Source organism: Patiria miniata, unplaced genomic scaffold, assembly GCF_015706575.1.
Source record: "Patiria miniata isolate m_02_andy unplaced genomic scaffold, ASM1570657v1 HiC_scaffold_2, whole genome shotgun sequence".
Lineage (NCBI taxonomy): Eukaryota > Metazoa > Echinodermata > Asteroidea > Valvatida > Asterinidae > Patiria > Patiria miniata.
Window position 1 is genome coordinate 14,240,226 of NW_024037058.1, and position 109,709 is coordinate 14,349,934.

At 40.5% G+C, this 109,709-nt stretch overlaps 2 protein-coding genes and 1 long non-coding RNA gene across 9 annotated transcripts in view; 2 read left to right on the forward strand and 1 right to left on the reverse strand.

Annotated features, from left to right (window-relative positions):
* The first annotated feature begins 7,462 nt into the window (after positions 1-7,462).
* Positions 7,463-11,980, forward strand: LOC119726609. Its single transcript, XR_005270842.1, has 3 exons — positions 7,463-8,843; positions 9,328-9,416; positions 9,923-11,980. It is a non-coding gene; the product is annotated as an uncharacterized LOC119726609 (long non-coding RNA).
* Positions 11,981-20,994: 9,014 nt separating this feature from the next.
* Positions 20,995-84,242, forward strand: LOC119726610 (calcium-dependent secretion activator 1-like). Of its 7 annotated transcripts, none has more exons than XM_038198354.1 (26): positions 20,995-21,139; positions 23,732-24,625; positions 40,858-40,938; positions 41,714-41,868; positions 43,755-43,848; positions 44,589-44,710; positions 45,596-45,707; positions 49,628-49,764; positions 51,882-51,948; positions 54,756-54,864; positions 56,105-56,308; positions 57,248-57,384; positions 58,834-59,021; positions 59,833-59,934; positions 60,229-60,292; positions 61,366-61,489; positions 64,061-64,170; positions 67,765-67,788; positions 72,353-72,509; positions 73,786-73,927; positions 74,382-74,537; positions 75,187-75,337; positions 76,434-76,592; positions 77,435-77,542; positions 78,294-78,398; positions 79,919-84,242. In XM_038198354.1, exons 2-26 carry the CDS (start codon positions 23,825-23,827, stop codon positions 80,093-80,095), a joined length of 3,786 nt encoding a protein of 1,261 aa, XP_038054282.1. In that variant the 5' UTR covers positions 20,995-21,139; positions 23,732-23,824; the 3' UTR covers positions 80,096-84,242. The 7 variants fall into 7 exon arrangements, 3 of the variants coding, with proteins under 3 accessions (XP_038054282.1, XP_038054281.1, XP_038054283.1); XR_005270844.1 differs by lacking the exon at positions 20,995-21,139 and having other exon boundaries at positions 23,250-24,625; positions 79,919-83,060; positions 83,115-84,242; XR_005270846.1 differs by lacking the exon at positions 20,995-21,139 and having other exon boundaries at positions 23,250-24,625; positions 79,919-83,042; positions 83,115-84,242.
* Positions 84,243-92,001: 7,759 nt separating this feature from the next.
* LOC119726611 overlaps positions 92,002-109,709 on the reverse strand; it is an 18,097-nt gene continuing 389 nt past the window's right edge. Inside the window, exons 2-14 of the mRNA XM_038198356.1 lie at positions 107,800-107,984; positions 106,121-106,231; positions 105,525-105,644; positions 104,401-104,633; positions 102,649-102,844; positions 101,083-101,226; positions 100,064-100,264; positions 99,007-99,126; positions 98,130-98,246; positions 96,903-97,019; positions 96,201-96,314; positions 95,463-95,642; positions 92,002-92,925 (exon numbers count right to left, since the gene is read on the reverse strand). Coding sequence (XP_038054284.1) covers positions 92,438-92,925; positions 95,463-95,642; positions 96,201-96,314; positions 96,903-97,019; positions 98,130-98,246; positions 99,007-99,126; positions 100,064-100,264; positions 101,083-101,226; positions 102,649-102,844; positions 104,401-104,633; positions 105,525-105,644; positions 106,121-106,231; positions 107,800-107,863 — 2,205 coding nt within the window. The 5' untranslated portion in view covers positions 107,864-107,984 and the 3' untranslated portion in view covers positions 92,002-92,437. The remainder of the gene's footprint in view (positions 92,926-95,462; positions 95,643-96,200; positions 96,315-96,902; positions 97,020-98,129; positions 98,247-99,006; positions 99,127-100,063; positions 100,265-101,082; positions 101,227-102,648; positions 102,845-104,400; positions 104,634-105,524; positions 105,645-106,120; positions 106,232-107,799; positions 107,985-109,709) is intronic.

Genomic DNA, 109,709 nt, shown 5'->3' on the forward strand with positions numbered 1-109,709 from the left:
GCTGCCCCAATTTAATCATAAACTTTCTATAAGGCAAATGGCAGTGGCGGGTCTGCTGCCCCTATTTAATCATAAACTTTCTATCAGGCAAATGGCAGTGGCGGGTCTGCTGCCCCAATTTAATCATAAACGTTCTATGAGGCAAATGGCAGTGGCGGGTCTGCTGCCCCAATTTAAATACACATTTCTATGAGGCAAATGGCAGTGGCGGGTCTGCTGCCCCAATTTAATCATAAACTTTCTATCAGACAAATGGCAGTGGCGGATCTGCTGCCCCAATTTAATCATAAACTTTCTATAAGACAAATGGCAGTGGCGGGTCTGCTGCCCCAATTTAATCATAAACTTTCTATAAGGCAAATGGCAGTGGCGGGTCTGCTGCCCCAATTTAATCATAAACTTTCTATAAGGCAAATGGCAGTGGCGGGTCTGCTGCCCCAATTTAATCATAAATTTCTATAAGACAAATGGCAGTGGCGGGTCTGCTGCCCCAATTTAATCATAAACTTTCTATCAGGCAAATGGCAGTGGCGGGTCTGCTGCCCCAATTTAATCATAAACTTTCTATAAGACAAATGGCAGTGGCGGGTCTGCTGCCCAAATTTAATCATAAACTTTCTATAAGGCAAATGGCAGTGGCGGGTCTGCTGCTCCAATTTAATTATAAACTTTCTATAAGGCAAATGGCAGTGGCGGGTCTGCTGCCCCAATTTAATCATAAATATCTATAAGACAAATGGCAGTGGCGGGTCTGCTGCCCCAATTTAATCATAAACTTTCTATCAGGCAAATGGCAGTGGCGGGTCTGCTGTCCCTATTTAATCATAAACTTTCTATAAGGCAAATGGCAGTGGCCGGTCTGCTGCCCCAATTTAATCATAAACTTTCTATCAGGCAAATGGCAGTGGCGGGTCTGCTGCCCCAATTTAATAATAAACTTTCTATAAAGCAAATGGCAGTGGCGGGTCTGCTGCCCCTATTTAATCATAAACTTTCTATCAGGCAAATGGCAGTGGCGGGTCTGCTGCCCCAATTTAATCATAAACTTTCTATAAGGCAAATGGCAGTGGCGGGTCTGCTGCCCCTATTTAATCATAAACTTTCTATCAGGCAAATGGCAGTGGCGGGTCTGCTGCCCCAATATAAATACACATTTCTATGAGGCAAATGGCAGTGGCGGGTCTGCTGCCCCAATTTATTCATAAACTTTCTATAAGGCAAATGGCAGTGGCGGGTCTGCTGCCCCAATTTAATCATAAATTTCTATAAGATAAATGGCAGTGGCGGGTCTGCTGCCCCAATTTAATCATAAACTTTCTATAAGACAAATGGCAGTGGCGGGTCTGCTGCCCCAATTTAATCATAAACTTTCTTAAGGCAAATGGCAGTGGCGGGTCTGCTGCCCCAATTTAATCATAAACTTTCTATAAGGCAAATGGCAGTGGCGGGTCTGCTGCCCCAATTTTATCATAACTTTCTATAAGACAAATGGCAGTTGCGGGTCTGCTGCCCCAATTTAATCAAACTTTCTATAAGACAAATGGCAGTGGCGGGTCTGCTGCCCCAATTTAATCATAAACTTTCTATCAGGCAAATGGCAGTGGCGGGTCTGCTGCCCCTATTTAATCATAAACTTTCTATAAGGCAAATGGCAGTGGCGGGTCTGCTGCCCCAATTTAATCATAAAATTTCTATAAGGCAAATGGCAGTGGCGGGTCTGCTGCCCCAATTTACATTCTGTAAGTCAAATGGCAGTGGCGGGTCTGCTGCCCCAATTTTAGCATAAACTTTCTACAAAACAAATGGCAGTGGCGGGTCTGCTGCCCCAATTTAATCATAAACTTTCTATAAAACAAATGGCATTGGCGGGTCTGCTGCCCCAATTTCAGCATAAACTTTCTACAAAACAAATGGCAGTGGCGTGTCTGCTGCCCAAATTTAATCATAAACTTTCTATAAGGCAAATGGCAGTGGCGGGTCTGCTGCTCCAATTTAATGATAAACTTTCTATAAGGCAAATGGCAGTGGCGGGTCTGCTGCCCCAATTTAATCATAAACTTTCTTTAATACAAATGGCAGTGGCGGGTCTGCTGCCCCAATTTAATCATAAACTTTCTATCAGACAAACAGCAGTGGCGGGTCTGCTGCCCCAATTTAATCATAAACTTTCTATCAGGCAAATGGCAGTGGCGGGTCTGCTGCCCCAATTTAATCATAAACTTCCTATAAGGCAAATGGCAGTGGCGGGTCTGCTGCCCCAATTTAATCATAAACTTTCTATAAGGCAAATGGCAGTGGCGGGTCTGCTGCCCCAATTTTATCATAACTTTCTATAAGACAAATGGCAGTGGCGGGTCTGCTGCCCCAATTTAATCATAAACTTTCTATAAGACAAATGGCAGTGGCGGGTCTGCTGCCCCAATTTAATCATAAACTTTCTATCAGACAAACAGCAGTGGCGGGTCTGCTGCCCCTATTTAATCATAAACTTTCTATAAGGCAAATGGCAGTGGCGGGTCTGCTGCCCCAGTTTAATCATAAACTTTCTATAAGGCAAATGGCAGTGGCGGGTCTGCTGCCCCAATTTAATCATAAACTTTCTATAAGGCAAATGGCAGTGGCGGGTCTGCTGCCCCAATTTTATCATAACTTTCTATAAGACAAATGGCAGTGGCGGGTCTGCTGCCCCAATTTAATCATAAACTTTCTATAAGACAAATGGCAGTGGCGGGTCTGCTGCCCCAATTTAATCATAAACTTTCTATAAGGCAAATGGCAGTGGCGGGTCTGCTGCCCCAATTTAATCATAACTTTCTATAAGGCAAATGGCAGTGGCGGATCAGCTGCCCCAATTTAATCATAAACTTTCTATAAGACAAATGGCAGTGGCGGGTCTGCTGCCCCAATTTTATCATAACTTTCGTTAAGACAAATGGCAGTGGCGGGTCTGCTGCCCCAATTTAATCATAAACTTTCTTTAAGGCAAATGGCAGTGGCGGGTCTGCTGCCCCAATTTAATCATAAACTTTCTATAAGGCAAATGTCAGTGGCGGGCCTGCTGCCCCAATTTAATTATACATTTCTATAAGGCAAATGGCAGTGGCGGGTCTGCTGCCCCAATTTAATCATAAATTTCTATAAGACAAATGGCAGTGGCGGGTCTGCTGCCCAAATTTAATCATAAACTTTCTATAAGACAAATGGCAGTGGCGGGTCTGCTGCCCCAATTTAATCATAAACTTTCTATAAGGCAAATGGCAGTGGCGGGTCTGCTGCCCCAATTTAATCATAAACTTTCTTTAAGACAAATGGCAGTGGCGGGTCTGCTGCCCCAATTTAATCATAAACTTTCTTTTAGGCAAATGGCAGTGGCGGGTCTGCTGCCCCAATTTAATCATAAACTTTCTATAAGGCAAATGTCAGTGGCGGGCCTGCTGCCCCAATTTAATTATACATTTCTATAAGGCAAATGGCAGTGGCGGGTCTGCTGCCCCAATTTAATCATAAATTTCTATAAGACAAATGGCAGTGGCGGGTCTGCTGCCCAAATTTAATCATAAACTTTCTATAAGACAAATGGCAGTGGCGGGTCTGCTGCCCCAATTTAATCATAAACTTTCTATAAGGCAAATGGCAGTGGCGGGTCTGCTGCCCCAATTTAATCATAAACTTTCTTTAAGACAAATGGCAGTGGCGGGTCTGCTGCCCCAATTTAATCATAAACTTTCTTTTAGGCAAATGGCAGTGGCGGGTCTGCTGCCCCAATTTAATCATAACTTTCTATAAGGCAAATGGCAGTGGCGGGTCTGCTGCCCCAATTTAATCATACATTTCTATAAGGCAAATGGCAGTGGCGGGTCTGCTGCCCCAATTTAATCATAAACTTTCTTTAAGACAAATGGCAGTGGCGGGTCTGCTGCCCCAATTTAATCATAAACTTTCTATAAGACAAACAGCAGTGGCGGGTCTGCTGCCCCAATTTAATCATAAACTTTCTATAAGGCAAATGGCAGTGGCGGGTCTGCTGCCCCAATTTAATCATAAACTTTCTTTAAGACAAATGGCAGTGGCGGGTCTGCTGCCCCAATTTAATCATAAACTTTCTTTTAGGCAAATGGCAGTGGCGGGTCTGCTGCCCCAATTTAATCATAAACTTTCTTTTAGGCAAATGGCAGTGGCGGGTCTGCTGCCCCAATTTAATCATAAACTTTCTATAAGACAAATGGCAGTGGCGGGTCTGCTGCACCAATTTAATCATAAACTTTCTATAAGGCAAATGGCAGTGGCGGGTCTGCTGCCCCAATTTAATCATAAATTTCTAAAAGACAATTGGCATTGGCGGGTCTGCTGCCCGAAATTAATCATAAACTTTCTATCAGGCAAATGGCAGTGGCGGGTCTGCTGCCCCAATTTACATACACATTTCTATGAGGCAAATGGCAGTGGCGGGTCTGCTGCCCCAATTTAATCTTTAACTTTCTATCAGACAAATGACAGTGGTGGATCTGCTGCCCCAATTTAATCATAAACTTTCTATAAGACAAATGGCAGTGGCGGGTCTGCTGCCCCAATTTAATCATAAACTTTCTATAAGGCAAATGGCAGTGGCGGGTCTGCTGCCCCAATTTAATCATAAACTTTCTATAAGGCAAATGGCAGTGGCGGGTCTGCTGCCCCAATTTAATCATAAATATCTATAAGACAAATGGCAGTGGCGGGTCTGCTGCCCCAATTTAATCATAAACTTTCTATCAGGCAAATGGCAGTGGCGGGTCAGCTGCCCCAATTTAATCATAAACTTTTTATAAGACTAATGGCAGTGGCGGGTCTGCTGCCCAAATTTAATCATAAACTTTCTATAAGGCAAATGGCAGTGGCGGGTCTGCTGCTCCAATTTAATTATAAACTTTCTATAAGGCAAATGGCAGTGGCGGGTCTGCTGCCCCAATTTAATCATAAATATCTATAAGACAAATGGCAGTGGCGGGTCTGCTGCCCCAATTTAATCATAAACTTTCTATAAGGCAAATGGCAGTGGCGGGTCTGCTGCCCCAATTTAATCATAACTTTCTATAAGGCAAATGGCAGTGGCGGGTCTGCTGCCCCAATTTAATCATAACTTTCTATAAGGCAAATGGCAGTGGCGGGTCTGCTGCCCCAATTTAATCATAAACTTTCTATAAGGCAAATGGCAGTGGCGGGTCTGCTGCCCCTATGTAATCATAAACTTTCTATCAGGCAAATGGCAGTGGCGGGTCTGCTGCCCCAATTTTATCGTAAACTTTCTTTAAGGCAAATGGCAGTATTGTGAATTTAACTCGAAACAGAGGGTGTCTTCCTAAATCAAATATTGACGAAAGTGTGGACATTAAAATTAACGAATTGATTCACGCTAGATCAAAATGTTACGAAATTACCAACCCTGTAATCTATGATGTAGTTGCGAGGTGAGTGATCCACAAAATCTTTTTTTGAATCGATTGACCGTGCAATCTGTGTTAAATGGACAAAATGATTTACGGCCGGTACTTTTTTAACATATTTTTACATAAATTACTCCTTTTTGGTAAGTCCGATCGGAAAAGATTGGCAAACAGGGACATAAAAATGTAATGTTTGTTGTATGTGAGCAGGCAGGATTAAATTACCTTCCGTTGCCTCTGTTCTCACAAAATAATTAACAGATATTTTCTTATGGGGACAGTACCCCATCGCGCACACAGTTTTCAACAGCTGTCAATCCTACAGAGTGAAACCTACCTTCGTTTGGATATTGTACCGTTTTGCTCCTCATCTCTCTTTTTAATGTAAAAAAACGACTTGTAAGTCCGATTAGGAAAGATCGGCATGGCAAAGAAATCATGTCATTATTGAGTTTTTTTGGACTGGCGAGTACAACTCACACTGGTGTTTGGTGTTTACTAAAGTAGCGTTCCTTTATTGTATGAAGGCGGTATATATTGGTCTGCGTTGACGTTTCAACAGTGCAAGGTTAGAAGCACTGTATGGGGACAGAGCAGATTCATTGAAATTATCAAGCTTTGGGTAAAAATCACGAGCGAGTTGAGTCACCCGACAAATTTCATAAAAATCAGAGCGACTCGATCACTCGGCAATCTCCCACAAATATCACAAAGCGGAATCGCCCCGTCAAATGACCGATTCACGTTGGAATTCTCGAAAAACTTCACGGAATGATTGATAGGATGTGTCGAATAAATTCGCGAAGGATTATTACTATCCGTTAGAATTACAAGCACGAGGAGATTCGCTACTCCTCCATATCTCCACTTGGCAATCTGGGATTCAATTCTTGCGTCAAATGGCACGAAAATTTTTACGAAATTACCAACTCCGCAATCAATGGTAAAGTTGCGAGGTGAGTGATCCACAAAATCCTTTGTTGAATCGATTGACCGTGCAATCTTTGTTAAATTGACGAAATGATTTACGGCCGGTACTTCATTTACATATTTTTAATGTTTAAATAAATTACGCCTTTTTTGGTAAGTCCGATCGGAAAAGATTGGCAAACGGGGACATAAAATGTATTGTTTTGTTGTATATGAACCGTGTCGAGGCAGGATTAAATTTGCTTTCGTTGCCTCCGTTCACAAAATAATTCACCGATATGGGGAGAAAATAATACCCTATTCGGACACCGTTTTTGAAGTCTCGTAATTGTTTCGGCATAATTTCAACAGCTGTCAATCATACCTTCGTATGGGTATTGTTCTGTTTTGCTTCTTATTCTTGTCAAATGTTACACATAAAAAACAATTTGTAAGTCCGATCAGAAAAGGTCGGCATGGCAAAGAAATCATGTCATCATTATTAATTGATATTTTGTAAGGACTTATAGTGTGTTTAGCTTACTGATGTCTTGTTGTTTACCTCTAAGCAGCGTTTCCTTGTGTTGACGTGTTTTATCTGTGAAGATTAAGAGCACGGTGCAAGGACAGAACAGATGAATTGCAAATTACATTTTTGGGGAGTAATTTAAACTAAGAGCAGTCGAGTCGACTAACAAATGCGTCAGTCAAGAAAATAACGCCAAGAAAATAAAGCCGGTTAAATCGGCCGTTTTCGACTCGGGTATAAATGTGACACAATCATGCCTTTTTTGTAAGTCCGATCTGCAAGATTGGCGGAAAACGTAAAGGTGTTGTTTTTTTTTTTCTTCTCGAAATGTAAAAACGTTTAAGTAAAAGTATTTGTTCTTGTCAAAATGTATTAAAAAGTGAGTTGTAAGTCCGATCAGGAAAGGTCGGCACGGGTAAAAAAAATCACATATATATGTAAAACTTTGTTCCTTTTGGACATGTTTCTAATAGGAGGACGGTGTGTGCATCTTATTATGGGGCGCAGAAAGGAAGAACTTCTGTTTGTTCCTCGTGTCTTTCCAAATACAACTTATAAGTCGTAACAATTTTTGTCCTTTTCAGAATTTACATATAAGTGAGTTGTAAGTCCGATCAGGAAAGGTCGGCACGGGTAAAAAAAATCACATATATATGTAAAACTTTGTTCCTTTTGGACATGTTTCTAATAGGAGGACGGTGTGTGCATCTTATTATGGGGCGCAGAAAGGAAGAACTTCTGTTTGTTCCTCGTGTCTTTCCAAATACAACTTATAAGTCGTAACAATTTTTGTCCTTTTCAGAATTTACATATAAGTGAGTTGTAAGTCCGACCAACACAGGTCGGCACGGGTAAGAACTTTATATGTATACTGAAGTTCCCTTTTGACGTGTAAAGGATGGTGTGTGCATCGTGTTAAGGGGCGCACTAAGAAAGAAATTCCGTTTTGCTCCTCGTATCTTTCCAAACGCCCATGTCAAAATGAATGTAAAACCAACTTGTAAGTCCGACCAGAATGGTTGGCACTGGGATTCGAAAAAAGCAACAACATAGTATTATCTGTTTCATATATCAGCTGTGTTTAGCTTGTTTATATAAGGACAAGACCTATATTGTGTATAATTTTCTATTGGTGTTTTGGTGTTTACCATAACCGTCGTTTCCTTATTGTATGAACGCGGTATACACGCTCCTTTTGGTTTGTGTTGACGAGCTCATCAGTCCAAGGTTAAAAGCACTGTTATGTATGAGGACAACAGATTCATTCAAATTGTTGGCCACAATCGCGAATGTGAATATTGTACATGTAATAACATTTTTCTCCCATGACGAAATTTTGACTGATAGGTCAACTTGCTTAAAATTTTTTTGCGTAAGTCCGATCATTCAAGGTCGGCATGCAATTGCCAAAACATGTATGTTATTACTATCCCTTTAATTTTCAAGGCGCGCATCTTGATTGTAGCAGTACAAAATAAAGGGATCATTAAACACTACAAATAACAGGCAGGTAATTGGAAGACATAGAACACTTTGTCGCTGGAGTGCCGCATCTCTTCTCGTGGATGAGAAAGATGTGAAGAAAAAGGTAAATTTTGTGTAAGTTGTAATTAATTTTTTCATTTAGCTTGGCCTAAGAACAGTTAATAGTCAGGCCTATGGTAAGGTGACGAAAGACCAAATGACGTGACTTGGAGTTGACTCGACGACTTGTGATACATGTAGTTGGAATAAATACTAACCTTGCCCAGCAAAGGCCGAGTTTTTTTGTCTTCAACAGCACGAGATTTACACAGTGTTTCGGGAGTGGCGTAACCATCCTAAGACGAGCTGGATGAGGAGGAGACTGCAGCATCCCAAGTTCACCTGGCTGAGATGACGAATGAGAATGCAAGCCAGGAGGGAAACTGAGCGATGACCCCACTGGATGAGCTTTGTATGCCGTTTCTACATGGAAGCCAGTCAACTAAAACGGTGATGGGGTAAGCATTGGCCCAAGACTGAATTTGAATTATTTTTTTCCAGACGCGCAGGCGGTCCTGGCACGCGCAGCCTGCTTCATTTCAGCGGCTGTTTGTGCCAGGATCTGCCTGATAGGGGACCATTAAATCAAATCCTTTAGTACAGCAGATTGACTTTAGTACAGCAAATTGGTGATAAGATTTTCTGTTTGATAAAGGAGTAAAATTTGTCCTTTGAAAAACCACCAAAGAATAGTAAGCAATTTTCAAAATTTTCAAAAGGACAGTCTGCGAATAGCAAAATATCTTTCCCATGACATACTACGGTGACAGTGCCAAATTTCATGTTTTTATGATCAAATGAACAATTTCATCATATTGTGCAACAATCTGCCCGACTAGGCAAAAAGAAGAAAGGCGTGGTGTGTATGGCCTTGAAACAGTGCAGTGTTCAGACGTGTCAGGAATAAATCTTTCCCCGATTTTTTTTTATTTTGCAACACAGATACAGCTCCAAGTTTGTGGGATCATCCGCTCTACATTGCGATGGCTTCGTGTCCCGGAATTCCCCAATCGCCATGTTGATGCGTGGAGGTAATAACTGCTTACATGTCATGTTCTCAACAGCAACATGTTCGTCCTTTGAGTGAACGGTTGATTATGGGGTACAATTTGCATGTACACCTTTATCATTCTCTTCACAATACGAAAAAACGAGTGTGGCTATGTTGTTATTAGTGTTTTTCTTATAAAGTTAGGTGCCTATCCTCTCATGTCAATGCTAGCCTCAGTTTGTCAGTCCGTCCACCCATTAGCATATTGTTTGTCCACTGTTGTACTGATCTCTAACACCCGGAATACAAAAGCAGAAGTTTCCTTGAAGTTTCCAAAATTATTGACTACCGTTCACCAAGCTTAAATTAGCATTTAAAACGTGAAATTGATCAGGTGATCAATTGATCGACTGAACCTAGGTTAATAACTTGATTCGACTTGTTCGCTAAGGTCTTTTGTTTCTGTTGAGCAACAAAACAAAACGTGTTAACTGTACACTTGATGCCTAAGTTAATTTGCTCTTTTCTTTGTTTAACTACACGAAGGTAACTTCTGAAATCTGGAACGGCCTTTCACGTCCAACTTTGAGTGACGACAAGAACTCAGCTGACACCGACCCTGTTGTGATTGACTATCTTCCTAACCTATCGCAGGCTGGCTCAGTATATGAACAATTGTCTTAGGATTCACAAAGATATTTGTTGTGTTCAGAGAATAAAAAAAAAAAATTATCATGCAAGAAATAAATTACATAATTATGTTATTAAAAGCTTCTCATCTGTGTACATTTCTATAAAAGTATATCAATAATGTAGACAAAGTGGCCGATATTGAATCCTAGGATTTTCCATGATAACCAGCATAATCTTATAGACCAATCCTGGCACGCTATAAATTCTATCACGGAGGCCCCCATCAATGGCGAAAGCATTGTGCTAGCTATTGTTTCTCCATTGAAGGGGGCCTCGTGAATGTAAAGTGTTCACGTGCCCGGATTCATCTAGAATGACTTATATAGAAAATCCTCGTAGCATTGTTGAGAAAATTTAACTAAAATCAAACATGTCAGACAAAATGTATTGTCAGACGAATGTATTGTATTGACTTTAAAGTGTTCCGTTTTCATAAACTTTCAAGATGTCAAAACAGTTGGGGATATTGAATCATGAATGTACTCTTTACCGAGCCAGTAAATTGAAGATATAAGGAAATGGTTCAGGTTCACTGTAAAATAGCATGGAGTTGGTAAGCAGAAAATATATGCGCTTAGCAAAATCAGCTGAAAAAAAAACACTCGGCAGTATGCATTGCACAACACTTTGGCTATAAGCATATATTGGTAAGCGAATATTTTCTTAGCTTTGATTAATTCTCTGTCTAGCAGCTCCATTTAATTGGCTTTCTCTTTATGGTTATCTATCTGCTTCAAACACTTCAAAACAATTTGTATTTGGCTTCGATCGCTATATTATTAGGCCTGTGAAAATTATGGGATTAACAAAATTTCCAATTCGGGTTTTTACCTGTATTTTTTTTACTCTTCGGATGTCAACCTAAATTCTTGTTTTTAATTGACTTAGACATTTTCCAAATAGATATACAACGAAATGTGAATACATTGTATGTTTTTTTATTGAATTCTTTGGTGTACGCTACTTTATACACAATACTATCATGTACGTTACCTCAGTTCTGTTTTCAAGTACCTATAATAGTAAACGGTACTATTAGATTGTAGGTACACACAGTTATACATGTATGATGTACGTAAACGGAACGAATGTATACGTATACATTAGTTATGTTATTTTTATGCAGGCCAAAATAAAAAATAATAATAAATTCCTTAAGTTTAAAAAGATGTCTCTTTCTAAGAGATCTCAGTTTATCTCTATCTCAATAGAAATAGCTCAAAGTTAGAAATGAAATATCTGTATTTTTAATAGAAATCTTTATTAAAAACTGGAGGTGGGCTATGGATTTTTTAAAAGGATTATCTTTGCACGCCGTATAATTTGCTTTCGTGAATACGTACAATTTCCAAGTACCTCTACGATATTATGTGGATATAACCTATGTCTTTATTCCTCCATGGTCTCCTGAAAAGTGCATCCATTTGCACGATACTTGATACACGATACTTGTATTTGTGTACACAAGATAATGACGTACTTGGAATTGTGAACTCTATGTAATTTGTGTATACGATAGTATTGTGTATGTTCACGATTGATAAAAGTCCCCCCCCCCAAAAAAAAGAGGGAAGTCACCGTATCCAGGTCTCGTTCAAAATATTTAAAAGAACATAAAGCAAAATGCAAATGAATTCTGTGTTAATGTACAAAAAAAATCACAAAAGATTTTCAAATGCCGAGTCATATTATGTAAGACTATAGCTAAGGTTTATGAGCATGATCAACACAACAAACATGATCTTTTGTATATTTTGTATATTTTTCATTACCTTTTTATATGTAGGCATGGGCTCAAGGTTCTTTAAAATTATTCTAATGTTTACTTTAATTGCTGATAATAATTGTATTACGTGAATAGTTGAAGAATGGTGATCCAGCTATTAAACAACAAAGATACTATGAAATAGTTTAACTTGTCAATTCGTTGTTTTCTCTGTTTGGTAGTTTCGGTTATGTTTATAGATAAAAACCAAACAATGTGACTGAATCAAAACGAAATGATAGTCTTGAATAAAAGGTGGTACTGACTTCTGACCATTACTGTATATTGAATAACGATAGTTTGATAACAAATTCAAATCAATCTGAAGTGCTGCTATTATAATTAAAATCAAATTTCGTTTGTTTTGATTCAGTTGCATTGAACCTAAATTTTTAAAGCGACACAAGTGCAATAAGCGGTTAAGGAGCAGGGTCAGAGCACCGGGACCAAGTTTTAGCTCTATGGCTCGAACCCAACCAACTCGGACCCACGCCATCTCGGACACACTACCAACTCGGAAACATGCAAACTCACGCCGAATTGGTTTATGGGCCGAGTTGGCATGCAGTCCGAGTTGGCAGGGTTTGAGTTGGTTTGGGTCCGAGTTGGTACGCCCCCCCCCCCCCGGGTGTATCCTATATTGCAGGACAGAGTTAACCCCCCCCCCCCCCCCCGATCCTTCCCCCCCCCCCCCCCCCCATCCCAAGAATTGGTCATTAATTGAAGGCTAGGGCTCGGGACAATTTCCAATCAAACACGTGAGCGTATTTGACTTAAAATAAAAAGAATACTGAGGACAAACCCTAGATAAGCCAAGAAGCTGGAAGTTTCACGATTTAAAACAGAAAGATAAAAAGTGGAAACATAAGACCTACACGAACGCTTACAACCCCCCCCTCCCCCCCCCCCCCCCCCCCCGATCCCAAGAATTGGTCATTAATTGAAGGCTAGGGCTCGGGACAATTTCCAATCAAACACGTGAGCGTATTTGACTTAAAATAAAAAGAATACTGAGGACAAACCCTAGATAAGCCAAGAAGCTGGAAGTTTCAAGATTTATAACAGAAAGATAAAAAGTGGAAACATAAGACCTACACGAACGCTAACAACGTTCCTCTTGTCAGAGCTAAACCATCTTTACTGCGCCACAGCTGTATATAGCTCTATGGCTCGAACCCAAACCAACTCGGACCCACACCGACTCGGGCACATGCCAACTTGGAAACTGCCAACTCACGCCGAGTTGGTTTATATTGGCCGAGTTGGCATGCAGTCCGAGTTTGCAGGGTTTGAGTTGGTTTTTATGCAGCGCACAGCTGCTCTTGATCTTTGAACGCATCTTGAGTCCAGGTGTGCACCTATAGTGACAAATATCCCATACCAAACCATTCCCATAGTATGGTCTCACCACATCTTACCATAATAGAACTCCCCCAGCGCTCCCGTAACTGCGTATCAGCAGCAGCAACAGCCTACCCACCCTTATTTGCATAATTACTACCCATTGTTTTCTTGAACGGGGGATTAGACAACCACAAAGGGCCCTTACTGAATACCCAAACCAGTTGGTGGGCTCACATGGGCCGGGCTTCCAGGGAAACCATTGTGCCCTCATCGCGGTAAAGTGTGAAAAGGGTAGCCGTCAATCAAGCCGAGCTGAATCAACGTTGGCTCTGGACTTGGTACGCTTGGCTGAGTTCATTGACAAGACAGGGAGAACAAGGACAACGTTCCCGCCTTGGGGCTAGGCCAGCTGCTTTGGCTTTGGTGCAAGACTTGCTTCAAGAAGGGCTTGAACTGTTGAATCACTGCAGATATTCGCTCCTGGATCTTTACCGAAATCTTGTGGAAATGTTTTCCTGAAACTAAGCCAAACTTGACGGATATAGCTTGTGGATTATAACTACAGATTGACTGGATGGTTGGTTCTGCTTCCACCGGCATTTGAGGGAGGAGTTGCCATGCAACTTACAGCTGATTACGGGTAAGTACGGGGACTTGTACTGGGTTGTCGTTGCGTTGGCAATTGGATGGGGGGTAACCATTTGATGTTATCAGCTGGTCGTGCATGCTTGGGTGTGGGTTAGTGATGTGAAGACGAGACCCACAAACCTCCCATAGGAAAGTGCACATGTAAACAAAGCGTGACGTCATTGTGTCTCGAGTCTATTTTGCCGTCTCCAAATCCTGAGTTTGTGGGGAGGAGCTCCCCCAGAGCAGAAAAGCAGATGAAAAGTTCGACGTTTCTCAGTATTTGCGGCCGTTCTGCCAGCTGAAAAGAACCTGGCGGCCGAAAAGTGGCCTTCTGTCTACGCCAGATCTCAGAGCCCTCTAATGTTAACGATTGTTTCCGTCGTAAGTGAATCAGATAATATACAAAGTGAAGGTTTACATTTCTGCCTCACACATGAGCTGGACTATAATATTGCTCAGTGATGGCGTATCCAACTGGGGGAGGCATCCGCACTCGCACATCCGCGGCCAACATTTTTCTTTCTCCGGACACTTGGCGACCGTAAAATGAAAAAGGGGGAGGGGGGCGCTGGTACCCAGGGTCATGATGAGGGAGCTCTTCAAAACGTTAATATACATAAACTGGAAAATGTATGCCGATGTCCACTTCGTTCCCTACTTACCTGTTGGACCTATAAATGCATATTTCCTTAACTATGTAAATTAACGGGTCCTACTAAAGCGCGTCAACAAGCGTCAACAAGTTTTAGTAGTCGTTAAGTGCGCGTCAACAAATTTTGTATAGGCCTTTTAACAATAAAAACAGCTTTATATGGTAGAAAAAGCAATAATGAACATCTTCTGCATATCAATTAAGGTTAAAATTACTTAAAAAGTGGTTTTCCAGCGCAAAATCTACGACGGGTTTTTCGGTTTAGTATTAGCCGCCATCTTGTTTGAGATCTACAGCGATCTAAAGCGATCTACATACTACGCATGCGTGGAGTGTACCATTCATGCATAGGGGTTTCTTTATACGATACGATTAGCGATACAGAAAATATTCAATTCTAAAAATTAGGAAAACTATTTTTTTTTTCAATTATAAATTATGCAAAACTTGGTCACGGTACTTGGCTAATTATTTGAAAAATATGCCGACTGACACTGTTCACAATGTCTGCCAAAAAATCCCAATGCAAAAACCAAACGCAAAGCGTATAGTATAAAGAAACCCCTATGTGTGAATGGTACACTCCACGCATGCGTAGTATGTAGATCTCAAACAAGATGGCGGCCAATACTAAACCGAAAAACCTGTCGTAGATTTCGCGCTGGAAAACCACTTTTTAAGTAATTTTTACTTTAATTGATATTCAGAAGATGTTCATTATTGCTTTTTCTACCATATAAAGCTGTTTTTATTGTTCAAAAGCCTATAAAAAATTTGTTGACGCGCACTTAACGACTACTAAAACTTGTTGACGCTTGTTGACGCCTGTTGACGCTTGTTGACGCGCTTTAGTAGGACCGAAATTAACCGCTAAAGTAAAGATTTGCTATAGCGTGCCACAGCGCCCTCCTGCGCCAGCGCCCACAATAGTCAGATCCCCCGCCATTACCGTCCTCTTCTCTTTAGCGCTCGTGACGGTAGGACGTGTTTTCAATGCTCGCAGTAGCATGCACGTTTTTACTGGTTTTAATCGCTATTTGTTATTAATTTTCTCAAGATTTGCAATACATTTGTTTCTCGGAAGCACTTGGTTTGTTTCTGGTTACATTTGCTTGTGTTTTAGACGAGTTTTATAAACGTTTTTATTTCGTTTTATGACCTCGTGTTTTTGCGTGTACACATTGAACATTAACGGATACGTATATGTTTGTATTTTTTTATCCTTACAGTTTGAAGAAAATCCTACTATACATTGTAGTTCTGAGACTGTTCTGGTTTTTGGGGTCTTTGACAAAATGCCTCCCAAAAATTTCGTGACTTGTAATAAATGTCACAAGATTTTGCCGAATAGCCTAGACGACTCCCACGAATTATGTCCTAAGTGTAGGCCATGTTCTAGAGCTCTTAGGTGTTCCATTTGCGAGCCATGGGGCTCCGAAATGTGGACGAAGATTGACACCTGGCTAGCGAAATCTACAGACTCGGCAAGAAGTGAAGCTTCCACCACTTCTGGACGGAAAAAGAAGTCATCGAAGCGGGTAAGTACGGAGCCGCCGCGGTCCATTCCTGGACGCGCGACGGGGCTTTCGCGGACTGGAGCCGGGCCGATGGCCGAGGGTTCCAGTGCCGCAAGTCTTTCCCGGGGACAGGTTTCGGGCACGGAAGTGTCGCAGGCCAGTCCCCATAAGGGAAGGAAAAGGACCGGTAGTGGGCGCGATGCGCCGAAAACCACCGGCCCTGACTCGGTACAAACCGGGGCCAGACGGATGTCTGCGAGCTCCCGGGCCGATGAGTCGGCAAACCGAGAAAAACGTCGGTCTACGTCGGCAATCCCGGCGGCCGACGCCGGGATTTCCCCGGGAGCAGATTGCTCCGAAGGGGATTCCCCGGGTTGTCCTCAGCCACCGGTTGAGGGCGCAAACCCGAAGAAACAAAAACCGATCGGCCCATCGCGTTTACGTTCGGCCCCGACCGTTGGTCTGGGGAACCGAGCGGAACCGGGCCCTATCGGTCTGACGGCTGCCGCGTTGAACCCGGCACCCGGTCCTGATAATCGTGCACCGGTGGCGCCCGGGGTTCTTTCGGACGTTCCTTCGGGAATTTCTGATTTAATGGCTCGTCACCGTGGATCGGAAAATCGATCACGGCCAAAGAATAAACGGCGCCGGGCCCATAAATCCCGCCGCCGCCGTTATTCTAGCTCTTCAACGAGCGACAGTGCCAGTACGTCGCCGACTTCTGGCCAGTCGTCGGACCACCCGCGTCATCGCAAACGCGGGCGGAGAGACAATACATCGGATTTATTGCTGAAAGGTTTTCAGGCTTTGTCGGCTCAGTTGGCGGCGATGGCGCCACAACAACTCCCAATTCCCCCGCAAGCGGAGGCCGAAGATCGGGAATTTGACCGGGAATCAGGCGGCGCTATTTCGATTCACCCGTCTGGTTCATTGCAAGAGTCGGACTCGGACGTCAACCGCGCTACGCGCAGAGACGCCAATAGACCTTCACCTACTCATTCTACAGCTGTAGATACACACGAGGCAACACCTAAGGGTGACCTCGAGTCCCGGCCGGGTCCATCTTCGATGGATCGGCCGTCCGACTTGGATTCTACCGAGAGTCATCCTTATGAGACTACCGATAATAGATTTCGTGAAGTGATGTGGGATATGGTTCGTATATTAAAGGTTCCCATTCCCGAGCAGTCAGAATCTTCACAAGGTACACGGCCTAGTTTTAAAAAACGCACAGGTGTACCAGAGCGGGATTCCCCAAAGTCAACCTTTCCGGAATTCCCGGTGGACAGGGTTTTTTCTAACCGTCTTAAAGCAATAGCTGGTCAGAAAAAGTGGCAACCCTTTGCCAAGGCAGCATGTCATCCCTTTCGGGTTCCAAAGCAGGATACCGAAGAATTTTTAACAGTTCCGGTTATCCCAGACAATGCAAAGGACAAGATGGCGGCAGATACAGGGAAACAATCACTCTTAAGGTTCCCTTTGCCGATCCTGTCCGGGGTAAACTTGAAGAGGCATTACATAAGGTTGATGCAGCATCCCGCATGGGTCTGCAAACGACTTCATTTATGCTTCTTTTGTCAGAATACTTGGTTACTGCATGTGATTCCAGTTCCAGTGTTTCTCCTACAATGGCTGTCAATGCCTTTCAATGTCTGGAGGATGGATTACGCATCATCCTAGACCAATTTGCTAGGGTCTCTGTACTTGCCACGGTCTCCAGACGTTCCAATGTTCTGGAAACGATCTTCTTCCCTTCAGAAGGGGCAAGAAAACGCATGGAGGCCCTTCCTTTACGGAGCAAGGATTTGTTTGCGGATCAGTTCCAGACGATGATGGAGGCCGAGGCCAAACGCCTAGAAGCAACAGACCGTATTAATTTACAGGCCCCTCGGAAGAAGTCACAACCAACGGCTAAGGTCCCGACTACTTCCAATAGATCCAAAGGGTTTAGAAAACCTTTGCCCTCCTTTCGGACACGTACACCCAAGTCTACCCAATCAACCACTGTGGCTCGATCAACACCAGCTGTAGCCGCAACAACATCACAGGCGACTTCCGGACGGAGTTTTGGCTGGCCAACCTCAAGAGGTCGTGGCACGCGGTTTCCCTCCCGCCAGAATTCTTCTCGAGCGGGTCGGGGATGGCGTCGGTGACGCTGGTTCTCCACCCGTGGCCCCCCAGATTGGGCCCGTGGGGGGCCGCTTAAGGCAATTCGGGGAGACTTGGGCCCACTTTTGCACCGATGGGTGGGTGCTTCAGACAGTTACACAGGGGTACAGCCTCGAGTTTACAAGCACTCCCCCATCGGTAATGTTCTCACGTCCCACCCCTGTTCCATCAGACAGAGAACAGCGGAGGGCATTGGAGAAAGAAATAGAAACCCTGCTATCAAAGCAAGCAATTCAACCGGTGCGAAGCCCAGTAGAAACATCAGGTTTCATGTCAACATTCTTCGTAACACCCAAGAAGAAGCAAGGCGAGTGGCGTCCTATTCTGAACCTAAAGCCGTTGAACAGGTTTATTCGTCCACGGCGGTTCCAAATGGAGACCCTGCGCACCGTCTTAAATTCTCTCCCGACACCATCTTGGGCCGCATCAATAGATCTGCAGGATGCTTATCTTCACGTACCCATTTGCAGGGAACACAGAAAATACCTTCGTTTTCAATACAAAAATACAATTTTCGAGTTCCTCACTCTTCCGTTCGGTCTGTCAACATCACCAAGGGTCTTCACCAGAGTAACAAAGACCCTGGCGACAATACTTCGAAGAGCGAATATAATGATATTCCTCTACCTGGACGATTGGTTAATCGTAGGCAGGTCCAAAGAAGAAGTTCGACAGTCCTTAGAGGTAACCGTCGACTTGACGACAAGGTTAGGTTTTCTAATAAACTTGGAAAAGTCTCATCTGGTCCCCACCCAGACACCGTCTTTTCTGGGGGCAGAAATCGACCTGGTAACAGGGATCGCTTACCCTTCGAGCGAAAGGGTACGCAATGTCCAGGAGTGCGCCACACTGTTCCTGACGGCTCGATCAGCACCAGCGGTGGCCTGGCTACGACTGCTGGGCCTACTGGCCAGTCTGGTCGATCTAGTCCCATGGTGTCGCCTGAGGATGCGACCAATTCAAATGCATCTTTTGGCTCATTTTCGACCCAGTCAACATCCTTTGTCAAGGAACATACCAATACTGAAGCCAATCATCCCCCACATTCATTGGTGGACAATTTGGAGCAACCTGAGTCAAGGTTTGCCTTTTCCTCCTCCATTTCCCACGGTGACTCTTACGACAGATGCATCCAACATGGGATGGGGTGCGCATCTGCAGTCACAGCAAGTGTCGGGTCTTTGGACGCCAGACGAACTGGTTTTCCACATGAATGTTCTGGAACTCCTTGCAGTTCGCAGAGCCTTATCTCAGCTCATCAGCCTAGTCAAACAGAAGGTTGTAATGGTGCAGTCCGACAACTCAACTGTAGTGGCCTACATAAATCGCCAAGGAGGAACACGTTCCCCCCAGTTGTGCTTCCAGACTTGCAAGCTACTCCTTTGGTGCATAGATCACAACGTAACTCTTGTGGCATGTCACATACCAGGCGAGTTGAATGTCACTGCAGACGCGCTGTCCAGAGGAAAGATCCTTCCAACAGAATGGCAACTACACCCAAAAGTTGTCCAAACACTGTTCAATCTAATAGATCGTCCCAACATAGATCTATTCGCGTCACCAATGAACAACCAATTACCGGTATACTGCACTCGAGTCATGGATCCAAAAGCCTGGGCAGTCAATGCCTTAACAATCGACTGGACAGGCATGTACGCATATGCATACCCACCGATCTCGATTCTCTCGAGGGTACTGCACAAGATCCGGGAGGAACCCTGCAAGGTGATGCTCATAGCTCCATTTTGGCCTCGCCAAACCTGGTTCCAAACGATGATCAGGTTGCTGGTTTATCAGCCCATCATCCTCCCGCAGAGACCAGATATATTGAAACAGCCCCGGTCCAGGTTGAACCACCCGGATCCGGAGCCACTACGCCTGACTTGCTGGCTATTGTCCAGCATTCCATGCGAACAGCAGGCCTTTCTGAGGAAGCTGCCGCCTTGGCAGCCTGTGGCCGGAGATCGTCTACAAGGAAGACATATAATAGCCGACTCCGACATTTTTTTAAGTGGTGCGACGGGAGGGACGTGGATCCCCTCTCTGCATCTGTAACCATGGTTGGGGACTTCCTCCTCCACCTGTTTAATACAGGGCTAACATTGGCCACAGTAAAAAATTACAAGTCGGCCATGGCTGCAGTGCATCAAGGTTTTCAAGATGGCTCCTCTGTATCGAACAACCTGGCACTAGGTCAACTGCTTAAAGGCATGTTTACGAAACGTCCTCCTCAACGTAAACTTATCCCAGCATGGGATTGAGGAGAGGTCCTACGTACCCGGGCAAACCCACCCTATGAACCTCTTGCGACGGTACCATTGTTGGATCTGTCAGTCAAGGTAGCTTTCCTCCTCGCTGCTGCAACAGCTAGGAGACGGAGCGAACTCCATGCATTGACCCTGGACAAGGGACACATAAGATGGGAGCCGCACGGAGTACGTCTCATCCCTCGAAGTACTTTCCTTACTAAAAACCAGTCTCCTAACTTCCAGCCTCCGGACATCTTTGTCCCTGAATTGAAATCATTATCTTCGGTCCCTGAAGATAAGAAATGGTGCCCAGTTAGAGCTCTAAAATGGTACATAGCTCGCACAAAACCCATCCGCGGTGGGGAGTCTCAACTGTTCATAACTTCGACTCCTCCTCACCGCCCAGCATCCCGTGACACAATTTCTCGATGGATAGTTACAGCTATCCGATCCCAAATGCCAGACAGTCCGCTGAACGAATCCAGTCGGACGATTCATGCTCATGATACAAGGGCGGTCACAACATCATGGGCACTATTGCGGGGTGTTCCTCTGGAAGAGATAATGCAGGCAGCATGCTGGAAATGGCAACGACCTTTTCGTCATGTTACCTGAGAGATGTCCTCCTAACAGAGGGGCGGACTGGGCGGGTGACGATGTCAGCCACCATGCCATCAGCTGCCCCAAGACAACCCTCCAAGGAGGTCTCAACCCAGGCTGTTGTACCAACAACTCAACAGTAGGGTGAGTAAGGCTCATGGTAGTTTATAATGTGCCTTTGTGTAGTCCATGAGGGGATTCCTTATTTGTGTGTCCTTTGACTCAATTGCAGCCCACTCCCACCACCAATTTCGGTGCCAGTCTATGCATTTATAGGTCCAACAGGTAAGTAGGGAACGAAGTGGACAACCCCCAAACTATGGTGTTTGGTTGTCCACGAGGGGACTACTTACCTGTTGGACCGTCCCGCCCGCCTTTCCCCACAGTGGGCTCCTCCTTTGGTGTGATTCACTCGCGCTAAAGAAAGAGGACGATAATGGCGGGGGATCTGACTATTGTGGGCGCTGGCGCAGGAGGGCGCTGTGGCACGCTATAGCAAATCTTTACTTTAGCGGTTAATTTACATAGTTAAGGAAATATGCATTTATAGGTCCAACAGGTAAGTAGTCCCCTCGTGGACAACCAAACACCATAGTTTGGGGGTTTTTTACGGCGCAAATGGTTCTGGAACTTAATTTTCTTTACTTGATTTTTTTCGTGTCAGAACTCTAACCATTTATGGAAATGCATATGGTTACGAAAAAACGTCTTTCATAAAAATCCGAGGGGGGGGGGCAGGGTGCCCCCTTGCCCCCCTCCGGGTACGCCACTGTCATTTATTTTCTTGCACGACGTCGTTTTCTATGAGTAGGACCATGGAGGAATAAGAACACAGGACTGGGAGCAATGAATGATTGACCATTGGGAAGTCGTGGCGCCCTCTGTGGACTCTGCATGCCAGAGCATTAGAAACGCCACGAGAAAAATCGCACTCGCTCGCAGGCAGGTCGCGTCGGCTGGCAAATTGCAAATGTTGCATTTTTATTGTTCCTAGAGATGAATAGTATTTTTTACACAAGAGCTTATAATTATTTTCCCCTATTTCATTTTTTTCCCAGCTGATGATAACTATAAGAAAACCCGACAAAGAGCAATAATATAAGTCGATAATTCGAAATAGGCCTACAGGTGGTGCAAAAAGAAGGAAACCCACTTTCGACAGCACTCGTTGAGCGCATTTCAAAAATTCAATTTAATGGTAAGTGTCGAAAAACTGATTGCAATGCATATTTTATCTCTGAGATATGGTAGTTTATAGGTTTTCCCGGCCAATTTCAAATTCATTTTCGTCTGAATTTGAGAATCGCTCTGAACACGCGTTTCATTTTCGCTACCCTGCAGAGCGCGGATTCCATTTCAGTTCAATGGTGATTGAGTAGCACCTTTCGTTTATCATCCATTCAGATTTGTTCGGACTTCTTTTTCTCGCATTTAGATGGCGATTTCAACCATTCACCATTCTATTTCACTTAGGCCCCCTATGCCATATGCACCAGATACAATTAGCGGTTTCTTTTTCATGAACCGTCAATCAAATTAGCTCTACCTGAAATGAATGTACAAAAGGTATGCTTGCGTAAATGAACGGGTAACGTAATTGGCCGTCTGTTTCTCAAAATCGATTGCACGCAGTGAAAACTATTGCACTTTTGTTGAATTGAAATGGAATTAAAGACGTGCATTCAAATTCAGACGAAAAGAAATGACCGATTTTCAGAAGCGAATGAACATTTCATAAAATTGGCCAGAAAAACCTATAGTTCATGTGCCAAAGCTGTTTGTCCACGGACAGCTTTATTGATTCCATCCGCTTGACTGAGTTCCAGAGCTTGATTTGAAGACAAACAAACTGGTGACTTGTATTCAAATTAGCATAATAACACTTTTCTTACGAATTTTTTTCACCAAGGTTGAGGCGCTATACTTCACTAAACCAGTTCAAATACGTTAAGTAAGTAGGTTAAAATTCCTGTCAAAAGTGATTTTCCTTCTTTGTGCACCACCCTGTAGGGCCAAATTTTGGTCGCATTTGTCCATTCTGTTATACCCAGCACAGGCCAAAGAGTTCAGGTAACATTAATTTTGTTGAACAAAAAAGTGCAGTATCTTTTCCGCTTTGTCTGATCTTAAAAAAAAAAGTTACTCCACTCTGTTCTGCTTCTAGTTCGGCCGCAGCATTGAGTGAAGGCTTAAATGCGACTCATTTCCACCGTGCCGGCAACCTCAATAATTTATTCCAAACATCAAGTCCTAACAAAGATGTGGAATTGAAAAAAAGGGGTGAAAAAAAGGAATGGCTTTGGATCTAACGTAATCATCAGCAACTCTCTGAAAAATATTATTCTCTCACCTTTTTGCGGCGCGGCACGTGTTTCCCTTCTCGAGCTTACGATACGGATGAACGCACTTTTTGAAAGGAAGCTTAGAGCGCAGAGAAAACAAATCTGATAGACACCATTATAAACCCACGTGGCTGTGAGTCAAGTCAGAAAATTTAGAATTGTACAATAATAATATTGCGATTACCTACTTGTAGATAACGGCTGATGTATGGTTTTCTCATTAATATTTTTTCGTCAGCAATTTGCCACGCCCACCCAACTTATACACAGAAGATACGTAGTAGCAAGCGCATGCGCTTGACGCAAGGAGAGAATTAATTTAGCAGCCATATCAAACATGGCGATCGGTCAAAATGCACTCTGATGTGTCTGTCGACAATCCCAAATTTAACAGGATACTGGTCATGACAGCGCGAAAATTTGGACCACGGAAGTAGTTGAAGGTGCTGAGTAGACTCTGAGGGTACTGTAGAATACTGCAGGGACCATGTTAGACCCGTCTTCGAGCGAAGAAGAGTCGGAAAATGACACATACGAGGATGAAACGGATGCGCTGTCCGTACCGAGCCAGGCCGGGCTACGAACGAGCGCATCCAGCAATGACAGCCTGCAGACCAGCGGCGCTGTCCCCGGGGCTGGTGGTCATCGGGCCTCCGTGGTACGGCCAGCGAGTCCAAGTCCATCCTTGATCAGTGAAAAGGAGCGGGAGGAAACAGAGAGATTGCAGCGGGAAGAGGAAGAACACAAGAAGCGTCTGCAGCTGTACGTGTTTGTCATGCGATGTATTGCCTACCCGTTCAACGCCAAGCAACCGACCGATATGGCCAGGCGACAGACCAAAGTTACTCGGCAGCAACTTACCACCATCAAGGAACGATTCCAGGCCTTCATCAATGGAGAAACTCAAATAGTAGCCGACGAGGCGTTTTGCAACGCCGTGCAAAACTATTTCCAGGTGTTCCTGAAGAGTGACCGGGTCTTGAAGATGGTGATGAGTGGTGGCTGTTCCTCCCATGACTTCCGGGAAGTGTTCAAGAACAATGTGGAGAAACGCGTCCGGAGTTTGCCTGAGATTGACGGCCTGAGTAAAGAGACTGTTCTCAGTTCTTGGATGGCCAAGTTTGATGCCATCTATCGAGGCGAGGAAGACCCACGCAAACAGCCACAGAGGTTATCGACAGCTGCTGCATCCGAGCTCATCCTGAGTAAGGAACAGTTGTATGAGATGTTCCAGAACATCCTGGGCATCAAGAAGTTTGAACATCAGCTGCTTTATAATGCATGCCAGGTGAGATTGCAGATGCTGTGTGAGATAAGGTTTGCACTGTACCACGAGTACCTCATTACATGTTTTTTCCATCATCATTATTTCTTAAGAATGTTTTACCTGTTCCTCCCTGCTTCTCATGGCCTTGATATTGGTGATATACCCTAACGTGGCGCGGCCCCTAATGTGGCGCACTTTGATTTTTCGCCTGTAGACCCTAGCTAGAGCAAAAGTTTTAACATAAACTGTTCTAAACACTCCCGTTCATAAATCACAAGTTTATCCACCCGTCACAAAGTTATATAAATAATTTATGTCGGCTTGATTTTCCAATTTTATTTCGAAGTGCAGAGTGAACCCTTTGAATATAATGTCCCCCAAAAATGAGAAAATAATTTTCTGACAAACTTTTACTTGGGTGTGTAAGTAGGGGGAGGGAGCTTTTGATAGGCGCATAACTAGGGTGTTAAACAGGGGGGGGGGGGGGGGGGGGGTGTTGCAGCTGCATACATTTGTCCAGGGGGGGGTACTGAAGTCAAATGATTTTTTTTTTTAATTCAAGATTTAAGGGAAAGAATGTTGCAACCTGACGCCACTTTTTTCTTCATATCATCGCAATCAAGGTCATTCATCGCAAAAATAATCTTGGACTGAGAAACATTTTCAATTTTGTTAGGAAATACTTTAAAAAAAAATGGTTGACTCTCCATAGACTCTGTACACAACCGCTGAAGTGGCATCAGGTTAATACATTCTTTTTTAGATTTTAAATTGATGGGGGGGGGGGGGGACTCAGACATCTGCACGTACCCCCGCCCCCTATAAACAGAGGCTGTCCAGCCAAAAAATGACTGCCACTCCATAAAGATATAGTATATGATGAATAAATTGTTGGCCTGTTAAAGTGAGCTGACGTGGGTTTAGGAGTTTGGATTTGCATGTGAGACCTTTGCTTGACAGTGAATTTCAAGGTACATGTGTATGTGTTGCTTTGTATACCATTTACTGATTTTGATATTTCCCCTGCTCGTTACCCCTAGCTTTGGCATCTTCATCCAAAAGGAAAAATATGGTCAAACTTGTCAAAGGGTGTTTAGGCCATTTAAAATTATTTTTAGGTTTACATCACTCAGATTGAAAAAAATTTGGTCGGTAGGGAAATTTATATTTGATAAATTCTACTTTTCAACAGTCACACGGAAAATGGCACTTCGCTGAATCACTACAAACAAAAGCATTGAGACCTCGAAAAAAAATCATGAGAGCAGAAAAAAACATATGCAGAAAGACTCAACAGGTTTCCTTTAAATGAATCTCTTCATTTAAAATTTTGATAGTTTCGATCATTTCCAACGCTGTTTGCATCAGAAATCTTTACGTCCAAGTCTTTGAAATCTATTCGGGCATGATTCGGACATGAACCACGCTGGCTCCTGCCCCTTTCATTATTGTTCTTGGCTCTTGCTGTTATCTAGCTATGTCTAGTGGTGGGAACCAGTGTCTGCATGACGCATGCATTTTATGTACACCATGCGACAAAAAAATCTGGTTAATCATGATGAAAACGAAGTTGCCCAAATTTGTATTAAAAAAATACATTTTATTGGAGAAAATACACACTTTAAAAAAAAATATAATATTAAAAAAAATTGGGACGGAAGTGAAAATCAGGGTGGGTGGTGATGAAAACCAAAAAATTCATTTTAAATGGTCTAATGTAAATAAAAATTGCCTAAGATCACAATATCCTGAAGGGCTACGCAAAAGAAAAGTAGTTCAAATGAAAAGGATTTTAATGAGCACAAAGAAAGTTTAAGTGTATAATTTAAGTACAAACAATGGTCTGTGTCTGTTTGCGTCTTCCACTCTTGAAAAAGGGGAAGGGGGGGGGGGGGTCTGCTCGCCCGCAATGCGGGCACCCCTCTGTCCACGAATGAAATGGGATGCTGGTACTTCCAACGTTGATGGTGTGTTTCTGTCGGACCCCCTCCACTCCATCCATTCCCCCCCCCCCCCCTCCCCTAATTCCAAAGTAATTTCCTGCACAGGAAGAAACTGGATGAATACACGTCTCATGAAATTTACTTTGGTGATAGTGACTCTCTAAAGGCAAACTTTCTGTGAACACTTAACTATGGGCATGCCTGAAATACATTGTACATGTACATTTGTATGTATCTCGATGTGTCTGTGCTCCATGTTTGTTTGTTCCCCCCATCATCCACATACATGTACTAGGGCGTAGTTTCATGTACCGGTAGATGCTGCATATATGGATAGCAACTCAAAAATGTGCCAAGGTGTAAAGTTCAACTTAACAAGATCACCACTGCATCCTGCATCACTAGCTGAATAGCTTCCTATCTGCACAGAGCATACAAAGTGCCCCAGTTTTGCACAACAATCTCTGTATTGTTGTTAAAGCTATAGGCCCTAGTCCATCATTTGCAGCCATCCGAAAAAGTAACTGGCGTATTATTGTTGAAAAACATACTTGGTTGAAAGATAGTAAGTGGGCTAAACTCCCTGTGAAATTAATCTTTCTGGCAAGCTATCATTTTGAAGTAATCAACGAAAGAAGGTCTTTCCAACGGTGCGTCGTAAGACACACCGTAGGAAAATTTAAATTAGTAGTTTGTTTTGTTATTCGGTGCAGCACGCGCAAGCATTGGCAAGACGCAAAGGGGCGCGCGGTTGCTATAATTCGTCGGATCAGTGCGCGACATCGCGTATAGCTGCAATTCAAAACATGATTCAGCAACTTTTGATTTGAAATAGAGATCCTAGAATGCTGTTTTTCTCGGAATATGTTGCTGAAACTCAGCTGAAACTTCATCAGGTTTGTTATTCAGTATCCTTCATTAGATTTTGAACACTTTTTTTACACAAATTACAAATGATGGACTATATCTTTAAAGGAACATACCGGTATTATCATCATTTCCCATTACTAGGGCGTAGTTAGATGCTGCATATCACATTCGGATACGTACTTGGATAGCAACTCAAAAATGTGCCAAAGTGTAAAGTTCAACTTTACAAAGATCACCACTGCATCCTGCATCACTAGTTGAATAGCTTCCTATCTGCACAGAGCATACAAAGTGCCCCAGTTTGGCACAACAATCTTATCTCTGTATTGTTGTTAAACACTGTAAACTGTGGATTTTCTTTTCTCCAACTTTTTTTTAAAGGAATATATTATCATCATTTACTCTTTCTGTATTTTTTTTCGTTTGAAGGAACACAATTTGCACAATTTCTTAAGTAGAGCACATGACAACTAACCTGTTGAATATCTAGCTCAGTGGATACTACTTTGTAGAAAACACAGAAAACATACCGGCGCGATGTACACGATTTTTGGGATCTCGAATTAGGAGTTCGTCGCAACACCTTCAATTAATTGTTTTCTTCCGATCAAACCTTCTTCACTTTGAGAAAGGTTTTTCTAATTAAATCGGTAGATACTTGTACTTTGTACCAATGTTCCTACCTGCCTTTAAAGGGAATGTACAACATTTGCTTTTGCTGAAATTTTCAGAAATAAATGGATTTGGCGGATTAATATGTTATAGAAAGTATTGTTAAAGGGAATATACATCATTTGCTTTTGCTGTAATTTTCAGAAATGGATGGAATTGGGGGGTTGGAAATATAAAGCAAATATAGTTACACTGACTTTTTGGAGGTTTTGGGTTCGAAAATGCTATAAAAACCAAGAAAAACGATCATTTTCCTGTAGTCTGGTCCCCTGACTCCATATAAGAAGAAACAGAGCAGTTTACATACATTGGGGAATTGTAAGGTCAGGGAACCAGTCTAGCTGGCTCGTACCCGTTCATAGGTTTGTAATCGATTGCAAACAAGTGCAATGGTCAATTGGGGCCAGTATTTGAAAAAAAAGCCAGTTGTTTCCAACGCTGATCGGCCGATCAGCGTTGGAAATTGATACAAAAATACCACTTTTCTTGAAAATGACAGTATACCAGGTGCCATAATTTTACAGGATGCTTTAGACTGTCATTTACCAACGTCCTATTAAGGTATTTCGCAAAAACTTGGTAGTTTTATTTTTCGATGTTTGCAAATGTTGTATATTCCCTTTAAACTGACTTAATTCACGTTTTGGGCTTGTAGATGCTGGAAAAACCAAGAAAACCAATCATGTTCTTGTAGTCTGGTTCCCTGACCCCACTTAAGATGAAACGGAGCAATTAATACTCTTTGGGGAATTGTAAGGTCGAGAATAAGTCTAGCGCAGGCTTGCACCCCTTCACAGGTACAGTATGTAATCAATTGCAAAGAAAAGTCATAATAACTTAATATGAAAAAGTAGGAACAGTTTTTGAAAAAAAGCCAGTTTTCTCCAACGCTGGTCGGCCGACCAGCGTTGGAAAAATACAGTTTTTCGTAAAAATGTCAGCACACCAGGAGCCACGATTTTAAAGGATGCTTTAGACTGTCATTCCCTAACAGTTCAGTAAGGTATACGTGATAATTTGAACATTTAGTTCTTTGATGTTTGCAAATGTTGTACCGGTATCTTCCCTTTAATGTACATTGTACTTTGTACTGTACATAATTCTGTATATTATGTGTGCATTTTCCAGGTTATAAAATGTACAAAATCAGGCAGAATGCTGATAGATCTTAGTGTGTGTGTGTGTTGTGCAAGCACAGGCATCTTTTTGAGTTATTTTTTTCAGTGTGTGCATGTACATGTTGTACCATGGTAGTACAGACTACCAGCATTCTAACATAGTCAGCGGTGCAGTAATGTGATGGTTTCCAGCTATACATTTATGCTGGTCTTGTGGTTTCCATCAGGGTTGATAGATTTGAAATTGAAATCACTTATCCCATAATTTTGGACATGTACCGGTACTGTCTCTGCTATTTTCAAGGTTCACCTTGAAAAGTAGGGTTTTTTTAAGGTAGAGTACATGTAGATCATTTACAGCTATCCAAAAAGTAACCGATGAAATTATTGTTGAAAAGCATACTTGCTTTAAAGATAGCAATGGCAATAGCTGCATACATATGGGTCATTCCACAAAGTTGAGGAACAGGCCATAATTTTCCGAGTTCTGATTATAAAACAGTTTGTTCTTTATTATGGAATGGTTATTTCTCAAACAAATGTCATTTGACAACAGGGCTATAAGATAAGCTTTTAAATGATACCACCCTCGATGATATTCAAAAATAACTTTCATACCCAAATTCTGTAAATGTTATGGCGTCCGGCATAAAAAATGAGGAAAAAGTGTGACAAGGAAACCTACAGTTCAAATGACTCATTTTGAAAAGACAACAAGTGGACTGGAGTTGAGGTTTAACACAAATTATAGCGAGAAGATGTTCCCTTTCTATTGAAAAAATTTAATATCAGATGTTAAAATTTGTTGCCAAAATGCACAATTTAAGATTGGGTTGTGGATGTAACATATGGTGTCCCTTGTTCCATATTATGTTACATCCACAACTGGCTTGTGCAAAGTTTTCTTTTTGCAGCAATTTAGGTTGGATTAACGATTGAACTGGTACACAGTATGTAAGTTGTAAAATAATGTACAATCACTGATTGTAGTCTATGCAAATAAATGTTTTGGCCAAATATGAAGAAAATCTTATGCCTGTGGGCACATGATATGGTTTCCCTGTTACATGTACATCCACAACCAGTTGACATGGTCATGCCTAAAATAAGTATGAAAATAATGACCTGCAATCTGCAATTGCCCTTGAAACAGATATTTGGGGACAACATTTCTAAACACAAACAACATTTAGTTGCATTCATATCAAGGTGAAGAATACCGCATTGTGATGTTGTGGTGTCCGACACAATGTTACATCCACAACCATTAGAGCTATTTTTTGTGGTTGTTGGAAATATCAATTTTAGCAGTCTTTAAAAGTATGTAAGTATGGATATTATTAAATGAAGCTATTTGATGATAAAATTAAGTTTGGTGTGAATTTGAAGCATTTCTAAGTATTAATTATGAACAAAGCAAGGTTTGGATGTAACAGGACGTGGTTTCCGGCACTAACATCCACAACTTCTCCTTGGATAGTCATTACATGTATTGTGTACAAATTTACCAACTTTCCAAAATCATGTGACTTAAATTTGAATGAATTGTTAAACCACAATGTATGGGCTATCAAAAAAATGCATAAACAAAACTTGTACAAGCAATTTGAAAATTTGACCCCAATAACGTCACACTTTGTCTCTCTGGCTTTTGTTCAAAAATTGCTCCTACTTTTTAATATTTACTTGTTCCGCATTTTCTTTGCAATTGATTACACACCTGTGAAGGGGTACAAGCCTGCTAGACTGATTCTCTGACCTTACAATTCCCGAAGTCTATTAATTGCTCTGTTTCATCTTAAGTGGGGTCAGGGACCAGACTACAAGAACAAGGTAGGTTTTCTTGGTTTTTCCAGCATCTACAAGCCCAAAACTTGAAACAAGTCAGTTTAACAATATTTGCTTTAACATACTAATCCTCCAAATCCATTTGTTTCTGAAAATTGCAGCAAAAGCAAATGTTGTACATTCCCTTTAAAGCTATAGTCCATCATTTGCAGCCATCCGAAAAGTAACTGGCGTAATTATTGTTGAAAAACAAACATGGTTGAAAGATAGTAAGGGAAGTAAACTCCCTGTGAAATCATTCTTTCTGGGGAGCTGTCATTTTGAAGTAATCAACGAAAGAAGGCCTTTCCAACGGTGCGTCTTAAGACGCACCGTAGGAAAATTTAAATTAGTAGTTCGTTTTGTTATTCGGCGAAGCGCACGCAAGCATTGGCACGACGCACACGCGCGCGCGGTTGCTATAATTCGTCAGATCAGTGCGCGACGTCGCGCATAGCTGCAATTCAAAACAATTCAAAACAATTCAAAACATGATTCAGTAAATTTTGATTTGAAATTGAGATCCTAGAATGCTGTTTTTCTCGGAATATACAGCTGAAGCTGAGCTGAAACTTCATCAGGTTAGTTGATTCAGTATCCTTCATTAGATTTTGAACACTTTTGTTGCTTCAAACAAACAAAATGCACAAATTACAAATGATGGACTATATCTTTAAAGCAGTGCCATACAGGCCCAGCATCCCATACCTATCACATGTACATGTACATGTACCACAGATATTGCAATATCGAATGTGTGTGTGTAAATTAATTGAGTTGGCCCACTAACACGCTCATCTCACCGCTGGCTGGTTGAAATGTCAGAGTGTGTCCCGCCTCAGAATGACCATTCATGTGGAAATTGGGAGCGGGCCGGACGTAAACCACGGTCATTTATGTACACATACTTATGGATTTTGAAACAGTGAAAGTACCGTAGTTGGGACAAAGAAAGCAATTACGAGATTGGCAGGATCTGTAATTAACTGGCTACTGCAATGATGTTTGTATACATTTACTTGTATTCTTTCTGTACTGGTCAATATAGCTTTAAATACATTGTATCTGCTGCAATTTCCTGAAAATTATCTTGAAACAAAGTGTAAAGCCTTTAGGTATGTATGCATACCGTTATGTGTGTACGTCTTTACTGTTAAACTATATATTTAGCTCCAAAATACGACATTGTAGGTTTTAAAAAGATTACTAATTTTACTCTTTTTGGCTGTGAAAAAAAAATTCCATCTTATTTGGAACTACCGGTACATGTAACGTGTGTGTAATATTCAAAGTACATGTACAGTGTACATGTTGTATAGTACCCCTACCCAAAATTTAAAAAATACATTACAAAAACATTTACATTGAATAAAAATATCTTGAATAATTTGTAATCTGATTTACACATTGGACTGATCTATAAATTAGGTAAAAAAATAATATAGCCTACACAAATAATATTATCTCTTCATGAAATAATTGTTACAATTTAAATGTGTCTTCCACATACATGAACACTATTAAAACTACATGTCGTATAATGTTTATTTTTTGTTGTTTGTGGAATGTACTTTCTGTGATGTACATGTACAGGTAGGAAGAGGGCCGATCTACCGGTATGTGAGCATTGTACCTTTATTGATGTTCTGAAATTTTCTTTGACAAAATAACCTCAAGGTTTTATCTCCACCACTTTGCCTCATCTTCATAATCCTGCCTGGTTGCTAGGAACCCTCATCCATCCGTCGGATTAGCCTTGGTATGAAACGCTGCAGTTTATCATATCAAGTCACTGGACTTCATGCAGGCGTTATGGGAACAAGGACGTATGAATACAAACACGGGAGGCAGCACGTCAGAGCTGTAATGCCTCACATGGACATCCGTTTTAAAAAGGACTTTACATGAGTTTAAAAACCTGTAGTCCAAACTCAGTTTCATGTAAACTTAGTCACTACCGGTATTTGTTATCAGCAACAGCTGACAGGTACCTGTATTAAAATTGACAGATTTACAGATTTATGAGTATTAAGTGTCTGATGTCTGAAGAAAAAAAAAATGCAAATTATTACATTTTTTAAAGTTTACACATGTGTGCACGTACCTACATGTACTTGGTGTAAAAAAAAAGTAACTCTCGAACTATTTGAAGATATGTACGGTACATTGTATTGTTAAGAAAATCAATGTACCGGTACATTATTATTATTAAATTATTACAAAACATTTGTTGACTGCTGTGATATGGGATATATGCCGTTTATAATCCCCTCGGGGCACATACAATGTAGCATCCTCTGCCTCGCCTCGGGTGCTTTGTGCCCCTCATGTGTTAAAAACACCCTACAACATATGTACATGTACATCCAACATCTCAGTCAACAATTGTTAAATGTTGATATTCTGTAGTGTGCTACCAATTGATACAAATTATTTATACGTTTACACAGGGTGAGTCAAAAAAAGCAGAACCCAAATCTCAAAAAATATATTTCCTATTTAAAAAAATATGTACACGTAGCACCAAAAATAATAATGACTGGAAAGCCAATTTCATAAGCTACCGGTACTTTCAGATGAAAAATTATTGAAATTGCTCAATCCGTTCAAAGAATATCACCATTTAAACACAATGACCCTAAAACCTGTCTCGTCCAAAAAAACAATTTATTGTGTGTTTTGACTGTTTGAAACAACAAAGAAAATGACACAGAATACTTCTTTCAACAACTGTCATAACAATATCTGAATTTTGAACAACCCTTGTTAATAGGCAAACTACATGTACCTATGATTTATAAAATCAATTTTTTTTAAAGATGGGCCTTCAAAAGGACTTGTTAAATATTTTTAACCTATAGGCTGAGATTTAATTGCGGGTGATGTTTGAAGACAATTGCGACAACGATTCTCGAAATTGCATATTTTTGGACGAGACAGGTTTTAGGGTCATTGTGTTTAAATGGTGATTTTTTTTGAACGGATTGACATATTTCAGTAATTTTTTCATCAAAAAGTAGCTTATGAAATTGGCTTTCAAGTCAGTATTATTTTGCGTGCTATATATTTTTTAAATATGAAATATAATTTTTGGGGTTTGGGTTCTGCTTTTTGACTCAGCCTGTATGTAGAAGTCCACACTGGTGATTCTTTCCCCAAATGAAATATTCACTGCCAGAAGTCATGTCGCACTTGACATGGTTTTGATGAATCATGCCCAACGCTAAGTCGGACATATTGCTAACTCCGAGGCGTGGCACTGCTTTCGTGTGGCTTGTAAATGTTTGTCATGACTGAATGAAAGTATAAACAAGCATTGGTCACATGTATGTATTGGTACATGTATTAGAAAATTGCAAAATAATGTGCTGGGTACATGTTGACAATGAAGGCACAAAATGTTCAGTCATGCCTATCCATGCGATACAAAAAAAACCCGGGCATAAAATATGAATCTTTCTCTCTGCCTTAACAACAAAAACTCACATAATTTGCATGCATAACAAGAAGCCAAAATGACTACCTAAAATCCATAATTTTAGCAATTGATAAAAAATAATACATCAAGATTCAACTATTTGAAGAAAAATAAAGTAGGGGAAACAAAAAACCCACGTCGCCGCACCACTTTTGGGGCAAGCTCCATACCAGAAACCGGAGACTTTTTCTAGGGGCCTAAACTAAAAAATACATTTGGCCATTTTCCATCTCACTGGCATACCACTCAAATGAAAGGTCTTGTCCCCTTCAATTTGATACCACATTTGAAATTGTGATGCTTTGAAAAAAGATGTAATGAATTTTCACTTAACAGCCGTGTCCAGTTTTGCGTGGAATTAAGTAGTCTTGTTTTTTTTTTTTTTAACATAAGACAAACTTTTACATCATAGACATCTCAGTGTTATTGTATAATATTATTTGAGTAATTAAGTACCACATTACATAATACCTCCTGCTTGACATTGATTAATGCATAAGTATTTGCTTGTTGTACAGTGAAATACACACACACATACATTAGCTAATTACAGCTGGAACATTACTTGAAGTGCTTTTAATTGATTTTTTGGCTCTAGAAAGGCTTTCTAAAACTGCCATTCCAAAGTGCACTGTCAGTGTGTCCATTGCGACATCTAGCAGCAATTTAACTTTTTTCCCCCCAAAATTTACCAACATGCTATGCTACAAGTTAAAATTTTAAACCCTCCATGTTTAAAACCACTTGCAGACTTTGTTTTATTTCAGAAGCTTTGCTTTTTTTTAAAAGACACCCTGCAATGTTTGAATGACAGTTTACTCTCTGCCAAAGATGATACATGTACATGTACCTCAAGCTGTTTGGTTTTAATTAACTCTTTGAATATAGAATGAATAGCCTTAATTAGAATGGATTTAAACAATGCACACTTCAACCATTGAGCTGATACATGTACTGGTACATGTACATGTACGGTATGTTGGTTCGCAGTCTCCAGGCAGCATTTTCAACCTTCACCTATTTGCCGTACTCAAATTTTTAGATTTATTTTACTTGATTACGAAAGAGTCATCCACTATGTGAGCAACGTTTGAATACACACATACACATGTTTACGTTACATACTGGTACGTAGTGTGGACATTCCTTTGTTTTCGTGTAGTTTAGAAAATCCTGTGAAAAAAATCATTTTACTCACTGTGAAAACTCTTTCAACCCAAATGTTTTTGTATGATCCCCTTTAGTGTTTCTCTTCATTTTGCCACCGATAAACCTAACCCCAAAATGCCTCTAAATCTGTTTTCCAGAGAAGGGGAAACACTGTGGACGTGGGCAAGTCCACACAACTTCGCTGCTACCAGGTTTATGTGGACCTCTTTTGTTCGGAAGTCCACACAGTGAATTTAATGCTTGTACACCCATATTTGTTCAGTAGTTGTGGGGACTACACACGAGTTGTCCCATGGTACTATGGGGGCCGAAGACGCTGTGGGGACAGCAGAAAGTCCCCACAACTCGGTCTTAATTTGCCTAACAATAAAAAATTCCCCATAACGCGGTGACGGCTTGCCCACGCAGGCCTACACTGTACCGTACGTTACCTACCGGTACTTACTGTGGACATTCTGTTGTACCGTATTCGTGTAGTTTAGAAAAAAATGGAGAAAAACTTGTTTTACTCGCACTGTGAATACTCTTTCAACCCAATCTTTTTGTAACGATTTCCTTAAGTGTTCCTTTTCATTTTGCAACGAATAAACCTAACCAAAAAAATGCCTCTAAAAAGCCTGCTTCCCAGAGAGGGGGAAACCTTGTGTGGACCTGGCTTAGTCCTCAGAAGGTTCACACAACCTGCAACGTGTGGACCTGCTTTGTTTTCAGGTCCACACAAAGATGGCAAGCTTGGCACATTATGTAGCATGCACCCATGTGCTTTATAGTATATTGGTGATTGTACACGTGTACTGGTACACGTGAACACTGTCTCAAAGCATGCATGTTTGATTATGGACATTGGCAACCTCATTTGATTATATCCTGCATGTAGGTGTATGAAGACATTGGAGGTACCGCTAGCTCGTCAGTGATGTTACCTTGGCTAGTGATCAATGTACATCCGAGCTGCTATTGATTCAATCTTTCCCTTAATTAATGTACATTTGACAGAATTCTCTATTCTCATTTCCCCACGGTAGATCAAATACCCGGTAGATTGATTTTTATACTAGGGACATTAAACCATGTGGCATCATTGCAGTGCAGACTGCAAACAGCAAAACACAAAACGCAATTTTAAAAAAAGGCTAAAACTCGGTACAAATCTTGGATTTGACATAAGGGTGGAATCTGTGTTAATAAGGAGCATGCACCCATTTCCGCGCAAAAACACATTTGCTACACAAAGATAATAATTGAAAAGATCATAAAAAGTCCACTTTGAAAATTCACACAATTATGCCCAGAAAATTTGATGTTTTTGTGCAATTACCGCACGAAGCACTTTCAAAAGCACCCATTGTGGCACCCCCAAAAAAAATGAATTTCTACGAAATACATACACATATGCAATAGTTGGAGTTAAACAAAATTGCAATATGAACATTCACATAATTGTACCCTGAAAACTCACTGTTAGTGTGTAATTACTGCTGAAGGAATTTTGATATACAAAATTTTAGTCTAAAACAAAATTGAAATGTTTCTGTTTAACTTCTGCGTGGAACAGTCTAGTACCCAACACCATCTACTTATGATTTATAGGAAATATCTGCCTGGAGCCACGATGACACATGGCTGGACAGACAATTGTGACGTGGTACATGTTAGTCGAAGCCAGGCACAATTAATTAGGCATAGCTATGAATGGAGAAACAGAGTCTGCAAAATGACATGTGGATGATTTTCAGCAATTTTGAGGTTTTTTTTTAAATTTGTGATGCTTATATTTAAAATGTTCTGTAAAATTGAAACTGAAATTTCATCGACAAGGTTTTTTTTTTTTAAATGTTAATTTTTTAAATGACACAAATTTGTGAGACATTTCAGAGTCAGTCTGATTTCAAAATTTAATAGCTTTGCTTTGGAATATCCAATTTCAAAACACAAAAGTGGCGTTTGAAACAGCAAGGTCTATATTTTACTAATATTGCTATTTGTTTTTGACTTCTTGCCCCAAAGTGCTCTGGATGAATATTCACATTTAGTTTAAGTTAAATGGAACTTAAACTATATTCTTCCATTGAAATGTTTGGAAATTTTGTAAACAGATTAAAGTGAATCTACATGTAAACGTTAAACATTACAACATCCGTAGTTAAATCTCTGAATGGCAATTCCAGCGTTACGAAAGGAAGTGTAATGTCTGTGACAGACCCAATTAACCATGATATCTAATGAATGATTGAGCGAAATGATCCCAACTTTCTAATTGCAATCTCCTTGAAAATGCCAAGAAATGATCCAAAACGCCTATAGCCTGCATTTATCCTTGACCATTACTACATGTACTATGATGGATGTTATAAGATTTGAAAAAACACATTTTCAGGTTTATTCACTGAGCTCTAAAAAGCTCATTCAGGGACAAACATGTACCGGTAACACAACGCTGGAATTCCCAAAATGTAAAAAAAAAAAATGAGTTGTGCTTGAAATACGCACATGTTTGCTTCATGCTCAGAACAAGTGATAAAGTTCACTGCATAGTACGTGCATAATTTGTGCAGCACTACAAGTACATGTACATGTACCTTACATTCTCTGCATGCAACCTGATAATCATTTAATTGATATACATGTACACACATTGATTCTAAAGTGTACATTGAAATAAATATATCGATAAAAAGAATTGATTTGAGGCTCTTAAATACGATAATTTCAGGGAAAATGTCTTTCGTAATTATGCAAATTGGTCCCTACCGGAACACATCAATACTGCATCATACAGAGTTTGAGGCAGTATACATGTTTACTGTACATGTACATCGTGTACATGTACATGTGCATGTATTACAGTATCACATGCAGTGAGTAATAATGATACCTTGAGAAGCAGAGGAGTGACGCTTGTCTGATTCACTGCACACTGCTAATGGTGTTTTAATTGATGGCTTGAAGTTATCTGCATAAATAATGCCCAACCTTGTGTGTGTGTGTGTGTCTCATGAGTGTGATATGGTACAGTATGGTTTATTGTACACGGATATAGAACATGTATCAGTATCTTACATTCATGGCACATGTACACATGTACACCGTACCGGTACATGTGCTTGGGTACAGGTACATGTACATGCATCTTTGGCTCAAAATGTGTACACTGCATGCATAACATGTGTACTGGTAGGTCCATTTACCCACATGCACATGTACATGTACATGTACATACATTGTATGTTGCGTATAAATATTTCGAAATGCAAAGTTGACATAATTTGTGGCTTGTTTTTTGTGTAGAAAAGTACCCATATGCAGCACATAAGGTACACTTACAATGAGGCATTCTGGCAGAATGAAATGGATTTTTCTCCTTAGTGGAGAAAAATGTCTGCTACACATATTTTATAGTAACAAAATTGTACAATAAAATTATATTAAGGAAGTTACACAAAATGCATCTTTCATTTTCATGGAGACCAAACTTAATATTTTAAAGGCTTTTTCTCAGTATTTTACTTTTTGAAATTTTGATTAATGTGAAATTTAAACAGCCATACGGTAACTTGTCATTGGGAATATCCGACTGAAGTGCAACAAACAGTATTTTATCCCCTTTCCTATTAAAATACCTGCAAACCCTCATATCGAGCTCTGCCCAGTTCTGCCTCATTTTGCTGGAACACCTCACATATTACAATCATCACTCATATTCTTAAAAAACAACAACAGAAAGTTAAAGAAATAAAATCAGACAGTTACATACAAAAACGATTGCTTTTAATACTGAAGCCGGAAATGGAGGCTTTACAACCTGTAGTACAGGTAGTGGATGACATCACGAGATACGGGTAGCGCCATTCATAAATTCCCAGAAGGTTCCGGGAGATGTGCCGACGCATCCATTTCATCACCTTCCGCTAAACAGACCGTCAGCAACAACCTGCCAAACAATCAGAGAGAGGAGAAATAAAGAAGGAAAGAAAAAAAAAGGATACACGATATTCAGCCTGGCCATATGGGAAATTAGGATGGGGGAAAGCGTTGTTGATTTGAGAGATTCTTTTTGTGGTGAGAAAGCGAGACGATGTTCTTGGTCAATTTCTCAGATTGTCAGGGCTTGTCCGTATGTTCATGAGCAGACACAAGTTGTATTGAGTGGGATGTCGTGTTGGATTTATTTTTAAAAAGAGCCTGTTGTTAAGACGTGTGTACATGTACATGTACATAAATGTATGCATGTACATGTACTGGTATATATGCACATGCACATGTACATGTACATTAAAAGTATTGGTTTAAAGGGCTCATGTATAAAATGTACATAAGTACATGTGCATCCAGCATGTAAGTACAGGTACTGGTAATTTAGTTTTTTAATTTAAGGGTGTTTCAAATCCTTTTGGGTTTTCTGCTGAGGCAATTTTCTATATTTTTGAGCCTGTCATTTTAATGTGATGTCATTTTAGGCATTTACATTTACTTTTACATAATTTACTTTATTTTTCGGGATAAACTAACTGTAAAAACCAACACATACAAATTACAATGCAATACAATTAAAGGGCAATAACAGAAAACAAAAAGAACCTGACAGCTCCCAAAGGATCGCCCAAAACAGACAAAGTCTCTGTCAAGCGGCTCTCCTGTTGAAACGGTTCACCCCAAAAAATGAATTGAAATAAATTAAATTAATTAAATAAAATTGATTTTAAAAATATATAAAAAAATATGTAAAAATGACAATAATTTTCAAAGAAACCTCAAAAAGAAACTGACTACGCACTTTAAATTAGATTAAATTAATTAGATTAAATTAAACTTAAAAAAAATACATAGATGACAAAAAAATAATGATAAAAGATCAATACAAATTGTAAACTCGTTAGGATAAACAAAAACAAAATGCACTGGGCTCTGGGTTAGGTGAAATGTCACCACAACAAACCAAGGGAATGTTGAAAGTAGCCAAAAAGTAGCCATTAGGCCCAAGCTCATCATATTCCATCAATATTTAGTCATGCCAGGACTCCTGGAGCTGGACCAAGTCCCCCAAAATCCAACAAAATGGGGGGATGGATTTTGATGGAGTTTGGGTGGTTGGGGTTAAACATGTACATGTTCAACCTTATTTCTCGCTAATGTAGAACTACATGAAACTGAAATCTTGTTGGTTTGTCTTTGCAGTTGGACAATGCAGATGAGCAGGCAGCCCAGATTAGGAGAGAGCTGGACGGCAGACTGAAACAGGCTGAAGATCTTGCAAGGGTAGGTCAACAGCTTGAGAGGAAGACTAACCTTCAGCCATGAGCAAGTTCAAGCGAGGTCCATAAGTCACCTAGTGGTTGATTCGTAACTTAACTTACGCCTTTGCACTAATGGCAATGTGCGATCGCCTATAGTCAAATGATGGTCAAAACGTCATCATGAAATGTATTGGTCCTGACGTGCAACAGTGCCCTGTGGTCCATGCAGTTCCAAATGTGCTTCTTGATGAGACTCAAAACCAAAAAAAAATTTAAGTGAAGAAACAAATTTAAGTAATCAAGTTCTCGCAGTGCAGACTGGTTCCCGCCCATCTGGCAATAAGTAATAGGACGGGAAACCAGTCTACTGGCAAGTCAGATCAGTTTGTGTGCAAAAACAGCCCATATAAAAGCCTCTTCCCCCCCCCCCCCCCCCCCCCCCCAAGGATACAGATGCCCAAATAAAAAAAGGTTTGCACAAGGTGAAATTTGTACTGAGAAAAAACAAATTAATGAAGAGCATGGACACTACAGTACATCTTTAAGACAAATACCATATTAACTTCGGCAACAATTTTGTCTACCTCCCACGATAGACCTTATGCGTAGCCGCCATCTTGGAAGGCAATGCTTTTGTACCCCACGGATATACACAAGCAGCCTTTTTTTGCATTCAACATTGCTAAATTAAAATCACAAAGAACAACCTTTAAGATGGCCGCGCATAAGGTCTATCTTGCATAATCCTCCAAAACCTGTACCGGTATTTATCTTCTTTTTTTTCATTTTGTGATCAGACAAAGAAAGGTCCTCGGTTTATCGTCAAGGAGATGGAGAGTCTCTTTGTGGAGGAGCTCAGGTCGGCTGTGAACCTCCTGATGGCCAATCTGGAGAGTCTGCCGGTCTCCAAGGGCAACACCGACTCCAAATACTCACTCCAGAAACTCAAAAGGTAGTGGAATGGAAAGGCAGTATTGTTGAACATTTTTATAAATTTGCAAAATTTGCAACACGAAGGAAAACAATGTGGATTCCGTGCATGAACAGTTGATTGTACTTTGTTAACACTTTCGGACCACTGTGTTACCACGGAATTCATAGTGACAAAAACTCACACACACACTGTTTGTTGTTACATAATCTGTCACCCAAAATACGTACGCATTTCTAGACAGGTAACGGATTATGGGTGGAAATAATGCCTAGAAACCCTGCCCAACGCAGCAGCTGTTGTCAAAGTGTGAAGCTTGTCCAGTGGTACAAGATCCTTCAGGTCAACAATTCAAAGATCACACTGCCTCAGAGGTACCACAGTGGCATTATGGGACTAGCTTCTTCTTCTTCTTTCGAGTTGTTGCTCATATATCAGGGCAATCATTTGTCAGCCATCTTCGTGAAGGTGGATCTAGAGACTCCAGTCCACTTCGGCTGTTTGGAGGAGAGTACAGGGGGCAGTCGTCAATTATGTGGACGGGTCTGTGCCTCTCCACATTCACATAGGGGAGGGTACCAACTTCCACTGATGCATACAGGATGCAAATTGACCGACTCTCGTCATCAGGCGGTTCATGCGAATTGCCTCTGTTCTATTGAGGAGGAGTCCAGGAGGGTTGTCCGACGGCGAGTCCGTGAATCTGTGGAGCGGTGATTGCATGGTTGCCCATGCGGTCCCCCATTCTGCTGTCTCTGTTTGCTTCTGGTTTCTCCATCCAGTATTGGCTGGAAGGCATCATGCACTGCCGCCTTGACGTGATTTCAGCCTCTGTGGTGCAGTATCTCCACTGCTGGTAACAATACCATGGAGGAGATGATCTGGACAGAGAGCTGCATTGCGACACAGTGAATATGCAGCTCCCTCGCGTCTGATGGTAGCTGGCTGAATACCTGACTAGCTCTAGTCTCAGAATTAGTGGTTTATCCACTGGTGTCGATGGCCCAATGCAGCAAGGTCCCAAAGACTTTCCCCCTGCAGCAATGTGTTGCATCTGGCAGGGTTAGGTTAACGGAGGCCGTGCATGAACAATATGTGGTGCTTTTTTACCACTTTCAAAAACTCCAGTGGGAACAGCATACCACGTGCATGCACTGGTTCATACGCGTATAGCGTGAAGTACGCATGACAAACTTATAAGTTCACAAACTAGTGCTGTCCATTTTTGAATAGTTTAGTATTTGATTATTCAAAACTGCACTTGACCGAATATTTGTATATTTGAAACTTGCCGATCAAGTTCACCAGCTGCACCTGTCTTTGTTGATGGTCAAAAGTTGCATACAAAGCATGCCGGTTAAAAAGTGCACGCGGTCTTGGACACTGGAGTGTTTTCCATTTGCAGTAAGTTACTGCATAACTGTCCAGGGACTTTACCCAGCTAAAAGAATGGGACAAATTAATACATGTATGTATGTGTCAACAAGAAAGTTACCGTCAGCAAAAAATAATAATCTGGCAATAAAAACGCAACTGAACGATAAAAATGACTCTACAGTTACAGTAAAGTGCGCACGTGCATAGTTCTCTCTTTTCGAATATTCAAACTGGCACATTTTTTTTTCGAATATTGAGTTGATGATCGAAAATTCAAATATTTTGTATATTCGGGACAGCCCTAGCACAAACTCATAGCATTTTCGCGTGAATGTCAGTGCATTAGAACGTCGGTTATAATGGTCTCCCCCACTCTCTCTTTGTTACCCTTGAGAGGGTACTTGTCCATAACGCTTCTGTCATATTTTCTAAGCCTTGAAGGAATTTGTTCATAAATTTGAATCTGTTATTTATTTGAATTGGTTGGACTGACAGTAGAATAATGGAATGCTTGTTGTCTGTTTTTGCAGGGCGCAGAATACAGCAGTCTCTATGATGGAAGTGACTGAGGACTCGGAGCCAACGTTGTCCAAGTCGGATGTCGTCCTGTCATTCACACTTGAGGTACGCAGCAACGTGTTTGAAGAATATCCTTATGAGGATTGACCTTTTGCGGTAGAATCGCGTTGGAATCGCTTCAACCCAGCTTGTGAAATATTGTCCATTTACATGATATACAAATGGTTGCGGAACGCGCAACATCTGAGACAAAACTTAGCGCACAAAACTCCATAGGCTTGTCTAAGGGGCGTGGCCAACTCGCAAACGGCGATAGGTCAATTATAGATGCATTTGCATAGGACACGTCGCATGTTTTCACTGATCTGCGTGCACTTTTGCACAGCTGTCCACTACGGTTGTCTCTGACAACTTTGTCTTTCTCAACTTCAAAGAAGTTGAATGAACTTGGACTTCATCTACAATGAACGTTGGCAACAATGCATAAAGATAGTCCAAAAAAATGTTGAAGAAGGCTGTGTTCAGGCCAGATCATATTCGTTGCGAAAGCGAACGCGAATGCAAATTTGTGATTTTGTGATGTCGGGGGCAAGTTTTTGCACTGCAAATTCGCAAAAGTTTCAACTCCGGCAAATTTCGTCATGAATGCCTCGGGTCGTCAAATTTGCATTGCATGCGCATTCGTACGAACCAGCCTTTTGGGGACTGTGTTTGCATGCCATTGATAACCTGGCCTCTCTAGCAAAAAGACACATGTAAACTATTGACGGAAATTCTGTCTGTAGCATCTGCTATTGATCCTGAAATTGATACCATCATCCCGCTGTCTTATCTCTCCGTCGTAGGTTCTTGTGATGGAGGTGCAGGGTCTGAAGTTCCTGGCTCCCAACAGAATCGTCTACTGCACCATGGAGGTGGACGGTGGGGAGAAATTGCAGACGGACCAGGCAGAAGCCAGCAAACCTGCGTACGATTGCTCGTCAAATTCTCCCTACCCTAGCCCAGTAGCATGTACTACATTGTGTTTCACTGTATCTTTTTCCAGATGTATCCATAAAAAAAAATACAGTGCTGGGGCGGTTTTGGGCGGTACATGAGTTAATTCTGGACTATATCCTTGGCCCCACTGCCACCTATAGGAAAACTACCATCAATTCCAGTGTTTTGAAAGGAAGTGTAATGTCCGTGACAGAGCCAATTAACCAAGATACAGGCATGCAACTTTTCCTCAGATCCGCAGATTTCCTCGTTTTTAACTTCTCATGAATGCCATTACAAATTGAAAAACACTGTACAAAGTCTTGTGTGCTTTGGAATTTTCTTGTTTTTTTAACTACTTTTCCCAGCTGCATGCCTGCATGATATCTAATGAATGATTCAGAGAAATGATCAAAAACTCCACGTCCGTAATCTCCTCGACATTTACTGGATGATGGATGTATAAGATTTGAAAATTACATATTCGGGTTTATTCACTGAGCTCTTAAAAGCTCTGTCACGAACATCACATAATGCTGGAATTGCCCACATCACATTTTCATGTACCTTTGACAGGAAGTTTTGAGACAATTCTCAAAATGTCCATTGGAACTTTTATTGAAACCAGACGCCTTGGAATGCCAACATTTGTGTTTGGGGATTTAATGCTACCAAACCAGAAATAAAGTTGCAAATCAATCGATTTTCCACTCCTTTTTTCCACTGATGGTAATGGGGCCTAGAGTTCAGCTAGGCAGTCTAGTATTAGGGCCCCATCAGGAAATTACTTGCCAAAAAAAATAAATGGTTCTTGTCTGGTGAAACTTTGCTGTCATAGATATGAGAATATTTCTTCTTTTCTTTTTTTCAATAGATGGGACACCCAGGGTGACTTTTCCACCACGCACCCCTTGCCTGTTGTCAAGATCAAACTCTACACAGAGAACACAGGAGTCCTAAGCATTGACGATACCCTCCTTGGCAAGGTAAGACTTAACAATTGTTGACTGCTGTCAAGCCGGCGAAGCTGCGCCCCGAGGGGGCAAAAACTAACCAATAAATTAAAAAGGATAAAGGTTATGAACTCACTTTACAAGAAATAAATCAAATCACTGCAGTGTAACCTTTTGATTACTGTGAGTTTTCCTGCCAAACATGAGATTGAGAGGTTGTACATGTAGAACACCCTTCATGTGCGACCAGTTGATTATGGTGTATATGAGATATGGGTCATCAGCGCAGTGTATATTAAGTGAAAACGTCATTTCTATAGACTGGACATGTGGTTGTTCTAGACCAATGAAATTTCAGTATCCAAGAAATGATATAACAATGCTGTATATTGCCTGTCGGAATCATAGTTTGCCAAAGTGGATACCAGTCTATCCGCTCTGTGCGCAAACGAGAGAGGGCACTGTTTGACCACTTTCGAGAGCCCTGCATATGGGACACACTGCATGTACGGTTTGTGCATGTATGGCATGAAGTATGCTCCGAAGTATGCTCCACTAAGTTTATTCTGAATGTGCACAATGCCATCTTCACGTGAGTGCCGGGTGTCTTAGGCGTTATGTTCGTATGTCTCTCCCAGTGGTCCCCCAAACTCTCCCTTTCTTACTGTGTAGGGGGTACTTGTGCACAGAGCCTATCCGCTCTGTTCACAAGAACCCCCTCACCGGCAAAGAAAGTACAGTTGGGGGTGACCGACCGACGCCATCTAGCCTGACTGCAATTTTGCCGCGACGCGCGGCTGTACCACTGCGTGTACATAGTGCAAATCCCCTGGTGTACGTGCGTCACACATGAGGAACGGTGCATGCGCGTCAACCAGCTAAATGTCTCGCCCATGGGACGTCGTTGCTCGGTAAAAGGGCGCCCTCTTTCGTTGGTGCATGGAGCCCAAAGGCCCAGTGCACTGATTCACTAAAGAACCCAGAAAAGGAACATGTACATGTATCAGGAAATAGCAGCAGGGTTTGCCCCAGTTTTCCTGCCAGTTGCAAGATACCGGTATGCTGATCCAGTGCTTTTTATTGAGGGAAAAAAAACAATAGTGTGATGAAGCAGTAAACGTGTGGTTTAAAACCGGGTAGGCCCGTGGCCGCTGATAATGGCCGGAGCCGGTAGCAAGGGCTATGATCAGTGACCAGGGTCCTTTCCAGTTTGAAACCAGATGCTTACAATTGCTCCACCATACTGTCACCTCATTAACCTAAATAAATGTTCGGTCAAAAACCATAAAAGTCAAAAGGTTTTGCTGTACCATTTTGTTCTACCATGGATCTGTGTTCAGGCCGTTTTTGTGGTGCGCCGCTCACCTGGTGTATTCACTTACGTGGAGATCATATTTTCTCACGCATGCAGCTTAAACTATGAGCATGTGGAGTGGATCATGAGGTCTTGGGACCAGTTTTAAACATCACTGTTTAAACACTGAGTGAGGTTTCAACGGTGGTTCAAAACCACCAATAGGAATAGATAAACTGTCCCAGGTATTCACGAACAACAGATCTTTCCATGTGAAATTTTTCAGTGGAATTGCTCAATGCTAGAGTAAACATGCACCTGGGAATCACAGTAGCACAGGATACCAGCATAAAATAGGAATCATCGTACAACGGCCACACAATAAAGTTTATGATTGCTTTTTTTAATATTGAGCCTCGGTGTTATTCACAAATTCCAATAAAAGATCTCTGCAGCTGCATATTATCATAATCATCCCAATATTTAGGATGCGATATTTACTTCTTTAAACGAAGAAAAATGTAATCTGTTTACAGATTTTCCAAGACGCTTTTAAAAGAAATTCTAAAAAAAGATCTATCCCCGAATTTGCACATTCATTTCACAAAGAATCAAGGATTCCTTTAAACCCATTTAATTTACGAAGCATTAACTAAAAGCAAAACAGTACTGTCACATTCCGGTCAATTAGGTGGGGTTTTTTTTCAATGACTGCTGGCTATCTGTTGCGTTCATTACATACGGTACAGTGTATGCAATTTATTGGATTTTTTTTTCATGTTGACGATATGCAGCTGGCCCAAGATTTTTGCTCATTGTGCTATTATAAATATTATTTTTATATATTTAAAAAGAAACTTTTTTAATATTGTTATTTTATTATTTAAGAATTTTTGTTTTGTTTAATGTTTTTATTGGTTTCATTCAATAACATATTTTTAATGTAATCAGGGCCCTTAAGAATAGCAGTTTGAGTAACTGAAAAGGCTAACCTGTTGAAATAAAACTATATTATTATTGTCAATAAAATTATGATTTGTAAAACACGCCTGTGTGCAAACACACTTAATAATATAATAATAGAGAAATTTATAAAGCGCAGACAATCGCAGAAAAATCCACCTCAAGGCGCTTAAACAAAGAATAAACATACAAACTGTATTAAAAAAAAAACTAATTCCAATAGAACCTGAAGATAATAAAAAACAATTCAAAAAGCTGCATGGGGGGGGGGGGGCTACAATCTAAAAGTTAAAAAGCGATTTACAACACTCCAGCAAACATACTAGATAAAAACAGGAATAAAAAGGTATTTGACAGTAAAATACAACGATCAAACCTTTGTACATGGAAAACACCAATAATACTACTAATTCACTGCATTAAAATACTGTTTAAAAAGATGAGTCTTTAGATGACTCTTGAACAAATCACAAAACTACTTGGGTAGTTGTCAGCCTTTGTGAAGTGGCTTAACTGAACTGTGCTTATAAGAGGTTTGCTAAACGTTTACAAATAAAATGCAAAGTCCCATCTTTAATCTAAATCGCAACAAAGGTGGCACAATAATTTTGTTCAGTATAGTACCGGTATCTAACAAGGAGTATCCAAACCCAGACGCAATTTGAACACAGGCATGATTATAGTGCTTTCTGTCAAAATAATTAGTTACTGATACTTTCCCTCAGCAGCCTATACTCAATGACTGCATGCAACAGTGATCAATGATATATAATTACATTTGAAGATCATTTACATACCTGGTTCTGGTAATAGTTTAACATGCCGTCTGGGTACTGGTAACTGTAATCGAGCAAAGAATGTTATAATCATTTGTTCTTTGAGTGACCCTAGTCATCGCAGACACTTCAAAAACCACTAGACTATTCTGGAGAATTTTGCTGGGTTGTGAAAAGTCTGGCCAACAAAATAATAGTTCTGCTTCTGATTACATGCCTTTCAAAAATAGGGAAGGTAGGTCTGCAAATTTGTTTTTTTGGTGCTGATTTGGTGCCAGAATTTTTTTTTTTGGTGCTGATTGACTGGGGTATTTAATTATATGCAGATTTCAGTCTGAACTATTTCCATTTACGCTACGTGTGCAATAAAGAAATTGCCACCAACTGTGATAAAAACTTGCCTTCATTAATGTAAAAAGTATTTACGGTCAGCAATTCTAAAAACTAATGGAGAGTTCAGGTTGCGTACACCATTATGTACAATACTAGTCACGACGGTATGCAAATCCTGCATTTTCTTCTATACAAGGTGAGTCAAAAAAGCGAAACCCAAGTGTCAGGACTATTGTTTTAGTGAAGTTCTTCATGTAGCACTTTCAAAATCTAGGATATGAAAGCCCAATTCATAAGCTTTCGTTTAGTACAAGAATCATTCAAATCACTCATGTACTTTTCAAGTTTTAAATTGTAAACACAACCACCGTTCTATCCACGGATCACAAAAAAGGTGTGCGCTCTTTCAGCAAAATGAAAACAATTCACACACTTCCCTATGTGATTTGTGATAAAACAATAGTCCCGACATTTGGGTTTCGCTTTTTTTTTTGCTCGCCCTGTACAGTGCACAACAAAGAGACCACAAGCGCCATTTGGTAGTGACCATGCACCTGCTTCAATTTGACTGTTTTCATTCCTTACAGATTGTTACCAGACCAACACCCAACAGCCCCAAGACCCCAGAATGGTACAAGATGAACACATCCAAGCAGTTTCAAGACCCAATCAAGATCAAGCTGGCTATCCGTATGGACAAGCCTCAGAATATGAAACATTGCGGGTGAGCCATACCGTTCTTGTTTAAAGACACGTAAGATCTTTTGTATTTTGTACCTACTGATTTTAATGATGGAAGCCTTACTCAAAGTGAAGATAGGACTGGTATACAAATAATGAATGTTTATGAGTGTAATGGTAAGAATAATTTCATGAGGTGACAGATGAAATGTTCCAATTCACGAGACTGAAAAAATCGGCCCATTTTTAGTTACTGAATTATTACTTTACAATTTCGAATATTTGGCTACCAGACAACAAATCTGTTTTCACAGTGTAGGCTGGTTCCCGCCCCACAATCAGTATCCATAATGGACGGACCAGGAGCCCATCTGCTTGCAAAGCGGATCTGTTTTGTGCCCAAAGCGAAAACCATTTTCTTCCCCCAGAAGATGGCAGACGTCCCAAAAAGAATAAAAAAGGTTTTTGGTTGGAATATAACATACATGTACAAATTGGAAAATTATGAGTAGGAAAATATTGCAGTTGTTGAAGAGCATGGGGAACATATGTAACTGAAGCTCAAAACAAGAACAGACTATACAGACATGACAGATGTGCAAAACTATCGTAATATCCGTGCAACTGCCTTTTGTTGGTTTGTGCACAAACTTGCTACACTTCACTGCGTACACAATAATGAAGCTCAATTATTGTAATTCAAACGCTTCACTCTTTTGACATTATGATGTCTACATTTGTATGTGTAGATACTGTATGCTAGTGGTTTCCTTTAGCTGGTACAATAACATTTATTCATGCTTTTACGTGTACATGCAAATTGAACATGAAGATTTATTTTTTCACAAACTGTGATTTGTTTGTGTCGAATTTTGAAATTCATGATTATGAAATGATGGTAATTGTGACTTGGGTTGACTTTTTGTGAACAAGTAATTGTTTTTTATTGGTTGCAATGGTTGTTTTTGCCATTGCTTTTTATTAGCATAAGATACACACAGGTACCGTGCATGTATGTCCAATTTGGCACAGTGTGTACCGGTACATGTGTTATTTCCCACAATTTTGATAGGAGTTAAAATATTATGCATGCCTGATTGTTTTCAAAAATTGGTCCAATGTAAAATGTCTCGTAACTTCTTTTTTAAAAAGTATTTTTGCATGAGATAGATTTCTGGCACATCTGATTCAGTTGCAGGATAAATTACTCCCTCACATTGGGGGGGGGGGGGGGTTTGAAGTAATAAATCCGCTATACCCTACATCATGAGATGCTGGCAGTCATAAAAAACTACCATTTGATCTGCTTGGATGGTTTGCAGTTTAACAGTTTTTACCAAGTTCCAGGGTCCCAAAAAATTGCCTTTTTTTTCCTTTCTTTATTTGGCATTCAACAATGCCTTCATACCAGGCTGTGACATAGACTTGAGTCTTTTCCAAAAAGCAGGACCCTAGAAAACAGGCTGCATATTCTAGTGGTATTATGTATGAATCCAAAGAGCTAATGCTTTGTAGTTAGAGCAGCATTATTGACTTTAGAATCTTGTAGTAGTCAGTCAAGTGGAGCCAGAGATATGAAGGTCTGCAATTTTCATAGGTAAATTAGCATAATTGTGATTTGATACAGCAAAACGAGTTTTCATTTTGTAGCTTTTCACATGCAGTTGCACGCGCATAATTTGCTCTTCATGTTGGCCCATCACTGGTACCGATAAGCTCATCACTGATTATACAGATTAAGTGGCTGAAAAGGGTGACCATTCGTAAACATTTAGATCCTTTTAGGAGACAAATTATTTTGAATCAGTTCTGGTAACTTGTGCCTCAGTTTGATGTGTTAGGCCACAACTAGGTCAATTAGCCTAATTAACGATTCGGGATGAAGTGACCTAAAATCAGGTTTTGATTGTCATGCATCAAGGAACCTGACTTCATACCAGTTTGCACACTGGATTGGCAAATGGATGGGACTATAAAAAAAGTGGATTCACAATTCCGATTCCAAAGTTTGCCCAGAGTTGCTTAGAAGCACTGTACATACACTGTACATACACTGTACTATACTTTAAGTTGAGCATTATAAAAATGATCCTTGGTTTCACAGAATGTAAATGGCAGTTGTTCCATGTTAAAAGAATTTGTTTGTTATTTTCCCCTCAGATGGATGTACTGCATGGGAAAGACGGTATGGAAGAAGTGGAAGAAGAGATTCTTTGTACTAGTCCAGGTATAGTAAAAGAAAAAAAGAAAACATGCAATCTGTTGCAGGGATTTGGCCAAGATTGGCACAGAGGATACATTAGTACTCTTAAAATTAAAAAGAAAAAAAAAATGTCCAAATTTTGTATGTACATTTAATTGAGGGTGAGTGTGGCCTAGTGGTTAGGGTTTGTGACTCATGATCAGAGGGTCAGGGGTGTGAATCCAGCTGCTGGCCATATGTTGTGTCCTCAAGGCAAGCCACTTCACCCCAACTTGCCCACTTACCTAACTCCACCCTGCGATGGACTGGCATCCTATCCAGGGCGAATAGATACATATACTCAGTCGTTTCATGCCACTGAAACCGGGGATAAACGCCGATTGGCCATTGGCTTGTGACAGACTTTACTTACTACATTTATAGTAATACTTTTCATTTTGCCATAAAAGAGGAAATATTTGTTGTGGTACAACCACTATACTTAAGGTTCCTGTATTATTTCATATTTATGCATAGGTGTAATTCTTTATCGATATGATAAAAGTCCATACTTCTGATAAAATGCCATTCACATAAAATTGAACAGTTCACTTTATTAATGATAGATGTGCAATGGTCAATCAACAGCTCCCATTGTGTCCTGACTGATTTGTGTCCCATACCATCAACGGTTTGTAAGTTTCTGTTTGGACAAATTGCGGTCTTGCTTCGCAGATTGGGATTAACTTGGCCTGGAAGATTTTGCATTGAATTAACACGGTTTATTGTTTCAAAGGCTTGCTTTTCCCCGCTGGAATCAGACTTGAGGCAAAACTGGACTAATACCTTTTACAAATTCCTGCTTTGTTTTGTCCTTTGTTGTGTTTGCTTAATTGGAAACCTACTATAAAATTATAAGGGGGACAGGGCTTGGAAGTTAACTTACCTCTGAAAAAAGGGTTAAGCCTTAAGTGGTCTGAAGCTTACAACTTTTAAGTCCATCCACATGTGCATGTGTGCTGAAATATTAACAGTCACTTTCCAAATTCTGTGAAAGTACCTTCGAAAAAACTTCACTTGCTGTCTGCAACTGGTTAAGCATTAGTTTTGGGCTCTGTTTAAAGACCAATGCTGAACTGGATTAAACGAACTGCTTTGTTAGTTTGGGAAAGTAGTATAGTTTCATGAACTGCAGTTTCTAAGAAAGCTAAAATTCCAAACAAAATAATTAACAGAAAATTTTAATTATACCAGCTCTATGCTTACACTCCTCTCCTCCCCCCACCCAAAAGCTTACTTTGCACTTTGCAATAAGGAAAGCCATTCTCAGAGATATTGCTTTGGACAGATATCTTAACAAGATTGAAGGCCACCACATGGTGCCTTTGCTATATTGGTACCTCTTGTCGTTTCGCTTTGCCATACTAACTTAACTTTGACTCCTGATTTGAATGAGGAGTCTGAATAATTTAAACTTTAATATTTGTCTTTTTCCTTTTCTTACCTGATTTTGCAAGCACTGTATGCACAGTGCCTTCTTAGGCTGACCGCAGGTCGATGTGCAGTTTGCTTGCGCCGTGATGGCACTAACCTTAGTCAAGGTGTTCATCGATAGTGTCCAAGATGGTATTTCACCGCTAAAAACTTAAAGACTAGCCGCACGGTATACTCTGTATGAAGCGCGAACAGCGACCTCACCCAGCGACAATATGCAAATCAGTTGGCAAGGAACAAGCGTTCGTTCTTGTACAGTGCATAGCCCACGGCTGGTGTTGATGTTTTTAGCAGGCAGATACAATCGTGAACTCTTTTGATGAACGCCTTGACCAAGGCTACAATCCTGGCCAAATCTCGCTGGGCCCCCAACCCCCCAGTCCCCGCTCAATGTTGTCTCTCATTGCGTGGTGTGTGCTCAATCAGCTGGAGAGAACAACATTGACCGGGGAGTGGGGGAGTGGGTGACCATGGCAGGCTAAGGTTATTTCCAAGTGTCCCAACCATATTGGCCGGGATGGTAGTTCTTTCGTGGCGCGAGCAAATCACACATCGACCTGAGGCCAGCCTTAGAGCTACAAGTAAGTTAAAGGAACACTCGTTGCAATTGTAAGCAGGAGGTTGTGGGTCAGAGGGCAAAGCTTATTAATCAATGAAGTTTTTCTCGCAAGCTCTTGGAAAACACTGACATACATAAGTAGCAGAGCGCAAAACCCAATATTACAAAATACTGTATTCAGAAATTCCCAAAAAAAATTAATTAACACACCCATATGAATAATGTATCGTACTAACATCTAATTTTGATTACCACAGCATTGTGTGAATGATACAAGGCATTGCAGTGTCTGCACATAATCTTTGTTGCCAAAAATTGGGGCGATTCACAATGCAGTGCGCCACCAAAAGTTTGTCTTAGAGAGTCAATTTTTCAAATTTGCCGTCGACGGAACGTGGTCCAGTTGAAAGAGTGTCAGTAGACAATTTGAGCTAATTTGTTATAGATTGGGGCATAGCGTTCTGCCGCCTTACAAAAAAAACCCACCATATTGATAAAAAGAAAAGAAAAGGGCAAACATACTCAAATCAAACATTTACAAAACTACTGACTGGAAAAACTAACAATTTCAAATGTTCCGCGCAACACCTCCTACAATGCACTGGGAAAAATTAAACTCTGTGGCAAACTCTTGGTGGCGCACTAGATTCTGAATCGCCCAAATTAACTCAACTTGAATTCAAATGCGGTGCAGAGTTCCAGACACTATCCGCAAGTTGGAGATCATGTTCACAAAAATCAACAATTACATGTACATGTATTTGCTCATCACTGGTTGGTTTTCATGTTATAATGACAGGTGAGCCAGTACACATTTGCCCTGTGCAGTTACAGAGAGAAGAAAGCAGACCCCAATGAGATGATGCAGCTGGACGGCTACACGGTCACCTACACAGACCCAGAACCAGGTCAGATCATCTGGCAATTCTAGCACAGACAGCATGGCTTGGCTGTGCAGGTTCCCAGCCACCCTAGAAATCAGGGAAAACCTTGAAAATCAGTTTCCATTTTTCCAGTCAGGGAAAACTAAAACAAAATTGGGAAAAGCACCAAAACTTGGAGAAAAGTGGAGCGCTGTGGTCCAGTGGTTAAAGTGCTTGACTCATGTGCTGTGCTACGTTGGTTTGAACCCTGACGGGGAACATGGTGGTTGTGTTCTTGGGCAAGACACTTTGCTACAATTGCCTCTCTCCACCCAGGAGTATAAATGGGCACCTATGAGGGTAGAGACCACAATGCACTGCTCTCAAGCTGATACGGAAAAATGGTCTCATTCCTGATGAACAGGGATAATAATTGTGAAGCACTTTGAAACCTTATAAGCACCATATTATTGTATAACTCGGGGAATAATAATGTAAAGTGCTTTGATCTCAGTTGAAAGCGCTATACATTTATAAGTAGCCATTATTATCACAACCACAAGTAGGACCTTTGGGAGACACTTTAGTGTCCTAAGTTATACCTTTTGGAGACATATGGAATTAGGGAGACATTTCAATGTCTGCCTAATGCCTCAGCTCCTATTTAGAGGAAACATTTTGTTGTCGCAAATAGGCTAGATCGGTTGCCCATGGTCCAATTAGTAAAAATACCAAAATGCGTGGAGGTAGGATAAGGTAAAATTGGCGTTGGGGGTCATTAAACTTGGAAAAAAATGTGTGCACAAGTCTATGGGAATGTCTCCCTAAAACCCAATTATCGGTGATTATTATTATTATAATTACCCAGGTTTGGACATTTGGGAGACATCCCCATAGACTTGAGCGCAAAATTGTTCAAACTTAAATGTGCCCTGGCCCAATATTCCCTAGTGGTTAGGGTTCGTGACTCATGATCAGAGGGTCAGGGGTGCGAATCCAGCTGCTGGTCATATGTTGTGTCCTTGGGCAAACCACTTCACCCCTACTTGCCTCTCTCCACCCAAGAGCATAAATGGGTAGCGGCGTTAGCTGGGGAGTAACCTGCGATGGACTAGCATCCCATCCAGGGGAAGTAGAAATATTCTCAGTTGTTTCATGCTACTGAAACCAGGGATAAACACCGGTCTGATGGGCTACATTGGTTTGTGACAGACTTTACTTTACTTTTTTACTTCAAATCAATTTTCCATTATCTCTGATTCTTACGACTTTATTGCCGTTTCAGACCTAGAGAGCCAGGGCGGACGTTTCTTCTTCAAAGCTCTAAAGGAAGGCGACGACATCGTCTTAGCCTGTGACGAGGAGGTTGATCGCCAGCTGTGGGTGCAGGCCATGTACAGGGCTACCGGCCAGACACACAAACCGGTACCCCCTACACAGATAGCTGGTGGCAAAGGTGCCAATGCTATCATCTCTAGACTACAGGGAGGTAAGGAAACCAACTGTTATGACTTGGATCATAAGGCTTTGTCAAAAAATTGTCTTGGGCTTTGGATTTCTGTTGTTGCATGCCAGTGGTAAACACCCAAAAGGTAGCCATAAAATATATGACTCGGCTAAAGAACTCTTTTGTTTGTATTTCACCCTTAAGGTTTCACTACAATAATTGCGTGCTCATAGTAAACAACGCAAAATCGGACACAGAGCGTCACCTTGTGACGCTCAGGAGCAAGGTGGCAATGGTTTTTTTTTCATTGGAAATTAAAGATTACGACCTCTAAGAAAATCTGTTCAATTTTACAAGAGGTAGCCACGATAATGTTTTTCTTAATATTCTCCCAAAACCACCCCTAAAACGGTTGCCAATCTCTGTGCCCAGGTCTAAATGTAAACTAAATCGCCTGAGTTTGAAGCCATAAGACACAAATACTTGATTTCCATAAATATTTCTGCAATCAATCCCAATTATAGGCCGCAAGGACCTTTTATTCAAAATTAATCGTGGGATCACAACAATGAGCTTGCTCACATGCATTCTGGTTGCTACATGTACATTGGTTGCTATGCATGTAGTACTTTGCCAGCTGTTGTGTAGTCTTTTTGGCAGTGCACAGCCAGATAGTAAAAACAGCGAATACCACGTGACTCACTCTCGGCCAATCATGATACAGAACCTGTGGACGAGGTGTTGTAAAGCTAGCTACCATAGTTTTTCGTGGTGTAGTCTCTTTTATCCCTGCATGGTAAAATAGTAGGATCAGTGAATACCATGTGACGCGCTGTCGGCCAATCAACAGACGCAATATGTCGGTGTAGTGTTGTGAAATGTCAAATTTATCGTTAAACAATCTGTATCAGAACTAAAATTTATTTTTGTGACACTTGGATCATATTAATGACATTTTCTCTCTGTTTTTTCGTCCTCTAGATGCTGACAGAGCTCGCAAGCATGGCATGGATGAGTTCATTCACAAGAGTCCCTGTGAGTTTGACCACTCGGCACTCTTTGAGTTACAGCAAGAACTGACTCTGGACCACCGACTCAATGACTCCTACTCGTGCCTGGTGAGTTGTTCAAAGCGGCTGAGTATCGCCGGATAACTACAGTGGACTCCATGCAGAAAGACCCACTTAAGATTGACTTCGGCCTGTGGGGAACATGTTCCGTCGTGGTGCAGAAGTTAAAACTTGTCTGCTCTTGGTAGTTGCGACTTTTGATATTTTTTAGTGTCAACTGATGCCGATTGTCTTAATATTGTCGCAGTTACACTCAGGTAGCAAACAATTGGCCACTGAAATGTTCTTGACAGTTGTAGCTCAGGCACAGCTTGACACCAAGAAGTCAGTCACCGACTGTTCTGAGTCATGGCAAAGTCGACCGGAGGGCGGCTTTAGCCCTGCGTCAAACGTCGTGCTTCTGCCGTGTCGAACTCAAATACTGACAAAACTTTCTATTAAATACAGCAGTAGCACGACGTTTGACACCAACGTTTTGATTAAGTTCGATTCTGCCGTGTAGCACGACAGGCTCTGTCGTGCTACACGGCAGTTACACGGCATGGTGTCAAACGTCGTGCTCTTGCCGCGTCGAATCAAATTGAATTCCAACCTGGGCTTAGGCGATGCGCATGCGTTGTCAGACACGAGGAAACACTTCCAAGCAAATGGACAAGACAGAAACAATCCCATGACTTGCAAGCATTGTGACATCATCGAATCTGGACCCTTTTACAAATTACATACCTACATCACTACCAACTCTTTAGGAACTATTTGAAAGATCTAGTCTGTTTATTTTACAGCATTTGGGCCAATCAGGTGCATGCAAACATAGCTGCTTGCATGCATGCAGTAATTTTCAGAAAGCCTGCTACCATTGTATGTTCCTGATGGAGCAACAATATAGGAATCCTCCTAAAATGAAAATCGTTATTACTGTTGCAGTCCTGATGATTTGAAAATCACAGGTGTGTGGAAAAAGGCACACCTTGATTTTTCTAGGCACGTGATTTTTCTAGGCATGTGATTTTTCTAGGCGTGTGATTTTTCTAGGCGTGTGATTTTTCTAGGCGTGTGATTGTGTGGTCCAAACTGGGACTGAACAATCTGGTATTTTTTTTAAATGTCAACAAGCACGTGACATGCATGGTGTAAACATGTTTGACAGAATAATATAGAGAGTCGAGAAAGTGACAAATAGTAGGTGGATTCCTGTATGGCAGTGGATTCTGACGATGATTCCTTAACTATCGATCGTGCACGCATGAGTCTCTTCTTTCTGGCAGCTTTGAAAGTATTAAAAACCGTAAAGTTAAGCCTCTGTCTTCCTGTCTCTGCCATTTTGTCTGGTAATTAAATGCTGCTGCTCTGTGATTTAAATGTGACGTTTAACACCAGTTTAAAATTCTGTCGCGCTTTTGCCGCACGGAAATGAATTGCATTCAACACGGCAGAAGCATGACGTTTGACGCAGGCCTTAGACTCACAACTTTCTCTTTTTCCATCACCTCTCAGGGTTGGTTCAGCCCCGGTCAGATCTTTGTCTTGGATGAGTACTCGGCACGCTACGGGGTCCGCGGCTGCCATCGCCACCTGTGCTATCTGAACAACCTGCTGGACCGTGCTGAGAAAGGCACCATGATTGACCCAACGCTCATCCATTACAGCTTTGCATTCTGTGCCTCACATGTCCATGGAAACAGGTCTGAACTAAGAAAAAGAAACACATGAAATTGTTTTGAAGGCTTCAATATTGGGTTTTGGCCTTCACAGACGTATTTTAGCAAACACTGTTGTTGACTGTACAGGGTTTATAAAAATACAATTGAAAAGTTGAACAAAGAAATTGACTGGAGCGGGGCTTGAAAAAGCGACTTCCAGATAACTGTTCCAGTGCTCTTACCAACTGAGCTATCCAGCCCTAAGTTGGCGGTTCACCAATTAGTAAATATCTCTCCAAGTAATCACCGTTTGCCATTTCTCATGTCTGTATCGTAACTTTAGCCGTGATCCCTGGCTGAATGGTATACTGGTTTATGGCTTCTGACTAGCGCCCCTTGAACAAAGATATTGTCTTATTGGGGAACCGCCAACATAGGGCTGGATAGCTCAGTTGGTAAGAGCACTGGAACGGTTATCTGGAAGTCGCTTTTTCAAGCCCCGCTCCTGTCAATTTCTTCGTTCAACTTTTTAATTGTTATAATTCACCTAGTCAGTTTCCCTGTGTGGTTTTATTTATAAAACTCGTTGGTGAATGGCTAAACCCAATATTGAATTTACATCAACCCAACGCAAATTCCATCTTATGAATAGTTTTGAAAGCTGTTGCAGTTCAAAATTGCTTTCATACTCTGCCCAGACATTTTAAAACCTTTTACATCACACAAGTGCAGAAAATGTTCTCGTTTTAAATAGTACATGAGCTAGACCTTTTGATGTTATATTTAAAGCATTGCATGCAAGATAATGCTGATTTTTTTCATTAATAACTAATATTTACCTGTATGTCTATAGGCCTGATGGGATCGGTACAGTCACCATTGATGAGAAAGAGAAATTTGATGAAATCAAGGAACGTCTTCGAGGTCTACTTGAACATCAGATCACGCATTTCAGGTACAACAAATACAAACCAAATCAAAAAAATACAATAATATGCAACACCGTCACTGCTGGATAAGAGTTACATGTTAATATACCAGATCACTCACTAGCACAACGAAGCAACATCTAATACCTGCATCCATGTTTCTGCCCCCCCCCTCCCAAAAAAAAAACCCCAGTGGATCATTAAAAATATATTCAGGTACAGTATCCAAATGCATTGATATCTTGAATTAAAAAAAGGGAAGTTTAACAAAAATAACTAATATCAGGCCTTTATGAAACGTTTTTGTTTTGTGAATGTAGGTACTGTTTTCCATTTGGGAGACCAGAAGGCGCCCTGAAAGCCACGCTCTCATTACTGGAAAGGGTAAGTTTCTGTTTCATAAGTTCCCATATCTCGTACTTGGTTCAGAGCTTGTCACGTTATTTGCTACTTTTACAATATCATCACCCGCTCATTAAAAGATTATCTCAAGACACAAAGTTCTATCCGGTTCCTTAGTGTGGCGTCAGTTCAGTTTAAACCACGCCCACTGCCCATTAAGTAGCGTTAGAACCATTGGAACCGGAGGCTAAGGCAACTTGAGTGTTTATCCAATGGGCATTAGTAGTCAGTAGTGCGCGCGCGAGAATGACGTTGTTACTAACAAACTGGATACCCAAGAGGTCTCAGATTTTGCATTTTACAATACATCTGTCCAATATCCAATAGCAGTGTACGTCTATTTCAATTTGATCTTTATAGTTAAAAATTACTTGCACATTTAACAATCAGGATGAAATGCCGTCACCTATCTCTGTCATGTCAGGTCAATATGCACAGTGCACATGCCAATATGTACACTCATACTGGAATCTGTGTCCTTGTGGAGACATTTCTTTGTTCTCGTGTACTAAAGTTTTTTGAGTTCGAAAGTACAGTTTCAAAATGCTCTTATTTTAACCAGAATTAATTTCCTTGGCTGAAATTCGGACTTAATATCCGTTTTTTGAAACTCTACCATTTACGACAGATCAACATACTTTGGAAATTCCTAGTTTTGAGTAAAATCCATATATCTATTTCGTGTAAACCTTCTGGAGAAGTATTCATCTATAAAAATTGTGTATACAATCGTATACAATCTTTTGTTCCCTATTGTGTGCATGTCTCCAGAGGGCACGGTGTATCAGATCACACACACACAGACCTCCTGTTGCTACAATTATAATACTTTGAGATTGAGGTTGCCATGGTAAAGTCGTATGTGTGTGTAGTAAAACAGTAAACAAAAAAAACATCAAATACCATATGATGCGCCCTTTGCAAATCAAGTTAACAATAGTTATTAAAAAGCTGTTTATTTTTTGATAAATATGATTTGTTTATGTGCATAATATGGGGGGAAGGGGACATTTTTATGGAATTTTTTTGTAACTGTAGCCTCCATCTAATTTCAGGTCCTGATGAAGGACATTGTGACCCCAGTGCCCCAGGAAGAGGTTCGTTACACTATCAAGAAGTGTTTGGAGAATGCTGCCCTCGTCAATTATGAACGAGTCTCTGCCTATGCTAGGATAGAAGGTAACAAGTGCACTCCTTACACCTCATGCGTACTGCATCTAGATTCCATGGGACGCATTCATGATACCGATTAACGCTTAGCAAAAAGTTTGGTTAACCTTAAAGCATATTTACCAGCGTATGTGTGCTAATGCTTAAATAATTCTATACAGCGTGCAAGTCTCGCCATTTCATGTTTACTTTTCATGTGAACGGTTTGGTGCCAAATGCTGACTAGTCTACACACAGACACCCGTGTTAGAATATCTTGATATCTTGATAAAAAGAAAATAAAGAAAAAGATACTCGAATTATACGCTTACGAACCTACTGACCGGACAAACTAACAATTTTAAGCGTCCCGCACGCCATGGCATTTGTCGACCGTCTCCCACAATGCATTGCGAAAACTTGACTCTCCATGGTAACGTCTAGGTGGCGCACTCTATTGGGAATCACCCGTATTGCTCTTCCTGTTCCACTGAATTACTTTATGTTTTCAGAGAAATGCGATTTTCTGAAAAAAGATTAGACGCTTTCAAAATGCTTGTTTCAAGATTTCAACCCACCTTTTTGAAAAATGTCAAAGAAAATGCTTGGTGAAAACATACACTACAAATTTATGAGTGGCAGGAATATATTAAGAGCTTCCTTTCCTTTCAGTCTTATATGATTAATCCTAACCCCCTAGGCCCTTTTGGCTAGGAAACATCCTCCAAATTGCCACCATGTTCAAATTGGATTCAGCCTCAATCCTCCAAAATCATCCGTTATTTCTTGAATTTGTTCAGTGGAGGGGTGACCATTGCCTCAATCCTTCAATCAAACAGTCACTGTTAATGGGTTGACGCAGGGCTGATGACCATCTGAAGCAGTGCAGATGATATCAGGCATAATGCAGGACTCAATTTTATGCATGGCTGAACATAAACAATGCAGAGTACAGCCTAAAAACTTGATACAATGCATCCTCAAAAATCAAACAACACTTTTCTGTCATTCAGCCTCAATCCTTCAAAATCCTCCAAAATCGCCTGGAGGATTGTTGAGGATTGAGGAGGGTAAGGGTTAAGTTTTTTTTTTTGCAATGACAAAATGTGGATTTAAGATTTGAGCCTTAAAAAATCCAGACATTGTTTTTTTTAATTTGAGCCGGAATGTGATCTTTTCCAATTGGCTTGAACTGTAGAGAATTGATGACCTTTTAACTCGAAACTTCTTGTTACATTTTCTTCGCATTATTTTCATTTCCCCCTTCCTTATATTCATACCTGGCATTGCATGTTTTGTCTGACCTCTAACCTTTGACCTTACCCATTCTAATGACCCAGAGGACGGTGAGGAGGGGCATGTTCGAAAAGGTGACTTTCGGTGTTTTGCTGTTCTCTTGGAATCTGTATTGCCCATTTTTGTTGTGAATGTGATTTGTTGGTGGTTGCAACAGTAATGTCTCAACATACGTGTAATTGTTTGCAATTATCGAGTTGAGCCATACCTGGTGCAAAAGCGATCACAAATGCATATTGATGATGCCTCACGTGAACGTGAATTTGTGGCACGATGGCAAGTATTTATGCTGCAAATTCGCAAAAGTTGAACACATTTAAACTCCGGCAAAGTTCACAGTAAATGTTTTATGACGTCAAAATGGCTTCGCATTCGCATGATGTATGAGCCGGCCTTAAGTAACCAGTCATGTTGCAAAATTGAAAATGCTGAACGCATTTCAACTGAAATGCGAACTGACCTTTACTGCAGCACTTACTAGACTGTGTTACTTGTCTTGCTTTTCCTGTGTAATACCCATTGATATTAGTGAATGTGATTTGTTGCTGTCTCACAAGCTAACAATACGCTATTTTACTGCCAAAAAGGGGTTCCTTTTCTGTAAATGTTCATTTTGAATTTTGTGTATACATGTACATGTATGTTTGTATTAATGTATATTTAATTGTCTGTTCATGAAACGAGTTACCGGTACAAGCATGCACAATTTCCATTATTCTTGTCTCCGTACTTTTTTTTTTATAAACATTTTGTTTATTTTGTATTTGAATTGTGACAACACCTTTTATTTGAACTTTCTATGCAAATATAACACTGTGGTCGATGTCAGTATTTTGTAAGTGATTTTACCACTGTATTTGATAATATATTGTTTTGTTTCCTAAGTAACAATCCTGAATTCTCATTGGAATAATCATTTTGTCTCAAACAGCTTTGCTATTTTTTGTTGCTTTTAACAGAAATTTCATTTTTGAAGAAACAAGTACAATTTTGTGTGATCACATTGTTGAAAACCCTTATTAAAAATGTGGATGTGCACCAACTGTAACTAACCAAAATCTGTTTTACATGTACGATTAATTTGATCTTCACATTGCACTTGAAACTTAAATGTGACATTTTACATGTAATGCACTAAAATCACACTTGATTTATTTTGAAAACCATTCAAGTTTATGGAATAATGGGATTCTTTTGTTTAAACATGTAGAGTGAGTGAGCAATCATTCATTGATTATGTGATTGATTAATTGATTGATTGGTGATCTGATTATTGATTGATTTGTTGATCGATTGATCACACAGAGAGTTTGAACAGTGAGGATCTTCCTCCGGAGAAGCGGCTAGAAGACGTTCTCCATCTCGCCGAGCTGTGCATTGATGTCCTCCAGCAGAACGAGGAGCATCATGCGGAGGTGAGTACTGTCGATAGAGATTATCCAAGCTCCCGGGCTGACAAGCCAAGTGAGTCTTTGGACAATGCTTCTTTTTTGGGGACTGAAGATATGTTCTGAGGAAGAGTTAGTCTTGGTTCAAGACTAGATTGGAGTTTGTTCCCCTAATGCATCCATTCCAAACCTGATCAAGATGCTAGTGATCGATGGAGGAGCATTCATATCTAACGGCATGAGACCAGCGCGCCTGCCCGCACTAATGTCTTGGGAATCCTGCAGTAGCCGTTTTAACTTTTTTATAACTAGGCTTTCCTAGGGAACCAATCAGCGATCGCGAAACGGTTAGGATGTATTGTCAGTGGTGCGCTCGTGCGACGGTTGTAAATCAAGCACCGCTACTTAGATACGCAACACAGTGATACCCCCACGCGAGCGACTACCGATATAAAATGGGAAGCAGCCGTTGTGTTCGCAGATATTAATATTTACACGAACGGTCTCATTTATTCAAAACGGCCATGCCCCCATTACTGCAAGATTCCCACGACAGGGCGAGAAAGTAAAAAAAAAACATTGTGCAAGGGTGATCTACAACAATGCAACCATCTATCGATCACTAACGTCGTGGGCCAAGACTACTTTGGTAGTAGAGGGTGCTATCAACAAGAATCCATTCTGGTCTTGGGAAATTTGGCACCCGAACCCGAGACATTCAGAGTGTACATGTACCTTACTCATGGGCATTACCTTCAATGATGCATGAGTGAGATACATGTATGCTTAGAGTTTCTCGGGTCCAAGCGCCAACGTTCCCAAGACTTGATTTGATTCATCTTGTTGATGGTGCCCTCAACCGCTAGGGTTGCTTTTACCTTGCCTGGTTGGCAGGGAATGGGAACCGGCTGCTTTATTAGTGGAAAAAACAAATTCACTCTTGTACCAAGACTAAGGAAGAATACTTATTAAAGAGTATATGACATGATATTCAGTCAACAGAAAGTTTGAATAGATTAGTTTTGTGCTTATGAAGTTAAGATATATTTTTTGTTCTGAACTGAAATTGAGTTGATGAATCCAGAAGCAACCCTGTGTTTTCCCTGCATGCAGTCGGACTGAAATTAGCATAATGATGACATTTCTGAGTGGTTGCTGATAGCATAATGAGGATGCTTGTCTCGGCCTTTGACACCGTAGACGCCTAGATGCAAAATGAGCCTCGTGAATATGCATGACATGCGCATGCTTAATGCATATGCATCAGGTGGGCAGGTCCTTGGCAGGTCACAACCTTCTTACCCCAACCACGCAAACCGTGAAGCGTGTGTATTGAAACACCCATCCCACCCGGCATTTCATTGCAAATCCTGTCAGTGGCTCATCTGTAATGCAATGTTTCCCCATAAGTTCATGTTCCGTTCATTTGGTGTGCTGCTGTTAAAACAAGGAACCCATATAGGCTTGAGGTTGGCCCGATGTCTAGATTCATGGCCCCACATTCCTCTGACCTATTCCTCTATGTTTACCTCCTCAAACTCCTTTCTTGGAAGCAGGTTCACATTTAACACTGAAACCCCTTCCCCCCCAAAAGACAAAAAAACAAACAACCCAACTAACAAACAATTGAGAACATAAGGGTTTACATACATGTATCAGTCTAAAATGTGCATTTGGAACCCTCGCTTTTATGTGATGCACAAACTTCCTGAGCAAATGAGTGATTGTTATCAAGCAAGAACACGTTAATTCAATATTTGGTTTTATCTGCATGAAAACTTGCATCCTCGATCCTGATTGGTCGATCCATGGCAACAACAGTGTGATATTATACCGTATCGAACGGTCCATATCGCACCCTGGGTATTGTGCTGTTCCAAGTTGCGAGCGACATTCCAGCTGCATGTGCTAAACCACTAAAAGGTGTGCATAAAGTGTGCTAGTTCCAAATTCAAACTGCGTCAAGTTTGCTTGAAGATAAGTTTGTTATTGCGCTCGTTATCGGCCTTCGCCCTCATGGTACCGGTATGTGGGACAAAGACGCACTAAATTATTCCGTGTTCCACTCATGCTCGCGGGATAACTAATATTGTCCTTCACCAACAAACATGTATTCTTTATAAACACTGTATACTCAGTGTTGTACCGAGTGATTGTGAGCAAAAATCACAAAGTACTCGGGTGGGACTCGAACCCAGGACCTCCTGCTTACTAGTGCAGACGTCTTACCACCCGACCACCGTGCGTGCCTGGTTCGGCTGGCTGGTTCAAATCTGACATGTAGTTAGTCAGAGGCTAAGTTTTCATGTGAACTGTAATAACGTCCAAAACACTGTTCATAGATTAGCTAATCTTTGATGTCACTGCATACCAGATTTTGGGCTAAGAAGCTCAAACTTCCGATAATTTCAGTATTCCTGAGACTGCATATTAGTAAAATAAATGCACTTCCCGTGTTTAAATATGAGCCTGCTTCTAGTTTTTCAATACAGGCCACAAGCCGTACCCACAGAGAATGTTGTACACGTATGAAAAAAAGCCTGAAATTTCGGAAATTCCACCAATTCCAAAATGATGTTGGCAAACTGACATTGTTTTGGCTTTGTAGATTAAAGTGTCAAGTGTGAAATACGTTGTTACTTGAAAATAATGTACTTTTACATCGGTTTGTTTGCATACAGTTGCTTTTGCTGTATACATTCTCTGTGGTATTGGGAAGGTCTCTCAGTCTTGTGAACATGTTTCCTCTTCCAGTCTGTTGCTGTTACTTGTCTGTTTCCTTGGAGAGTCTGCTGATCTCTTGTACATATAATTTCACTCTGCCATGGTCCATGCTGGAGAAACTCTCCTACCATCCCATGCAAACTGAAGAACAAAAATCGCACACAAGCTCCGGATAAGCACTAAACATACAGCTTTTATGACAGTATCTAAGTATGAACATTTACAATCCGAATTTTTTTTTTTCAGAAATTTTGAAATCATCTCACTTGACCTACTTTTACGTCTTTCCGTCCATTTACGATTTGTACGCTTTCAAGGGGCAGCTATGTTCGTGTCTCTTCGTGAAAACTTTAAATTCAATTATCGAGATGCCTGCCCCTTGCATCATTAATGTAATTAATGATAAATTAATGATGTTTTGCTTACAGAAGCATGTCAAAATGGTTAAGTACAATGTTTTAAAGCGAAATAGTGAAAAAACTTGAAATCGAAGAAATTGTCATTTTTTGACATGTGTCTCTTCGTGAAAAGTGACGAATTCTGACTCTACAATGACAAAATTCAGTAGACACTGGATAAGATGAGTCATTGAAATATGGGCCCAACGCCACATTCTCGTGAATCGTCATTCCCACAATACTTTATCAGAATGTCCATCCTCTCTCTCATGACATCCTTGTTAGTCATTTCTCTCAGTCTCTCTGTTCATCTCTTATTACGTTCTCTTCATCTCGACTGTTACTGCCAGTACCCCTCCCCCTTCCCGCCTTCCAGCATCAAGTGATCACATTTTTGTATCTGCCATTTTTGACCCATATTTCTTGTTTCTTTATTCCTTTCCCTCCACCCCCCAACATCCGCCTTCTTTATCCATTTTTGTCATGCATTTCGATGCAGCGCGACAAACGCAAAGAATCTCAGGTACAATGTGTATGCCATCCCTAATTTTGTTTTTATTTATTTTATTTTTTTCTTGCTTGATCTAAAACGGGCTGATAACATCTAAAATAAATGCTTTCTCCGTGCTTCTTACCACCCCGTTCCTGCTTTATAATTACTTTCCCGGGTCGTGATACCATGGCTTTTGTGTTAATGCATACATGTCTCACGATTTTAAGAAGAAAGTCTGACTTGTAAATTTGTGTGGATTTTTTTTTTCTAATTTGATTCTCTCTACAGGGGGTGCAAACGAAGCAAACCCACTTTTGACAGCAATTTTTACCTTCTTGTTGAGCATATTCCAAAAATTCAATTAAATGGTATTAAAATATCGATCTTTAAACATAAGTGACGAAAAAATGATTGCACATATTTTGTCTCTGAGATATAGTAATTTATACATTTCATGTGCCAAACCTAATTGTCCACGGACGGCTTTATTCCATCCACTTGACTGAGCTCCGGAGCTTGATTTGAAGACAAAAAACACTGCACTAAACTTACACGTGGACAACAGTGATTTTGGTGACTTGTATTCAAATTAGCGTAATAATACTATTCTTGTGATTTTTGTAAAGACTTTTTCACTATGTATGGTTGGAGAGCTTTACTTCACTTCATTATAAAAAAACTTCATTATGTCAAAAGTGGGTTTCCTTCTTTTTGCACCACTATGTAAAGCATTTTTATTTAAGCTTACTTTCACTTTTGTACCTAACCACTTACCACTTGCGCATTAGCCTGAATTTCTTGCTGTTAAGAATTAATCGTGACTTTGTTTCTAAGCTCACTAACACACAAAAGCAAAAAAAAAAAAAAACCTTGCTTGATTTATTCCTGTATGATTTTGTGTTCAGGTTTCTCTTCCAGTAATATACAAATGTAGACGTTATGTGTTTTGATAAATGCGTTCAGCATCACGTACTGGAAGCTTTGCGTTTCTGATCGTGTATGCGGAAAATAATGTACGCAGGCTTTAAAATGATAGAATCTGGGTACGCGATCCTTATTAAATATGTTGAAAAAAGTTATGTTTATTAAGTTTATCTCAAGTGTATTGATTATGGTTGTAATTTATTTGGCCTGTTATAAAACTTCTTTTTGATCTTGAACATTTTGACATGTCTGAGAAATGAAGACGTTTTCACCGCCCACCCTTCATGTTAGCGGTACTAGTCTGTGAAAAAGCCATTGATACTATTTCATGCACGTATAGTGTGAAATACGCACGACTTATATTATTCTGAATATACGCAAAGCCATATCGTCTTGGCATGAGCATCGGGCGTTGTCGGCATTGCGCAAAAATGTCTTTCTCAGTGGTCTGCCTCAACTCTCCCAAACAAACCATTGAGAGGGTACTTGTGCACGGAACCCATAACTTTGAACAAAGTGTGTTGACCTTTAAAGGTAATGGACACCACTTGAAAACAAACAAATTATTGTGCCGATGCAAGGAACAATTTTATACAATAAATCTGAAGCAGGTTGTACAAAACTAAGCTTGCTTGATACACTTTTTGAGAAAGCTGAAAATGCCTCTCAATTTTTCTCGATGCAAAGTTTCCGTTGAAAGCCCTCCCCTCCAAAATGTTCATTATTGCATTTTGTTAAATGTACCCTCTTGTGGTATGATCCCCAGTTTGTCACTCTGGAATATATTTCTCCTTCTCGAATGTGTACATGTACATGTAACTAAACTAATGTCGGTCAGTTGGGGGTGATATTTGAATAGAGCCTTTTTTCTTGCGTTTGTTCGGTTGGAACCCATCATGAGGAACTGATCATTGCTCTTTTCCTAAAAACTGCATACGAGGCAGTCTTGATCAGTGTGCTGGAGAATATGACCATCACAATTATGAAACAGAAAATTACCGGTACAGTGATAGAAAACATGGAAAAGTCGCTCTAATAGCAAACAGGGTTGTTTATGCCCAAACTACATGAACTAGATCAAAACCCTTCATGACGGTACATATGCATTGTGTACACGTACATTGTCCTTTTCTTTGATCAGTCACAGACAGTCAAAAAGTCAATCTTGTTCCCCTGTATACCGGTACCCTTTTAATTTTCCAGTTTGTTTTCATTCCACATTTAAATCACAATTAGCCAAACGATGTTTCGTTTTTGTAATGATCTGATATTACATGTACATGTGTACCGGTATGTTCAGACAAATCTGACGACACTCCTGAACGTTTCAGGGTGCCCCACTAAAGAATTTCAAGTTATTGCAATTTTTCAGGTCACTCTCTGTATGCTCTCCCTTTATATACTGCTGAAAACTACATTTCTTTCATAAAAGAACACAACTTTGTTAAAAAAAGATACAAGGCTTTTTGTAATTTGCAACGTCTTCAGCATTTTTATCCCCCTGGCTTTTAAGCCAAGAAAGGCGATCTTGTAATTTTGTGTATTCCTTCTGTGTGTCCGTGTGTTCCATTTTGGTTAGGTTAAAGGGAAGGTACAACATTTGCAAACATCAGAAAACGAAATGGTCAAATTATCACGAAATACCTTACTGGATTGTTGGGCAATGACAGTCTACCCTGTAAAATCTTGGCTCCTGGTGTGCTGTCATTTTCAAGAAAAATGGGATTTTTCCAACGCTGGTCGGCCGACCAGCGTTGGAGAAAACTGGCTTTTTTCAAAAACTGCTCCTAATTTCTCATAATTAGTTATTCCGCGTTTTCTTTGCAATTGATTACACACCTGTGAAGGGATACAAGCCTGCTAGACTGATTCTCTGACCTTACAATTCTCCAAAGTCTATAAATTGCTCCGTTTCATCTTAAGTGGGGTCGGGGAACCAGACTACAAGAACATGATTGGTTTTTCCAGCATCTACAAGCCGAAAACGTGAAACAAGTCATTTTAACAATATTTACTATAACATACTAGTCCTTCAAGTCCATTTGTTTCTGAAAATTGCAGCAAAAGCAAATGTTGTACATGTACATTCCCTTTAACTGTTTAGTGCTGTCATATGAAAAGTCAGACTTCACTCTCAACCAAACTTGATGACAACAATCTTGGGGCAGGGGTCTTAAAGATGACGTGAGACATTTGAGGTCGAAGGCTATGTAGGGGTAAAATGAGGTCATTGTTCATTTGGTTAGGTACACTGGAAAGTGTGCTTACTAACTGACTGTATAAATACTGCCAGCATGCCGGGGGATCGCGCAAGTTTAACTTGCAGTATTTATTTTTTTTTCATTTTGTGTGAAAAGTCTTTACTTGAAGTATGCACCATGCTTCGATGATAATGGAGTCACACACTGCAATATCTGGCTATGATATGTACAGTCTATCTGTCATGCAAAGTGAATTCAAATTGCAAATTAACATTATTTGAATTAAATGATGCCAATACTTTGTCAGTTACAATTTACTAAAATCCTGCAATACTAAAAATCCTGCTGTTTCTTCATTTACGCTATTCTCTTCCATCCTTATTACTTTGTTTTCAATTCTTTTCTTTGTTTATTTAAAAGAAAATTGGTCTTTATGATTTAATTTTTTTTCTGTATCTTTTGTAAATGTATCAAGTCATTGATGGTGTTTTATTCTTAGACGTTAACACAAGTTGAGAGTTGTTTTATTTGCATGGTTTTATTGATGAACGAATATTGAACTAACGACTGAAATAACAAACTGCAGTGTTCAATTTAAAACCTAGTGATATCTAAATATTAAAACAATTTACAAATATTAAGCGGAACCCAAACACCCAAAAAATATATTGCATATTTAAAAAAAATATGTATCACCAAAAATAATAATGACTGAAAAGCCAATTTCATAAGCTACTTTAAGATAAAAAAAAAATACTGAAATTGCTCAATCCGTTCAAAGTTTATCACCATTTAAACACAATGACCCTAAAACCTGTCTGGTCCAAATATGCTATTTCAAGAATCGCCGTCACAATTGTCTTAAAACATCAGCAGCGCTAAAACCTCAGTTTAAATGTTATAAACATTCAACAAAGTCCTTTTGAAGGCCCGTCATTAAAAAAGAAGTGGATTTTATAAATCACATTGTTTGCCTAAGCAGGGTTGTTAATAAAGATATTGTGTACTACAGTTATTGACAGTTGTTGAAACAAGTATTCTGTGTCATTTTCTGTGTTGTTTCAAACAGTCAGAATACCACAATAAATTGGGTTTTTTTTTGGGGGGGGGTGACGAAACAGGTTTGAGAGTCATTATGTTTAAATGGCAATATTATGTGAAGGGATTGAGCAATTTCAATATTTTTTTATCTAAAAGTACCGATACATGTAGTTTATTAAATTGGCTTTCCAGTCATCATTATTTTTGGTGCTACATATTTTTTTAAAATATGAAATACATTTTGGGGGGTTTGGGTCCTGCTTTTTTTAACTCACCCAGTACATGTAGATGTACATTAAGCAGTACCGTGTAGTGCACCTTACATAGTGCCATGCGTAAGGTTAAGCTGTTTTATAGTTCCTACAGGATTAGTTTTTGCAAGCAGTAACTGATTTGTCATACATATTTGTTGGCTCCCTTTTGCCCAGGCCTTTGCATGGTTCAGCGATTTACTGGTGGAGCATGCTGAAATCTTCTGGTCGCTGTTTGCTGTCGACATGGACAGTGCCCTGGAGGTCCAACCGCCCGATACGTGGGACAGTTTCCCGCTGTTCCAATTGCTCAATGACTACCTACGCTTGGACAGTGAGTGCTTTCGTTATCTTTTGTGAGAAATCTTCATGTTTTGTCCAATAAACCCTGTATTCATTTTATTTGGACTGTGATGCACGTTTGCAGTACAGGTTTGTGATCACAAAGCACGCTGTACTGTTCATACACAGCACTGAAATTGTCAGTACATTTTAAAATAATGTTTAATTACTCCGTCATTTTTTTCTTCTTCAAAAAATTACATATTCTACAAGTTCCGTATTGAGACATAGCTAAAAAGCATCGTGAGTGCCCCTTTAACCCTGGTTGACTGAGGCAAATATCAGACCCAGGCCAATTCCCATAGGATTTGTATTGTCACATACATGTATAGCATGTATAGTATTGTAATTGTATTATATTGTAAGTATAGCTGCTGTTGTCACAAGGCATAGTCTTGAAGCCTGGTAACAGGTGGTCCTCATGCTTTTTAGCTATATACATGTAGCCTCAGGCTGTTATGACTGTAATCTTTAAAACGAAAATACATATGGGCTGAAATTTGGTGGTTGTTTGGATACTAAAATGCTATTAAAGGGATGTCCTTTTTAGGTCATGTGATTTTGGTAACTTTTTCAATGTTGGATTGTGAGGTGTTCTGGTGAAATGAGACAGAACTGGGCAGAGGTCAAAATGAAGTTTTGCGGGCATTAGAAAAGAGAATAACATTCTCCTTACAATAATGTTTGTTGCACTTCAATCTGACATTCTGTTGACAAGTTGTGGCTGTTTTAAGTTCGCATTGATCAACATGTAAAAAAGTCACATACTGAGACAAAGCCCTCTAAAGTTTCAAGATTTGTATTTGTGAAAAGGAAAGATGACATTTGTTTTCCCTTGAAAACATTTTTATTCCACAATTTGTATACTATTCCTTTAAAATATGTGTAGAAGACATATCCAAGCTTTCAAATATTAATCAGTCTGAAAATCAAAAAATCAAAACAGCTCATTCGGTTTTTAGGTTTTTCCCCACTATGGCCTGTGCTGAGGTCCATCTCAATTTGCCAGAACGGCTGGAAATTTATATTTTAAAGATTTTTTTCCAACTATTGTCAAGATACATGTACAGAGAGAACAATAATTGCTTACCTGAACATTCTGTCTGACGAGGGTTAAAGGTTTAAGGGGTGCTTGATTGGTTTGCTTAACATTTGCAAATTAATCGCAAAGTTCCATCCTTACACTGCAACACCAGTTAGCATCAGGTAGCATCAACAGTCATTCGTTAAAGCATTCTTGTGGGAGATGTCTTTTTTTTTCCTTGCAGACAATCTGAACGGTGGGCGATTCCACCAGCATCTTCAGGACACATTCGCCCCCCAGGTGATTCGCTACGTGGATCTGATGGAGTCCTCCATTGCCCAGTCCATCCATCGTGGATTCGAGCGAGAAAAGTGGGAACCAAAAGGGTGAGTGCATGTAGGTAGGAGGTCAATTCTGGGTCAGCTTTTGTAAGGAGCGATCTGATTGGTCAGAAATTATGCCAGTCCATATTTGGACATGTTCATGAATTATTGATCCCAATGCTAAGCACAAAATTTGCTTAGTACCAAAAAAGTCTGGCTTATAAAAGCAGGTTACCAGCCAAAACTCAACATGATGTATATTGCTCATGATTGGTATTCAGGTGTTGTTTGCTTAGCATGAAAATCACATGGAGTTTTGGCTGGTAACCTGCTTTTACAATGTATAAGCCTTTTTTTGTGCTAAGCAAATTTTTGTGCTTAGCAGCACCGTGAAATTGGGCCCCGCTTGCAAGTAAAGCAAAACCAATATTGAGTGTTACATCCCCCTGACGCAAAATTCCATCCTTTGAGCAGTCGAAGTGAACGTTACCATAACTCTTATTTTTTATTTTTACAGTAACGGGACAGAAACCTCCGAGGACCTATTTTGGAAGTTGGACGCCTTGCAGACGTTCATCCGAGACCTTCACTGGCCCCAGGAGGAGTTTGCCAAGCACCTGGACCACCGCCTTAAGCTCATGGCTGCCGATATGATCGAGTCTTGCGTCAACAGGTTAGCCTGTGGTTGGGGGAAATAGTATACAAATATAGCACGGTTTGAGGCTGGATAGTCGATATTGGCTCCCTGAGTTAAAGTTGACAAACTAGTTCCCAGGGTGAAACCAAGGAACTAGGTTGTCAACTTCCAATACCGAGGGGAGCTAAGATCGACTATCCATCCGAACTAAACCATGCCTTAGTTGTTTTACTTTACCTCGTACATACATGTATTAACAAAAATTTCAGGAAGTGACGCATAAGTTTTCTTGGCAAAAAGCTGTTGTGCATGTGCAAATCCACAGCGAATCTGTTACCTTCCTGGCATTGAGTAATGCCGGTACCCACCTGGGTTGAGAGGAGTAATTGAGGTAAAGCGCCTTACTCAAGGGCATAACACGCACGGCAAGGCTCGAACCCACAACCTCATAATCATGAATCCTGTGCTCCACCGCCAGACCACACTTGCCCATAGCTCTCTACTAGCATATTAAAGTTTTGAACAATTGGTCATTTCATTGCCCCCCCCCCCCCCCCCCCCCCCCCCCCCCCCCCCCGAAGAAAGGACAAAATGAAATAGTTTATTTACTTTGTTTTGGTTTAGTTTCTGCCTCTAGTGCCTCGTCAATAAGACCCATTTTTTTTTTTACGTCCTTCTTCCTCAGGACAATGAAAGCGTTTGAGGTTTGGAACAAGAAAGGTCGGATCAACTGTGATTATCGTGTGCCCTCTGAGTTGTGTGTCATGATGAACGTTCTGACTGATGCTAAGGTCCAGTCAGCGAAGCTCTGCCCCGTCTCTAAGGACCAGGAGAATGTAAGCTGATTGGTTCGTGATATGGCTGGCTCCTCCCCATGGTAGTCTTGGTCAAAGGCTTCATGAAATGATTTTACACTGAAACATATTTTTTTGTAAATATCCCTTCCTCCGAACTGTAGGAAAATAACAGGACACCATTGTATTATGCACTTTTTCAACTTTCAAAATTCCAATACTGTTCCCTGACAAATGAGGGCGCTATTGCTGTGATACTATTTGTGCGCAAAATGAAATCCTTTTTTACAGATGGTTGCAGATGAAAAAATTGGAATGAAGTATTTTTATCATGAACACAAAACATACAAATTAAAAATTTGTAAGACGAAAAAAAAAATCAATTTTTGAACAGCATGGGGTATACTTCTGTAACCATTGCTAATTTGATAATGGCACGATGTTAAACATTAGTACTCATTATACAACACCTGAATAAATCCCGTCATCTGATTGGTGGATCGTTGATCACATGTCATTGAATTATTCGTCCCAACGCATGGTGCGCCCGCGGCACGCAGCGCACAGTGCAATGGAAGTTCTATTGCACGGTAAATAGAACTTCGATTACACGGTTTCAGTGCTGCCGGTGGTGGTGCTGTGACATGAATCTATTTCACAAAATGTGGACGTTTTGCGAGACTGAAACACCGAGATGAAATATCAGAACTTGTAGGTCAGCTGCTAACACAAAGAAGCAAATAAACTACGCTGCCAAACGATTGCACAAATTTGCAAAACACACAGGAACATTTGTTGAAGCATTATACTGATTCACAACTGAACAACTTCTTGTCGCGAATTTACTCAGGACTGAGAAGAGAAAACGCGGCACACTATATCAGATGACGAGGATTTATTCAGGTGTTGTATAAAACAACTAATGAATGTTTCACAGTCGTGCAATGGTAAGAATAATTTTATGAGGTGACAGATGAAATGTTCCATTCAACTTGGCTTCGCCTCGTGACATGGATATTTCATCTGTTACACTCACAAACATTCATTATTTGTATACTGTAATGTGAGTGTGAGCCAGCCTTGAATTGATGAAGTCAGTAAACTTGTCATGTAACGCATTTTTACGTCTCATCGACAGCACCAGTACCACACCAAGATTGACGAAGTCGTGAGCAGACAGAGCCATAATTTGATTGAGAGCTTGGTGGTTAAACTCCGGCTCGTCATGGAGGGCATGCTGTCCAAGCTAGCTCGCTATGATGAAGGCACATTCATGGCTTCCATCCTGTCATTTACGGTACGTACCATGTACAGAACCCAGGGAGCTTGGATTACAGTGAGGGCCAAAGAATTGCCGTCTCAGCAGAAAGTGGAAAAGAATTACCAAATTCCTGATTTAAAAAAAAAGGAAATCAGCTATTTGGAGAGAACAGAAAATTTTGAAGGATAATCTACAGCTTGTGGTAGCTGTTTGTTTTATTCTTACCCAAATTGTTCAATCATTTTCAAACTCTAATTAGTCCTTTTTGAGTTGATATTCACTTTTGACATCACGACCCACATGGAAAAACAGGACACATTTTAACAGTTCTGGAGAGGATGGCTCATTCCTGAAGAAAATTGGAGCCAGGCCATCAGATCAGTGGCAATGCGGTGCTCCTCAAATTATTGATGACATCATCACCTTTTGCCAAGTCTTCCATTCCCCCCATGGCTACAAAGTGAAAATGCCATGGAAATCCGTTCATGCAAACCAGAGATCAAACAGATTGTAAAAGGCTGTGGGTTTTTCCACCCATTCCAGTGGGATTGACACAGTGATATCAGTGCATCAGATTGTCATGGGCCTTTCACTCTGATGTAAAATACATTAACTGTGTAAACCCTGTGTAGAAAATGTTCGTTGTGGAAAAGCTAATGCACTATACTCTTCAAATATGTATCGATATTTGTGATGCTTTTTTTTCAAGCTGTGAAAAAGAGGGCGCTTAGAGGTTGGCTTTTGTTTGAGACACCCTGTCTAAGTAGAATGCCACTGCATAATGCAGAAGTTGCTGGTTGGAATCCAGGTTGTCGACAAGTGTAATTATGTAATTTGTGCAAAATCCAATTCAATATTTGGCCTGCTTCTCCTGACAGAATCCTGGTTCAGAAGTGGCCGATGACTACGCAAGCTTCGTCAGTGAGAATCTGGACGAGGTTCGAGAGTGCCTGCATGATGAGGAATTCATCTTTGCCCTTTTTGACGTGAGTCAGAAACTCTTCAATATAATTCCTTTTGTGTTGATTCAATGATAGATAATTAACGTCTCCAAGTGAACATAGGACTGGCATCAAAACTGCACCTGAAACGGTATAGTCTGGGGGCTATGGGGTGTCCGAGTGCACCCCCCCCCCCCCCCCCCCCCCCGCCCCGCCCCGAACCCACTGCCCCGAACCCACTGCCACCGACATTTTGTTGATTCTTGGCATGTCCTCAATAGAAAAAAAAGAATCAAGTTATGAGACCAAAAAATTGTGGGTACATTTTGTCTGTTTTCTCTAGTGGTGTGCATTTACGGGTAGAATGAGAATCGGCTACCCTATTGAAGTAACACACAGCTACCCGGGCACTTGTAAAATAATTCCAAACCCCAAAATTTAAATCCCGGCAGTTGTCTGAAGGGCTTTAAGGCTTTAGGGTGTAGATGTATACTGCAACTTTCACGAGCCTCATCTATGCGTATTAAAATGCACAGCGATAAGTCTGTTTTGCTTTTCCATATAGCCTGTTTTTCAGTTTGAAAATTCCCCAAAAATTGCATTCAAAACCTTTCTTTTTCATTTTCTGAGAAGTTAACAAGTAATTTTCAAAGTTGGTTACGGGTACCTGATCCCATAATCTAGAACCGGTTCCTGTCATCAGTTTTCTGAAGTTTTTTAGTAGCCACTGATCCTACGTACCTTGAACCATTTTGAGGTGTATATTATAAGTCTTTTCTCTGATGGTGTCTTGCAGGCCTTTTATACAGCCAACATGAATCTGCTGTGTGACTGGCTGTCAGACCGGATGGACCTGCAACTCCATGTGCACCAGCTCAGCACCCTGCTACGAGTTACCAATGTACGTACTACCAGCTAAACTTTGATAAAGGCAGGCATGCAACTTTTCCTCGGATCAGCTGATTTCCTCTTTTTTTTACTTCCCATGTGTGCCATTGAAAATAGAAAAACACTGTACAAAGTCTGGGGAAAATTTGAATTTCTTCTTTTTTTTGTGATTTCCCAGTTGCATGCCTGTAAAGGGACTGTGGGTTTGTGCATAAAGTCAGAGAATTCCATGTAGACAGTGGATCGCCTGTAGTATACGAATGCAACGTTAGTTTGAGGGGAAGTTGTGCAACTGTTGGTCTCAAAGTGTTGGCTGATTGGACTTCCTCCTAACCACTGTGTTCGATTACTTCCCTCGCGCTTACCCGTACTTGCGTCTTGGGTGTAGATGCAGATGCGCAATCTGTAGCAATAGACGAACGATCTCGAGGTTACTCGAAGTCGAGCCATAGCAACTGGACAGGGCCCAATTTCATAGAGCTGCTTAAGCAGAAAATTTGCTTTAATAGTAAAATTAGGTTACCGGCCAAAACTCCATGTGATGTACATTGCTTGTGACTGGTATTTAGCTGTTGTTTACTTAGCATAACAATTGCATGGAGTTTTGGCCGGTAACCTGATTTTATTAAGCAAGACGTTTTTGTGCTTAAGCAAATTTTGTGCTTAAGCAGCTCTATGAAATCGGCCCCAGGGTCAAGAGGTCATGTGGCAATTAAATCCCCTAAACAAATGGATTTGAGCTGTCAAAAGCAAGCCATGGTGGCCACTGTACGTGCTCTTCAAAGTGAACAAGAAATGCTGGGTATGTTTAAAACTAACTTAACTTTCCTCCCGTCGTCTAGTATTACTGTGAAGTGAAGCTGAGACACTTTTGAATACGCCCCGCTGCTGCAGCGTGAGACTTAGCTGCCATGTTTTCACGTTGTATTGTGGGGCACTTACCCAAGTAATCGACTCAGTGGGTCGGTTACTTGGGCCAGGATCAAGTAAGCACGAGAATTTGTGTGAGAGGTAAATCAAAGGCAGTCGCACTTGCGCGATTAAGCGCTGAGGAAGTAATCGAATGCTGTGTACATTAAGTAGAGGAAGGTAGCAACATAAGCCAGCATTTGGCACTCCCTGCCTGAAATGGACCATGTTGTAATTGTTTTAGTACACCGCATACATATTTAGCTCCCTTGTCAAAATTCAACAAAATTCCACGGGAAATGCTTGCCATGAAATGCATTTAAATAATGTATAGTTGTTGAAAAGGGTTGCCGAAGGCTGCCAAGGGTTGTCTTGTCAAGTACGACTTGGTAACAAGGGTTATATATATGTAGTCATTCAATGTTTTACACTTGTTAAATAAAGACAAAGGTTGGCTGCGTCCGCTGTAGCAAAGTGGCCCAATTTTGAGTCATGCAAAGAAGGGTAAAACAGCAACAAGTATTCTTTTGGAATGCACAAATACATATACGAATACTTTCATCAATTTATGTTCACAATATTGAATCACCCGCTCTCATCCTAACCCTTTTTTTTTTGGCACAGAAAATGTACAAGGATTTTGAGCTGCACGGCGTGTCCAGCAAGAGCCTGAACAGCAAGACGTACGAGGCCGTGCGTCACCGGCTACAGGTGGAGGAAGCCACCGCCTCGGTAACCCACGGCAACCTGGCCTTGACCAACGGCAGCACGGAGGACGAGGACGATGATGAGGAGGATTAAGGAGAACACTTCAAGAAAAAAAAACAACACCAAAACCAAAAGCCATCCAGCAAACTAGGAGGCCATCGCCAAGATGAGATAACCAGGTACCGATGGACGCTGCAAACTTTGGATTTGATAAACATTTTGCAAATTCTCTGGAACATTTCTAACTAATGTGATTTTTGTTTTTGGGAGGGGGTAGTGTGTTAGTAGCCCATCACAAGTCCAGTCACAAGTCCAGTCACAAGTCCAGTCACAAGTCCAGTCACAAGTGCACGTAAATCACAAGTCCTTTTACAATTCCATAAAAACTTAACAGGGGTATGAGCTCAGAAAGTTTCTCAGTTGTTGTCCCTTCTGTTCGCACCTTCACTTGCAGCACACGTATTGCAATCTCCCTCATCCATTCACTGTATCTGTTCCAAAGGCCAGTACTGTGAGATATTCTTCTAGTTTTTTTTCTCGAACTGCTTCAGTTTGGAAATCCTTACCAGAATCCTGTTTTCCACCAACTATTAGCTATCCTGGCATGGTCAAACGAAATGTGAATAGATATCTCTCTTTCTGTAACTTTATCCTCTATACTTTCTTTTGTAGCCCTCACCTTGAGTGGCCTTCTGGCCTTGCAATAGGCGATTCCCATTAAAAATAGAGGGGGGGGGTAATAACTGGAAATAACAATGACAAAGGAACGCTTTTTCACGGTATATTTGAATGGGTTGTGAGTGGACTGGAGGACTTGTGATGGACTTCTGAAAACTGGAGGGGGGGGGGGTAGTTTGTGCATACAATATCCCACAGGATGCTCATGTTGAGGCTGGTTCGTACTCAGCGGGAAAGCAGTTGCAATGACAGACTTGAGATGTTATATACTAACGGCAAGTGTTTGTACTGCATTTAAGCAAAACCTGACTTTATAGTCAGGTAGTCTTTGTTTTCCTGCATCATGAATGATCAGATCCCAATCATATCCCTGGGTACGAACTGGTGTTTTTTTAAGGGTTTCCATGGTAATGACAAGTTACTTTTTACTTAGTTATATGAAGCTTTTAGTTTAAAGGGAAAAAAAAAGAAGAAATCAAATTTACAGAAGTTTCAAATATTCTAGATTAAACTGGAATAGTCAAGACGAATTTTAGTTGCAATTTCTGAACAAAAAAACTGAACATGACATTGTCAAAGGGGATTTCACATTTTGCCTTGCAGGGGGAACGGAGAATGTCAAAAGATTTCTAAGAATTCTGGGAACCAAAACCAGAAAATACAGTACTAAAGAATGCTGCGTTACTTCCCAGAATAACGGCGTCATTGCAAGCTGTACAACACAAGATGCTAGTAGTTTTTGAGAAAAAAAAAGCAAAAGTAATCACAGTAGTTGCATAAAACGCTGAGAAATCTTTCCTGCCCAAAGTTGCATGTAGTACTCTAAATTATTTGTAATGTAATCATAGTTCACAGTACTATGTCAATGTACATTATGAAACCTGTTCCCAGAAAATGAGACTAATGTCACAAAAATGGGCTTCGGATATTATTTAATAGAGAAAAGAACTTTGTATAGACCCAACTTTTGTGACATCACATTGAGTGGCAGGGCAGTATGCAAAGTACATGTATGTTTTTAGTGCCCGGGATTTGGCTAAATGTCACTTCAAACGTGACGTCATGAAACTAGGTCTATAGTCGGCACTGTTAACTTCAGCTGGTTTATAGCGTTCGAGGAATATGGCTAAGAGTTCAGTTCAGATAATATAGAAAATGGAAACTGCAACTTTAATTTATGAGAACAGAAAACAAAGAGTACTACCTAGACGCCCATAGTTTCCTAGGCTCGCAAAAGCAAAACCAATCCCAAACAAATCCATTGCTAGAAACCTGCCGTAGACGAACCTCAAAAGTGAAAGTGTACCATAAGCATGTGCAGTGAGATACTGACGTGGTTGTATTTGGCGTGAGACCCTAGTTAGTCTTGATTCCAGGCTGCATACACAAAAGTCTTCCTATAGCCTTATTTTTAGTGTTACTCCTGAGCTAGCCTCCTCATCATCGCCCTCATCCTCTGCTGCTGTTGCCAAGGCCAGGCTGAATTGAAGACCACCACCAAAAATAGGAGGCTTTTGTTTGTATGCAGCCGCAGAGATTATGATGAATTTCTATAGATATCTCTTGTTCGGTTGTTTTTGTTTCTGTTTTTCTTTTCTCACAAATGTGATTTGAAATACATGTAATAAGAAACCCGAGTCATTCAAGATTTTGATTTCGACATTTTTTGCTAAGAAATCGTAAGGTTCATTTCAACCAAGTTGTCTGCTTTAATAATGACCTTAAAAGGACTGTTTGGAGTATTTAATTGGAATCATATTTTAAAAAGATCAAATTGATTTTTGCACTGTATTTTATTTTATTTTTATTTTTATTATTTATTTATTGTTTTGTGAAAGCTAAAACGGGCTACTTGGAAAAATACGTACTATTAAAATTGTATTTCTTTTACTTGTGACTTGTACTCAGATAATTTGTGCATAGTACCGGTAATTAAGTACATGTATCCTGAGCAATAGATTCACTAAAGCAACTCTGCTGGGCCCATGTTTAACTTTGGCCTAGGTTCAACATTGGCCCAGGTTCAACATTGGCCCAGGTTCAACATTGGCCCAGGTTCAACATTGGCCCAGGTTCAACATTGGCCCAGGTTCAACATTGGCCCAGGTTCAGTCAGGTTTGGCCCAGGCCCATTTTTTTTGCCCAGGTTCAACATTAGCCAAGCTTCATCTTTGGCCAGGTTTAACATTGGGCCCAGGTATAACATTGGGCCCAGACGCAACATTTGGCCCAGGTTCAAGGATTCAGCCAGGTTAAACATTAATTTTGACCCAGGTTTGTCGTTGGCTAAGGTTCAGCTTTGACCCATGTTCAACATTGGGCCCAGGTTCAACATTGGGCCCAGGTTCAACATTGGGCCCAGGTTCAACATTGGGCCCAGGTTCAACATTGGGCCCAGTTTCAACATTGGGCCCAGTTTCAACATTGGGCCCAGCCACCAGGATCAACTTTAGCTCTGGTTCAACTTTGACCCAGTTTCAACTTTGGCCCAGGTACAACATTGGGCCCAGATGCAACATTTGTCCCCGACTAATAACATCAGGCATTCAGAAACGTGCCAAAAAAAGCTTGTGAGTTTATTTGCCAAAGTTGATCACTCATACGTGTCATTTTTCCCCCCTGAATAATACTTCAGGCCATTAATCAGTTTTGTTCAAAAATATTTTGAGTACTTTGCTTTATGTCCGCATGGATATTTATAGGTATAATCCTGGCCAAATCTCACGGGGCCCCCAACCCCAGCCCCCATTCAATGTTGTCTCTCATGACGTGATATGTGCTCCATCAGCTGGAGAGAACAGCATTGACTGGTGGAGCGGGGGAGTGGGTGACGGTGGGAGGTTATTTCCAAGTGTCCCAACCATTTTCGCCGGGATCGTAGGATAAAAAATAAGTCTGTAAATGTTTTGTCATTTATTCCAAACGATAGGTGTTCCGTTCCAAAAATGTTGACAATTTCAGTTTAAATATTTTAAAGTATAAATTACAAGTACATTTAATTATTTATAGTATATGAAGTACATTATTTTATTTCAGTAACTATTGTTCGAAAAGCAATAGTTCAGTTTTTCTTCCAAGTCAATCAAGTAAAGTCTACAATTTTTTTCCCCCACAAGGTTCAGCACTATTCTTAAGGACATTTTTGGAAACTTCATCTTTTGTTTGCATTGAAGACAATACTTTGACTTTTTGTCATTTCAAACCAGAGAGAAAGTCAAATTCGTAAATTTGATTAAATTTTGTTTTGGATAATATGTTTCTTCCAAGACTTAAAAGTTAGGCATTTTGGGTTACCTAATAACATATTCTAGAAGATTGTTTGAGTTGGTTTTTTTTTTGAAGAAAGGTGTCTGTCCACATTAAAATTATGTGCATGTATTGTAAATACCATTTATTGTTATATTAACCAAAAATCTTTCTTCTAAAATTCAGATTGTTTGATTCATAATTTTGGTAAAAGTCACTTTTCGACCAAAAAAAAAATGGAACATATAAAAATCTGACAACTTATCTGGTTTTGTTTTGTAATATTTTCAAAGAAATTGGTATAAATATAATCATCTAAAAATAACTAATTTATTTGATCACGATCATGTGCAACTAATTTACATAATTTGTATCAACTGTGGCAATTATTGAAAGACAAGCTTGTTGATTCTATCATAATTTATTTGTTTAGATTTGGTCACGCCAGAAGTAAGCTGTGTGTAGAATTATGTAAATGGATTATACAGAAGGTCGTTAGTTTTTATTATAGCGTAACTAATTAAGTTGATATCTTTTTTTTACTTTGATGTTTTGGTTATGTTTCTTCTAAAATGGTGTATGTTAAATCTAGTCAATCTAATTAGGCAGAAAAAGAGAATAGTTTTGTGTTTCCTGAAAACATTGCCAAAACAAAGGTGGGTAGGTAGGTTTTTGTGTTTTTGTTTTTTTAACTTACGTTTGTACACAATATGTATGTGTGCATGTACATATTGGAGAACAAGTAGACATAAGGTACCTTTATTGCACACTGTCAAGTACTCTGGAGTTGACAGTATTTGAGTATTTTATTTTTTCATTTCCAAAAACATACATGTATAAAATGAATCAAACAATTCATCTGCCTACCATTTCTTTTTGTACACCCTAAATTTAGGGTAGATCAGGTTACCGAAAATGCCGGAATTTTTTTTTTTTTAATTTTGGCCTAATTTTTTCAATATTCATCTATTATTCTCATGTGAACAAGAGAACATGCTTGTCATTGATATAATTCTGTGGTCCAAATGGTTGTTGGTTTTCAACTCAAGGTCTTGCCGAGATATTAAAAAAAAAAATAAGCCTGTTTTTCAAGGCAATTCCCAAGATGTCTTATGGAAAAGTTCTTGTCGTGGAATAATTTTGAAAATGTCGAAACAAGTGTTTTCATTGGTTTTCCTATTAGTATCCTTCACTGTCAGGTGATGAAAATGCCATGGCAACATTCCTGAATGCATGCTAATGTTAGTGTCAGAAGTGCACCGTTTTACCCCCAATTATTTATCTTATGCTGCTTGTTAAAAAAATCCCTCAGTTCTTAATCTAGAAAACATTGTAGATCGTAGATGTGCTTTAAAGCATGTACTTGCATGGCTGTGTTGCAAAAAATATGTTGTAGTCTGTTCAATACAGGGTGAGTCAACAAACACGAAACCCAAATGGCGGGACCATTGTTTGAGTGAAGTTCTGCATGTAGCACTTTCAAAATTTTGGATATGAAAGTCCAATTCATAAGCTTTCTTTGAGCACAAGAATCATTCAAATCACTCATGTACTTTTTAAGTTACGGAATTTTAAACACAACCACCATTTTAAAGTTCTGTCCATGGATCACAGAAAAGGTGTGCATTCTTTCAGCAAAACGAAAACAATTCAGACATCCATATGTGATTTGTTTTCGTTTTGCTGCAAGAACACTTACCTTCTTGTGATCTGTGGACAGAACTTTAAAATGGTGGTTGTGTTTAAAATTCCGTAACTTGAAAAGTACATGGTTGATTTGAATGATTCTTGTACTAAAAGAAAGCTTGTGAATTGGGCTTTCATATCCAAGATTTTGAAAGTGCTACATGCAGAGCTTCACTATCACAATGGTCCCAACATTTGGGTTTCGTGTTTTTTACTCACCCTGTACAAGGGGAAACATATATGTAGATACATGTACTGTATTACGTACAGAGATTCTCGTTTACTTTGGATCAAAATATCGTGCAATAATGTATAGCAACTGGGTCAACAAACACAATGTATACATATTATACGTAGAGTCTATAGATGAGTATATGAATTAAATGACATATTCTATTCATAATGGAGTTATTGGTAGCTTTTATTGGTATATTTTAAGAATTTTACAAACCAAAAAGGTAGAATTTTATGGGTCGTGTCTAGAAAAATTATCCTCTGTTGTTGTCTGTATTACACCACTAGACTTTTTGTAACCGGAGGAAAAAAGTCCCCTTTTTATCCAAGTGATGGACTTGAATTTGATTTGTGACATTCCTTCCTGTCCCTTTGTGAAAGTGGTGATGAAGGGGTTGATACATGTAATACCATGGTCCATGGATGGACTGAACTGATCGTATCCCAACATCAGAAACCGAGGTGTCTTGTGCTATTGAAATATGTACATTTGTGTATTTGTGATATATCACCGACAGATTTGCCCACTTTTTGTGATTATCGGGCTGGCTGGCTTTGCACTGTTACTGGGACACTCAATGCATTGGCTTTCCTTTAAAGTGATTTGTCTAGAGCTTACAACACGCATTTGTGATGGGTTCTCAGGCATGGAACGTACCAGTAAAAGGCCAACTAAGCGTGTATATTCAATATCAAATTAGTTTTCATGTATAGTGTTAAACTACTTCCATAACAGATTCCTAGGAGGGGTGAAATATGCAGCGGGACACAGTATGACCATAATATTTGTAAAGCTTTCTTTGAATGAATCTTGTAGGTTTTGGATATGTATACATTCGTTAACACAGGTTCATTTTAAGTGCTTAGCAGAGAGTTACTTGGAGAATTTTTTTTGTACACAGTTTTGTATTTGACCGAGGCACAGCAAATATGCAACGGCATTCAAAGTTTGGAACTATGTACAATACCAGAAATGTTTCATTTCAAGGTTGTTCAACACAAGGACAACAAAACGTACTTGTTACCCTGGTTATAGTGGCAGTAGAAATATGACTCCAACTTCCCTGACACATGGTTTTACTTTTGAACAGAATCAGACAATTTAAGAAAAAAAATAAGCATATCAAAAAACCAAAACGTTGAAATTCATGCCTTACGTGAAAAGCAACCGCTTGTTCTTTGCCCAGGGGCCAAGTTTATGGAGCTTTGTGAATGGTAAGCAGAAAAGGTTTGCTTTAAAAATTGCGCTAACTTGGAAGCTAATTTGACAGCCTTGCTATGGTCACACTTGTGTGTGGCTTGAGATTTCTATGGTTGCTTAACTACAGTTTGCAGTACTATCTGCTTATACTAGCCTTCACAAAAAGATGAAGGGTTTTTGAGCAGAGAACCATAATGCTTGGCAGTGTGATGAAATCAGTTCAGAACAAGAGGATCCTATGGAATGTGCCTGCTGTGGGATGTCAGATCTTGGGAACATTTTGTGGCGCTGTTTAACAGTTCGTAACCTGCTTAACAGAAGATTGTCCTAACGCTAGACTGTGTATGCATGTACATGTATTCATTTCACAGTGTAGACATGCTTACTGTTGCATCACTATTTTGAAGCAAATTCTTACTCTTGAGTAAACATGATCTTTTCTGTACATATTGCTTACTGTATGAATGGATGAAGATTTTTGGATGCAGAAAATGGTGTGCTTCGCAGTGCCATGAAATTTGGCCCTTTGTAAGAGATACATGTACTGGGGCTAAGTGTTAAGGCAATTGTATTACCATGATTATGTGATTTGTCAAAAAAAAAGGACTGTTTCAGCCTGTTGCACAGAAACAAGACTACCCCAGATTTCTCTGATCATATTATATAGAGTGTTACATGGGTTGCAGAGTGTGAATATTTCCACATTTTGAGTTAGGTCCACATTTCAGGTGATTTCTTTATTACAAGATGCTTTAAGTCTGTATAATTTATAAGCCCATGCGTAGCTTGGATGTTATTTCCTACCAATTCCATTGTTTTGTGTAGTGGTTGGTTAGCATCATTTCCCTGGTATTTTAATAAATGTCGAAGAAAATAAAACGGTCATGGTTGTACAGTGTTTTGCTTGACTTCGTGGCTTATTCACTCCAAGACCACCAGATAATTAAAAAAGGAGTTGGTAACAGACGTACATATATCAAACAAACAAATTCATAAAATGACTCTATCAAGTTCGTTTATCAACAGTAAACCTTTATTGAAATAGCTTTGAATATGTGATATAAAAATCTATCACGTCCATTCCTACAATAAAGACAAGTACTGTTTACATCCAGTACTCTGAATATGGTACGTCAATCCAATGCAAAAAAGTAAATAAATGAATTACCATCAAACTTTACAATTGTTGAATAAGATACTAGCGTCTAATATAAAGCAAATGATTCCTAGAATTCTGCATGCTGCTAGCTTAACACGTATCCACTGCCGGCCATATCGAGGGGCGCTGATGACTGGTATTTCTTTGACAATGTTATTGAAGGAAACACGAAGCACTCTGGGTAATGATCTATACATATATCTTCCACGCGCATGCAAACATGTCAACCCCGGTTTACTTATGGAACAAAATCTATCCAATGAGGGTTCAAGGCTGAAGTCTTTGGTGGGGTAATAGAGAGGTTTCCCATCCGAACGTATACACATACATTTAACCAACTGTTATACATACCATTCCGTTGTTAAATGTAGCACCGCGTATGCACACATGTTTACATTACATACCTTTAGTGGACATTCTTTTGTTTTCATGTAGATTAAGAAAAACCTCTGAAAAACCTCCTTTTCCTTACACTGTGGAAACTCTTTCAACCCAATTTTTTTCCTATGATTCCCTTTAGCGTTTCTCTTCATTTTGATAAACCTAACCCAAAAATGCCTCTAAACCTGTTTTTCAGAGAGGGGGAAACATTGTGTGGACGTGGGCAAGTCCACACAACGTCGCTGCTACCTGGTTTATATGGACATATCTTTTGATCGGAAGTCCACACATTGAATACATGTATAATGCTTGTATATGCATTTCGGTGTTGGAACCAAGCAGTAATCCAACATGGCAGCCTCCCAGGAAAGCCCCATATATGCAGCTAATCATGCATTGCGACACATATATGCTCAGCAATTCATACTCTTTCAATCAAAGCATACATGATTAAATAAATTATCACAAAAGAGGGTGAAAACCCACAATTTAGTATGCGTTTCACACCAAGGCAGAATGCACAATACACATGTATCCATGTTGTGTACATGCACAACAGCAAGTTTCATATGATGTGATAAGACCAACTGCATACATGTACATTGGTTACACCTCTATGTTTCGACACCCCTATGTTCCGACTGCACATATTCCTAACCCTAACCCTTACCCTAAACCTAACCCTAACCGGGAGGAACACAATCTTATGAGCGGTTTGTCGGAACATAGGGGTGTCGGAACATAGAGCAGTCACCTGTACGTTCACTTGCAAAACCTCTGGAGTGTGTATACAAGCGTTTCTGCAAGCCAAAGCTGACAAACCAACGAGGAACGGATGCCAACACTTTTTCACTTTCAGTCTAATAGTTAACTCCTCGCGTAAATTGAAATACAATGCTTAGAAAATACCATGCTTACCGAATACAATGCTTACAAAATACACAACAATACACATTTTCCATAATTCATAAATTACCATTTGTACTTTTTTTTATGCAGCACTCGACTAATTCAAAACTCAAAAGATAAAAATCTGAATAAAGTCTTTAACATATATATGTTAATAAAAATTTAAAGTCACAATATTTGTTAGATACTTCAAAAGGCAAACTAAAGCTACATTGACAGTTCTTTCGAATGGTGAGCCAATTTGTGACGGCTAAATTAATACAAACCAAGTTGCAATCACCTACATGTTGCGGTGACAATGCCGACATTCAAAGTGAAAAGACAAAATGCTCTGTGATGTGTATCACCCATTAGCCCATGCAGCGCCCCAAACCACCCTGTGTATTACTCACCGTAGTGCCCCAAACTGACCAAGCACTCGCTGGTGTTATGGATTCTTCAGTGAATAAATTAGGGAATAAATGTGCGCTTGGCAGGTTTTAAACATTGATGTTTAAGACTGGTTTGGAGTCTTGATGCTGATCTTGACCAGAGCCAAAGGCGAGGGTAATTATCAGCATCCAGAGTTCCAGACTGGTATTTATAAATACCTTTTCGATCAAACAGTCAAAACAAGTCAAATTATAAATTTCCAACGATTTTGTTCCAACAACTTTACTTCATATTATTTGAAACAGCCCTCTAGCTATGTTATGGTATGTGCCTTTCGCAAGTTGTCGTAAACAACTCCTGATATGGAGATTGGTGTGCGCATACTGCGTGATGTGGCGCATACTGCGTGATGTGGCGCAGAACGCAGCTGTGCCGGAGTAGTGTGAGTTTAGGACTGTGAAATAACGGACTCATTGGTAGTATTGCATATATGCCTAACCAAGGAAGATGAACGTTCAACCAATAAAAGGGTAAAAGGGATCGGATTTATAGGAGTCCAAATTTCATGTGACACTGGATTGGAAAAATGTTTAAGACCAGCCAACCGGTGTTTAATGTGACAGGTTTACGACCAATAGGAATGGGTAAACTTTCTTAGGTATTTACGAATACAATGTAATACAATGTAGGTATAGGTGCTTATCGTTCCAAATGTTTATCATGCACTGTAAAATACTGGGGGAAAAAAACAAATAAAATTGTTTTGCCTTTCAGCAGCTGGTATGTATCATACATAGCAGCTGCTGAAAGGCAAAACAATTTTATTCTGTTTTTCGAGGTCACAAACTGGCTATTACATTAAACACATTTTAACTTCCCTACTGATCTTTTCTACAGTCACATTTGCATTCAGGCAAAGTATCCAATGAGCTTAATATAGTGCAACACAAGCACAACTGCTAACAATGCATTATTATTGATAACACACAAAATGTAATATGAAGGGATTTTGATCCAAAGTAAACGTGAAGGGCAAAACCTAATTTGATTTACATCACCCTGACACAAAAAAAAATTCCATCTTTACAAGTCTCATTGACAACTTCCTTTATGCAAATATAAGTAAAAACCTCAGCCTATTATAGGCTTACAACCCGTTGGTTCTGGCAAGAATCCAAGGAAACAAAAGGATTAAACCTTCTAAAACATTTCGCAAGTTCACAAATAAACACATTTCAGTACAAAAAACTTAATACTTAATACTGAAAAGTTTAGTAATAAGCACAAAACATCATCATGCACCCTGGTATTTCTCAAACAATAAGAACTATTTGGATGTACAACGGGAATTTGTGGAAACAGAGTACACACGACTATTGCTATATTAAATCACATCAATTTAAGTCCAAAAACACCAAATATAAAACCTTTTAAATGACCATGTTTTAAGGCTGGACAAAAAGCGATTTGGAATATCTTCATATTACATTGAGTCAACAAAGTGTGATATACGGTACCGTGCTTTGTGGTTTACGGCACACAACATCCACACATGAAAAAATGTGTACCCACAGGCACACTTGTTTTAACCACTTTCAAGGATTAATTTCACAGGGTATTGACCTATCGCAGTAGAATCGCGTCAACGCAGCTTGTGAAATATTGTCCAATTACATGATACACAAATGGACGCGGAACGGGCAAAATCTGAGACAAACAAAACTTAGAGTACAATAACTCCATAGGGTTGCCTAAGGGGCGTGGCCAACTTGCAAACTGTAATAGGTCAATTAGGTACCAGCCCTATCGCCACCATGAGCAAGGTTGTTCTCATTAAATCGATAGGTGCCTTTCCGGGGAAGTACCAATGTTTCTATGTGCCTTTAACAGAGGGCCAGTATATGCAATCATATAAACATGAAGTAGACAAGTTGCCTCAATCAAACAAATACATACAGTCGAATCTCGTTAGTACAAACTCTGTTAATACAAAATTCTGGATAAAACAAACATAAAGCCTTGGTCCCGACTGTGCATTTATGTGCACAATGAATGGGACTGATGTTCCTCTTAATACAAAATTCTGATATAACAAACAATTTGGCTAGTTTGTTATAACGGCACTTGACTGTAGTAGTGCCCTTTCTATTGAATCCCTACTAGTACACCTATATGTAGATACTGTTGGAACTAATAAAGCGTACAATTGTGGAACTATATAATGGCAAGTTCTGGGTTTCCCACAATGTACAAAGTAAGATACAGTCCTACGTCACTTCTAACAGTGAGGGAATAATTTCAGATACTGGTCTAAACAGGAAGACTGCAAACGCACAAACAAGCCCTATTCACACTACAAGTATCTCCCAGGGAATCCCGGGGACTTTTGGTCGGTCTGTTCACACTACCAACGAAACTCCCGGGAAATAGCTTTTCCCCGGGAAATAATTAACCCTGCTCGGGAGTAGGGTTGAGGGAGAAAATTCCGGAGTTGTGTGAAAGAAAGCGGGATTTAACTGACCCCACCCTGTTTGTGTGATTTGTAAGGACCTACAGAGACTCGGACACATCACAATGATGATGAGGTCTCTCCTTCTGGCAGCAAGGAGTTGTGCTCCTGTACGCTACCACTTTCCGGCCCTCGCTCCCCGTTGACGGCTTGCTGACCTGTGGATGACCCTTGACCTTGTTCGGTTGACCTTTCCCCACCGGCAGCCCCTTCCGGCGACCCATCCAACAGTGGGGATCTTGTCGTTTCTTGCATCTCCGTGACAGTCGGGGGCATGTCTAAGGATCTGTGCCGTCCCCGCGCGGAGGAAGACTGCAGGACGTGGATGTACGGCGGCGGGTCAGTCTGGGCTATGACGATGCTTTCATACGACGGCGGAGGTTGCTCTGAGCAAGCATGAGTGGGCCCTGGGTGGGAGTGGTGCCTGCGGAGTTTACGTCGATGGTTGCGGACCACCACGTTATAAGGAGGTGGTTCGTCAGTGTACATGCTTCCTGTACTCATGCGAGACAGACTCCTGCTCACTGTGGAGGGATAGTCTGATGAAACTGCGAGAAAAAGTCCAACAACACCACAATTATTGTTTAACCCTCCTACTGATAGAACTGTCACAAACCATCAACAAATCTATCCACTTCCTCTTCCATAGCGTGTATGTACAGGCTGGTCACCAATTGACAGAACCCCCATAGATTAAACCACATACCGTAATTTTTGGAATATAAGCCGCGGCTTATACGTTGAATTTGCCCATGAAAATGTTTACTGCGGCTTATACACAGGGCGGCTTATACGCCGAGACTTGAAGAATAAAAATGACATTTACATGTGTATTTAATGTACTGGTACAAGAAGAGATGTGTTGCTGAAATAATTATCAATTAAGAAAGTCATTAACAAACCGAAAGCACGTCCCACAAAAAGATACCAAGCTGTAAAAAGTACGGCTAGTGAAAGCAGTCCCTTTGGACATCGACAACCGGCCGTACGTGATGCTTCCCATGCTGCATGCATGCTGCATGGATTCCCCATGGACCACACCATTTGTGGTAATAAAGGGGTGCACTTTCTTGGGAACAATAATTACCAATATTTCCCCAGTTTAAAAAAAGGAAAAAGACAACTAATACATTTTATGGAGTTTGAAACATATCTTTATTTGATAATCAGTTGTTCAACGTCACAATATAATTTTTTTTCTTGAAATGTATTCAAGAAACGATGTAAAACTCAGAACAGGGGTGAAACCACCCCTACGAAATTAATGGATTCGTCCATAAAAATCTCGGCATCGTGACTTCGTGTTGACTGTTTTCGAAGAAAGTTACGATCCAAACTTGAAGTTTTGACGTTACTACTCGTTAGTAATCACAACAATTTGATAAGTTTTGCTGTAAAAACGGACTTGTTTATCCTTTAGGACAAAACAACTCCGCGTCTGTTGCCACAAAGCAGGATTTGTAGCGCTCCAGTCAGACAACACATGGTGGGTTGCATACTCTCTCAAGTGCTGGGGGAAAATAATGTCATTTGCCGGCACAGGCTCACTGACGAGCCAGCCGGCAGCAATTCCCGTTTTTTATTTCTCATCATCAATTTCCATATTTGCTTGTAAGAGTAATCGACTGTAAATGATTTGACATAACATTTGTGGCCCTTTTATAGCTTTCGTAGTGCAAATGGAACTGGTTCAGAGCATTTTGACTAGAATTTAGAGGGCTTACAAAATTGAACCGCTGCGGTTGGTGCGGCTTATACGCCGATGCGGCTTATACGCCGACTTCAAATCTTAATTTGCAGATTTTTGCGTGCTGCGGCTTATACGCCGCGCGGCTTATATTCCGAAAATTACGGTAACTGTCAATTGAGTTCTGCAATTCATTTCACAAAACACGTCGTTCAAGTGCAATGCGTCGTAGGTGTATTTATAGCACAACACGGTTACTGTTAATTGTGTTTATTCAACCTACAGTACTGTCATCTGATACTCGGCAAAGAGTTGTCCGATCTCCTCTCTTTGAAATTTCACCTGCAATATTTCAGACGCATTCATATTTACTTCATAAATGGTCCGTGCTTCGATGCATTTGCCATTTACAACTTCACACACACTGTCTCGGTATTTTATGGTCTTGTTTATGTAATTTTTATGACATAAAACTGAGGAAAAAGGAAGCTTCTTGTTTTGCGATACCACTAGACCGGTCATTGCTTGTGACGTGTTTTAAGCCGTTATACGACGCAAGTTTTATGCGTCGCAACTCGTGTTGCAACGCGTTGCATGGCTTCGTTACATTGGGTGCAGGTATGTAAAAATCATGAAATACTTTTTTTTAGGGAAAAAAATTGGCATCTTTCCTTTTCACGAATACAAAACTCAAAACTTAAAAAGGTCTACAGGGTGAGTAAAAAAAAATCAAAACCCAAATGTCTGGACCATTGTTTTAGTGAAGTTCTGCATGTAGCACTTTCAAAATCTAGGATATGAAAGCCCGATTCATATGCTTTTTATTAGTACAAGAATCATTCAAATCACTCATGTACTTTTCAAGTTACGGAATTATAAACACAACCACTGTTTTATTAAAGTTCTGTCCAAAAAAGTGTGCGTTCTTTCAGCAAAATGAAAACAATTCACACACTTCCCTTTGTGATTTGTTTTCGTTTTGCTGAACAAACACTTACCTTCTTGTGATCCGTTGGCAGAACTTCAAAACGCTGGTTGTGTTTATAATTCCGTATTAACTCGAAAAGTACATGAGTGATTTGAACGATTCTTGTACTAAAAGAAAGCTTATGAATTGGACTTTCATATCCTACATTTTAAAAGTGCTACATGCATAACTTCACTAAAACAAAGAGTCCCGACATTCGGGTTCATCTTTTTTTGACTCGCCCTGTATTCCTCAGTATTCAATTTTTTGACATATTGACAAATGCAAACTTTTAACTTGTCAACGGAATGTCCGACTGAAATGCAAGGGACAGTAATGTAAAGAGAATTTTGCTAATACCACACACCCTCATTTCAACCTTGGCCCAGTCCTGTCTCATTTTGCCAGAATGCCTCAAATATATCACCTACCTGAGCTGCTTTCTCGGTATCTCTGACTGAAGACCTCTGGGTAGCGTCTGGTGTAGAGTGGGTTGCGACATTGTCTCATTCTGCAGCAGACCCAGACGGTGAGTAGCAGCAGAGCCACTGGTATGACTGTTATCAAGGTGTAGGTCAGACTGCTGTGAAAGCCATCATCCTCATAGGTTTCTGTGTGCGAAGAAAAGAAACGCAGCAATGTTTGGTTACTTTCTACATCCTCTCTTAGGGGAACAGGATTGATTTTTGGACTGTCTGTGACTTGTCTTGTGTAGAATGCCATGGTCCAGTGGTTACCGTGTTTGACTCATGTACGATGGTACGTGGGTTCAAACCCTGCCGGGAACATGGTGTTTGTGCCCTTGGGCAAGACACTTAACTACAATTGCCTCTCTCCACCCAGGAGTATGAATGAGTACCTGTGAGTGTAGAGGTTGAATGTGCGCTGATATCAGCTGCCATGTGGTCTTGTGGCCATTGAGTGGTCAACCACTAATAGAAGGATGGGGGTGTGGGGCGACTCATCCTGGGATCGATTTCACCAAAAAATTATGAACAAAAAAAAAAAAACCATGAAACAGCCATCAAATTAGTAGTTTTGATGCGTCTTGCTTAAGATTCTTTTGGTGAAATCAGTCTTACGACGCGTCTTAGCTCAAAAATGAGTAGCAAGATAAGAGGAGTTTGGTGAAATCGGCACCTGGGATCCTCAGGTCCTGGGCTACTTACCCACTAGCTTCTTTTCACAGTATGTGCCAATGTAATCGTCTGGACATCTACATTGGTACCTATCATGGGTACCCACACAACTGCCTCCATTCTGACAGTAGTACTGCGGACAACCTGGCATCAACAACAAAATGCATACAGGGTCACTGGAATGTACAACAGAAAAAGTACTGGTACTTCTAAATTATGTCTCACTAATAAAACCAAAGACAGGATGAAAGATGGTTGCACTGGCAAGCTTTGACAACTTCCATGAATTCTTTAACCCTCCTATGCAAACATCCATTCTTTGAAAAATTGTCCTTTCAGTCAAAATCAAGCGAAGCAAAAGAAATCAAACAGGATAGAAAACACAGCAAAAGTTCACCGCACATGGTGAGCTAGATGCTGAGCAAACAGCCTTGAGAGACTTTTTGCTCAGCACATAGCTCTCGGGTGCGGCGGTTTTAGTGCACCAAAGTGCCTCACTCAACCTGCTTCTTTTGTTCGCAGTAACCTGGATGGACTGGGCTGAAGTTGACCCCATGCTGGAGGAGACTATTCATGAATGCATTGTTTGTATACATGGACATCCAACCTCCCAAAAAACCTCCTGTATATTTCTGCATTCTCCCCTAACAGGGGCAGGACAAAAAAGGACTTCCAATTAATACAATGAGCCAAATGCAAGAAGCACTGTCATTAAAGCACCGAGCTATTTACCTGAGTTATCTTGTTGGCACCGTAGTCCTGAATAGGGTCGTTGGCAGTGGCAGTATCTTGTGGCCACTGAGTGGCCAAGGCATGTGCCACCATACATGCAGTAATCCTGAGGGCACACTGCAGCACAGGAAAATTAAGAAGAGAGAGTTATGCTATCGGGTTTGTTTTTCGTACAAATATTTCCACCATCATTACTGTAAGACTTAAAATTTACATTAAGCACAGCCAGAAATTAATTGGCTTCCAAAAAGTGGTGGGATAAGTCACGGATTTCAAAATCCGGTAATCCTAAAATAATTTCGAAACCCAATAACGGTTATCAAATATCACTGGAGGCTCCCATTCAGCTCAAAGTCATGCCAACAAAAAGTTACGAAAGAGGTCCACATGCAATGAACTCCATGATGATTGGGTATAGTTTGCGAGATTCATTGACCACTGGACCTTCACAAAACACTCCAGAGCTGTAAATGGGTGGGAACTCTCTCATGAGTTGAATGGGCAGACTTTTCATGAACCAAAAAGACCATTAGCAAGTGCACGCGGTTACTACTAGAGACAATGAAGCAAATTGGGGGATGTCTCAGTTGTTTCTTCAGCCTGTGTCACAAGAAACAGAAGCCATTGTTTTTTTAAGGTTAGTTTCGAATATCTGGTTTCCAAAATCCAGACCGAAAAGTGGAATTCAAACCGAATTTTAAACAAGTGTGAGCGCACAATAAGCTCTGGCGAAAAATGCAACGCCGATGGCACATATGAAACACCAGGCATTCGGTCAATTTTCAAAACAAACAGACCATCCTACTGATCGACCTACCGACCGACCCCCAAGTGACATGAAGAAGCTCCTGCCAAAGCTTAAAAATCGCACCCCGCCCACCTTTTGGGGAAATTTCCTCCTTCTGGATACCATCCAACCACTATACAAAATGGCGTCCACCTTTTTCGAGGAAGACGTTGCACAGCGCAAGTGAAAGTCTTGCATGAATACAATCAAAATGATGGCACATATGGAACACCATACTTTTGGTCAATTTTCGGGGACCAACGGACAGACAGACCGACCACCAAGTGGCATGTAGAAGCTCCTGCCAGAGCTAACAAATCTGGATTTTAATCCCGACACTACTTCCAAATAATTCTTAACCTAGAGATGCAGCCGAAGCTGGAGTTGAAGCCGTGGCTAGGAAAAACCCAACACAACGCTGTAGCCTTCTTTCAACCTACCTTCCTCATCCAGGCACCTGTCCCCCGTGTAGTGTGGCTTGCATGTACAGCGTGGATAGCCAGCTGTTACCTGATGACACTCCCCACCGTTAGCACACCAATTATCTGGGCACAACCCTGCAATCATTGGTAGAGAGTGAAAAAGCTTACTTTACATATGGATTGTTGAGCAAAAGGCATAAAATGATGATACTCTTCAGCAATAGTTACTGAAGTCTTTGCAATCACATTCTTTCGTAAAAAAAAAAATTTGACGACCAGCCGCAAGAACATGAGTATCTGTAATACTAAAGCACGGTTTACAGTCGGTCGTGCCATGGTTGCTCGACTGAAAACTGACGCACGATCATTTCAAACGCAGTTGATAGTCGTCGCTGAAGCCGCAGCGACTAGTCACTGAAGGACGCTTCAGATTCAGTCATCAGCCCACCAAATAACAACATACCTGGAAGTTGCCTAACAAAACGTTTCTCGTCCCCACCGCCTTAACTTAAGGATGAACGGACATTTTGTTTGATAATCTCAGTGTCATATTATTTGCATATATTCATTATTCCGTATGGAGCAAGCAAGAATATACAGCATTCACTAAGCTAAAACTTCATCAGGTTAGTTGTCTTTAGATTTTGAGCACTTTTGTTGCTTTGAACGAAACAAATGCACAAATGGCATGTGATGTACTCTACCTTTATAATAAGATACAAAGGGGTCTGTGCACATGTAGAACAAACGAAATTGTGCACAAGTTGTTTCATACACATGTGAAGCAGTGCGTACGCACATTACGTCCCTCGCACGCAGCTCTGTCGATGTTTATCAAGCATCATCTGCTGTTTATTAACAGAATCCATCGGCCCAGCACGAGGCTCTTACTTACCCAGACATGGTTTCTCATCAGAGTTGTCTCCACAATGGTCCACACCGTCACACTCAAAGTAGCTGGAGATGCAACGGTTATTGGCGCATAAGAAGTCCGAGCACATGTCACTGTTATCTGCTATATAGTCAAAGGAAGAGACAAGATCAGGTGAAACGGCAATTCCTTGATGAGTTTGGAGCATGTCAGAGAATTCATGTACTTTGAATTAGCACCTAAAAAAGAACCGGACTATATATATTTGCTCTGATTTTCCACAATCTTTATGCATTTCCCTTTAAATATAGTCTCCTGTGGGAACTTGAATTGGGCCCTGCTTCTGGCCAAGACTTAAAAGTTGGGTTCCCCATGCTATTTATATATTTTAACTTGTACAAAAGATGGGCGGACAAATTGTAACGTGAGTTACCGTAACCTGAGTTACCAAAAGATAACCCTCTGGGGATTTCATGATTGAAATGGAAGCATATGACATGTATGACTATACACACCAATGCTGTCAAAGCCCTCTGCCTAACAAAAATACGTGTCCGAAACCTGGGCTGCGTTGCAGTTGCACATATACAATTGTACATGAATACACTTCATACCCAATTTCCGGACACCAACTCCTGTTTTAATTTTAATCCAAAGGAAATTTTACAATGAAAATTATGGTCAGTGTTTTCATAAATCAAACAGCCTGAACTACAGTTAGCATAGTGGAGTCAAAAAAAAAGTTTAATTCTTACTTGAGAAAGTCGAGGAAGAAGTCTGAAAGACAAGGGCACCGTTCATGACACCACTTCAATCATGTCCATGATTCAGCCACACAACTCCACTACTCCACTACCCATTTGTATTTGAATCGTACGTGGGAAGAAATTGGGCATTATCGTCTTTTTCTTCCAACAAATGCCAGTGAAATGTATCACTAATGCTATCTTTCCCATCATCAAGATAATCTTCAGGATTTTAGAGCACTGCATTTTTTACAACTAAATCTGAAACATCCGAAAATCGCACATGTTCAATTCTATAATATTGCCTATAAGAATGCAATAATTGTTATATTTACCAGCGTCCAAATAGAATGTAAAGACTCCAGCTACTGTGATATTCTGGCCCAGTAGTTGGCCGGTGTGACAGCGTACATATAGCCCATTGCTGGTGGATGTGAGCTGTATGGCAGGGAAGTGGTAGCTACGATGGAGGGAGGCAACCTTGGCAGATGAGGACGTGATGCCGTCATGGATGTCTAGAGTGATGTCTACGTTCTCTGAGGTTAAAAGAAAAGAACAGAATGGTAGTTATGTAATACGCCCAATTTACAGGGTGAATAAAAAAAATGGGAAACCCAACTGGTGCCTCTATTTTTAAAAGAAGTTCTGTACGTAGCGCTTTCCAGATCTTAGATATGAAAACCCAATTAATAAGCTTTCTTTTGATGAAAGAATCATTCAAATTGCTCCTGTACTTTTCCAGTTATAGAATTTTGAACACAAAAACTGTTTTATAACCTTGTCCACAGACCACAAAAAAGGTAAGTGATGTTTCAGAAAAATGAAAAGTATTCACATACATGTATCTAAAAACACATCAGAACACTCTCATTACCATGATAACTGGCACTTACCATAACATTTATTTAAAAGCCTGCTGCTTCCAATGTTAAAATAACATGCTTTATAATGTCAAGAAGTTATAGTTTTGCCCTGCCTTCTACTTGGCTACCCGGAGACTTATGGGATTATTCTGATATCATTTTCAGGATACGACACGGTTCTATTTTAACTGAAGTACCTTTAATATCATCCGTGGACAAGGTTAAAAAAACACGGTGTTTGTATTCAAAATTTTACAACTGGAAAAGTACCTCCTTTGCATTATTGCATTTTTTATAACTCACCCTGTAGCTTGGGTCTTAGGATCAATCTTAGAAGGATCTAGGATCAATCTTAGAATGTCAACTTGTCTTTAAGTCCTAAGATGCATCGTAAGATAAGACAAGTTGTGTGAAACCAGTCCCTGGACACAGCATAGTTTTCACAGTAGAATTCCTCTTTAAATACATTACTGCGACATGATCTGACGTACTTGATATGTAGATGGGATCCAGAGATAAGTAGACATGTTTCTTCGTTGGAGCTACAAAGAGCCACAAGATGTCATGGGTGTCTGCCCGCCACAGAGTGGTAGAGAATTGGCTGATATGATCCTCAAAGAAGGTAATGGTGTCCACTGGAGAAAACAAATCAAACAACAAATTAAATCGTTAGCACTTGTTTTACACTGTAGTACATAGTATTAATAAAAACCTTGACGTGGGTGTGTATTAACATGTGATATAAAGACCGGCTTCAAGAACAAGCAAATAAATGGCCCCTGAACCAGCATTGATCCAGCATCATGTAAGCCGATGACTGGCCAAATACACAACAATCCTATTGTAGCTTGTAACACACATGTACGCACGCGTATGCGACACAGGTATCCAGTGAATAATTATTCAGTCTACTTCTCAAGTGACTAGTCATGTGAGATAGCTAACCAGTATAATTCACAAGTGACTAGACTCCCCATGTGAGATAGGTAACCAGTATAATTCACAAGTGACTAGTCATGTGAGATAGGTAACCAGTATAATTCACAAGTGACTAGTCATGTGAGATAGGTAACCAGTATAATTCACAAGTGACTAGTCATGTGAGATAGGTAACCAGTATAATTCACAAGTGACTAGTCATGTGAGATAGGTAACCAGTATAATTCACAAGTGACTAGTCATGTGAGATAGGTAACCAGTATAATTCACAAGTGACTAGTCATGTGAGATAGGTAACCAGTATAATTCACAAGTGACTAGTCATGTGAGATAGGTAACCAGTATAATTCACAAGTGACTAGTCATGTGAGATAGGTAACCAGTATAATTCACAAGTGACTAGTCATGTGAGATAGGTAACCAGTATAATTCACAAGTGACTAGTCATGTGAGATAGGTAACCAGTATAATTCACAAGTGACTAGTCATGTGAGATAGGTAACCAGTATAATTCACAAGTGACTAGTCATGTGAGATAGGTAACCAGTATAATTCACAAGTGACAGTCATTCAGTAAGTCAGTCAGTCGGTCGGTCAGTCGGGGAGTCAGTCGGGGAGGGGGGGAGGGAGTCAGTCAGTCAGTCAGTCAGGTACAATTGTAGTCTAGGGGCTAGATGTTGTTATGGTTTGATATGCAAAAATCCGCCGCCGCGATAACCCACCGCCACGAGACGGCGCTATCACAAAAACCAATATCGCCCACAGACTTGTCAGGATCAACGACTAGGGAATCTGCTGAAATCTCCCCCCGAAAAAATGGGGGAAACTAGTGCGCATGCGCGACTTCTGCAGGCAGTTACAGTCCATTTTCAGTCCTACACATACTACACATAACAAAAGAGCTGAGCAGTGAAGTTGCACAAAGGTCTTTTATTGCACTGGAAGAAATTTGACAGAGTGCTTCGGAACTACTATAATTTTTCTGAATTGCGCGCTGCATATATTAGGCCAAACAGGTGCGCGCATTACACAACCAATACGAGATTCCCAAGAGGTTGTTCAAACCATAACAACATCTAGCCTCTAGACTAGTACAATTGAGAACACTAGGCCATTACCTCTGGGCTTGATAACAGGTTCGTTAGCTGACAGGAAGCGATAGTGAGCTCGGAAGACTGGGAACTGATAGGAGATACTCTGCAAGTGCTTGAAGTCAATACGTAAGGAATTGCCTGAGGATACAATCGCCCTTGGCCTCTTATTTGAAGCGAAGCACTGGTCCAGCGTAGGAGTAGGGGACTGGCCATCGTAAACCTGAGTGTCAATCAAGTGAATCAAAGTAACTGAACAACATTTTTCTAAGAATTGCGTGAAATGGCTTGTGTATAAATTAGTTGTATACAGGCAGGGCAAATAGGATCATTTGCAATTATCCCAAAAGTAACTTATCAAATTATTATCCAAAACCTTACTTGGATTCAAGATCGTGCTGGTACTAAAAACCTGTGAAAAAACATGTCATTTAGAAGAAAATACAGAGAAATAAAGATACATAGTGTTTAATGATCAAAAGGTTGTGCATGCCTTTTTCACTGTTTTCTCAGTAAGTGTAATAGCCACCGAGCTGGAACTTTAATAGGTTAGGTGTTGAACATTCTTCATTGGATTTTGAGTGGTATTATTATTGAAAGTGATCAACCGTCCTGCTATTTAAGAGGTCACAAACGGTCAAAATCCATCCCCCCCCCCCCCATTTTGGTGGATTTGGGGGGACTTGGTCCTACAGGCCTGGTTTGACTAAATGATGGAGTATGATGCATAGAGGCCTAGAGGCCTGAAGCCAAACATGAGTTGGAAGCAGTGTGATTGATGGATTTGGGCGGATGTGGTCCAGGACTTAGTAAAAGACAGAAGTTAGGGTCAAAGCACGCCATATATGTATGTACACTCAAGTTAAAAGTAAAGTCTGTGCATGAGTGCATACAATTATGCTTCTACATGTATTAAACCATTGCTATGATGTCACACTATTGTTAAAAGTGTGGATTCGGAACTACGAATCTGTTACACTGGTCACAAAGTGTGGATTCGGAACGACAAATCTTAAGTAATGTGTGGATTCGGAATTACGAATCCACACTTTGAACATGTTGGACATTTGTTCTCCACAGTGAGCATTAATAGGACCGTCTGCATGAAAACTGTCCTTCCGAAAATAACAAATGCATCTTCAGTGTCAGATTCTCCACCGTGACTGCGGACTCAGAAAGAAATCGTAGATTTTGGCAAACTATCCTTGTTGGCGGAAGTAGCCTACACACAAAATGACTCAGTTGTACAGATGTGGCGATACACATGCTAAACACACAACAATGCTTGATTTATAAGAGCTTCGAAAATTCCCTTGAAAATTACCCTAATGGCACGACTCAACACGCACGAGATATGCAAGTCTTCATCCCCACTCGCTGGACTCTTTATGACAATACATGTACTCCTTTTGACGCAATGGTGCAAGTCAAAGAATACACGAGAAAGTGTGGATTCTTAAATTACGAATCCACACTTTCTCGTGTATTCTTCTTAACAGAGTCCCGCTTGTGAGCCCACTACCCCGCGCCCCGTGCGACAGTGCCACAAATGCTCATTAAACACATGCTAGCCGACTATCACATGTGTTCACCTTGTGATCGTCAACTGCGCATGCATATTCCCGCTGTGCGTGAATCCTCACATGTGTGCTTGTACATAGCAAAACTAGCGGCTGGCACGTGACGGCAAATTGACCAGTTAGAGTTTGGCCCTCGTTCATGAATATGCATGAGATATGGTAATAGGGATTTGGGTGGGGCCGGCCAACGACTACTGACCTCTATGCTGTTTCTACTGTAGATCCTCAAGCAAGAGAACGTGGTCCTGCTACCAAACATGAAGAAATCGTCAAAGATGAGCTGGATTTTGCCGGCGTCGTCCAGATTGGTGATGGTGTAACTGCAGATGTAAGGCACGATTGTATCGGTGTAGTTGGCCGGTGTAAAGGATGGGCCTGAGATACTCCTCAGCTGAATACTGGGCCAACCGGTGTACTGCTCTTGTGCACACTCTGCCAAAAAGAATACATTTATAATACAGGCATATTTTTATAAGAAAAACAACAGTGGTTTGAAACCGCCCTTCATATACAATACCTGAGACACTTTACCCCCATTCTTATTCGAGAGCCCGTAGCGTGCGTGGTTTAAACCACCGGTAAAACACTGGTCAGTAATATTTTAAAACACATGCGAGCACTCACATACTGCGCCCATGTGGTGTTGCACGCACCACCGGCTTGAGAGCCACTGATATGATCTCCTTATAAGGAGAGGTGTCTACACGCGCGCGCCGCATGCACCATAGACAATTTCCGGACATGGTGTAAAATGGTACAACAAAACTCGACGGAAGTTTTTCAACTTGTTGACTTACATAATTTTTAACCAAAAAGGTATGAATGGCGCTAATAGTGTGATAAAACAGTTCCAAACGTGATGTTCAAAGCTGGTTAGGAGCCTGGTCACCCACTTGCCGGAATTTTAAACACAACCACCGTTTTAAAGTTCTGTCCACGGATCACAAAAAGGTAAGTGTTCTTTCAGCAAAATGAAAACAAATCACATAGAAATGTGTGTGAATTGTTATTGTTTTGCTGAAAGAACGCACACCTTTTTTTGTGATCCATGGACAGAACTTTAAAACTGAATTCGGGGGCCAATTCAAAACATGACTCGGCAACTTTTGAATTGAAATCGAGATCCTAGAATATTGTTTTCTTGGAGTATACAGCATTCACTGAACTAAAAGTTCATCAGGTTAGTTGTTAAGCACCCGTCTTTAGATTCTGAGCTCTTTTGTTGCTTCAAACGAAAAAAAATGCACAAATGACAATTCGTACACTCTACCTTTCAATATACAAAATTTACTCAAAGAATTTCTTGTCTTCTTGTATACTTACGTGCAGGTCTGTCACAAGTCGGCCCTGTCCATTCTTGCTGGCAAAGACACTCAAAGTCACCTTCTCTGTTGATACACATCCCCATGTTCTTGCATGGAGTGCTGGTACATTCATCCACATCTGAAGAATTCAAAAAGTCATCCGGGGATCAAATGAAATTCCGACGAGACAAGGGGTGCTGTGGTCCAATGGTTGCGGTGTTCGACTTGTGTGCCGTGGTACATGGGTTCGAATCCTGACTGTGGGAACATGGTGTTTGTGCTCTTGAGCAAGGCACATTATTGCTTCGTCCTTCGGATGGAGTGCAAAGCCATAGGTCCCGTGTGTTGTGTAATGCACGTTAAAGAACCCAGTAACACTTATCGCTTAGAGAAGGGGTTTGCCCCGGTGTTTCTGGCAGTGGCTACAATATGTGCCACAGCACCTTGTAAACCCTTATAAGGTGCAACATAATGGGTCTCATATTTCTCATAAACTTTATTTACCTTTCTTTAATACTAGACAATTTCCAGCGCCTGGTTTTAGTGTCATTGTGGGTCATTTTTGACTCGCCCTCTACATGATTTGATATTAAAGAATAATGGATAGAATTGTACCTAATTCACAGTTTCTGCCTGTCCACTCTGGAGGGCACGTGCAACTGTAGCCTCTCAGCGCTTCAACACACTTACTGCCATGCAGGCAGGGGTAACTTGCACACAGCAAATCTGCATGGAAATGGTGAACAACAAGACATTTCATTACAAAATAGGAAATTAGTTGATAGCACGGCTATGATTACATGTCCTGCTGTCATGAGTGAGACATGACGTAAAGTACCATTTGCGGTGTTAGGGCTGCAAGTACTGTGTTATTTGGTTACCCTAACAATCCCCATCCAGCCAAACTCAACACCATGGTTTGTTGGAATCCGTTGGAGTGAGTACTGCACTAGTAAATAGATTATGCTTTACATAGGGTTAGGCACGCCACCAATCAGAGTCCAACATTTTTTGTGTACAGTTTACCATACGGTGTTGGAATTTGCAGGAGTGAGGAAAGGTTCCTAGTAAATAACTCAAGGGGGTTACGGTTAGTCAATCGAAGTGTCATTTATTTGGTTGCAATTATTGTCGATTATTTTGTGAAAATAAAGGCTTCTTTTGAGAAGGCGTAAGAAAACTGCCAAAAAGGTAGCCCTAGACAATATGGCGATAAAATATCACCACGAATACGATGTGATGTATTTGGTGAAAATTCAAATACTTATTTTTAAACCACTTTTTTTTTACTGGTATTTTTCCCCAAACGATACCCTTTTCGGCAGAATAATTTCACTGGGTATTTGGTACCAGCCCTATCTTTACCGTGAACCAGGTTTTTCTCACTGAATTGATAAGTTCGTTTTTCAGGTAATCCCCATTGTTCCTATGTGGCTTTAATTTTGACCTCAAGTTAAGCTGGCGAAATAACTTTGTTCTTTCAATTCTGCAGTACAGTTTGTTTAGTCATTTTGGTAAAACATCCACTTTGACAGTTTTCTTCCGAATTTTTCTGTTTGAAACAAGATACAACATTTTCTTGAATGGAAATGACATGTACAGCATATTTGAAACAGGAATTTGTGGCACTACATTTTTCCTTAACCTTCCAAGTTTTCTTCGTTCTACAATCCCTTCAAGTTCTGCACCCACACTTCAAATTCCTTTGAGGTAGTCTTCTGTGAAGTGTGTGGATAAGCTCAGGGCAGGCAGCCAGATTCGGTCACATTTCACTGCTCTCCACGGTGCTGGTTTTTGTGTGTGCAGTGACTCTCTGTGTGACACAGTTACTGTAACACTTCATATCCCTTCACCTGAAACTGAGCTGCAGGGTTTTACATATTGCTCTGAATATTTCTGTTTTCTGCACTCATGTATGGCTGGACCTTTCTTTGCTTAAACCCTCCCTCTCTTGCTGTCAAATCCAACACACCTATCCCAGCAGTCAAAATCAATCAAGTGACTGTTTTTACAAGTTAGCCTTCCCAGCCTACATAAAGCAGGATTGACTGGCTGTGACTGTTTTAATATGTAACTTGATACAGCTTTGCCTTGACAGTAGGTGATTGATAAGCCAGCTGTACCTACCAGTTACGTGGTTTTATCTGTTGATGGAATTTGACTAGTCACAGTACTTGCTAAAAATATGATCTGACTGTTGGTGACTAGCCCGAGTATAAAGGCAAGGCAGGGGAAGAAGATTTTTTTTTTTTACTGTCTGTGATGGTTCAGAAAGAACAAGGGTTAATGTATACCTTTATCCTCTGATATCACCCTCCTCAGCATGACAAGCAGGATGATAAGCAGATGGGCATCCATGGTAGTACCAAACCGTCTTACGGTAAGGGGGGAACTGTGGCCAAAAATCTGCCACTAAGTCATTCCTGCCTTTCCGAATGACACCGCACAGCTCAATCACTGCAGTGCGCAGATCTTAGAACTGAAGAAAAACAACCAAAAGAGAACATCCCATAAAGAATGATTTTTTTAAATAAATTTATCCCCAAATCTCAAAAACATGAAATTCAAAATAAAATGAAAGTTGTTACATGTAGATGCAGAGGCAGATGATGGGGTTCTTTTCTAACTTGTCCCCCTAACTTGGTACTTGGTACTAAACCCCATTTTCACATCTCTAACCCCTACAAATTAGTATGGTTGATAGTCTGGTTCCAAAAGCCAAACATTCAGATGCTATATTTTCAGGTCCGGGAACCAGACGGTAAACTGCCGTAACAATACCCACTGCGAATAGACCTACATGTACCGGTATGCGTTGCAGCCAACTTAAAGGGCATCTTTTGTTATTTCAATTCAGCCACAATTAATGCCCAAAAGGTTCACTCATGCAAATCCCAGCAAACAAAAAGGCATTTCCCTTTAAGTCTAAGGTGACTGTTTGCTCTGTATTAAGTCTCAGGCCTCAGGTCGACCCACGATTTGCTTGCGCCATGACGGAACCGACGCCATCAAGCAGAAAAGTAATGCTCAGGTCACAAACTTAGAAATTGTGTGATGGTCTGAAACACGTCGCAGAAGTTGAAATTGTTCTACTCTTGCAACTGCGCTGAAGCACACACCCGACGACTGTTTGTCGGCCAACTTCGGCTGCCGTTCTACCTCCGCCGTGATGCGAGTGAGGCCTCATATATAGTTAGTGCAGCAGTAGAGCATCAAACAGTCGTCGAGTGCGCGCTTCAGCGCCATGCCGCGCCGTGCCGTGCAGTTGGCAAGTTTGACTGGTGGTTCGCTGTGTGTGCATGGTAATCGACAGCGCATTGCATTTTGTTTGTGCACACATCTAGCTCCGGGCATCATCCTGACCGCACAGTTGTCGGTTATGCCTCTTTTTTTCACTGCAATTGTAGGCTGAATCTTCATCGTGGATCGTTTTTTTCTTCAAGGACCTGTGTAGTGGTTATGCCAGGCAAGGTTTGAGTGAGTTACGGGGACAATATGGCACATTTTCGAATTCATTTTTTGTACCTGCTAGTCCAAATGAAAACTTTCATCCAGCCCTAAAATGACAACCCAGTGATAAAATTTAGGGCTGAGGGAATAAACTCCAGCTAGTAGTAGGAGTAATATCATATCAATGAAGGTCATTCATTGCAAAAATAATGACAAGACATGAATCTGGAACTGAGAAACATTCTTAATTTGGAAAAATTCTGCCAACCGGACACCACTTACCTGCCGCCAAACATCCAAATTTTCACCTTACCTTGTGATTTCAACCAAGAGGAATCCAGGAAAGAGTGGACATGCGAAAAAAAATTGGTAAAAACGTGTTTTTGGAGCACATTTTGCATGCACATGTAGTGCAGATCTGAGTTGAAGCAGCCGGTCAAAACTGATTGAAGTGTCTGGAACAGCGGTACGTTATACGCATGACATCGATAACCATGACGTCGCATGAGACGTCGCATGAGCCGGCCAATGATAGTGCAATACGTCATTATGAATATTTATTTTCTCATGAATATTTAGTTTATTTCAATGGTACTTCAAATACGTCCAAAGATTGATCATTGCAACAGCGATCGTGCGCGGCCTAGCGGTTAAGAGACTCGTGTATCAATCAAGCGTCTGAGGTTCGAATCTCGATGAAGTGAGTGACTGATTGATAAATAGAAATTAAGGAAAGGAGGGGGTGAGAGTAGAG

Bases quoted from the DNA above. Each gene is read 5' to 3' on its own strand.
- LOC119726610 (XM_038198354.1), top strand. From the start codon at position 23,825: ATGTTAGACCCGTCTTCGAGCGAAGAAGAGTCGGAAAATGACACATAC. The intron at 40,939-41,713 runs GTAGGTCAACAG...TTTTGTGATCAG, and splicing joins AGGCTGAAGATCTTGCAAGG to ACAAAGAAAGGTCCTCGGTT. The intron at 49,765-51,881 runs GTGAGCCATACC...TTTTCCCCTCAG, and splicing joins CAGAATATGAAACATTGCGG to ATGGATGTACTGCATGGGAA.